Source organism: Vombatus ursinus, unplaced genomic scaffold (assembly GCF_900497805.2).
Source record: "Vombatus ursinus unplaced genomic scaffold, bare-nosed wombat genome assembly UNPS02014793.1, whole genome shotgun sequence".
NCBI lineage: Eukaryota > Metazoa > Chordata > Mammalia > Diprotodontia > Vombatidae > Vombatus > Vombatus ursinus.
Genome location: NW_020954571.1, coordinates 14478840 through 14623018, shown reverse-complemented (window position 1 = coordinate 14623018; position 144179 = coordinate 14478840). Strand labels below are relative to the sequence as shown.

At 41.0% G+C, this 144179-nt stretch overlaps 1 protein-coding gene and 1 long non-coding RNA gene across 2 annotated transcripts; one reads left to right on the top strand and one right to left on the bottom strand.

Annotated features, from left to right (window-relative positions):
• Positions 1–59059: 59059 nt before the first annotated feature.
• On the bottom strand, positions 59060–111686 carry STK35 (serine/threonine kinase 35). The gene is made up of 4 exons (XM_027869615.1): positions 111366–111686; positions 110111–110738; positions 90614–91363; positions 59060–65185 (listed from the first exon to the last, which is right to left on the bottom strand). Exons 1-3 carry the CDS (start codon positions 111684–111686, stop codon positions 90651–90653), a joined length of 1662 nt encoding a protein of 553 aa, XP_027725416.1. The 3' UTR covers positions 59060–65185; positions 90614–90650.
• LOC114048585 lies at positions 110706–132397 on the top strand. The gene is made up of 2 exons (XR_003569779.1): positions 110706–110756; positions 132079–132397. It is a non-coding gene; the product is annotated as an uncharacterized LOC114048585 (long non-coding RNA).
• The last annotated feature ends 11782 nt before the right edge of the window (positions 132398–144179 follow it).

Sequence of the window (144179 nt, the reverse complement as noted above, 5' to 3'; positions counted from 1 at the left end):
AAAGATTTGCTCCAAGTTAGGCTAGTTAAGACAAAGAACCTAGATTTCCTGATTCCCAGACCGTGACTTTTTCCTCTTCCCAGTCTCCAGACTTTTCTGCCTCCTCCTCGCCTGCAGCCTGGAGATGCCTCTGCTCTGCATCTTCTCTTTAGATTGGCAAGTCCTTGGCCTGGACCACTGTTTCATGAGGTGCCGGGCCACGCTCATTTCCCTCCCAATGCCACTCCTTGTTCTCCAGACTTTCCCTTTTTTTCCCCAGCTGCTTTACCTCACCAGGCACTTTCTCCTCCACTCCCTCTCCCAACTCCCTTTTACGTGAATGTGAGATCCTAGAGGGGAGGCCCTGTCTTTTTTGTTGATATTCAGCGCCTGGCACATAGTAAGTGCTTTATAAATGCTTTTTCCATTATCACCCTTAGTCAGGATCTGCCTATTTGACAGTTGGGGAAATTGAGACAAAGAGCAATGAAGTGACTCACACGAGGCCAGGGAGGGGCTGGAGCACAGATTCAAAGCCAGGAGAGACTTTGGAGATAATTTAGTCCAGAGCTTCTTAAACTTTCCCCACTTGGCAACCCTTTCAACACTTCTTAAACTGTGGGTCATGACCCCACAGTTTATGAAGTGCTGATTAGTCCAGTCCCTGATAGATGGGAAACAGGCAGAGAGAGGTTATGACTTTTCCAGCGTCACTTAGGGGATTCAAACCCGTTTCTTCTGATAAATCTAGGCTTCATTCCACACTGCCTCCAGTAAGTTATAACAAGAACCAGCACAAGCGCTCAGGTCTCCATTACTTTTATCTCCCACTTTTGTGCTTTTGTAATGCGCTTCCCCCATGCCTGGAATGCACCCCTTCTGCGGCATGGTCTTTCTCTTCCTTTCAGACGCAGCTCAGGCACCATCTTCTGCATGGAGCCTCTCCTGATCTTCCCAACTGCTGGAGCCCTCCCTCCCTCCCTCCACAACTACCTGATATTCAACTACATTGTATTTGCCTGTATTCACCTTATGTTTATTTTGTATCTTCTCATGCACGTACTTGTTGTCTCCCCAATGAGAATGTGAACTGCTTGAGGTCAGGGACTGTCTTGCTTTTGTCTTCCTGTGCCCAGGGCCTGGTACATAGTAGGCACTTAACAGATGCTTGTTGATTGGTTCATTTGGTAGACACAAAACAGTTTCACGTTCATGGTGATTATTTGGGGGAAGGTGGTGAGTGTGAGGATTATAACTCACATTTTGTGAGATTAAAAATTGAAGATCTGAGGTTGAGTGAATTGTCCAAGTCACAAAGCTGATAAGTAATGGCACATGGAACTTCCCAACTTCCAGGTCAGACCCACTGCATTTCACCATGCCTCTCAAATTCAGGTTGGCTGCATTTGAAAAGTGGGCTCTTTATACGTCATGTCCTGAATATTGGCCTTGAATATAATTGCAGCAGGTTGTCCTAATTCATTTATTCTCAGCACTTGGAGTAAGGGCCTCTGGAATCACTCGCTTCTGGTTTGCATGCATTGGCAGAGCAGCATCAAAACAATAGACAAATCATGCTTCTGAGACAAGAGCTCTGCCCTTTCTGAAGCAGGGCTGAGCTATTGGAGTGAACATGCGGAGGCCAGTCACTTCCTTGCACGGCTGCCTCCACTTACCCCTAATCTGCAGCGAGGCTGTCAGAGACAAGATGTCTGGGCAACAGATCTTGGTGTCTGTTCCTCCTGAAGGAAGGAAAAGCCCAAGACCAGAAGCTCTAACCCTTGTTCTGTCTGAGAAGACCAAGGCAGATGCCCACAGCTGACCAGGTCTCCAATCTGGCTTTCCTTCTTTGTTCTTTCTTTGGCTCTAGGCCATGACAAAACTATCACTGAGGAAACAAGTATGACCAGAAAATGTCAGAGTTGGAAGGGATCTCAGAAGTCATCTAGTCCAGGGTTTCTTAAACTTTTTCTACTTGCAACCTGGGCAGTGTTCATTGGCGTTGTATGGCCTGAGGGCATGTGCTATGCAAAGTGTGTGTGCTTTGTATTCAGAACCAAGGCTGCGGTGAAGTTGCACCACCAACACCAGGCAAGTGCTGCCAGAAACACCTCAGATTCATTACGCGTTTGATTTTCAATTAATTTTTGGTCGTTGTGTGTTCGGAGACCTTTTAAGAAGCGCTGATCTAGTCCAACAGAAATTCCTTCTAGTGTGATAAGAATGATAACTCACATTCCTGTAGTGCTTTAAGGTTTGCAAAGCCTTTGGAGGTAGGTAGCATAGGTATTATTGTTTTCATCTGTGAAATGGGGAAAATACTCACACGACCTAACTCACAGAGCTGTGGTGCAGTGTCTAGCCTGAAGTAAGATTCCAACCCAGGTCTCCTGACCAGGTCCAGCACATTATCTACTATGCCTTGTTCCTCCCGTTGACCCATCCTGCACATATCTCCTTAAAGGCTTTCATTGCTTCTATCATGTTATTCCTCTTTTCAGACACCTTCAGTGGTTTCTTGTAAAAGGATAAGAGCCAGATTCTTCAGTCTGGTATGCATGGCCCTCTACAACTTCTTCTTTTTTAATGTGGACGCTATTAGATCATGAATCGAGTTTTTAGAAGAATGTGAAAAAATAGATATTTGAAGACTGTTAAATATTTTATGGGGTATGTTTTGTTTCAAAACAGACAATAATAATAAAGTTTACTATAATAGTAAAACTAAAACTAAATAGTTTTCATTTGAAAATTTTTGGCTATCATTTATAAAAATTATGAAAACGTATAGGGTAGCTTAAAGATGTAACTTCAGTATATTAATGTGAGTCAACTAGGAATTTTCTACATGTCTGAAACCGCAGAACATGGTGAGTTTCAATTTATAAGTAAAGGATAAATGAAATGTTAACTGTTAAGGAAACATAAGTTATTTCAAGCCCTAAGATGTGGTTAGTGAATTTTTGCTATTTGAGGTAAAATCTCTCAGGACCATAATTTACTATTGTTTTGAGTTTTGATTACAGAGATGGTTGTCTGAATTGCCATGAAGCTGATAGTAGAAAATGACAGGTGCTGCAGTATAAAAACTGCTAAAAGTGGATGTCTGTGCCTGGGAAAAGTTTTGGGAATGACCTTCACGTAGCAAAAAATAGAAGCCTTTTGACTCAGTTTTCCCATTGTGCTATTTCTTTTCTGAACAAGAAATTTCCCCACCTGGGTAATCCCAAGTGTAAGTAAGGTGGATTTTAGTGTGTATAAGGAGGATTTTTTGTTATTCTTTTAAAATAATAGGTCCCAGGATCCATGGCCAAAATAGATAATATTTCTTGTGATCATGGTTTGCAAACATCTCCACCATGCTTGCTCAACGAGATATGGGGACGAAATAATGTAAAATTGTGAGGCTATTGATGGCAATATGCCTTCTTTGTCTGTTGCCCTGTAAAGCAAGTGGGCACTGCTCAGTAAGGGGGGGAACCCATTTTGGGATTTGGGTAATGCGTGGAGGAATGCATGTACCTGCCTTCATCAGCCTCCCCCATCAAGGCCTGGGGGGAATCTGTGTTTGCCTCAACCAACACCCATTGAGGCTTAGGGGGTGAGGAGTTGTACTCCTATTCTTGCCTGCCCTTGTGAGAAGGGTGATTGGGGAATGCTTGTAGGAGTTGGTGCTTCCATTAACAGAAACTCTTTCGAGAAGACCAGACTAGAATAAAGTAAGCTTATTTAACACCTCTGAAGCTGTCTTCTTGTCTGACCAGATCAAAAGTGAACCTGTGCTAGTATACCTGTTAGTGTTAGGAGCCCTTCTGTGTTCTCCTGCCCAACCAATGGTGTTACCTGTGAAATGCCAAGCCTTGCTTTTGATAACCTGTGACTACATGATTGACTGTCAGATATGACTCATGACTGGAATCAAACAAAGTTAATGGAGTTTTTTTCGCTGTTATGGTATATGTCAGGTTAGTCTGTGCTCTTGAGGAGACAAGTCTTGACATTGTTATAACTATGTTCTTCCTTTTCCTTTCATAGCAAATTTCTGTAATCAGGGCAGGTGAGCAGTAGAAGTTTTTCTGTTTTTTTTTTTTAAGTACAATACTGGAACATTGCTGAATTACTATATTAGGATGCAAGTATGAAGAATCTTGCAAATTTAATCTGTATTTGTGGACAACTTATAATATAGGGATGATAGCCTCCAAAAAAAGCAATTGGACAAAATAATAAGATGAAGATGTGATGTAAAAGTTTTCTGATTAAATGGAATAGTAAATTTTGAGAAAGCAACAGGATTAGATTTTTTTTCTTCTAAGAACTAGATACATATGTATATGATTGGCTTCCAAATGTATCTCGTGTGGAAATTAATTGGCTTTGAGTATGTTTCAGTAAAAAGTTCTCAACATTGAATTAAGGATTTTACATATAAAATTGTATTAATAATTTTAAAGAAATTAAATCCCTATTTTAAAAGTATCTATCTGATCATTTTAAAAGACAGAAGAGTTCATTTTACAAATTAGACTCTCATGAATTTTTTTTTTTTAGATTCTTATATCAGGTACAGTGTTTAGGTAAAGATAAAAACAGCAAGTGATATATAAAAACTGAAATTCTCTAAAGTTCCAGGATTGGAGAGCCAAATTTAAAAGTTTGTACTACATTGTATTGTCTTCTTACTGGCAGTTTTTAATCTAGGAACCTTTTACAAGTGATTTGGAACCGGAAAAGCAGAGCCCCCTTCAGAGTTGCACTGAGAATAAAGCCTATTTCAGAATGTCTAAGAGATGATATTTCTAAGGACCAGACAACTGCATGGGACATCTGAGATACAAAATATGCCGATTTAATGAGCATTGGTGGTGGGTTACTAGGATACTAGGAGACTTGATGTTAGTTAATAATGATGATCATTATTGTATTGCTTTGGCCTTTTGCTTCATGGCATTTATGTTTAACTTTAAGTTTACTTGGTTACCTTGGTAACATGTAAATCTCCCATCTCAAAATTAGTCCATTGTGAGCCTTCTAATTAGTTTGATCTGTAAGCTGACTTATGTAATTCTGATTATGAATTTATGGAAAGCCTTATAAATTGACTTATAGATAAGTGATCCATGGAAAATAGAGGGAATTGAAGGGATTAGGACAGCAAGTGGTTAATTGTGGGAACTGAGTGAACCATGCTGACTCCATTTTGTGAGACAGTACTGGATCTAGCTCAGTTCCCTTTCTATGTAATTATGGGTCTATCAGGGGTGAGGAACCTTTGGCCTCAACGCCACACGTGGCCTTCTAGGTCCTTGGGTTCAACCTTTTGATTGAGTCCAAGTTTTACAAAACAAATCTTTTTATTAGGGGGATTTGTTCTGTGAAGTTTGGATTCAGTCAAAGGGCCACACTTGAGGACCTAGAGGGCTACATGTGACCTGGAGGCTGCAGGTTCCCCACCCCTGGCTCTAGTCCAACTTCAGTCTTGTGAGAAAACTTTATTCAATTGCAGGAATTTGGAGAAAATCTTATTGTATCATTTGAACTTAACCCTGTGTGGCTGGGAAACTGTACCCCTCTATCTGCTGCTTTGAGACCCTTAACTAAGGACCTAGATTATGCTGACCAGAAACTCAATCAGTTTTGAAGACTGATGCAAGGAGTTTTCTCACAATTGTACATCTCAAGAAACCCTGAAAACTGGCCCCATACTGATCAATCAGTGATTGTTTCCATGTTCCTTTTTTTGTGTATAGATACTTTGGTGAGTGGGACACCTCCTTTTCAGAATTCAGGGAATTGCACATGTTTACTCTCCCCCTCCCAACTTGGAAACTCCCTAATCTTTCATCCGATTAAAAATCAGATTACCTAATGTTGTGTTGTTTCCTTTTAATTAATTGGCCTTATTTGATTAATTATTTTTAATGTATAAAAGTCTATCTCCTCCTATATTCAGTGTCCAGCCCTAAGCTGGGGCATTGCTTAATAAATCGATAAGCTTGGAAGATCAAACCTTTGCTTTTCTCAGTCATTTCGTTTTCCACCTGCCACAGTGATGGGGTGCTTGGGTGCTTGTGCTTGTACTTGGACCCCAATTTCTCCCTAATCTCAGAAACAATGTCTCTGACAATCACTCCCAAGCCAAGGACACTGTGCCTAGCAGTTATTCATGTGTGGGCCGCAGCACGACCCTTATCTCTCTCCCTGGTGCAGCTACACAAAGCTGGGTGAGAGAGTGCTGGGCTGCTCAGGCCCCAGCCCTCAGATCATGTCTCTGGAAGCCTCCCAATTCCTTAGTAAGTTCCTGTCTTGTGAGAAAGCTTTCCCTAGTTGCAGAGCATTCTGTCATCAAGACAGAGGGAGAGGGGTCCCTTGCCCAGTCCAAGGAGTTTTGTCTTTGGCTGACCCAAGGACTCTTCCTCCTGTCAGACTCCAAAGATCCATACCTCTGTCATCTCCCTCCCTGTCTGGTATACTCCCTGTACTTTCTCATCCATAGCTCCCAAAGACACCTGCACCTTTAGATTACCTCATCATGTCCCTGGCATTCCTTTCCCATGCCCTTTTCCATATAAACCCTAGCTCTATCCTCAGTCTCTTGCAGGTTCCTTAAGAATCCTTGCCTGCTGAAAAGTGTAACAATAAATCTTTGCCACCTTGACTTAAGAATGCTTGAGTCTGTGAATTCATTCCAGACGACCCCGTCCTGTACTTCAGTCTTTGAGGGGTCTCAATCTCTCAGATCACAACAACAGCATTCTCATTCCTCTTTCTCTCTGTCTCTGTGTGTCTCTCTCTGTCTCTGTCTGTCTGTCCCTCTCTCTGTTTCCTCTCTCCCACTTCTTTCTACCTTGCCCTCTATCTTCCTTTCCACTTCCTCTGTCTTTCTGTCTCTCACTCTCTCCTTCTCCCTCCCCCCTCTCTTTCTAACTCATAGTCTTCTGCTCTAATCTGTTCAGTCCCCCAGTCCTCTCACAGTCTCCCCACCTCCATACTTTTCTTCATATTCCCTGCCCCTGCCCCTGCCCCTGCTCCCTGCCGCAGGCTTGGAAGAGGAGACCTGAGGAGTACAAGATCCCTGCCTTCAAAAATCTGATGAGCTATCATGGGAGACAAGACTTAATTTTTGTGGCCCCAGAGGGTAGAACTAACACCACTGGGTGGAAGGCAGTGTGGTTTAATGGAAAAAGCACTAGTCTGGAAGTCAGGAATGCTGGGTACTGGTCTTGGCTCTGCTACTAACATGTTGTGTGACCTGGGCAAGTCATTTTTTTTTCTCTCTGGGCCTTGGTTTCCTCATCTGTAAAATGCCCTACCAGAGTATACAGGGCTGTGAGAATAAAAATAATGGACATAAAATATTTTGTGAACCTGAAAACACTACATACATATAGTGAGTCTTCTTTATTATTTTTACAGATGAGAAAATTGAGCATGACACAGGAGTGACTTGCCCAAGGTCACAGAAGTAATTAATGGCAATGCTAGGACCAGACCTGATGTTTTCTTTCCAGTACATCATATTATCTCACAGCTCTCCCTTCTGTTCCTAAGAGAAAATGGCTGTGGTCCTTGTTCTGGACATAGGTAGCTAACATTTAATTTAGTCCAGTGGGGTACCAGAGTCAAAGGTCAATCAGCCAGGAAGCACTCAGAACTCCAGATTCATTCAGGTGGGTCCAGCTTGTAATTACCAAGATATCCCCACCAGGGGGCAGCATTAGCTTTCATTATAGTCCACTAGTCTTTTGGATACAGATATTTGTAAAAGCCCCTGGGATAGTGCCTGGCACTTAGTAGGCATTTAATAAATGTTTTTTGACTGACTGATTGTGTCATAGAATCTTAGTGTTAGAAGGGAACTCGAAGGCTGTCTAGTTTAACCCACATGTGGACAAGGAGCCCTCTGTTCTACCTTTGTTCAAAGACCTTCAGTGAGAGATGCTCGCTCCAGGGCATCCCATTCCACTTTGGTGTAGCTCTAACATTTGGAGGGTTCTTCTTATAAAATCCAGTTAGAACCTTTCTTTTTGCAATTTCCACCCATTGTTCCAAGTTCTACTTGCTGGGGCCAAGCAGAAAGAACCTAATCCATTTTCTGCAGGACAGCCCCTTTCATCCAGATCCTTGAAGGTGGCTTGCATGGCTTCCCAAGTCTTCTCTAAAACAAATACATAGCATGATCTCCTCCTCCCCTGGGAGCTCTCCAGCTTATTTATCAATGGCCTTCCCATTTTACTAAACATGCTAAGTAGAACAAGAACAACACTTGGTTAGTCCTGGACATTATGCCTTTTCAGAAAGTATAATGTAGCTTTTTAGCATTATCTTTTTTGACAATAAGAAGGTTGTTGTTGTTCAGTTGTGTCCGACTCTTTGTGACCCCATTTGGGGTTTTCTTGGCAAATATAATGCAGTGGTTTGCCATTTTCTTCTCTAGCTCATTTTACAGATGAGGAAACTGAGGCAAATAGGGTTAAGTGACTTGCCCAGGGTGGCACAGATAGTAAATGTCTGAAGCTGGGTTTGAGCTCGGGGGTCTTCCTGACTTCAGGCCCGGTGTTCTAGCCACCACACCATTTAGCTGCCCCCGATATACAAATAACTACAAACAATATAGCTACAGGATAAATTTGGGGGAAGGGGAACAGAGAATCTCAGAAGGAAGGCACTGTGATTATGGTAATGGTAACTGGTAATGGCTTCTTGCAGAAAGTAGGACTGTAGCTGAGGCTTGACGGAAGCCAGGGAAGTTTAGAGGCAGAGATGAGGAAGGAGAGTATTCTAGGCCAGGGGGACAGTGGGTGAAAATGGGAAATGGAATGTCTTGCAAAAGAAACCCAGACTAGCTGGGGTGACAATGAGCAAATCACTTGACTTCCCAGGGCCCCCAACCAACTCTCTAAGACTAGAGAATGGATGGAGTAGAAAGAGTTTGGATCTGGAGACTGAAACCCTGGGTTTGAATCCTGGTTCTGCTGGTCACTGGTTGTGTGGCCTTAGAGAACTCACTTAAGGTCATAGAATCTGACTTTTCTCATCTGTATAATGAGAGAGTTGGACTAGATGATCTCCAAGATCTCATCCAGCTCTGAATCTATGATCCTAGTATCCTCAATTACAGAAGGTGAGTAGTTCTGCTTCAGTGGAAACTGGAAGTTTCCCATTTAGATGAAATCAAAGATCTAGTTCTCCTCCTCCAGTGTAAGGCTGGAAAAGTAGAAAGGGGTCAAGTGATGAATGGTTTTGAAAGCCAACAGAGGCTTCTGTGTTTGATCATGAAGTAATCAGGAGTCACTGGAGTTTATTGAACCAGGGGAGTGGCACGGTCAGACCCACTCTTCAGGAAGATCACTTTGGCAGCTGAGTGGAGAATGGACTGGAGTGGGAAGAGACTTCCAGCAAGGAGACCCAGCAGCAGGTGTGAGGTGCTGAGGGCCCACATCAGGTGGTGGCAGTGTGAGAAAGGAGCTTACAAGAAAGATGTTACAAAGGTAAAAACAAAGAGACTTGACCCCTGATTGGATCTTGGGAGTGAGAGAAAGTGAGGAGGGGAGGATGACATCCGCGTTGCCTTCTATTTCTTGTGCTTGTAAAGTTGATTTTTGGAATCTAAGCATAATACTTGACATTTATTCCTGTTATATTTCATCTTATTAGATTCAGCTTAAATTTTTAAACCTGTCAAGATCTTTTTGGTTCCTGACTATGTTATCCAAGGGTAGCTAGGTGGCTCAGTGGATGGAGTGCTGGGTCTGGACCTGGGAAGACTCATCTTCCTGAGTTCAAATCTGGCCTCAGACACTTACTAGCTATGTGATCTTGGGTAAGTCATTTAACCCTGTTTGCCTCAGTTTCCTCATCTGTAAAACAAGCTGGAGAAGGAAATGGTAAACCACTCCAATATCTCTGCCAAAGAAAATTCCAAATGGGGTCATGAAGTGTTTGACAGGACTGAAATGACTGAGCAACAAATGTTATCCAAAGTGTTGGCTCTCTCTTCCAGTTTCCCATTGCTGGCACATAGATAAGCAGAGATCTATGCCTTTATTCAAGTTTCTTGCTAAAAATGTTAAGTAGCACAAGGTCAAACATAGATCTCTAGGGTATTCCACTTGAGACCTCCTTTGAAATTGAACCCCTAAAGACTGCTTTTAAGATCTAGCCATTCAAACAGCTCCAAATTCACCTGACTGTACTGAATTCTAGCTCAGATCTCTCTACCTTTTCCACAAGAATAGCACAAAAGACTGTTAAGCATTTTGCTAAATTCCATATAAACTACATTGACAGCCCTTTCTTGGTCTGGTAGTTTAGTAACCTTCTTAAAAGAGGAAAGGAGACTAATCTGGCATGGCCTATTCTTGCTGAAACCATACAGGTTCTTTGTGATTGCTGTTTTTTTCTTGTCTGTCCTTCTTGGCCCAGCTCAAGCCTCACCTCCTCTAGGAAGCCTCACCTGGCTATCCCAGCCAACAGGGATCTCTTCCTTTTCTGAACTCCTGCAGCACTGATTGTACCATACATGGGTCACTCAGCACCCTTGAGTCCAGTCTTGTTTATTTTTCTATTCTCCCTCCTAGTATTTATTCATTTATGTTTAATAAACATCTGTTAAGTTCCTACTATGTTCCAGACACTTGATAAATGTGCTAGGGGGTCACATAGGAGAATATAAAGACACAAAAGAAACAGTCCCTGACCTCAAGAAGCTTACATTCTACTAGGGAAAACAAACATGTACAGAGAGGAGTAAATAAGAAATATATGCAAAGTAACTTTGGGGATAGAGTCAAGAGAACACTGCCATTTTGGAGAATTAGGAAAGTCTTTATGTGAAAGGGAAAGCTACCTCTGACCTTAACCTTGACTGTATCCATGTTACAATTCTATTTGGATTCATTCTGGCTTTGGGCAGGATGATTTCTCATGGGCCTTTTTTGATCATCAATACAATAAACATTAAATGCCTACCATGTGCCAGGCACTGTGCTAAGGGCTGGGGATACAAATAAGAAAAAGAAATATCATGCCTGCCTTCAAAGAGCTTATAATCTAATGGGGCAGGGGGAGATAATATACCAAAGGAAGCTGAAAAGCTGTGAGTGGGGAATGATACCAGCTTCAAGGACATAATGACAGCAGAATAGAAACCAAGTAGTGCAGCCCTCCAGTCCTCCAATCAGAGGGGCAGAGGCAACTGAGGGTCCTGATGAGATGTGAGTGCCAAAGCTGATAAAAATTTCCATGATGATCAGTTTTCTGGTGATGAGCAATCAATAAGGATCAATCCATAAAGACTGATAGGGAAGAGTGTCTCATTTGGATTCAAGAGCACTGAATTCTAATCCTAGCTCTGCCACTTAATAGCTGTGTCACTAATGGCAAGTTACTAGCTTCTCCAAAACTCTGTTTCCTCATCAGTAAAATGGGAATAATGATATTTCTATTAACCTAACAACTTTTAGGGTTGTCATGAGGATAGTATTTTGTTAACTTTAAAGGGCTAGAGAGACATGAGCTATTATCGTAATAATGAACAGTAGCAGATTCGAAGGCTGGAACCAGCCTAAATCAATGGCACATTTTATATTTTAATATCTTCTGGATGAAGTCACAGTTTGTTTTCTAGCCTTTTGCTACAGTCTACTGACTTCTAAAAAAAATCAATAGTGTCATTTTCGGGGCACCCGTCTTATAATTCTGCTTATGGAAAGAACATTTGGGTAGATTTCTGAAAAAATCATGCTCCTTCTTGAATTCCTAATTAGAATGTAAAACACATTTGTTCAGTGTTTGCAGCAAAATGGAAATATGTAATTGATTCTTTAAAAATGTGACCTCTTTGCTCATTTGAAAGTGCTTTTAGGGCAATATCCTACATTACAGTCTTTCAACATAATTAGCCCAAGTAATTGCTCAACTTTTTGGCATAGTACATTTGCAGCTAATTCTGGACAACTGACATTTTTGTATAGAATTTTCCTTATTATGGTGGAAAAAGCTACTTGGCGTAGTGGCTACAGAATTGGCCTTTGCTTCAGGAAGACCTAGGTTCAAAAATTTTCTCTGACACAGACTAGCTGGGGTGACAATGAGCAAATCACTTGACTTCCCAGGGCCCCCAGCCAACTCTCTAAGACTAGAGAATGGGTGGAGTAGAAAGAGTTTGGATCTGGAGACTGAAACCCTGGGTTTGAATCCTGGTTCTGCTGGTCACTGGTTGTGTGGCCTTAGAGAACTCACTTAAGGTCACAGAATCTGACTTTTCTCACCTGTATAATGAGAGAGTTGGACTAGATGAACTCCAAGATCTCATCCAGCTCTGAATCTATGATCCTAGTATCCTCAATTACGGAAGGTGAGTAGTTCTGCTTCAGTGGAAACTGGAAGTTTCCCATTTAGATGAAATCAAAGATCTAGTTCTCCTCCTCTCCTCCATGCCCCACTCACCTTGAAGAAGAAGAAGAAGAAGAAGAAGAAGAAGAAGAAGAAGAAGAAGAAGAAGAAGAAGAAACTTTCCTGACTAAATTAGAGACCTGGATTTGATTTGGTTGTTATTAACTAGCTACTTCTTTCCTTTCTCTGGGCCTCAGTTTCTTCTTCTGCCAAATGGATGTGATATTACTATCAGTCTCATAGAGCTATTATAAAATCTAATGAGATGAAGGCTGCAAAGTGCTTTGAAATCACAAAACACTATATAGACATGAGTTGCTATTACTAGTATTATTGATGTTACTGTGAGTTATTCAGCATTGAGAAACAAGGTCTTTCAGGGTCTTCCAGAGTAGGTGACACATACATACATTTGTCTTTCAGATTTCCTTCCAACAGCAAATGAGTTAGTGGCAGGAGATTAGAATCCTGATCTCCTGATTCCCAGTCTAGTGAGTGCTCCTATCATCACACCAACTGCCTCATTGCACTGAAGTCAACCACAAAATAGATGTTCTCCCATTTGAAAATTCCACCATTAGGACTTCATTTCTTTGAATGAAGCTTGCTGACATGGAAAAAGCTGTCATTCATATAGTGTGGCCCTGGGAAACCTATATCTGCCTTGTCAGCTAAATTTTTCCTTCTATGAGTCTTTAGAAAGTTGGTGCTGTGTTATAGAAAGAATGTAAAACTTGGAATTGGAAGATGGGGGTTTGATTTCTTGTTTTGTTGTTGTGTAACCTTGGGAAAGTCACTTCAGTTCCCTCATTTGTGAAATGGGGAGGTGAAGGTAGACTAGTGCCTCTGGTGTGAGGGCTGCTGAGCTCTTTTCCGGGCTGCTCATCCACCTGGTGTCTACCTGGCACCCAACTCTCACTTGTGGCTCCAAGAAGCTGTAGCATGTGCAGCAGCCACACCCATGTAAAACCTTTGACAGATGGGCTACACCATAACTGATGGGCTTCAAACCCATCAGTGAGTTAGAGGGATGTCTACCCCAAGCATATGGAAACTTCCTTTGGTGGAATGGGCAGATGAGAACAATTTTCTCCAACGGCCATGAAGGTGGCTGTAGCAGGTGCTGTAGAGTGCTTAGAGCTTGGTCAGACAAGCCAAGGTCATCTAGTGCACCCCGAGCCATTGCCAGTCATCCTGACTTTTGTCTTGCCACTGGATTTCAATGACTCTGGAAAAGTGAGTGAGAGTGGCGATTTTGTCTAGCTGTTTTCCCTAAGTCCAATTCATGTGCAAATCAAGACACCACCCTGTGATATCATTGATCCTTTTTGAAAATGAAGGACAAAAAACAACCTACTCCTGCAGGGTTATGAGGAAAATGCTTTGCAAAGAGCTGCTATTATTGTCATTGCTCACTTCAAGGATCCATGACTTCACTAGTGTGGGTACTCCCTCCATTAAGTCAAAGTACAACTATATCCATGCCTTAGTAGACAGTTTTTATGAGGTGCTGCGGCCCAGTAGTCACCCCTCTGGTGATAGATTTCTTGGTAACTAACTAAACTAATCCTTGTCCTTAGAAAAATAAGTGCATAGCTTAATAAATTCTTACTTACTGCAAAAAAAAGAAAGAAAAATAAATGCATAGTCCACCACCAGGTTTTGTTATCAAAAACTTTCCAGTAGGGCCTTTTAGAGCTTGACTTCACTGGCATCACCTCCAGGTCATGATGACATATCAGCAAAAGACTTTTCAGAAGAATGGTGATGATGATGATGATGATGATGATGATGATGATGATGAAGGTGATGATGATGATGAAGACAACCCAGGACACTGGAAAGAGCACTAGATTGGGAGCCAGAAGATCTAGATTCAAATTAAGGTTCTGCCACCTGCTACCTATGTGACTTTGGGCATCACTCAAATTCTCTGGACCTTAATTTTATCATCTGTAAAATAAGGAGATTGAACTAAATGGCCTTCCAAGCCCTGTTTCAACTCAATATTTATGATCCTATGATTCATGAAAAGAATCTATAGTTCCACCACCTCTTTGAATAAATGTTAGGGAAAGAGAAGGGTTCTCATAAACCTCATACCCATAAAAATAGCATAACCTATGGTGGAACTTAAGATACCTCATGAAAACTATTTCTTAAGAGAACATGGATAGAGTTGCAATCTGACTCAGTAGAAGGAGCCTTGATACCAGGAAACAGCATACCTAGGGCCACCATGCCATCCCTATGGGTGGTGGAGAGCTTGGGAAGGGTGGTCCATATCATCAGGTTATATGTGCCCAACCAGGGCTGAGTAGCTCTGGGGATATGGGCTGGGCAGGAGTATGACTATGGCTCTAGGGACTTGAGGGTGAAAGGCCTGGCTCTAGGCATTAAGAAAGGTCATGTAATAGGGATGGTGGTGAGGGGAAAGGGCAATGCTGTGATAACAGAGGCAGAATGTTTTACTCTGATTTTAGCTAGTCTTGTCCATAGGTCATGAGGGATATCAGTAAGTTCTTTTGCTCTGAAATATCTCCATCTGTCACTATGCCTTAAAATCCCCTATTAGTGCTTTTTCCCCTTTAAGTTAAGCATCACCCTTGTCTGACTTTTTAAAAAAATGTAAATCTGGGGAACGGGGAAATATTCAGTTCCCATTATCTCATTGGGAATATATAGCATGTTTAATGGGGGGACTGGCCAATGAGGGGCCCAGTCTTTTAGAGCCTATGCAATATGTTCTGTTTACTGCTAACCATTATGGAGGCTTGGTGAGCCCGCTTTGGGAAATGCATGATGGAAAGACCCTTCCCTCCCTGCTTTGGGATAGACACAAGTATTTTTTTATTATTTCCTGTCAACTTACACTGGTGGTAACCAAGTCTTTAAATTGGTTGTTATGTTGGAACTGAATGTGTATATAAAAGGCTAGAATGGAGGAACTCTCTCTCTCTCTCTCTCTGTCTCTGTCTCTGTCTCTGTCTCTGTCTCTCTCTCTTCCCTGGTGGAAAGGCAAGAACTACCTGAGATGAGCTGCTGGGTAGGGGAGCCCCTTCCTTACATGGTCACCATATGGCCATGAACACACGGGGCTGCTGATAATCCTGTATTCGTTGTGTTTATTCTTTCTCGTTCTTAGGTGAATCAGAGTCAGAATGAAATATGACTGTGTGAACTCTAAACGCCTGGAAGAGCCACTAGTGTTCCAGCAATTGGTATCTATAGAAGAGTCTGCTGGCAGTTGTAGCTGCTGAGTCCAATAAGGAACCAGCCCTGGAGAGTATTCTGTTTGATCAGGTATAGCAATGGACTAACCTGCCAGCTGAGACACCTTGTCCTTCAAGCAGAGGAACACCTTGTCCATCGGCTGCACCACCACCAGAAGTAAACCTGCTTGGAAGAAAGTTTTATAACCACCACATTAAGTCTGAGTCCACTCTCCACAGGAACTGAGTGGGTGAGGAAAGTATTCCTCATATGGGAGGTTTTTGTAGCATTGGTCCTTGCTATACTGTTTCCAGTAATATTCCTTTATAAAAATTAATTTATGTTAATTAGTTGATTGATATTGGGAAGATGTTAATTGGTCAGTTGGCATTTGGAAAAATATACTAGATGGAGGTTCATGAGCAATAGCATTAGAAAGACACTGTGAACCCCTCAGGGTCTCATCTAGAAACCTGAGGGGAATGTAGCAGGCCACACTTAGGGGATCTGATTTTATGCTCCCAGATGGAGTTAGGATAGTGAGATCTAGGGCTTATGCTACATAGGCCTCAAAGAAAGAACAAGGTAGGGAGGTGGGACTTTGGAGCTACGTACCTGTGTGTGGGCTAGGATTGTTCTGCCTGCCCCTGCTGAATAATGATTCTTTTAATTGAAATTGTCTTCTGGCTCCATATATTTTAGGATTTTTTGAAATGCCAAAAGGAAAAAAAAACTTAACATTTCAGTTTTCCATCCTGGTTCTATCACTTATTAGCTATGTGAGCTTGGACAAGTCCCTTTCCTCAGTTTTGTCCTCTGAAAAATGACGCTAGTAATCTACCTCTTAGTGTTTAGCAGGAAAATGGTGTGTGTGTGTGTGTGTGTGTGTGTGTGTGTGTGTGTGTGTGAACTAAAGCACTAGGGCATGATTATTATTCAACAAGGAATTGCAAAACCTCCTTCATGAGAACAATAATCACTCAAAAGAATTTCGTGTAACTATTGACACAGGAAAAACCAAGTGGATGAAGAAAGTCTATTATTCAGACCTCAGTAGGCAGTTAGATGAACAACCTATAGAGCTAGGCAATCAGTATATCTGTCTGGTACAGATGCTGCACATGGATAATGAGGTGGGCCCAGAATTAAATAGGAGGAGGAGAGTGAGCAGGATTGCATTTATGAAATTGCAGAGTGCTTTTGATGATTTCAAGCTTCCCTCTGAAAGAAAGGTTCATATTTTTAACAACAATATTTTTCTGGTGATGTAGGATGATTGTGAATCATGGAATATCAATCTCTGAAGAAATAAAGATGAGGATCATCCGAAGGGCAATAGAAAGGGGATATTATGGGCACGAGCAGTGAAAGGGAAGAAAACAAGTAAATATTGTCTCATTTGATCAAATGCTGAATTTGACCAAATAAGTGGGTTATAAAATGTCATCACTGAAGAACTGGGTGGAAGAAGCAGAATAGGGTTATTATCCTGAATGACTGGAAAAGAAGGTGGACCAATCATGTGAGAGGAGGGGATAATTAATAGATAGCCTGTATGTTCCATTGATATCCATAAAATATTCAAAGATCTAGATGTTGGGCAGCCCAAAGCCTGTGAGACTTGTTGCTGGCCATGATCGTTGACTTCCTCCTGGCCCACATTCCTTCTTTTATTATAGGCCAGGAATGTGGACCAAGAGGAAGTCAATGATCGTGGCCTTTATTAGCTCTTGTGCTTGCTTGTAGTTATTTTCATGGCAAGAATAAAAGAATTTCAGGGAGCTCAGGAAAACTATGGCATCTCAGACCTAGATAGCTCTTCCCGTTTTCTTAAAGAAAGAATCTTGTGGGGAAAGGGATAGAAAGAGAAGGACAAAAATATAGAGAGCCCCTGAAATGATTTGAAGTAGATGCAGGCTGGTAATCAGGCAATGGTAGTCATGAAAGAGAACTTTCTAAGTATACAGGCATGGGACAGAGATGTTGATCCTGCTAACTAGAGGACATAAATTCAAAGAAAGACTAAATGCTTGAGTGTTCTTATTAGCTGTCTGGCTCTTTTATGTTCCAATAGGGATTAGCCCCTGGAAGTGAACACTATGGGAGCTAATATATGGAAAGAAAGCTGCTGAGGTTTTCCTATCTAGTCTAGTGACTGGGTATGTGAGGGCCCTGCCTTTTTTTTTTTTTTTTTAAACAAGTTGTGGTATATGAATGTAATGGAATACTATTGTGCTAGAACAAATGATGAGCAGGTGGACTTCAGAAAAACCTGGAAAGATTTATATGAACTGATGCTGAGTGAAGTGAGCAGAACCAGGAGAATATTGTACACAGTAACAGCCACCTTGTGCAATGACTAACTTTGATAGGCTTAGCTCTTCTCAGCAATGCAAGGATATAAGACAACACCAAAGACTCATGATGGAAAATTCTATCCACATCCAGAGAAAGAATTTTGGAGTCTGAATGCAGATGGAAGCATACTATTTGCTCTCTTTTTGTTGTTGTTTTGCTTTGTTTCTTCTTTCTCGTGGTTTCTCCCATTGGTTCTAATTTCTTCTTTACATCATAACTAATGTGACAATATGTTTAATACGAATGTATACGTAGGGCCTATATCAGATTGTACACCATCTTGGGGAGGGGGGAGGAAAGGGAGGGAGAAAAAATTCAAAACTCAAAATCTTATGGAAGTGAATGTTGAAAACTAAAAATAAATAAATTTTAAAAATAAAATAAAAAAGAATTGAAGCTTAAGCTCTGAAGGGTTAAGCTAAAAGAGAGATGACAGGATCTAGTCTTCTTCTTAAGGAAAAGAGGTAGAGCCTTAGCTGAGGATTCCAGCTGAAGCTCAGGAGAGAGGGTGGTGGGGAGTAGCAAAGATGCATTACCCAACAGGAGAAAGCAGAAACATTACACAGTGCCTACATCGGAGAGCAACATGTTCCTTGAAGCAGGTCTAGAGGGAGCAGGTTGGTGACATCACCAGATGATATCAGCAGTCCTCCAACACTGGAGGTGTGTGCCCTGACCACGTTTTATTCTCTGGCCACATGTATTTCTAACATGTGTACCCTCCATACACATGTGTAAACCCTATGCACAGCCAGTCTCCCCACTAGTAGTATTTGTATTTGTGGGAGAGCATGCCCCAGATTTATGGGGAGAAATAGTTCAATGCTATTTTTCTCACTATGCTATTTCATTAAATGCCTTTAAACTAATAGGTACCTCTGGCTGTCTGGTAGAAGTAAGTAAATCAGTGGGGACTTGTAAGCTGTGAGTTGGGACCAATCTTAGCAAATGAAGGAACCATGGAATCACTGAATCCTAGAGTTAAAGGTGACCCTGTCCAACCCCTATGTGGAGTATGAATGACTGCTCAACATTTCCAAAAAGTCACCATCCAGAGTCTGTTTGAACCCCTCCAGTGACAGGGAGCTCATTAAGACAGGTTGTTCCATTTTTGGAGAGTTTGCAATCATTTAGAAGTTGGGCCTCATATTGAGCTGATATTGATTGTCTCGTAACTTCCCCCCATTGATCCAAGATCAATGGCCTCTGGGGCCCAGCAGAACAAGTCTGATTCCTCATCCCCTTGACGTCTCTTCAGATATTTGAAGACAGTACTTGCACCTGCTCTTTAATTCTTCTTTTCTTCAGAATAAACCTCTCGAGTTCTTTCAACTGGATCTCAGACAGACTAATTGGGAGACCCTCCCCATCTTGCTGCTTCTCCCCTGGCTATGTTCCAGTTTGTCTGGGACCCGCCCCGCCCCCCCCCCCACTAAGCAACACTGCAAGGAGTGATAAGAGATGTCACACAGCAGGATGGGATTACATGGCCAAATGAGGGGTATGGGCAAGCGCTGAGAGAGGTCAGAGGAGGGAGAGATCAGAATGGGATGAGCAAGAGAGGTGGTTAAGGAAAGCTTCCTAGAGGCAGAAGAATTAGAAAGAGCTTCCAAAAAGGAGAGGGGAAGGTGATGCTATGTATATTGCTGGTTTAGTGAAGAAAAGGGTATGCCCTCACAGACAGCCCTGCTGGTATGAGGAAAGGGGAGCCATTGGGATTGTTAAAGCTGAATCATCAGCATTATCTTCATCCACAATTATAGACATTCCTGAGAGCTTCCTGTGTGTAGAGCCCTGTGCTGGGGCTACAGAGCTACTGTTGCTATGGGAACAAGAAGTTAAATGAAATGACATTATTCCACCTTTAGGAATCGAAGAAAAGGGATGAAAACATGAAGATGAGTCATTAAGGAACAGAGAAAGAGGAAGGCCAGACCCGGGAGGTGGATTTAGGATAGAGGATCTTAGAGATGGGGAGGAGATGTTTATGAAATGAGGTGTCTTCAAGGTCCCTGTCCGCTCTAAATCCTACGATTTAGCCCAACCCCTTTGTTTTATAGATGAAGGAACTGAAGGCTACAGAGAAGTCACTTGCCCAAGGTCACAAGGAAGTAAGCAGCACGATCTGGAAGGACAACAACAGATCATCTATTGCTACCTCTTCACAAAGAGTTTTCTTCACCACAACCCTGTGAGATGAACATGGAACAAGTCCATTTTTAAGGTCCAACTCTGGTGTCACCTCCAGCAGTGCCCTCCCTAGTCCTTCTCCCTCAGTGCTAGTGGTGCTAATAGAAAGAGAACACTGGCTTTGGGGTCAGAGGATCTAGGTGCAAATCCTGGCTTGCTACTTACTTCCTGTCCAGTTGTTTCAGTTGTATCCAACTCTTCCATGACCCCTTTTGGAGTTTTCTTGGCTGAGATACTGAAGTGGTTTGCCATTTCTTTCTCCAACTCATTTTTACAGATGAGGAAATTGAGACAAATAGGGTTAAGTGACTTGCCCAGGGTCACACAGCTAACAAGCATCTGAAGTTGGATTTGAACTCAGGTCCCCCTGACTCCAGGTTCAATACTATATCCACTACACCATCTAGCTACCCTTTGGGCAAATACCTTTCTACACCTCAGTTTCCTCACTGGTAAAAGGAAAGAGGTTGCAATAGATGCCCTCTAATTAAGTCCCTTCCAGTACTAGATCTATGATACTATGAAATGGAAGTCTTTGTCCTCAAATTTTCTTGGAGTACTTTGAATCTCACCCTTCATCATCCTTATCTGTCTATATGTCTTGTCCTTCCCCACTCCCCTTACTTCCTTCTCCCTCCTCCCCCACCTTGAAGCGACGTGAAGGCAAGAACTGGCTCATTTTTCCTCCTATCTTCAGCCTCCAATACAGTGCCTTACATGTAGTGGATGCTTAATAAATATTTCACAGAATCTCAGAAACGAGGGGACCTCCGAGGCTCTATCTGGTTGAACTTGATCTTGAACAAGAATCCTCTCCACAACAGAGCTAACAAATAACTATCCAGCTTTGAAGGCCTCTGATGAGGAGAAGGCCATTAGCTCCTGAAGCAGTGCATTCCTTTTGGGGATAGCTCTAATTGTAAGGACATTTTTCTGCATAGTCTAAATATGCCTCTTTATAACTTCCACCCATTGTTCCTACTTCTGCCTTCTGGACCACCAAACAGAACTGTCATGAATTCTAAGAGGAAGCCCTTCAAATGCTTGAAGAAACAGCTGCCATGTCCCCTGAGTCTTCTCTTCTCCAAGATAAATACCTTCACTTCCTATAACCGATCTTTATGGCAAAGTCTCAGTGTCTAGCATCTGGGTTGCCCTTCTTTGGACACTATAATTAATCAATGATTTTCCTAAAATATGGCACCTAGGACTGAACAGCATTTCAGATGTGGTCTGATCAGGGCAGTGTAGAGCAAAAAAATTCTTTTTTTCTAGTCTTAGAAACTATGCCTTTTAAAAATGTAATTAAGATTATATTTTTTGGGGGGGCTGCCATATCATATTGAACTTTTGGCCCACTAATGCCTCCCAGATCTTTTTCGGGTAAACAGATATCTAGCCAAGCCTCCCCTTCTCTTATACTTGTAAAGTCAACTTTTTTTAGCCTGTTTATCTCTATTAAATTTCATCATTCATCTCTATTAAAGTTCCAGCTTGATCTTTTTAGATCCTGCTGGTCATCCAAAGTGTTAGATACCCCTCCCCACTTTATGTCACCTGTAAATCTGATAAGCATGCCATCTGTACCTGGATCCAAAATACTGATTAAAAGATGTTAGAACACAAATATAGACCTCTAGGGGCTCCCTCTAGAGGCTTTACTGAGTATTGAATGTGGATCTGGAATTAGAGAATGTTAGAGCTGGGTGAGGTCTTAATCCAATTCACCTGTTTCAAGGATGGGGAATCTGAGGCCTAGAGAGAGGAAGTGACTTGTCCAAGGCCATAGAGAAAGTTAGGAGCTCTGCTGGGGCTAGAACCCAAGTCTCCTGATTCTTGGTATGATGTTCTTCCATCACAAGAAGCACAGCCGTTAAGCTGGGGGAAGATGTTGAAGAAAATATCTAGAAATCCCAGAAGAGTCCTTCTGAAATTGACCACTGCAAGAGGGAGGGGGAGCTGGGGGAGAAGGGTTTCAGAGCCTGGAGCTGTGAATGGCTGGCAGTGACATTGTCAGTGAATTATGGAGTATCTAGAATTAGCCAGTCTCCTCCTAGCCAGCCTGACCACCGTTCCTCCTAATCTGGAAAACCCTTTGTAATAGTAATGGGGTCATGGGAGCTGTAGGACTCCAAAGAGACATTTGGTGGTCCTGATGCCACCAAGATGACCTGTTCTGCTTCCATTGGTTTTGAGACACCAGGGATAGGAGAGATTATCCTGGAAGGAGCCATAGGGAAAATGAGACGGGAAAGTCTGAGGACCACTGTTCTAGGTCAGGCAGACCCAGAACATCAGTCTTTGGGTAAACTAGCATGTTGAAAGGAAATGGAAATGTCAACTTTTCTCTCTCCCTCTCCCTTCCCTATCTTGGTTTTGAGCCTTTCAAAAATTCTTGGCACCAATGAGCACAGGAGTTTGTGAAATGGTGGGATGGGAGTTCTTTAGGCTATCTGCAGGGGATAAACCAAATAGCTCCTTAGAATGACCAGCAATTCAAGTTAACTTAAAATGTTTAACAATTAACTGTGTGACCTTGGGCAAATCACTTTTCTCTCAGCCTCAGTTTGCTCTTTTGTAAAATGAGGCAGGGTTGGACTAGATGGTCTCTAATATATCCCCCCTTCCTTCCTCCACTAGTTCTAAACCAGTTTAAAAGCCTCAGCTTTCCTAAATGCCTATTACATGTTCAATATGGAAGGTTAGAGAGAAAAGCCATTGATTCAGGTAATTGCCTTGCTTCCTTCCCCTAAGTTTCTTGAAAAAGCTTAGTGGCTTTTCCATCCAGTAACTCATCTGATGTACCCAGCAAGCCAGTGAGGAGGGCAAGAGTACTGGAGTCCCAGTCAGGTGATTCTGGGCAAGAGAGAGTCCCTTTTTCCTCATCTGTAAAATGAGGATAATTCTTGTACTATTTTTCTAAAAGGGTCATTTACAACTTCAGTCACTGTAGAAACATGTAGTTTCTTAGCCTTTTTATGTTACAGAAACTTTGGGCAGTCTGGTGAAGCCCGTGACCCTCTTCTCAGAATAATGTTTCTAAATGCACAAAATAAATAGAATTGGAAGGGAAACTTATTCTATTGAAAAATAGTTATCACAATTTAAAAAAGAGTTTATAGACTAAGAATCCTTTGTGTGGAGGGAGGTAAGGCCAGCCTAAGAGGTTAATTCCTCCTTGATAGGGTAAACAGGATGAAGCTTTTGCTCTTGCATTAATGAGTCTCCTCATAAGGTGTGAAGTCACCTTTCCTGACCACTATTTAACACCAAACTTGACTTATTCCTACACTTGAGCTCTGCCTTTGTACTTGGCCTTTTAAAGGAGGGCTGGAAATCAAGAAGAGACCTAGAGAGAACCAGAGATAAGATGGCCAGGAGAAAGCCAGTTGCCAGTAAAAGAATTTATTATTCACTTCTTATGTCCCAGGCACTGTACTAAATGATAGGAACAAACAAAGGCAAGAACATGGTCTTTGCCCTCAGGGATCTTCCATTCTTTTGGGGCAGAGCCAGTTGGACTCAGGTTTCTTGGAGGGATTCCTGCGCCGCTCCATAACCCCTCCGGGACTAATGATCCTCTGAGTGGTTGGAGGTGGGTGGGGTTTTGAGGAGTGCCTGGACAAGGGGAGTAACTACAGGAACAAGGCTCTAGGGCATAAAGGAAGAGCTCCTGGATAGGTTGAACTCCAGAATCAAGCAAGATGTGGAGTTGAGCAGTAGAGATGGATAGGGCCACAATGTGGACCAGCAAACCTGGACTTTGCCCTTCAGAAGGACTGGGCACATAGTAGGCTCTTAATCACTATCATAAGAATAGCTAATATTTATATGGCTATGTGCCAGGCACTGTGTTGTTTTACAATTATTATTTCATTTAATCCTCACAATAACCCTGGGAGGTAGGTGCTATTATTAACCTCATTCTACAGATAAGGAAATTGAGGCAGACGTCAGTAAAGTGACTTGCCTAAGTTAGTGTCTGAGGTCAGATTTGAACTCAGGAACTAGATCATTTGACTAGGGCTCCCTTCCTTGTTGTGCTTGTTGACTGACTGACCATACAGATCCAGGTAAAGTGGGGTTAGCCTTAGGTCTTTATCTAGCTCTCTGGGAAGCCTCAGCCCTAGGGCAATACTATGTATGTCTGGATGATTATGGGGATCTTTGCGGGATTGTGGGGTTTATCACCAGAGCGGTGGGTTGTTTGACTTGTGGCGAACTTGGGTGCTAGGGGTGAGAGACCTCAACTACACAGTAGTCCTATAAATATGGAGGATTCTATAGGGTGGGAAGGGAGGAGGGATAGGGCTAGAACTCAGTGGAGAGGGAGGCAGACTTGTTTATAGTTCAACTCTTTTGTGTTTTCCTGTCGGCTTAAATAAAACTTGCCCAGTATTTGATGGCTCATTAGCCCGAGTGCCTACCGAGAGCTGAGGGTCCTCTTTTCCTTTTACTGGAGAAACACAGGAGCAAAATTCTGATGTTGTCAGAGGCAAGAATGAGTCTAAGGGAGATTTATGTGAGAAGCCCTGGAGATTGATTTGGGGACATTTATATGTGAGCTGTTATTATCTTAAATTTACAAACGAGGTTCAGAGAAATGAAGAGATTTGCACAAAATCCCATGGCTTAGAGGCAGAGCCATAACTTTCACCCAGGTCTCTCCTGATTCCAAGTCCAGGGTTCTTTCTACTACCAGCCAACACTGCCCCTCAAAATATGGAGAACTTATGAAGAAGACTTAAAGAAATCTGTGAATTGTTTTCTTTCTTTTTTTTTTTTCATCTCTAAGGGAAGATACATTCTCCCATCACTCATTTAATTCTTTAAGAGAAGGGCAGTTAGGTTGACAGGTCTCTGCAAACCTCAGCCTGGGGAGAAATTGGGCTTAATAATGTGTAAAGTACTGAGGCTGCTGCCAGCTTCCTCCAAGGGTTCCTTTTTCCTCAGCAAGACTTTAGGTCAATGGTGCAAGGGAAGAGTTTGCTAGTTGGGGGAAGTGAGTGATCCATAGACTCAGTGCCCTCCATCCCCCTGGTTGGCAAACCCCCACCAGGGAAGGTTTTACCATCAGTTTATAAGGCAGCTCTGGCTGGGGGCGTACGGGCAAGTAGGGAGCAGGCTAAGGAAGTGATAAATTCCTTTCAAACTGGAGGTACCTCGTGGTGGTAGGGTCGAGAGCCTCCTGGAACTCTCATCCCCTCCCTTCAGGCCTTGCCACCTCTCCTACCTTCTGGTTAGACAGGTAAAGAGTACTGATATTCCTTTTGCTTTGAAGAGGAAGCTGGCATTGAGAAGTTATGAGGAATCTGAGTCCTGGTTTCACCGCTAATTCACTATGTAACCTTGGGCAAATCATTCCCCAATTTGGGGTCTCAATTTCCTCATCTGTAAAATTAGATGATTCCTTTCCTCTCTAACATTGCATAATCTTTGAGATCTTTTAGTTTTGATATTGTATGGCTTAAGTTTCTTTATGACTTCATGAGCTCATGAGCTCTGTTCCCTAGGAGCCTGAGTATGACCTCAGTTCAGAGCTTGGAGCAGGCTATGACACTGGGCTTTCCTTGATTGGCGCTTGTAATGATGCCCAAGACTCCTTACAGGCCCTGTCAGTGCAGCTAGAAGGCAAGGCAGGATCATTTGACTAGGGCTCCCTTCCCTGGACCCCTGGTCCACTTGCCTCTCTTACAACAGCACCTGAAGTCAGGTAACACCAGAATCTAGATGAGTATATTCTGTTCTCTCTGAGGGGATTATGACCAGCTGCTATTGAGGGATGTTCTTGTTCCCAACATGGCCAGATGGCCCCTAGGCGGGCACGGAGGACTAGCTGGAGAGGAGCTGGCAACAGCTGGTATTCTAGATGTTGCCTCCAGCTAGTCATCTTCCCCTTATCTCTTCCCGTAGGGTCTCCCTGGAAAGAGTACTAAACTGGGAGTCAGGAAAACCAGCTCTGTCAGGAACTTTAAGTGACCTTGGTAACATCCTTTCCCCTCTCTGGGCCTCAATTTCCCCACCAATAAAATAAGAGGAGTCAAAGTTCTCTTTCAGCACTAACTTTTAGTGATTTAGTGATAACCCGAGCCTTTGCTAGGGTTAGCGCTCAGCCCAAGCACTTGCTATTGACTAAGGCAGGGTTGGCAAATTAAGGCCCTCTGGTCAAATTGGGGCCAAATCCAGCCCACTGACACTAATGATTTTTTACATTTTAAAATAAAGTTTTATAGTATTTAAAAATGTATAAGCCATTCTTAGCTCAAGGGTACAAAAGCTGGCTGGAGGTTGGATTTGGCCCAAGGAATTGCAGACTGTCCAGAAAAACCTCAGAGAGGTTGAAACTGTAGTCTAAGACCACACAGTAAGTCTGTAACTGGTGACAGGTGACTCGGCTATACTGAAACTCAATTCAATAAACATGTGTTTAGTGCCTAGGCATTGTGCTAAACTCTGGGGATACATAAAGAGGCAAAAGACAGTCTCTGTCCTCAAGAAACTTATAGGAATCACAATAACTGATATTTCTGTGCCACTTTAAGGTTCACAAAGCCCTTTGCAATACATTAGCTCATTTGATCCTGACAACTAATCCTGTGGGCTGTTATTTTTATCCCTAATAATATTATATTATTATCCCCATTTTGCAGATGAAGAAGCCAAGGCTCAGAGGTTAAGTGACTAGTACACAGGGGCTTGATCACACAGTTGATGAGTACCAGAGTCGGTGCAATACTCCAGGCCTTTTTAACTGAGGGCCCAGCATTCTATCTGTAACACCATCCTACCTCTCAAAGCCCTAGTTCTCTACTTCCCCACATGTGTCCACCAAACCTGACCATCATTACCACCATCAGCATTCCTGAGTGTCCAGTAGGATGCACACCTCCATCATTAACTGGATTGGAATTTAAGTTCTACAAAGAGGCAGCATGGTCTGGTGCAAAGAGCCCTGACTTGGGAGTTAAGATACCTGACTTAACTCCACCCTTACTTCACCGTGTGAACTTGAACTTGCCCTTTGGGCCTCAGGTTCTGTCTCTAGAAAATGTGTAGGTTGGGTGAGATGGTCTCTAAGGAATCCAATAGTAAATAAAATTGAATGACACTTCTACCATTTTGCTTTGGCCTTTGGACAGGCCAACAAAGTTGGGCCACTCCACTTTTGGGGGGCCCACTTGGCAGCTAGGGACCAGGAGTTGCCTTATAAGGTTGACTGACTTTGGCTGGGACTCCTTCTGCCCACATTGGAGTTGACAGGCTTCATTCAAAGCAAGTGAGGCTGAATGAATCCATTTCACGTCATTGTCAGGAGTGATTAGGGAACACAATGCTGATGGGCCCTGTTTGGGGAAGGATGATGTTTTCTCTGTCTGGGGTGCTTGGCCCCAAGTCCTGCTGGAGCAGAGAAAGTCCTATCCCTGTTGCTCAGGACAAAGCCTGTGCCTCCCTTGCTTCAGCTGGTGCCAAATTATATAACAGGTTGATGCTGGAAGCTGCCAACCTTTCTCCTCTGAGGCTTTGAAAACTTCTGGCTCTCTTTGAGCAAGGGAATGACCTGGGAAAGGACTGAGGATTGGCTTTCTCCAGCACAACTATGGAAGTGGCTTGTTTGTTACCGCCCCCCCCAACCCCGGCCGCCCCCTTTCTCATCCTAATGCTGAAAAAGACCAGGGAATTATTTATTTCCATTCATCCCACCTCAGCTCTGTTTAATCTGATTGAACACCTACTGGGTACTCTGTATTGTGTTTGGCACTAGGGAAGGGAATCGGCATTTACATAGTATCTACTATGTGCCAGGTACTATACTAAGTGTTTTTTACAAATATTATCTCATTTGGTTCTCACAACAACCCTATGAGGTAGGTACTCTTATGATCCCCATTTTACAGATGAAGAAACTGAGATAGAAGTTAAATGACTTGTTCAGAGTCACACAGTTTGTTAGTGTCTGAGGCCAGATTTGAATTCAGGTCTTTCTGACTCCAGGCCAAGGGTTCTATCCACTGTGCTACCTGCTGCCTATTAGGGAGACAAGAGAAAGAGAAACAGAGACTATTACAGCTGGAAGGAACCTTGGACCATAGGATATCAGAGCTAGAAGGAACCTAAGAATATAGGACATAGAATATTGGAGGTGGAAGGGAGCTCAGAGACCATCTGGTCCAATAACCTTATTTTATCTTAACATTATTTTTTAAAATAATTTTTGGAGTCTGTTTCTATATCATAGTCATTTCCAGACATTACATCCCTCCTCTCTCCCTTCCCCATGCACATTAAGCATTATCTTCTAACAAAGAAAAACAATTAAACAAAACCAATTGGCACAGTGAGCTTGTCAGACATCTGCAATCTCCATCTTGCTACCAAAAAGAGGGAGAATTGTTTTATTTTCTTTTTTCCAGGGCCAAGATAGAGGATCTCATTTGACAAAGGAGAAACCCGAGGCCCAGACATGAGTGGTAACCTGTTGAAGGCCAGGTATAGTGGTAGGTTTAGAGGCCTTTGGACTTGGCAGCCCCATGTTGCCATTGTCACATGGTCAGGGGACAACACTGAGCTACAACTTTGAATTCAGGGACCTCTCTGCTCCATTATGTTGCCTCAAATCACAACTCTTTGACCTCAAGAAACTAATTTTGCTTCTGTTTTCTGAAATATCAGAACAAACATGTCTGGCATGGAGTTGTTACATAGCTACCCTGGATGAGTTAAAGTTGCTTGCCCCAGACAAAACTCCATCCTTGGATCCTGAAAGAACAGGCATATTTGATTGCTGAGTCATTGTCAGTGATACGTAAAAATGGGAGAATACCATAAGATTGGAGAAGAGATGTCCCAGTTTTCAGGAAAAGGAAAAGAAAAAAGACTTTGCTAATGATAGGCCAGTGAGCTTAAATTCAATTCCTGGGAAAATTTTTGAAAGGACCATTACACAGATGATAGGCAAATATCTAGAAAGGAAAGTGATAATAACAGAGAGCCAACAAGACTTCAAGAAGAACAAGTCATGCCCAATTAACCTATATTTGCTTTTCTGATAGGGTTACCAACTAGTAGATGAGAGGAATACTATAGATGTAGTTTATCTGGATTTTAGCAAAGCTTTTGATTAAGTATTGAAAATTGAGAAAATCAAATTGATTTTATTTTGTAATTGATTTCATTTTGTATCACTTCTGACATTTTATGTAACTACCTAAGTCACATTTCACTTGTCTCTGAGTAAAGTCTAGAAGTTCAGCTTTCCTGTAAATCAGGATATCATTATCTTTGAATTAAGCTTAGAATTTCAGTTTTTCTGCTAATTACTGTTCTATTCTTCTATCAAGGAAATCTGTTATCCTTGAAGGATGCAGGTGGATGCCAGAAAGTCTGGTCTGTTATCTCTGCTACACTGTCTGGCCTTCAAGAAAGTCTGATCTATTATCACTGTAAAACTAACTAGCTATATAGGTGGACACCACCAATGAGCTTTCCATAGAGACAAGATAAAAAGGGGGTTATTGCTAGCCCTGCATTCCAAATTTCCAGCCAATCATATTGTCCCCCCACATCTATGATATGTCTGCTTTTGTAACCAATTGTATTGTTTTCCCCATCTATGATTTTCTATTTTTTGCATACTTCTTCTTTTGTCCATAAAGACAATCTGTCAGCTCACATTCATGGTCTTTTGGTTTGCTGGGGGAGCTAAAGACCCCTTTTATTGGCAACTGCTAGCCTGACCAATAAATTGAAAGTGCTTGGAACTTTGTTGCCTCACTTTACCTTAATTTCCATCACAACAATTGTCAAACTTTCAGTCAGGAGTTGAGAGGAGATACTTGTCAAATCTGTTTCAAATCTGTAAGCCTCCACTTTGGTGGGGAAAGATATCCCTGGGAAGTCCCTCTAGTGGAATAGGTAAACCTCCACATTGTTGGGGAAGTATCTAGCTAAGGTTATCCTCCATTCTGGTGGAGAAGTACCTTCACAAGAATAAGATTGTTCTTTACCCTGATGGAGAAACCCCTTCAAGGGAATAAAATAATCCTCCCTACTAGTGGGAAAGTATCTATATGGGAAAATGGGATACAATAGTATTTGGCATCTTTGATTATTGGGCAAATTAAAAACTTTGATATTACTTTTAGAAAACTGTGCTAAATTAGAAAAATTTAATTTTTGATTAAAAACTTCTCAGTGAGAGATTAAAAAACAAACAAACAAAAATAAACTAGTTGACAAATGCTTCTTTATGTTTGTCTTGTGGTATTATCTATGTTCATAATTCGAAGTAGCCTTTTTCCTGGGGCCTGGTCAGTTGAAAAAGAAAGAGTGAAAACTTTTTTTTCTTTAGAAAGAAATTCTCTCTCTCTGCCTTTCTAAACTCTGGCCAAGTTAAAAGGCAGAGAAGAGAAAGATAAGAAAGAATATCTGTTCTCAGTTTGCAAAAATTTATGGCATCATAAACTAATTAGAGACTAAATTTAAGACTGAAATGTAATTTCTCTACTGTGAATTTCCAAAAATGTAGATTGAATGTTTTTTATAAATGCTGAAATATTTTAGTGAGTTTTGGGGGTAATATTCTATAGAATTTGCTTTAGGAAAAAAAAAACAAGAATAAAACTGTGAAAGTTATATGGAAACAACACTTAGAGCTTTTTATCACTCTTTACCTAGAGAGTGACAGATTTATTGTTTTAGTGCTGGTGGGGGAGAGGGAAGTTGAATTCACTGATTAGAGAAAGAAAAAAAAGTTGCAGTTTGTAGTTTAAATTTATCTGTTACTTAAGAATTGCCTATTAGTAACTCTTTCCCTGACCATGAAAAGTGGAAAACTTGTTTAAATTAGGGAGCAACTTAAAAGTAAGAAAAATTTAATTTGGAAGAGTATTTTGGTGTTATTGTATTTTCTTCTGTGAATAATAGAACAGTACTAATTGTTTAGCTAATATAAGTAAAGTCACCAATAGACATTGGATAAGACCATGCATTTGTAAGCTCTTAAGAATTCCAAAGGCTACAGTATTATAATTAACTGGGGTTGTGTTAAAAAAAATTTTTTTTGTGCCAAATTATAAAGAAGATAAAGATTACAAAGATACAAAGAAGATTAGTTCTATAGATAGTCTGGGATATGATTGGGAAATGAAGACTGGAGAAATTGAGAAAGTAGAAGATGTGTCAGATCAGGATATAGAAGAAGAACAAGAACAGTCCACTTTTAAAGGGCTTTGATTAAAGTCCACTGGAGGGATATATAGAAAAAGGAAGAGAGAAAAATTAAACAAGTAGAGTTTGAAAGTAAAAGAGGTTTGGAGTTTTGGAAAGACAGATTTGAGGGAAGGTTTTGATCTCTTGAGGTAAGAAAGATATGACAAACATGATTATTCTTTATACTATGGAGACTAGAGTAATATATTTACAACATGAAATTATTTGAAGATAGTATACTAAAATTCTGTCCTTGAAAGACCATTAGAAGAATATATTTTACTGTTGTGTGAGAAATTTCAAATCCTCATGGACCCTCAAAGAGAAGAAAAGGATGCTGAGTGATTTTGTTTTGAAAGACCTGCTAAACTTTTTATTGTTAACTGTTATTGCAACAACATGGGAGAAATAATAACTTTCTAACTCTAAGTTATGATTAATGAAACTTGCTATTTGAAGTAAAACTCTCTTGCAACTGTAATTTGATAATGTCTTGAGTTTTGAATTCAGGCATAAATGTCTGAATTATCATTAAATAAGTAATCCATTATTCAAGGGAAACATTGTGAGCTACTTAAAGGAAGTGTGATCTGAGAACTGCTACAAGTGAATATCTATGGCTGGGAAAAGTTGAGGAAACAATTTTGGCATAGCCAATGATAGGATACTTTTGACTCAGTTTCTCCATTGTGTTATTTTCTTTTTGAACAGGACTGTTTCCCACCTGGTTAATCCTGAGCCTTGCTATGGTACCCTGTGAATAATGTGGAATTTTCTGTATGATTGGCTGTTCCAAATAGTAACTATGACACTTACCTTAAATCAAACAGAACTAAGGATGCTTTATCCTATTATACCTATATTGAGTCCTTCTGTTCCCTGAGGCTTAGACTTGGAGGACCAGTCTTGATGTTGTTACAACCATGTCCTTGCTTCTTCCTTTCATAGCACATCTCTAACTATAGCATCTAAAGTTGAAATTTTTAAAAATATAATGAATCCTATTGCTGGAGTACTCCAGCACCTCTGCACTACTATAATATGATACAAGTATGAAAGAGCTTGCTGTTTTCAGACAGAATTGTTGGGCAATTTCATATGCTAAGCAACTAAGAAAATTAGTTCTTGGGTTTGCCACTCCCTTGCTAGTAGTTATGATATGAGGATAACATCTTCCTAAGGGGGGAATTAAGACAAAGATGCAAAAAATTCTAATAAGACAAAGATGTAAAAGGGTTTTGTTTTTTTTTTAAATCAAATGGAGTAGTAAACTTTGAGAAAACAGCAGGATAAGACTGTTTTCTCTAAGAACTAGAATACATAAATGTATATAGTTGGCTTCCAAATGTTTCTAATGGATTTTAAAAATTGGATTAAGGATTTTACATGTAAAATTGCATTGATAATTGTGATGAGGGTGAAATTATTTTCCTATTTGAAGTATTTATTTGATAATATTAAGAGACAGAAGGGCTCATTTTACAAGTCAGGCCCTAATAAATTCTTTTAAAAATTCTTCCTTCAGCCTGTCAATAGCAGTCTCCATAGCAGGTATAGGGTTTAGGTAAAGATAGAAACAGCAAGTAGTATTTAACAACTGAAATTCTCTGAAGTTTCAAGTGAATTATGGCTTATTGAATTTGATGTTTTTTATGTCTCTATTGTTAATAAGATCAGAACCATAAGGCTTAAGCTGATTTTCACCACATGAGCTAGTCATTGTAAAAGCAAATTTAGAAGGTTGTACTAAATTGTTTTGAGTCTTATTACTGGCAGATTTTAGCAAAATTACCTAGGGTTACCTAGGATAGCAAGTGACTTGGAACCAGAGAAGAAAATCTATTTAGGAGGAGCTCCTTTCAGAGCTGCCCTGAAAACAAGACCTATTCCAGAATATTCGAGGGACCAGATGAATATATAGAACATCTGGGATACAAGATAAAATGTGCTGATTTAATAGACATTGGAAGTGAATTACTAGGATACAAGGAGACTTGATGTTAGTTAATATTGATGACCATTATTGCATTACTTTGGCTTTTCTTTCATGATGCTTATGGTTGCTGAGTTTTCTTCTTTGCCTTGGTGACATGCAAATCTCTCCTCTCAAATTAGTCCTTGGTGAGTTCTCCAAGTGATTTAAATCTCTCACTTGAAATTCAGAAGTTGGCCCAGGCCACAAGTGAGGCTGTGTCTTCCCTCCAGATTGAGGTAGGTTCTGTAGCTCAAATGACTTTGCAAGATCACATGGTTTTAGATATTCTTACTGTAACTCAGGGAAAGACTTCTGCTGTGATTAATCAATCTTGTTCTTACATTAACCAGTCAGGAGAAATTATGACAAACCTACTTAAGATTCATTTGAGTTATATCAGAAACACAACTACCTGCCCCAGGTGACTCCTGGTGGACTCCGTCCTCTTGGTTTATTTGGCTGCAGGGAAATAGCCTGTTAGTCAACCTGGGTAAATGGGGTCTTATTAGCTTCTGTCTTATTATTCTCTTCAGACTTTTTTTTGTTGCTGTATTAAAACCTGCTCTAAACTTGCACCATAAAACCTTATATTAGTGCCTACCACTGATAAAGACCATGTTAAAAAAATTTTTTTATAGAACTATCTTCTCTGAGGCCCCAGCACACAAAGCCAGTGACGAGGCCCTAGCTCCCAGAACAAGAAGCTTGCATCAGTGCCCTCTGCTCCCCCGCAGGAGAGCTCAATTTTTTTAAAAGTCAGGAAATAAGCAAACACCATGAACAAAAAGAAGTGTACCATAGATTCTTATTATGGGGACAGTGAAAATCAAGGCAGAAATTCTGAAGAGGACAACATTGTTAACAAACCCACATCCAAAAACTCAAAAGGGAATATGAACTGGTCTGAAGCCCAAAAAGCCTTCTTGGAAGAACTCAAGGGATTTTAAAAGTCAATTGAGAGAGGAAGAAGAAAAATTGGGAAAAGAAATAAGAGGTATGCAAGAGAGAGTCAATAGCTTGGAAAAGGAAGGACAAAAAATTAACTGTAGAAAACAAGTCCTGAAAAAATACAATTGGCCAAATGGAAAAAAAGTACACTGAAGAAATCAAGTCCCTAAAAAATACAGTTGGTTAACTGGGAAAAAAGTACACTGAAGAAAACAACTCATTAAAGAGTAATATTGGCCAAATAGAAAAGGAGGCACAAAAACTCACTGAACAGAACTCCTCAAAAAGTAATATGGGCCAAATGGAAAAGGAGGTACAAAATCTAATAGAAGAAAACAATTTGTTAAAAATTAGAACTGGGCAAATATAAGCTAATGACTCTATGAGAGAATGAGAATCAGTCAAAGAGAAACAAAAGAATGAAAAAATAGATGAAAACATAAAATACCTCATTGGTAAAACAACTGACCTGGAAAATGGATCCAGGAGAGACAATTTAAAAATTATTGGTCTACCTGAAAAATCACAATGAAAAAAAGAGCCTGGACAGCATCTTTCAGGAAATCATCAAGGAAAACTGCCCTGAAGTCCTAGAACCAAAGGGTAAAATAGCCATAGAAAGAATCCATTCATCACCTCCTGAAAGAGATCCCAAATTGAAAACACCAAGGAATATAATAGCCAAATTCCAAAATTACCAGGTCAAAGAGGAAATACTGCAAACAGCCAGAAAGAAACACTTTAAATATCATGGAACCACAGTCAGGATTACACAGGACCTTGCAGCTTCTACATTAAAAGACCATAGGGCATGGAACATGATATTCCATAAGGCAAAGAAGGTTGTATTACAACCAAAGATCAACTACCCAGCAAAAATGAGCATGATCTTTCAGGGGAGGAGATGGATATTCAATGAAATAGGGGACTTCCAAACCTTCCTGATCTTCAGGAAAATTTGATCTTCAAATACAAGACTCAACAGAGACATAAAAAGGTAAACAGGACAGAAAAAAACAATATGTTATTAATAAGGGCAAACTGTTTACATCCCTACAAGGGAAGATGACACTTGTAACTTTTGAGAACTGTGGGTGGGTATAAGTTGACTTTGATGTAATGATAAACAAAATCTAATTAAGTGGGTTAAATGGATCTAAGTAAGTAGATTAATTGGATCTAATTAAGGGATTACACTGGAAGAAAAGGAAAAGAGGAGGTAGACAGGTAAATTATGGGAAAAGGCACAAAAACTTATTATGGTAGAGGGAAAGAAGGGAAGGAGATGAGCATTGTTGAACCTTACTCTCATCAGATTTGGCTCAAGGAGGGGATAACATAATCAGTTAGGTATAGAAATCTAACTTGCCCTACAGGTAGTAGGAGGGAAAAGGGGAAAGAAAAGGGAAGGGAGATAGAAGGGAGGGAAGAAGTAGTAAGGGTGAAGGGGAAGAAAAGGGAGGGGGCTAATAGGGGAAGAAGGAAGGGGTGACTGAGGGAGGGGGGCTTGAGGGAGGCAGTGGTCAAAAGCAAAACACTAGTGAGGAGGGAAAGGGAGAAAGGAGAAAGAAAAGCATAAACAGGAGGGAAATAGGATGGAGAGAAAGACACAGACAGTAATCATAACTGTGAATGTGAATGGGATGAACTCTTCCATAAAATGGAAGCGTATAGCAGAATGGATTAAAAACCATAATCCTACAATATGTTGTTTACAGGAAACACATTTGAAACAGAGTGACACACACAGGGTAAAGGTAAAAGGCTAGATTAGAATATGTTATGCTTCAGCTGAAGTAAAAAAGTAGGGGTAGCAATCCTGATCTCAGACAAAGCAAAGGCAAAAGTAGATCTTATCAAAAGAGATAAGGAAGGAAACTACATCCTGCTAAAAGGCACCATAGACAATGAAGTAATATCATTACTGAACATATTTGCACTAAGTGGCATAGCATCCAGATTCTTAGAGGAGAAGTTCAGGGAGTTACAGAAAGAAATAGACAGCAAAACTATACTAGTGGGGGACCTCAACCTCTCCCTCTCTGAACTAGATAAATCTAACCACAAAATAAACAAGAAAGAAGTTAAGGAGGTGAATAGAATATTAGAAAAGTTAAGATACAGTAGACTTCTGGAGAAAATTGAATGGGAGTAGAAAGGACTATACCTTTTTCTCAGCGGTACATGGCACATACACAAAAATCGACCATGTACTAGGGCATAAAAACCTCATAATCCAGTGCAGAAAGGCAGAAATATTAAATGCATCCTTTTCAGATCATGATACAACAAAAATTATATGTAATAAAGGGCCATGGAAAGATAATCCAAAAATTAATTGGAAACTAAATAATCCAATCCTAAAGAATGAATGGGTCAAACAACAAATCATAGAAACAACCAATAACTTCATTCAAGAGAATGACAATAGTGAGACAACATAGGAAAACTTATGGGATGCAGCAAAAGCAGTTCTTAGGGGAAGTTTTATATCTCTAAATGTTTACATGAATAAAATAGAGAAAGAGGAGATTAATGGAATTGGGCATTCAACTAAAAAAACTAGAAAAAGAACAAATTAAAAACCCTCAATTGAATACCAAATTAGAAATACTGAAAACTAAAGGAGAGATTAATAAAATTGAAATTAAGAAAACTCTTGAACTAATAAATAAAACTAAGAGTTGGTTTTATGAAAAAAAAACAACAAAATAGATAAACCTTTGGTTAATTTAATTAAAAAAAAAAAGAAAGAAAACCAAATTACCAATCTCAAAAATGAAAAGAGTGAATCCACCACCAATGAAGAGGAAATTAAAAAAAATAATTAGGAACTATTTTGCCCAACTGTATGCCAATAAATTTGACAATCTTAGTGAAATGGATGAATATTTACAGAAATATAAATTGCCTAGATTAACAGAAGAGGAAGTAAGATACTTAAATAACCTCATTTCAGAAAAAGTTATTGAACAAGCCATTGATGAACTCCCTAGGAAAAAAATCTCCAGGGCCAGATGGATTTACAAATGAATTCTATCAAACATTTAAAGAACAATTAATTCTAATACTATATAGACTACTTGGGAAAATAGGTGAAGGAGTCTTACCAAATTCTTTTTATGATACAAATATGGTCCTGATACCTAAACCAGGAAGAGTCAAAACACAGAAAGAAAGTTATAGACCAATTTCCCTAATGAATATAGATGCAAAATTTTTAAATAGAGTATTAGCAAATAGATTACAGCAACTTATCATAAAAATAATACACTATGACCAGGTAGGATTTATACCAGGAATGCAAGGCTGGTTCAATATTAGGAAAACTATCAGCATAATTGATCATATCAATAACAAAATTAATAGAAACCACATGATCATCTCAATAGATGAAGAAAAAGCTTTTGACAAAATATAACACCCATTCCTATTAAAAACACTAAAAAGGAAAGCAATAAATAGAGTCTTCCTTAAAATGATAAGTAGCATCTACCTAAAAAACCTTCAGCAAACGTCATATGTGATGGGGATAAGCTAGAAGCATTTCCAATAAGATCGGGAGAATGTCCATTATCAGCACTCTTGTTCTATATGGTACTGGAATCGTTAGCTTTAGCAATAAGAGAAGACAAACAAATTGAAGGTATTAGAACAGGCAAAGAAGAAACAAAGTTATCACTCTTTGTAGATAATGTGATGATATACTTAGAGAATCCTAGAGAATCAAGTAAAAAACTACTTGAAATAATAAACAACTTCAGCAAAGTTGCAGGCTATAAAATAAACCCTCATAAATCATCGGCATTTCTACATATTACCAACAAACCCAACAGCAAGAGGTAGAAAGAGAAATCCCATTTAAAGTTACTGTAGACATTATACAATATTTAGGAGTCTACCTACTAAAACAAACCCAGGAACTATATGAACACAATTACAAAACATTTTTCACACAAATAAAGTCAGGTCTAAATAATTGGAAAAACATCAGTTGCTCACAGGTAGGCCGAGCTAATATAATAAAAATGACAACTCTACCTAAGCTAATTTACTTATTCAGTGCCATACCAATCAAACTGCAAAAAATTATTTTATAGAGCTAGAAAAAATAATAAGAAGATTCATTTGGAACAACAAAAGGTCCAAAATATCAAGGGAACTATTGAAAAGAAATGCAGGGGAAGGTGGCCTAGCCATTCCAGATCTTAAATTGTATTATAAAGCAGCAATCATCAAAACTACTTGGTACTGGCTAAGAAATAAGAGTGGTGGATCAGTGGAATAGGTTAGGTATGCAAGACATAGTAGTCTATGACTATAATAATCTACTATTTGATAAACCCAAAGACCCCAGCTTCTGGGATAAGAACTCACTATTTGACAAAAATTGCTGGGAAAACTGGAAAAGAGTATGGCAGCAACTAGGCATTGACCAAAATCTCACACCATATACCAAAATAAAGTCAAAATGGGTACATGATTTAGATATAAAGGCTGATATTATAAGCAAACTGGGAGAGCATGGAATAGTTTACCTGTCAGATCTATGGAGAACAGAAGAATTCATGACCAAACAGGAGATAGAGAACATTACAAAAAGCAAAATAGATAATTTTGATTACATTAAATTGAAAAGTTTTTGCACAAACAAAGCCAATATAATCAACATTAGGAGGGAAGCAGAAAAGGGGGAAGAATTTTTACAATCAGTGTCTCTGATAAGGGCTTCATTTCTAAAATATATAGAGATTTAAGTCAAATTTATAAGAATACAAGTCATTCCCCAATTGAGAAATGGTCAAAGGATATGAATAGCCAGTTTTCAGATGAAAAAACTAAAGCCATCTATAGTCATATGAGAAAATGCTCTAAATCACTATTGATTAGAGAAATGTAAATCAAAACAACTCTGAGGTACCACATCACACCTATCAGAGTGGCCAACATGACGAAACAGGAAAATGATAAATGTTGGAGAAGATGTGGGAAAATTGAACACTAAAGCATTGTTGGTGGAGTTGTGAAATGACCCAACCATTTTGGAGAGCAATTTGGAACTATACCCAAAGGGCTATAAAAATGTGCATATCCTTTGACCCAGCAATGGCACTTCTAGGGATGTATCTCAAAGAGACCATAAAAATGGGAAAAGGACCCACATGTACAAAAATAGTTATAGCAGCTCTTGCTGTGGTGGCAAAGAGTTGGAAAGTGATGGACATTCCATCAATTGGGGAATGACTAAACAAGTTGTGGTATATGAATGTGATGGAATACTATTGTGCTATAAGAAATGATAAGCAAGTGGACTTCAGAAAAACCTGGAAAGACTTGTATGCACTGATGCTGAGTGAAATGAGCAGAACCAGGAGAATGTAGCACACAGTAACGGCCACACTGTATGATGACTAACTTTGATAGACTTAGTCCTTCTCAGCAATGCAAGCATCTAAGACATCTCCAAAAGTCTCATGATGAAAAATGCTATCCACATCCAAAGAAAGACCTATGGAGTTTGAATGCAGATTGAAGCATACTATTTGCTCTTTTTTTTTTTCCTTCTGTTGTGTTTTGTTTCCTCTTTCTGGTGGTTCCTCCTATTGGTTCTAATTCTTCCTTACAACATGACTAATGTGAAAATATGTTTAATAGGACTGTATATATATAGCCTATATCAGATTGCACACCATCTTGGGGAAGAAGGTGGGGAGGGAGGGGGAGACAAATTTAAAACTCAAAAGTTTATGGAAGTCATTGTTGATAGCTCAAAATAAATTTATAAAATAAATAATTTTTTTAAAAAAGAAGAGAAAAAAAAGAACTAGCTTATCTCCCATTGATCAAAGGGGGAAATTGAAAATTTAGAAAATCAAATTGATTCCATTCTGTAATTGATTTCATTTTGTATCACTACCGACATTTTGTGTAACTACTTAAGTCATATTTCACTTGTCTCTGAGTAAAGTCTAGAAATTCAGCTTTCCTGTAAATCACTCATTATCTCTGAGTTAAGCTTAGAAGTTCAGTTTTTCTGCTAATCACTGTTCTATTCTTCTGTCAAGGAAATCTGTTATCCTTGAAGGATGCAGGTGGATGCCAGGAAGTTTGGTCTGCTATCTCTGCTACACTGACTGGCCTTCAAAAAAGTCTGATCTGTTATCACTGTAACACTAACTAGCCATGTAGGTGGACACCACCAATGAGCTTTCCATAGAGACAAGATAGAAAGAGGGCTGCTGCTAGCCCTGCATTCCAAATTTCTATTCCATCATATTGTCCCCCCACATTTATGATGCATCTGTCTTTGTAACCAATTGTATCATTTTCCCTATCTATGATGCTGCCTTCTAGTTTTTGGATGCTCCTGCTTTTGTCCATAAAGATAATCTGTCAGCTCTCATTCATGGTCTTTTGGTTTGCTGGGGAGCAGTTGTTAATAATTCAGTGTCAACATGGCAGGAGGCTGCAAGTGGAGTACCCTAGGGATCTGTCCTTGACCCTGTGCTGCTTAATATTTTTATCAGTGACTTGGATAAGGTTATCAATGTTATGCTCATCATATTTGTAGATGACATAAATCTGGAAGTGATGACTAATTCAGTAGATTAAATGATAGAGTTAGGATCCAAAAGGATCTTTCCAGGCTACAGCATTGGGCTAAATCTAATAAGATGAAATGCGATTGGGAGAGATGTAAAGTCTTGCACTTGGGTATAAAAACTCAGCTCCACAAATATAAGAGAGGAAGCCTAGATAGTTGTCTTCCCTTCTAATTTTAGTATCTTTGCTTGCTGATTTAACTGCTTGTGTTCTAGTTTTCTTTTTAAATGAATTTTCTTCTTCCTGAGATCATTAGTGATTTTAGTCTTTTTTTCCCTTACATTCCCCTGTTACTCATTTTCTGACTCCTTCTCCTTTAATATAGATTTACCCTTGGGGTTGGATTTCAAAACTGTTTCAGCCTCTTCCCACATTGGGGCATTCACTTTTCATTGGCCTAAGTCCCTCCCCACAATAACTTCTGGGGAGACCTGATTAGCCCTACCTGGATTCCAGTCCCCTTTCCTTCCAGCCTACAGCACTCCTGCCCCTATCCTAGTTGAGTCATCATCTGCTACTTTTGGCATGCTTGGGGGAGGGTAGACCATGGGTGTTCCAGGCATAATTTCTGACCTTCTAAGGTCTCTGAATTTAGGGCCTGCTCCAGGCAGAGCATGGTCCTCGTGGCTGGGCAGAGTTGGTCTACTGCTTGTTGCAACAGGATGCTGGGGGTAAGGAGAGGGAAAACATGTGTCAATAGAGATTGCATTAAGAGGGAAATGCCTGAGTAGGTCCCAGAATACAAGCCAGTGGGTCAGTCTGCATACCCTGCTGGGCATGGAGACTGGTGGGAAAGAGGGAATGCTGAGAGAGCACTAGGGATTAGTGTCTGCCCATGTTAATTCACAAGGCTCTTGCCTTGGTGGGCTTCTTAATGTCGCATCCTATAAAAACAGCTGTAATGGCTCTTCTACCTCTGTTGCATAACTTCTCTCTTGGGGGTTTTGTGAGAGAGACAAGAGAAAATGTCTAGTAACCCAGCTTGTTTGAAATCTGCTGTTCTGAAAACCATCTGGGAGTTTTAGGGGGCTACGAGTTCACTGAGTCGGCAGTTATGTTGTGGCAGCTGAAGAAGCTAATGCCAGCTTCCAGGAACAGAACAGGGATAGTCCCAAGGTAATTTGCCCTTGTCAGTCTTCATCTGGAGCACTGTGTTCAGCTCTGGGCACCACAATATAAGGGCACTGATCATCTGGACAATATCCGGAAAAGCACAACCAGGATGATGAAGGGACTAGATGATAATAATAATAAAAATATAATAAAAATAACTAGTTACAATTAAGTGGTATAGTGAATAGACTGCTGAGTCTAGAGTCAGAAAGACTTATTTTCCTGAGTTCAAATCTGGCCTCCTCCACTTACTAGTTGTGTTACCCTGGGCAAATCACTTAACCCTGTTTGCCTCAGTTTCCTCATCCATCAAAGGAGCTGAAGAAGGAAACGCAAACCCTCCAGTATCTTTGCCAAGAAAATCCCAAATAAGGTCGTGAAAACAGACATGACTGAAATGACTGAACAACAAAAATAATAAATAGCATTTATATAGGTCTTACTATGTGCTAGGCACTGTGACAAGTGCTTTACAAATACTATCACATTTTGATCCTCATAACAACCGTGGGAGGTATGATCCTGTTTTATAGTTGAGGAAACTGAGGCAGACAGAGGTGAAGTGACTTGCCCAGGGCCACATAGCTAGTAACTGTTTGAGGCTGGACTTGAACTCAGGTCTTCCTGACTCCAAGCCCACCACTATGCCATCTTTGCCTCAACTTTGAGTTTATGTATGACATGAGGATCAGTTAAAGGAACTGGGCCTGTTTAGCCTGGAGAAAAGAAGACTAAGGTGGGATCAGGATGGACATGAGAGCTGTGTTCAAGTGTTTGAAAGCCTGTCCTAGGGGGCAGGGATTAGACTTGTTCTGTTTACAACAAGGAAAGAACCAGGAGCAGAGGGCAGAAGTCACAGAGCCAATTCAGGCTCAGTCAGAGAAACTTCCTAATGACTAGGACTGCAGGGAGAGGGGGTGGATTCTCTGCACCCATGAAGGTCTTCAGGCAGACAAGAGACTTCCCCTTGTTGAGGCAGGTAGCCTTTCAGCATCTTACACTTAACATTGGTTTGTTGAATTCAGCAAAAAGAAATGGAATGGTAAGAGGACAAAAGAAAAAGTGATTTGTGGCCAAGCAATGGACACAGCTCGGTGGCAAGGCGAAGAAAGATTAACAGGAGAGTGGCAAAATGGAAAGAACTCTGGATTTGGAGTCAGAGGAGCTGGGTTCAGATCCTAACTCTGACACTTAACTATCCACATAGCTGGACCCATTACTTAATGTATCTGGGAATCAATTTTCTTATTTGTAAAATGAAGGAGTAAGAGTGGAAAGATGGATTCTAAGATCCTTTCCAGATTTAAATCTCTGATTTGTAATGCATTTGGGAGGATGTGAAACCTACAGTTGCTTTTGTTTAGTTGTTTTCAGTTGTGTCTGATTCTTCATGACCCCGTTTGGGGTCTTCTTGGCAAAGATACTGGAGTGGCTTGCCATTTCCTCCTTCAGCTCATTTGATAGATGAGGAAACTGAGGCAAAAGGAGTTAACTGACTTGCCCAGGGCCACACAGCTAGTAAGTGTCTCAGGTTGGATTCGAACTCAGGAAAATGAGTCTTTCTGACTCCAATTCCTTGCTCTAACCATCGTGTCTCCTAGTGTCTCCGCAGATTGAAAAGTTAATTGTCTATAATCAGGGTTCAATCAATGGTCTCGGACTGTAAGAGCCCATAGTGGACTAGATTAATCAGAAAAGGTCTTTTAGGAGACCTTGAGCTAGGCTTCAAAGTAAGGGTAGATAAGTGCATTGTAAGTGAGAGGGAACAGAGGTTCAAGTGATAATGAATCCATCAGCCTGGCTTGGGAAGACATGGTGGAACAATGGAGGTTAGACATTGAGGAAGATAGACAGGATCGAATAGCTGGAAAACTCCTGTTAGCAGCTCTGGTCAAGGATTTAGTGCAGCAAAATGACCCCTAAGATGAGAGTCAGGGAGTTCCAGTACTGACTCTGCCACTAACTTGCTGTAACCTTGGGGAAATCTCTTTTAACTCTCTGGGCTTCAGGTTCTCCATCTACAAAATGAGATCAGAAGTATGTAGGTCAGCTCCCCAGTGTGGCCTAAACCAGACTAAAATGTCATGGGAAATGCGTAACCAAATAAACAAAATACAATAAAACACAGATAATGTTAATTTGTGGTTTTCCAAGTCAATATACAGCAGGCAGGAATCTATTTCTATTTGACAGCACTGGACTAGTGCTGACTTCTCATAATTCTTCTAGCTCCAGGATTTTATGGCTTAAATTTATAGAAGTTCAGAGAAAGGAGGCTAGGGATAGTTAGGAAAGGCTTCACAAACCAGGCAGGAGAATACAAGACATGTTTCAAGTTCGGGGACTAGACCAGGGTACTTAGGAGAAGGTGGGGCATACACTAGATGCCCAATGAATGTGCTGATGGTGTTGTTGTTATTGTTGTTTTCATTTTTAATCCTAACTTTTCATTTTCTCTTAGGTAGTGGTAGCTGGAGACCAAATCTCAAAAGAACAAGCCTCAAGATCTCTCTATGGGTGGGAATGGAAGTGGGGGGGGGGCACCTGACAGAGCACGGAGTTGCTCAAAGTTGGAAGGAACCTTTAAACCTCACCTGGTACTTCCTCATGTAAAACTATATACTTCCATTATCTCTAGGTATGTCTTAACTCCATAAGAGACCATGAGCTCAGTGATGGCAGAGACTGGGTCTTACATACATTTTGTATCTTCCCAGAATCTACCACAAAGCATTACACAAAGAGGTGTTTAACAAATGATTATTGAATGAATAACAGCCATGGTTATGTGGAAAAGATAACAGAAGACTTTATTTTGATTCCTGGCTCTGCTTTGTCCTGTGTGGCCTTGGGCAAGTGGATTAGCCTTTCTGGATCTGCTTCCTCTGCAAAATGGGGCAGTTGGGTTAAATAATCTCTAAGGTCCCTTCCAGATCTAAATCCTATGAATGAATGAACAGAGAAAATTGCAAGGGACTTCAGCGATTGTCTAATCCAGCTCATTCTACTAATTTTGTATAGTGTAAGAAACTGAAGCTCTATTAAGGGGAAGCAACATCCAAAGTCACATGGAAAGTGACAGATTAGTTTTCACAGCAAGTTTCTCTGACAAAGGCCTCATCTCTCAAATATATAGATAATAGAGTCAAATTTATAAGAATATGAGTCATTCCCCAATTGATAAATGGTCAAAGGATATGACCAAGTAGTTTTCAGAAGAAATCAAAGCATTCTATAGTCATATGAAAAAATGCTCTAAATCACTATTGATTAGAGAAATGCAAATTAAAACAACTATGAAGTACCATCTCACAACCATCAGATTGGCTAATATGACAGAAAGGGAAAATGACAAATGTTGGAAGGGATGTGGAAAAATAGAGACACTGATGCATTATTGGTGGAGTTGTAAACTAGTCCAACTATTCTGGAGAGCAACTTGGAACTATGCCCAAAAGGCTATAAAACTATGCATACATACCCTTTGACCCAGCAATACCACTACTAGGTCTGTATCTCAAAGAGATCAAAGAAAATGGAAAAGGACCTATATGTACAAAAATATTTATAGCAACTCTTTTTGTGGTAGCAAAGAATTGGAAATTGAGGGGATGCTTATCAATTAGGGAATGGCTGAACAAGTTGTGGTATATGACTGTGATAGAATACTATTATGCTATAAGAAATGACAAGCAGGGTAGTTTCATAAAAAACCTGAGAAGATGAACTGATATAAAGTAAAGTGAGCAGAACCAGAAAAACATTATATACTGTAACAGCAATATTCTAGGATGATCAACTGTGAATGACTTAGTTGTTCTGATCAATATAATGATCCAAGACAATTCTGAAGGACTTACGAGGAAAAATGTTATCCACCTCTAGACAAAGAACTAATGGAGCGTGAATGCAGGTGGAAGCACACTTTTAAAATTTTCTTTATTTTTCTTGTTGCTGTTTTTTTGTCACATTATTTTTGTTGTTGTTTGGTCTGTATTTTCTTTTGCATCATGGCTAATATGGAAATATGTTTTGCATCACTTCACATATATACTCCACATCAGATCTCTTGCCTTCTTAAAGAGAGGTGAGGGGAGACAGAGAGAGAGAATTTGGAACTCAAAATTTTAACAAAATGAATGTTAAAACATTTTTTCACGTAATTGGGAAAATAAGATAAGTTAGAGGGAGAGAAAAAAAAAAAGAAATTGGCAGACTAACCAGCTGGATTGAGCCCCAGGTCAGAGGGGTGGGGGCCAGGGAGATAGAAACCCTGGATGGGTTTTGCCCACATCATGTTACCAAAGCTGACACACACAAGCAAACAAATTGCAGAAGAGTCTGGAGAGCAATAGTAATAGGCATTTGTTCCCAGATTAGTGTGCAGTAGATGACCGGTGAGAAAAGTGAGGTACTTTTCTGGATTGAAATTTTTTGGCTTCTCTCCCTCCTCCTCTATTTCGGAAGATAGAGTAGCTGCTTATTTCTGGGCAGTATGGAATCATATGGGGGAGGGAGGTGGGACAAGCAGCTGACCTAAACAACAGGCTGGATTATTTGGAGATTTGGGCTAAAACGGGGAAAGCTTTTTTTTTTTTTTGAGTTATTTTTATCATAATTTCAACAATAAGAACTGAATTGAGACTGAGAGTCAATTTCTTTGGCATTCAAGGCTCTTCACAATCAGGGCACAACCCGTATTTTTCCTCATCAGATTTACACTGTCTCCGTCTGGGCCCTGCAGTGCTGTGGCAGGAGATCTAGGCAGCTGTTATTAAATTCTTTTCATTCCATCTTCATGAAACAGGTGGAGAAAGAGATAAAGGCCTGAGGCCGTTTCAAGAGTGGAGCATGTGTGCCACAGCCTGAACTGGAAGGAGGAACGGGGTAATCTGAGGCCCCTGAAAAGGCAGCACCGCATCTTAGAATTGGAAGAGAGAGAGCTCAGAGCTCACTGAGTCCATTTTACAGATTAGGAAACTGAAGCCCAGAGAGATTTTGTAACAGGACTGTGGCCAAGCTGGGACTGGGAGACACTTGTCTCCTGACTTCTAGACTAGGGCTCATTACACTTTGCTACAGTCTCTCAAACACAAAGTCCTGTTATTGTTAAGAGTATGTTCAGAGCCATAGGATATCAGAGCTGGAAAGAAACTTAGAACATAGAATGTTAGAGCAGGAGAGATCTTAGAACAAAAAGGACCAGAGCCATATAGGACTTTAGGACTATATAACAGGACTAAAGTGTCAAGGCTGGATGGGACCTTAAGAATAGTGAATCAATCAACAAACATTTATTAAGCACTTAGGCACCAGACACAGAATACGGAATGTTCTGAAGAGAGCTCAGGGCATACAATATCTGCTGGCTCTCTTAAGGGATTCTTCAGACCAACCACTCTCTTCCGTGCTCTGGGTTGCTTTTTTTGTCACGCTCCTAGGGACTGTGGGTCAGGAGAGGTGGGCTTGGCCGTCTCTCCACAGCTACCAGAGGACCCAGAATAAGCTACCATCACAGTCCAGCTGCTTCCTGGAGGTTCACTCTGTCCAGATCTCGTTTGACATATGATGGCTTCCAGGCTGCTCTTTCTATTTACTTGAGGAATTCATTACCTGATTCATGGTCTCACACCTGGTGAATTCAATGTATGTTTTGCTATCCCCTTGAACACTCTAGCCTTCTACTTCATTCACCTCCGATTCGTCAATTCCCGTGACCTACATCATTCCCTTAGATCTCCCACAACTGCGCCACCTCCTTCAGAGGTGAAACTCTGAAATTCCTCTTTCTGATTAAGAGCTCCTCTCCTTTCTTCTCTTCTCCTGACTCACTTCCACTAAATCAATCTTCATTCTCACTGTGACCTTCGGTACTTCCGTCCCTAGGCAGGCAGGTGGTACAGTGGTGGTATAGGCGCTGAGCCTGCAGTCAGCAAGACCTGAGTTCAAATCTGATCTCAGACAGTTACTAGCTGTGTGACCCTGGGCAAGTCCCTTAATCTGTCTTGCTCAGTTCCCTCAACTGTAAAATGTGGATTCTAATAATACTTACCTCTCAGGATTGTTGTGAGGATCAAATGAGATGATATTTGTAAGGCTCCTGGCACACAGAAGGCACTTAATCAATGCTTACCCCCTTCCCCTCCTCTCATCTTTAATCTTTCAGTTTCTGTTGGCTCTTCCCCTGAAGTCTACAAACATCCCCAGTTCTCTTCATCCTTGAAGAGCCTCCGCGTGGCCCTTCAATCTCCTCAAGATACTTCCTTATTTCCCAACCTTTTAAAAAAGATGGCTACTTTGGGTGCCTCCACTTTCTCAGCACCCACTCACTTAACCCCACCACTGTAATACCAGACAAGTGATCTCTTAATTGCTATATCCAATAAGCTTTTCTCCAGCATCATTGTCCTTGACCAATCTGCAGCTTTTAACACTGTTGACCACTCCCTCTTTCAGCATGTTTCTTTGGTTTCCATGACATTGCTTCAACTTGGTTCTGCTCCCACCTCTCTGAACATTCCTTTTTCAGTGTTCTTGTTAGAGTGTATCTTTTGCCCCATAGGCTTGGGTGTTTCCTAGGGCTATGAATGGAACTGAACTCTTCCTCTCTGTCTTTATCTTTTTCTACACATACACACATACCCCACATGATTCCTGAATCTATATACTCAGCCCCAATCCTCTTTTCATCCCATATAGGGAAAAAATGCTTTCGGGATGTCCCATTGGCATCTTAAATTCCACATATCCCTCCCCACCCTGCCTCCCCAAAAAAGAGAAACTTTTGATTTTTCCCCTTAAATCTGCCTCTTGTCCAAACGTCCCTACTTCTGCAAAGGTACTATAATCCTCTTGTCTCTTGTCCCTGTGAATTTGCACAAAATGTCTGCCACCTTTGGAAGACACTCAATGATTATTTCTGCCCCTCTGCTCAGATGCCACCTGCTCTATGACACTACCCTGATCCCCGTCCACTCCCACTCAACATTCTTCTGAATGGGTTTTTCCTCTTCAATTTTTATTGTACCGTACTTCTCTGTGTGTATCACCCCAGTAGAATGTTTCTTGAGGAATAGGGACTAATGTTGTCCTTCTACATTCCCTAGCTTCTGATGCAGTGCTCTGAACATACTTAAGAATTTAATTAAATGTCTGTTGAATGGTTGAATGTTTGACCAGGAAGGCAATTTAGACAAAGAATATGGAATGACAGCCTGGAAGGAACCTTACTTAGAGCATAAAACAGAATATCAGAAACCCTTAGAGTTCTCATATTAATGTGCCTCTTCCATGCATTTATTTTCTAGTTTGCATTATTTGTGAATATGTCTTACCTTTCCAACTAGATGAGGCAGGTGGTGGCACAGTAGATAGAGTGCCAGGCCTGGAATCAGGAAAACCTGTGTTCAAATTCAGCTTCACACGCTTATGAGCTATGTTACCTTGGGCAAGTCCCTTAACCTTTGTTTGCCTCAATTTCCTCATCTGTAAAAATGTGGTAGTTTGATTGGTATGGCACTGAATAAGTAAATTAGCTTAGGTAGAATTGTCATTTTTATTATATTAGCTCAGCCTACCCATGAGCAACTGATGTTTTTCCAATTATTTAGATCTGATTTTATTTGCGTGAAAAGTGTTTTGTAATTGTGTTCATAGAGTTCCTGGGTTTGTTTCGGGAGGTAGACTCCTAAATATTTTATAATGTCTACAGTAAGTTTAAATGGAATTTCTCTATCTGTCTCCTGCTGTTGGGCTTTGTTGGTAATATATAGAAATGCCGATGATTTATGTGGGTTTATTTTATAGCCTGCAACTTAGCTAAAGTTGTTTATTATTTCAAGTAGTTTTTTACTTAATTCTCTGGGATTCTCTAAGTATAACATCATGTCATCTGTAAAGAGTGATAGCTTTGTTTCTTCTTTGCCTATTCTAATGCCTTCAACGTCTTTTTCTTCTCTTATTGCTAAAGCTAACGTTTCCAGTATGATGTTGAATAACAGTGGTGATAATGGACATCCTTGTTTCACCCCCGATCTTATTGGAAATGCTTCTAGCTTGTCCCCATTATATATTATGCTTGCTGAAGGTTTTAGATAGATGCTATTTATTATTTTAAGGAAGACTCCATTTATACCTATACTCTCTAGTGTTTTTAATAGGAATGGGTGTTGTATTTTGTCAAAAGCTTTTTCTGCATCTATTGAGATGATCATGTGGTTTCTGTTAGTTTTGGTGTTGATATGATGGATTATGCTGATAGTTTTCCTTATATTGAACCAGCCCAGCATTCCTGGAATAAATCCTACCTGGTCATAGTGTATTATTCGTGTGATAAGTTGCTGTAATCTATTTGCTAATATTTTGTTTAAAATTTTTGCATCTATATTCATTAGAGAAATTGGTCTATAATTTTCTTTCTCTGTTTTGACTCTTCCTGGTTTAGGTGTCAGCACCATATTTGTATCATAAAAAGAATTTGTTAAGATTCCTTCTTTACCTATTTTACCAAATAGTTTATATAGTATTGGAATTAATTGTTCTTTAAATGTTTGATAGAATTCATTTGTAAATCCATCTGACCCTGGAGATTGTTTCCTAGGGAGTTCATCAATGACTTGTTCAACTTCTTTTTCTGAGATGGGGTTATTTAAATATTTTACTTCCTCTTCTGTTAATCTGGGCAATTTATATTTTTGTAAATATATATCCATTTCACTAAGATTGTCAAATTTGTTGGCATATAGTTGGGCAAAATAATTCCTAATTGTTGTTTTAATTTCTTCTTCCTTGGTGGTAGTTTCACCCTTTTCATTCTTGATACCAGTAATTTGGTTTTCTTCTTTTAGATTAACCAAAGGTTTGTCTATTTTATTGTTTTTTTTTATAAAACCAGCTCTTAGTTTTATTTATTAGTTCAATAGTTTTCTTAATTTCAATTTTATTAATTTTTCCTTTGGTTGTCAATATTTCTAATTTGGTGTTTAATTAAGGAGTTTTAATTTGTTCTTTTTCTAGTTTTTTTTAGTTGTATGCCCAATTCATTGATCTCCTCTTTTTCTATATTATTTATGTAAGCATTTAGAGATATAAAACTTCCCCTAAGAACTGCTTTTGCTGCATCCCATAAGTTTTGCTATGTTGTCTCATTATTGTCATTCTCTTGAATGAAATTGATTGTTTCTATGATTTGTTCTTTGACCCAATCATTTTTTAGGATTAGATTATTTAGTTTCCAATTATTTTTTAGTCTATCTTTCCATGGCCCTTTATTACATATAATTTTTATTGCATCATGATCTGAAAAGGACGCATTTAATATTTCTGCCTTTCTGCATTGGATTGTGAGGTTTTTATGCCCTAGTACATGGTCAATTTTTGTGTATGTGCCATGTACCACTGAGAAGAAAGTATATTCCTTTCTATCCCCATTCAGTTTTTTCCACAGGTCTATCATACCTAACTTTTCTAATGTTCTATTCACCTCTCTAACTCCTTTCTTGTTTATTTTGTGGTTAGATTTATCTAGTTCAGAGAGGGGGAGGTTGAGGTCCCCCACTAGTATAGTTTTGCTGTCTATTTCTTCCTGTAACTCCCTGAACTTCTCCTCTAAGAATCTGGATGCTATACCATTTGGTGCATATATGTTTAGTAATGATATTACTTCATTGTCTATAGAGTTAGCAAAAATAATAACAAGATTCATTTGGAAGAACAAAAGGTCCAGAATATCAAGAGAACTAATGAAAAGAAATGCAGGGCAAGGTGGCCTAGCCATTCCAGATCTTAAATTGTATTATAAAGCAGTAATCATCAAAACTACTTGGTACTGGCTAAGAAATAGAGTGGTGGATCAGTGGAATAGGTTAAGTATGCAAGACACAGTAGTCAATAACTATAGTAATATATTATTTGATAAACCCAAAGACCCCAGCTTCCGGGATAAGAACCCACTCTTTGAAAAAAACTGCTGGGAAAACTGGAAAAGAGTATAGCAGAAACTAGGCATAGACCAAAATCTCACACCATATACCAAAAAAAGTCAAAATGGGTACATGATTTAGATATAAAGGCTGATACTACAAGCAAACTGGGAGAGCAAGGAATAGTTTACCTGTCAGATCTATGGAGAACAGAAGAATTCATGACCAAACAGGAGATAGAGAACATTACAAAAAGCAAAATAGATAATTTTGATTACATTAAATTGAAAAGTTTTTGCACAAACAAAGCCAATGCAACTAAGATTAGAAGGAAGGTAGAAAATTGGGAAAGAATTTTTACAACCAGTTTCTCTGATAAGGGCCTCATTTCTAAAATATATAGAGAATTAAGTCAAATTTATAAGAATACAAGCCATTCCCCAATTGATAAGTGGTCAAAGGATATGAACAGAGAGTTCTCAGATGAAGAAATTAAAGCCATCTACAGTTATATGAAAAATGCTCTTAATCACTATTGATTAGAGAAATGCAAATCAAAACAACTCTGAGGTAACACATCACACCTATCAGAATGGCCAACATGACAAAACAGGAAAATGATAAATGTTGGAGAAGATGTGGGAAAACTGGAACACTAATACATTGTTGGTGGAGTTGTGAAATGATCCAACCATTTTGGAGAGCAATTTGGAACTATGCCCAAAGGGCTATAAAAATGTGCATACCCTTCGACCCAGCAATAGCACTTCTAGGGCTATATCCCAAAGAGATCACACAAATGGGAAAAGGACCTACATGTACAAAAATATTCATAGCAGCTCTTTTTGTGGTGGCAAAGAATTGGAAATTGAGAGGATGCCCATCAACTGGGGAATGGCTGAGCAAGTTGTGGTATATGAATGTGATGGAATACTACTGTGCTATAAGAAATGATGAACAGGCTGACTTCAGAAAAACCTGGAAAGACTTGTATGGTCTGATGCTGAGTGAAGTGAGCAGAACCAAGAGAACATTGTATACAATAACAGCCACGTTGTGTGATGACTAATATTGATAAACTTAACCCTTCCTGGCAATACAAGGATCTAAGACATCTCCAGAGGCCTTGTGATGGAAAATCCTATCCACACCCAAAGAAAGAACTATGGAAGCTGAATTGTTATTTTTTTTCTCTTCTGTTGAGTTTTGTTTCCTCTTTCTGATGGTTCCTCCTATTGGTTTTAATTTCTACTTAGAACATCACTAATGTGAAAATATGCTTAATGTGAATGTAAATGTATAGCCTATATCAGATTGTGTGCTGTCTTGGGGAGGGTGGTGGGGAGGAAGGGGGAGAAAAATTTTAAACTCAAAAGCATATGGAAGTGATTATTGATATACCAAAATAAATTAATAAAAAAATTTAAAAAAAAATAAAAATAAAAATCTTTCAATTGGGAAAAAAAAAGTGGATAAATAATTGCACCTCCCTTCTAGGGTTGTTGTGAGGATCAAATGAGATAGTAATTGTAAAGCGCTTAGCACAGTATCTGGCACATAGCAGGCACTATATAAAAGTTGTTGTTGTTCAGCTCTTAGCAGCTACACTTTATAGAATGTGGAAACTTAAACATAAGAATGGACCTTAGGGACCCTCAAGTCCAGTTCTTTATTTTATAGATGAGGAAATTGAGAAGGGAGGTGATCTGCCCAAACATACACGTTAGTGGCAGAACAATGACTAGATCAAATGAGGTATTATTTACAAAGCACTTAGCACAGTGCCTGACACACAGTAAGTGCTCAATAAATGCTTATTCCCTCCCTTCCTCTCAGTGTAGGGCTCTTTCCTTTACACCCAGTGGCTCCAATCTGTACTACACATTTGATCACATACTGTGCTGATAGATCTTTCTTGGAACTAAGGATGCTACCTGGAGAACTTGGGGAAATCCTGCTGGCAGCCCTAGGAATGATTCCTGGAGCCTAAGGGGTGCTCAGGGGTAATTCCATTCTGCCATCTTAAAAGGAAAGCGATAAACTCAAGCCACAACATTCCCCACGGTATACAGGACCTTGGCCAATGCTTCTCCAGGGGATTCTTTTCCCATCCCTTAGATCCTTAGGGAGGGGAGGTAAGTCACAGTCATGGACCAGGGGTGACTGTCATTCTGTCCCCCACACCTATCTAGGCAGAAGAGTTCAGCATGATAGGCAGTTACCCAGTGGGAAGCCCTGGGTAAGGTCCAATTCCCTGGGATGAGAGAATGGCACCCCACAGTATAATGGAACAGGAGCTGGATTTGAAGTCCCAGGGCTTATATTTGCGTCTTGGCTCTTTTACTTACCTGCTGTGACCTCAGGCCAGTCACTTCATTTTTTCAGCTCTCAGTTTCCTACTCTGCACAATGAAGTAGTTGGACTAGATGATCTCTCTCTGGCCCATTCCAGCTCTAAATTCTAAGACCATAGGACACACTGCCTGCCTGCTAGCCCTTTCAGGTGGACTCTGAGCAGGCATAAGGCCAGTATTGGGACTAGTGAGATTGAAGCAAGATCTGGAAGAGTCTACGAATTCAAATAATAAATAGGAGCTCACGTTTCTATAGTATGGTAGTTTGTATTTTCCTCATAATAACTCTGTGAGGGAAATAAAATGAATGCTGTTATATACTGTTATACCCACTTTACAGGTTCAGAAACTAAGCTTGAGGGAGGAGAAGAAACTGATCATCAGTTATACAACTAGTGAGTGGCAGAGCTAGGTGTAGAACTCATCTTCTGATTCTAGGTCATTGGTTCTTCTACTGTGGTCTAGGGTCAAGAACAGGTCAGTTAGTCTGTTCCGGGGTATGACTAAACAAAGGACTGGCCTAGGGGGCAGGAGATCTGGGTTCCAATCCCAGCTTTGTCCCTAATTTCCTGTGACAATAAACAAGCCACTTCCTTTTGGAGGCTTCAGTTTCTACATCTGTAAAATGGGCTATTAAATGATCTCTAAGGTCCAATGCTACGCTTTGCCAAATGGCCCCCAAGGTGCTGCCTGATGAGTGATTTCCCTCTCTCCTCTTCCCCCTTTCCAGCTCTGGTACTATAATCAAATCAATACTGCCACTGCAGCTTGAAAGGTCAGTCTACTTCCCTAAGGCTGCATTCACCATCTCTGTAACGTTTCAAACCAAAACACCCACCCGGCCCTAAATCTCCTATATATGTTATCTTCTCCACTAGAACATAAAACTTATTGAGGGCAGGACTGTCTGATTTTCTTTTTGTAAAAAACAAAAAAACAAAAAAACAAACCAACTGCTTAGCATAGTGCTTGACACATAGTAAGAACTCCAAGTTTCTTTCCTTCAAACCATCTCCTCTGGTCTCTGTTAAGGACACTACCTTCCTCCCAGGTAAGCAGGACTGGAAGCCTATCATCTTCTGACACAAAACAGCAAATGCTCACGTTTTCTAGGTCCTTTTTACATCTAAGCTCCTCCCTTTGCACTTTTACTGCTACCCACCCAGTCCAGGCCTTCATCACTCATCACCAGATTTTTTTAACAGCCTCCTAATTAATCTCCCTCCCATCTCTCACCCTAAAACCTATTTTTCCAGCACTGCCCTTAGGGCTCTATTCACTTTTTCCCATCAAGTTTCCCCTACAAACTTCCTCCAGCTATTAATTCTACCAGCCCTTCAGAAAACCTCTACTTTATTTATACCTCCCCGGTGCTTATGTTCATCTGTATTACAGTTATTTACTCCAAGAGTAAAGGGCCGTGTCTAACGTGCTTTTGTATTCTAGCACAGAGCCACAACCAGAAATTCTTAGACTATCCTCAATTGATTTTGCCTATATGTTGTTTGTACATAGTTGTTTGTATATTGTCTCCCCCATTAGACTGGAAGCTACTTGAAAAGAGGGGCTGGTTTTTGCATTACTTTGTATTTTTTTTTTTAATACTGTGTGTGTGTGTGTGTGTGTGTGTGTGTGTGTGTAGCTCTGGCACCATAATCAATATGAGCCAACAATATTTAAATATGATTCAGGACACATTCAGAACATTTACTTATACAAATTTTTAAATTAAATATAAGCTTAATTGTGTTGTTGTTAAATACATACGAAAGAAAAACTATACAACACAGATTTATTTTAAACCGTTACATTTAAGTAGAACGGTACCATTTCCAATGAGTCAAGTTTTTATCACCTCTTCCAGAAAATTCTTCTCTATCACTTCAATGATTTTGCCTGGTTTGGCTGGAAAGCATTTTGTTATTCTCCATTTTAATGTCCTTATTAGGGAAGGACTTAGCACAGTGCTTGGCACATAGTAGGGGCTTAATAAGTGCTTGTTAACTAACTGTTGAATGAATAAATGTATATTTACCACTCCTCCACCCTCTCATTTAAGAGAAACAAATACCTTTGTGCATATGATACGTGAAAGACTTTTTTAATTTACGTATTTTCCTCTCAATTAAAAATAAATAAAACTTGCTTTTCACTTGTGCAGGGCCTTTGATTTTTCTTATGGGTGAGCCCTTTAAAGGAAAAAAAGGTTCTTTTGCCCACCTTAGATCTGCCTGAGGGAGGGTACTGGGATCCCTGCCCATACTCTCCATCCTTCCCCTTACTGGTGTGATGTATGTACTCATCAGTCTTCCCTTCCACTGTGTGTGGTTGGTGGGAGGTGGGAGAAGAGATTCACATTATAAAATCTAGAGCAGGGGGGTTATCTTGAAAGGCCAGAGCTCTAAGGGAATCAGCTACAGGCTTTATGGACATCACAATTAGGGACCCCAGAGGCCATCTAACTTAACCCATATCCCCAACAAGTGGTCATTCAGCCTTTGCTTAAAGATTTCCTGTGGGGTCATCTAGATGGTGCAGTGGATAGAGCTCCAGCCTTGGAATCAGGAGGACCTGAATTCAAATGTGACTTAAGACACTTGACACTTACTAGCTGTGTGACTGGGTAAGTCACTTAATCCCTACTGCCTCACCAAAAAGCAAAAAAGATTTCCTGTGATGAAGAACTCATTACCGTGTGAGGAAGTCCACTTTTAGACATTGCATTCTAATTGTTACCAAGTTTTGTTTTTTTTTAAAACTTACTTGGAGCCTAAATCTGTCCTTGGAAAAAAGAAAAGAAAAAGTCAACCTACTGTTTCCTCTTTTTTATCAGCCTAAGCAGGACAAGTCCCATAATTACTCTTCTCCATGACAGCTATCAGATCCCAAGTCTTCCCCGGGCTAAATATTCCTAGTTTAATTGTTAAGTTTCCAGTCCCCTCATCCTTCTATTTACCCTCCTCTGGAGATGGTTCAGTTTGTCATAATCCTTAGTTAGGTTTCCTAAAACGAAGCACTTCACCAGGTGGCCAGTCTTTTTTTTTGCCACATCAACCCTTGAAGCAGAATTTCTGAGGCATGGCAGGGTTTGAATCCCCGCCCTTCACCTGCCGGCCTCCCACATCCTAGGACTGGAATGCCTACAAATTTGGCCTGCTCTCCCCACAGATTATGGAGAACTCCCAGATGAATCTTATCTTTTTCTGGAACTCACATTCCAAAGACTTGAATCTTTTTCTTCTGCTTCAATTGAACTGTTTCCAGGCCCAGCCTGTCTCTGTTATCTCCCTAAAGCACAGTAATGGGGCCCATCCAGCACATCACAGGCTCTACTGAGGTCTGGGGCTGGGGGTGATTAGTTCCACTTAGAGTCATGGCATCTTCTGGACAGCTTCTCTCCCCAACCCAGATTCGGGAAGGGTGATAACAAATATATGATTTAGCCCCTTAACATTCCCTCCGGCTGGCTCAGCACTAAGACTGAATACAGTCTAAGCTCCCAAGCCTGGCATTTGAGGCTTCTGAAGTGTGACCTCAACCTATGTCTCCAGTCTCACCTCCTACTCCTCTCCTATAGAAATCCTCCCCTGCATCCAGACTGATGTGCAGATAAGAGGAGATGGGTTTGAATGCTGGCTTTGCCATTTATATACCATTTTGAAATTCGAACCCAAGTTTAGATCTCAGCTCTGCCAGTTTATACTAGTGTAACCATGGACAAATTACTTCTCTGGACCTATTTGCTTACCCTCAGATGTGTGTGTGGGGGGTGGGGGTGGGTTACACTAGATGGCTTCTAAGGTCGTTTCTAGCTCTCACTATAATTCCTCAAACACCTTGTATTATTTTATCATCTCCATCTGGAACACCTGCATCCGCCTTTTCTGATGATTAAAATATTGCCTATTCTTCAAGGCCCAAATGTCACCTTGCCAAATTTTCCCAGATCCTGCAATTCAAAACAAGAGACCCACCAGCAGGCAAAAAAGGAGTAAGGTATCTCAAATGAATTATCACTGAGGTCTCATTCCACTTTGACATTCTATGTTGTTTTGAAGTCCTACTTCAGAGCTGCTGGGAGGAAATAATTTTTGTAAAACCCTGGAAGCTATATGTAATTCTGAGTAATTTTTAGTTTCTTATGGATCTGAAATCTTTTGTGTTCCAATGTCCCTGCAGACTGAACCATTCTCTTAACATAGATGATTAGGAGGCAGTATTATAAAGTCAGAGGCTCTAAGTTCAAAATCCAGCCCTACTTGCATGACCATTTCACTTTACTTTGGGGGTAGGACTATAGTACCTTAGAGAGAGCCCTTATAGCTCAAAGACTGAACTCTTATGTCCTCAAGAGTTGACAACTATGGTAGACCTCTTTGTGCTGAGGAAAAGATCCCTCCCCCATCAGTCAAATCCACCTTCCATTCATCCAGAAAAGCCCTTGCAACTTAAGACTCCCAATACTGAGTTCTGGTGGAAGTCCTGGGACAGGGGCTGACAACCTCCTATTCCTCTGGCTCCCCAAGTCTCGAGATTTAGCACCCTATATACAGAAGAGCTGAGATATTTGAAGTTGACTTGCTAAATGATTCTGAATGAGTAATTTCCCATCTTAAGGCTTTAGTGTTTTCTTCTATAGGATAAGATTGCCTGATGATCTCACAGGGGGCTGATGTTCTTTCTCTAAGGCTGTACCCATTAGGTATGTGCAGGGCTCAGAGTGGAGGAGAGCCTCTGACTTCCAGCCTACCCCTCCCACCAAAAATTCACAAACTGCAGGAACCCATTTAAATCACACATGGCTTCTTCAACCCCATCAAATAGCTTTATTCACACAAACGTCTCTTAATTTACAAAGTGTCTGCCATTCATACACATCAGGGGATCCACAGTGTTCGAGGAACTTAAATACAAGGTTTCAATCCAACCCAAGTAAACTGAGTACAAAAAATATTTATATAAAGTTGTTCACACGTAGGTCCTAGATTACCAGCTTCTGTGCAAAAAAAAAAAAAAAAAAACAAACAAAAAAAACCCCAAAAAACAAAAACCAAAAAACAAAAAACAAACAAAAAAAAAAAACCAACCCAGAAAAATAGATTTATTAACTAGTATTTTAAACTAACTTTGAGCCTGGGTTTAAGCCTTTCCCTCACACCTGCCTGCCTCTGTCCTGTCCACTGTGTCGAAGGAGCCACTGGGTTCTATCTAACCTGTAGCTCTTTAGGAAAGGAGTCTCTGAGGGGTGAAGATGACTTTTTCCTCTTGCTCTCCTCTAACTACGTGGCCACCTGCTTTTTCAGTTTCCTACACAAAGCTTGCTACCTTGCTCCCTCTCTCTTGTGGCCTGGGAAAAGGGTGCTGGGGGTTCAAAGTGCTGTGGAAATGCCAGGCCCTGTGCTGCCGGTAGGGCAACTTTACAGAGGGTGGGTGGGGCTCCTCCTCTCTTGGCTGGGGCTCTAAGTGTTTGAATGGAATTGTTTTGGGGGGGGAAAGGGGTTGAGGAGTGGGGAGAAAAATCGATTCACCCAGGTAAAACCCAGGGCAGAGGTGGGTTATTCTGGAGTCAGAATTCTAAGGGAATCAGCTAAAAGCCTTATTGTTATCACACTGAAACCAATGGCATCAAGTTCTACCAGTTTAATGTATAGGGGCTTGACAGCAAGATGTTTATTGCTTTTGATGTCTGTGCACATGAAGACTTACTAATGTTATTCTTGTGAGTATGTGGAAGGCTTGCTATGCCTTCATACTTGGGACCAGGCTATGGGGCTGTTAACAGGTGAAATCATACATGGAAGTCAATCCTTTAACCAAATCCCTGGGCATGGCAAGATCAGAGGCATTATCATTAATCCAGTGCTGTGGCTTCCAAGTGCCAGTAATCTGTCTAATTTACCAACACTATCTATCCTGATCATCAATCAGATGCCCAAAGTCTGGGGCTCTCAAGGTTCCCATTTGCAAGATGGTTGAACTTCATTAACATAAAGAAGTATGGGAAAGGAAGGACATAATCAGGGGTCTGATCTTGGACCAGAGGCCTGGAAAGGGGAAGCTGGGCAAGCAATGGCAAAAAGAGACCCCAGCCAGCTTTGATGCATGGATCTGGGGGTGTGTATAGATTTGGCCAATGGCAGGCAAGGCACATTCCCCAGGCCAGGCTGGTGAGCTGAGCTGTCAGTGTGCAGTAAGAGGCCCACAAAACAAATCAGCAGTATTCCCTGCTCCCTCAGCCTGGGGATTTGCTAGCCTGGAGGAGGGGCAAGATGTGGTGTTTGTGCCCGTTTGTGGTACCAGGCAGGCTTAAACCCTGACTATATCCTGCCTACTGAGACTTCAAAAGTAAAACAAAACAGAATTGAGGAAGAGAATCCATACGGACATCACTTTCCTCCAGTTACTTTAAAAAAAAAAAAAAAACACCTTATTGCTCCAAGCACTCTGGTTCAAGGAGACATCTGATATGTCAAGGATCTGAAAATTCCGAAAGGAGGAGGAAGGGGAGAAACACAAAACAGGCAGGAAGACCTGGGAAGGGGACTATTGGCCTGTTAGTCCTAGCACCTCTGGATTTTGAAAACAGGAGGGGAAAAAGAGAGGGATAGGAATACAATACCCCTCCCCCAGGGCTAACTGCTGGCTGCATCACAAAGGATACTAGGTGTTCAATAAGGATTTGAACTCCTTGTGCTTTCAAAAGTCCCAACCCATTGCCTCTCGAGTTTGGCCCCTCCCTACTGTAAACAGGACATTTCAAAAGTAAACAATTTCATACACTCACTCCTAGACCCCTTGGGAATCATATTACTTTGAGGAGAGCCTTTGCAAAGTCAGCTCTGGGCATGAGGCAGGGTATGGTGGAGAGGAAGACACTTGCTCATCTATGGGAAAGGGAGAAAGAGACCAACAAAATGGGGCTTGACAACCAGGTTTGTCTTCAATGCCCCAAAGTGGGTAATTTAGTCTATTTAGAACCAGGTTCATTATTTCCACCAATGGGTGCCAAGTAACCTGGTTTAATGACTCCTGAACAGCAGCCTGCACTGCTGGGCTTATCCCACATTCCTATGCATTGACATTCTCCCAACTCTCGTCATTAGTGGGGATGTGCCCAGGTGAGGAATCTTAGCCAGCAGCACTACCAGCAAAGAGAAATGATGGGGAGGAGGCAGAAACAGAACAGGAAAGCCTGACTTGCAAAAAAAAACTCTTACTACAAATCAAAATCCAAATGGAGGCCCCTGTCTCTGTTCCTCTAGGAGAGCAACCAATGTCCTCAGGAAGGTGTGGGAAAAGATGAAGTGGGTCACAAGGCAAAAACCTGGTCTTCCCACGAACATGAGAATTCTGTACAGTTACTTATGCCCAGGATAAGAGCCTTTTCCTGACAGTTCAGAGAACTAAAAACACCAGAAAAGTCTGCTCCTGGAAGAGGCCCAGAGAAATAAAAAGTGTCCACAGACACTGACAGGAAGGAGATGACGAAGAGAGCTGACTGGAGCAGAAAAGGGAGATGAGGAACAGACAGGGGAGAGAGAAGGAGAGAGGAAGACAAAAGTGTGATATACTTTGTGAGGCTGAAGTTTCCAGTATAAGGCACTATGGTCTGTCCCTGGGATTCTCTGGCCTTAAGAGAAACAGATTTAGCCTGGAAGGCCTATCTGCTTTCCACAGGGAAGATGCAGGCTTGGGCCTTGGGATGGACTGCCCTTTCTGATTCTATATTCTGCACAGGGTGAAGTCCATTCTATGGACTCTGGAAAAGCAATGAAATGTTACCAGTTTGCCAAAAGGGATTTTTAGTAGGGATAGGGGAAGGGCTACACAGTGAAGAAATAGCCAAGCAAGAATACCTATTGATCCTGAAATCCTGGAAAGGCTTTACTTTTTGGACTAGGATGAGATTGGCCATAGTTGTTAGAATTGAGCAATGCCACTATCAGGCATAGGACACTGGTATGGGAGAAAGAAGAAGAGTAATATAGAAGGGGCATGGTAAAGGGAATGAACAATCATTAACTGCTTCAAGAACTACTTAATTGTGCCACACTATGAACTGCTGAACAACCTCTAGATTAGGCCTGTAAACAACCTGCCTTTCTAGTTATGGGCAGAGGAGAGCACAGAAAAACATTCAGCCTGGTACCTTTTTGATGTGGTTTCTAGATAGAGCCCTGGGATATAGTGGGAGACAAGTAGAAGGGCAGGCACTTGGAACTGACTAGATGGCTCTCACTGAAGCCAGCGTCAAAGAAGTCCTGGTCGACGCTTGGGTCAAAGCCAAGAGGGCAAGGCTAGCTTTCTATGCTAGGAGGCCAGGGAGTGAAGAACTCAAAAATCTTGGTCATGGGCTGCCTACCAAACACCAGACACAACCACCTTTCTCACGTGTAGACTAGAATGTCTGAAATGTGGAGCTTTTGTGACCTCCTGGAAGGAAGGGGTGGGGGGAGGGGAAGATTCTGAGAGTCAGTAAAGGGTGATGAGGAAAAGTTTAGGTCAGGAGAGATGGAAGGTTGAGAAGAACCTCGAAAGAACTGGGAGAGGAGATTTATGATAAGAGGGGAAAAAAATCATCCTAAACTCTAACCAATCTTTAAATAAAACAAATTAGCCCTTGAACCCTCATTAGGGATTCCTGTGCAGGGCTTGGGGGGAGAGGAAGGTGCAGACAAGGGGGAATTCGTGGCACTGAATATGGGACTGTTTTCTACCATTCACTAATGAATGAAGAGACAAGTCTGCCCCATGGGAAAAGAGGGCTGGGGGCAGAGAAACAGCCTTCATCTTAATTAGGATTTCTCCCAGATCAGACTTTCAAGAGCAGTGTGTATCCATACTGATCCAAGGAGCTGTCTACCTAAGAAGTTGGAGAGAGAAACAAAGAGTCATACCTAGAACAAATGAATTGCCTTATGGAAGGCCAAGCAGGGGTCTGGGCCTCCAACTTTGAGGCAGGGTTTCGCTGAATCATGCTGACTGAAGCTAACTGTCCACAACAGGTGTGGAACATATCTCAGTATTTGAAGGCTAGAAGAATCCCAGCAGGAAAACTGAGAAAATAGATATTTTTTAATTGTATAGGTATAGAAAACAGGGTCCCAAGTTGGGTGTGCTGGCTAGAGGGCCTGCCAAACCAAAGGAGATGCAGAAATAGTAAAAATGTCTTTTCCTTGTCCCTGTCATCCCTGGTCAATTTTCCCTGGCTTTAGGCAGAAGGAAGGAAAAAAGAAAAAAAAAAAAAGACTTTTCCTTTAACATCTGTCACCTTTCCCACCTGGCTATAACTGGGTATAATGCTTTTGCCACTGAGATGGAGAGGAACCACAAAGATGTATGTTCAAAAAACTTGACCTCAACACTTGATCATACTGAGAGAAAATGCAAGAGGGAAATTACCCTACAGGGATGGCAAGTACATTGGGTGGGGAGAGAAAGAGTGTGAGAGAGTGAGGGTGAAAGTGTACAGACACACAAAGAAAGTGAAGAATCTGGCAATTTTGAAGGTAGTAAGCTGATTACACGAAAGGTTTCTAAGCTGGCAAATGGGCTTCTCTAGTTAAGTAGGTCCTTTCCTTCTGTAGAGAGCAAGTATATTCCTATGGAAAACACCCCTACTTTGGGATAGGATCCCTAGTAGGGACTTCCTTTCACCACTATCTACTGGGAACAAGGCATAGCAAGATTTCTCAGTCAAGCCCCAGGGGCTGTATGTACCCAGCCAAGGCAGTGATGTGTTGGCAAGGCCAGCTGGGTTAGCCTCAGCTTGTCTGTCCCCACTATGATAATGCTGCTGGCAGACTCTCTATAACTGGGCCAGTTCTAAGAAAGGACCCTTCCTCTCCTGCTGGTTCTAAAAGGGGCACCAGGTAGACTAGCCCAAGAACACCACCACGTGGCTGCCTTCCTAGCAAAGATTTGGCACAACTGATTCTCTCCTGGATTCCCCTGGCAGAAGAAACACAGCATAAAGATGGGCACAAGAAAATCCTTTTACAACCTCCTTTTAGCTCTACTCAGTCTGGAGACAGGAAGCTCACTATAGAGTGAGAGACTGAGAGTAAGACAGACAAACAGACAGTGTGTATGTATAAAACATCCAACAGTGGGGGAATCCAATTCCTGGCTGAAGTTTGGATTCCTGGAAACCATAGAATACTACGAGACTGGGGGCACTGGCACCCTCCCCCAAACCCTGCACTGGGCCCTCTCATATTTTTCCAGGTCTGACCCAGCACATTCTCTGCCTCTTGCATCTTTTACCCTCTGCCATGGGATAAGTTAGTGCTGGCTACTTAAATATCACTTAGGACTGAAGACACACAGGGCCTTTTATCCCTCCCTAGTTATCTAACAGGAAGGATCATCCTCAGGCCAGAACAGTTCCTGGCTGACCAAGGGAAGGGATTTGAGAGGAAGGGACCCTTGTTTCACACCAGCAGAAGCAGCCTTTAGGAAAAGTCCTCCTGGCTTTGAATGGGTTTGATGGTGAAAGGCTGGACAAAGGGATCTTTCTTAATGAGTTGTTGTTTGAAAAAGCAAGACTGAGAGACAAAGGAAGAAAAGGAGAAAAAAAGAAAAGATGAACAAAAATCCTTCCCCGACCCCATCTGAAAAAAAAAAAAAAGTACACATATGCTATGTCCATATTGAATTGGCTTTAAACAAACTGGTGCCTGTCCATCGGAATAGCTTCTGCTCTTCTGAAGTCTCAATTGGCTTCCCAAAAAAAAGGTAAAGAAAAATTGAAAGGAGGGGAAAAAAAAAATCAAACAGAAAAAACCACAACCACCCCCCAAACAAAAGCTTCACATAGCTAGAGATCCAGCTGTCCAGAGAGCGCCCATCAGCCACCCAGCCACTTCTTGATCGTCTGCTTCCCTCTATGCACATACTGAAGAGATTGTGGGTCCCTGCGAAGTCAACCTGAAAGACACCAATAAAGGAGAAACCAAGTTAAGTAGGTTTGGTTGCATTTTCTACTGTGGCTGATGACAACTTGAGGAATTTATAGAGGCAGCATGCAACAACGGAAGGAGCAACTGGGCTTGAAGAATCACAAGATCTGGGCTTGAATCCTATTTCTAAGCCACTCATGATGACTTCAAGAAATCCACTGGATTTGGAAAGGACCTTGGAGGTCATCTAGCCACCTCCTTAATTTGTTAGATGAGAAGACTGAGGCACAGAGAAGTGGGGTGGCCTCAGCCTCTCTGAATCACATCTTGGAGATGATGATTTTTGGTACAATTTCAACAGGGCTGTTGCAAAAATCAAATTGGATAACATGTGACAAGACAATCATAATAACAAAAATTTCAATCCTATAATGCTTTCAGTTTTATAAAGCATTTTATATATTATAATAAAGATACTGCTATAGCTCTTCATATGTGTGGGAGAAGGCAAAGGTATATGTGTGCAGAAGCAGCAATCCAAAGGAATTTACTGAATGTCTAATGCTATGTCAGGCAGAATTGGAAAGTATCTTCTTTTTAAATACATCAAGTGACTTGGGGATTATTAGAGCCAGAGCTACAGGAGCCCTCAGACACCATCTAAATCAAAAATAAGGCCCAGAGAAGGGAAGGGATTTGTCTCTGATTACACAGGTAGTCAGTCAGGCAGCAGAGTAGAGATTCAAGCCTGGGCTTCTAGTATGTTGTCCACTCCACTAGACTGAGTGACAGAGCTGACACCAGGGTCCAGGGCTGCTTCTTCCCATCCCAAGACTCTATCATGCCCTGCTGATTCCCAAGGAGGCAGCTTTTTAGTATGAGCACATCAATTTCTGATCAAGTGATCAAATGGATAGAGATTGGGCTACTTGTGGTGACAGTGTCCTTTTCTCAAAAGGTAAAGGGAGAGTGGGGCAAAGAGAATAATCCAAGGGAGGATGTATTATGGGTCCCCAGGAAGAACATGGGGAAAGTGTTTGCACCGCTGACTACTGGCTGCCTTTATTTCAGCTCTTTCATTCAGCAAGATCAACTATTTCTATTATTTTCTGGCAATAAACATAAATAACTCAGTAAGCCTAGGAAATGAATTTGGCAAGGTGGTCTCTGCATGTTAGATAGCAGAACGCTGGCAAACATCTACAGCATCATGCAAACTTATTCTGCTGTTAACTCCACGTGACGTGCCCGGGAAGAGCTCTCATCAGCGCCTGGGATCAGCTGGGGGAACATGTGCCTGAGCAAGGGACATGCTGAAGCAGAGGCAGAAAGCTCACAGCAGATTGCTACTGAGGTTGGGATTTGCAGAATGGTCTATGGGTGGTGCAGCGCCCATCCAAGTCTGGAGGTGGGGTGGGGGTGGGGGGAGAGGTATATAAGAGTACGTGTGTGTGTGTGTGTGTGCGCGCGTGCACGTGTTTTGGGAGGGGGAAGGAGAGGGGGAGAGAGAGAGAGAGAGAGAATATGGCATTTTGAGATGAAGTGAAAACTCCAAGTCCAAGCTAGGAAGAGGTTAGTACATGACTTTCAAAGGTGTTCATAGGGCCCCAGCCTCCATCACAAGGATGAAATCTCCTCAACAGCATCCTCACAAGTGGCCATTCATTCCTAGCTTAAACACTTCTTTCTGGTAATGAGTTCACCACCCTGGGACAGCCCATCTCATTCCTTGGAATCCATACTTAGCCCAATGTTCCTCTTCCTCAGGGGCACATTCCTTTTTACTGGAACTCCCACAGATCACATCAGCTATTAAGAATAAAGGCTTGGACAAAGTTGTGTGGGAAATAAGGTCAATGCCTTTAAGTTTCTAAGATCCAAAAGGCTGGAGGCCAGGCTGGGTCTCTCCCTGACCCATCTCTAACAACATTCATTAAATGCCAGTTGACTGGATCTTTTCTTCCACAATTTGACTTTGCAAACAATCTTTTAGGATCCCACAGCTTTTTCAAAGACCTCTCAGATCACCTAACCTAAGTGCCAGCTAAAGTAGGATCCCGCCTCTGCAATAACACTGACGAGCTGTCATCTGGTTGGCCTCTGCTTGAAAACCTCCACTAAGGAGGAACTAGTCCCATAAACAAGGGCCTCTCATTCCTGGACAGTCCTAATTGGAAGATTATCCTCAAATTGGCCTGAAATTCTTTTCTCTCCTTTTTAACTTCTATTCTTTAGTCATCTATGCTCTTCCTTCTCCATGATTTAAAAACAGAAGTCTTGTCTTCTCCTAAATCTCCTGGAGGCAGTTCTTTCTCTTTGGGGATTAAATGATCTCATGGCTTGGACCATCATTTTACTATTCAAACTCTAGGCTCAACATATTAACTTTGATTTTTTTTTTTTAAAACTGGACACAAGAAAAAATAAACAACTGGTCATAAGGAGAACATCCTCAATCAGTGAAGATTATCAGGGCTTGCAGGGGCACTGAGAGGTTAAGTGATTTGCTCTGGGTTACACAGGTGGTATGTGGTAGAAGCTGGACTAGAACTCAGGTCTTTCTGACTAGAGGGCTAGTTCTTTAATTGAGGTATAACTTAAAATTACACTAATTGGATTTGGTGGTGGTAGCCTCTGGCCTACAGAAAAACAAAGCTGGAGCTACTTAAGGTTTATTCTACTTTTGAAAACTCTTATTTATTTAAAACAATGTGAGGTCGTGAGTAGTAAAAACCACGAAGCCTGGGCCAAGGTCTAGTTCTGACATTTTAGAACTGAAAGGGGAGTTCGGGAAATTACTAGCTTAAAGTTACAAGGACAGTTGGAAACAGGAGCCAGCCAGGAAAGCCTACTCTGCTCTGCTTGTTTTACTATCCTGCTACTTTCCAATTCTGCTCAACAAGCCATTCCCACTGTTCACTGCGACCCGTCCCACACCATCTTCCACCATATGATTCTCAGGTGTAAAATGGGATTAATACTTATATTATTTGCTTCACTGGGGGGCATTGTGAGGATCAAATATATTATCAGTAAAGTTCAAGGTTAATTTAAGTTACTCCTAATGCTATTCATTCCCTACTTTCTGAGATACTTAGCAAGAGCAGAAAAGTGAAATTCAAAAACCTCTACCTCTAAGAACCCTATATTCTTGTACAATTAACAGAATTCCTAGGGGAAGTCAAAGAAATTACTACTCCCATTGCCCCTGGGTCTCTTCTATTTGAAAAGTGGGACTGCTGACCTCTGTAGACCCCTTGATCCTAAAAATCTAATACCTGAGCTCTGTTTAGTGGGGCCTGGAATGTCTACAGCCCTTTCCCACTGCTCAGTGTTCTTCACTGGTCTATCTCCTTTCAAAGATGGTCTTAAGGTCCTCCCAACAGGATGGTGGGCATATTAGAGGGGCATATGAAGGACATGGTTTGCAGGGTGCCTAAGTGGCACCAAGCAGCCTTGTTTGCTTTTGAAAGAGCACAGATGCCACAGGAGCAGGGATGTAGATTCTGAGATCTTTTTCAGCTCCAAAGCTATGATCCTACACTGCTAATGGCAATGCAGGAAAAATCTCTGCATTGACTCTGTTTTGTAGTGCCTCTCTGTCACATGACAGAAGTTAAGACAATCAATGTCATCCACCTGATTTAACTTAGCTCAAACTACAAATGGGAGGCAAAATTTCTGGTCCCCCATCTAGCTCAGCAGTTAGCTTTAGGTTGTGATGCACAAGGGTCAGTTAGAATCTTAATCATAGTTGAAACTGATGTTTCTTATTACATTACATGGGTTCCCTGATCGAATCCTTAATACAACCCTATGAGGCCACTGAGGCCATCAGGGACAGCTAAGTCGGGACAGCCTGGTGGTACAGTGGATAGAGTGCTGAAAGTCAGGAAGACTCATCTTCCTGAGTTCAAATCTGGCCTCCGATATTTACTAGCTGTGTGACCCCAGCAAGTCATGTAACTCTGTCTCAGCTTCCTCATCTGGAATGAACTGGAGAAGAAAATGGCAAACCACTCCAGTTTCTTGGCCAAGAAGACCAAAAACGGAGTCACAAAGACTTGGACATGACGGAAATGACCAAACAACACGAGGCTATCAGAGGAGTACTGTCCTCATTTTACAGGTTAGAAAACTGAGGCCCCAGTAAGTTTAGCGATTTGATCCAAACCACAAAACTAGCCAAGAGGTGTGACTGAGGCTTGAACCCAGGTCATCGGATCCCCAAATTCAGCACTCTTCCTGCTACACCACAGCTCCTTCCCTAAATGCTCAGAACCAACCCCCAGCTCAAATGAGTTTCAGAGACAGGGAAATTTAGGCCTAGGGAGTGGAAGGGACTTGTCAAAGGGTCAAATGGCCATATCAGGGACCAGGTTAGTGTCCCAAGGCCTGATGATAACATGGAATTGGGTATGTTTAGGAGAAGGCACAAATACTTCAATCAATTTTGATGAGTGTGGTCTGAGCTCCATGAGTATCCCCTTCCCTCCCAGCTCATCCATGCCATCTTATTCGGACAGACTCTTGCCTGTGAACACTGGTCAATTTCCCAATGTGTTGTGGGACTTCCTCTGGATCTTCTCTGGGCTGCTATCAACCCACTCTAACCTATCAGGAATATGAGGAGAACTAAGACCACAAAGTACTCTGGGGCCTTTACTAACAGTAATGCACACTTCTATGATGTTGCCTAGGTTATAGAATGTTTTTATCACACTATCCTTCTGAGGTAGAGAATAAAATGATTTCTATTTTACAGATAAGGAAACTGAGCCTCAGAAAGGTTGAAAAATGGCTTGTCTCACATTACGAAACTACTTAGTAGCAGGACTGGCATCCAGGCATCATGATGCCAAATCCAGTGCTCTCTTCATTATGCTACATTGTACAACTGCTTGGGGAAGATGCCTGGCCGAGCATGAAAAGGCATTTAGCATCTGGCAGGTTAGGTGGTTCTCAAACGACTTTTGCTCACAAAACAGTACAGTTCTTTCTCATAAGGAACTGCAGCACATTGAATGTTTAAGCTGGCAAGCACAAGGAGAACTGAGAGACAGATTCACGCATAGGGTTCTTGGCACACCTGGTGAAACTCATGGCATCTCCTTTGAGAAGCACTAGTCTAGATGACCCCCTAAAGGGGAGTATTTAATCTAATGGGCCTTGAGGCACTGTGGTACAGCAGAAAAAAAACACTGGATTTTGGACTCCTAAGACCTGGATTCAAATTCCAGCTCTGCTACTTACTACTCATGTGATCTTGAGGGTAAAGTCATTTCAACTCTCTAGACCTATTTCCCCATCTACAAAAGGTTAAAACTGGATGACTTCTAAGATCCTTTTCAACTCCAAAACTATGATCCTACACTGCTAGTGGCGATACAGGAAAATCTCTGCGTGGATGCAATTCCTAGCACAGTTCTGGGCTTATACTATTCAATAAATATTTGAGAAGTGGTTGAAGTGGATGAAGTACATGAAGTATCTGGTCAATGGAAACCACCAAAGCCTAGTCTCTGCCATCTCCTCGAGCTATCACCCTCTTATTCTCCCTCCCTTTCTCAGCAGAATTCCTTGAAAAAGATGTTGAACATCTATACTTGCTGCTTCTTCCTCCCTCCCTCAACCCTTGACTATCTGGCTTCTGGTGTCCTCATTCACCTGAAACTGTTCTCTCCAAAGATACCAACAACTCTTAATCCCAAATATTAACTTAACTGCCTTAATTGCCTTTTCTCCATTCTCATCCTTTGGGCCCTGTGTGCTGCATTGAACACTCTTGACTACCCCTTTCTCCTCCTGGCTATTCTCTCCTGGCCCATCCGTCTTAGTCTCTTTGCTGGTTCATTGATCTACACCATCCCCCTAACTATGGGTGTTCTCCAAGCTTCTGTTCTTGGCCTCCTTCTTCTCCCTTTACACTTTCTCCTGGTAACCCTGTCAGCTCCCATGGAAGCTCTCATCTGACCTCTTCTCTCTCTACTCAGCTACCACCCTATTTCTCATCACATGGATTATTGCAACACCTCTCTCACAGGTCTCCTCACCTCAAGCCTCTCTCCACCCCATGTGGTTGCCAAAGTCATTTTCCTTAAACACAAATCTGACTACACATTTCCCCTACTCAAGTGACTCCAACGGCTCCTCACTGCTTTTAGGGCAAAATATCCTTAGTTTAGCTTTTAAAGCCCTTCACAACCTGGCCTCAAGCTCAACCCTTCCAGACCACTTCATATCATTCCCCTCATCCTTCAAAACACATCTATGTGAGGTTTTTTCAAGTTCCCCAACTCCCAAGTGTCTTCCCTCCTTTGTATCTATAATCAATAAGCACCTATTCAGCACCTGGTAAGGCACCATGGTAAGTGTCAGGAATACAATTACAAAGAAGGAAAAGATCCCTATTCAAAAACTTAGATTCTAATGAAGAAGACAAGTAGATATAAAAATATATACAACATAAATAGAATATGAATACAAATATATACAAAGTTGTAAAACACAAATTTGTTTGAGGAGGGCCCTAGCAGCTGGAAGGCTCAGGAAAGGCTTCATGCACAAGAGGATGCCTGAGCTTTACGGTAAAGGACATGTGTGTGGAGATGCTGCAGGTGGGCAGAGGGAGGGGAAGATGGAGAGAAGGTAAATAGAGGATAGGTGGGATGAGGTACCATCTGAGGGGAGCCTATCACATCACGCTGCCTTGAACTTCAAAGGTTCAGTTCAAAGTGGCTTGATTTATGAACTTTTCCCTAAGACGGCCCCTATTATAGATAGGAACAACAAGCTAACAGCAGGTTAGGGGAGGCAGACAACTGAGATAGCATCTTAACTTCCATGGGGGATCCTGGCCAGCTAATGAATCTCTATAACCTCTTTCATGCCTCCATCATCTAAAAATGGCCACACTACTCCAGCTGATTACTGGAATGAGAGCTGCCATGGTGACATCTGTCTGGTTCAGTCAGTGCAGGCAGTACACACTACACTTTAAAAGGAAAGGCTTATTTGTTAAAATAGTCAGCCAGAGAACACTTAGCAAAAATAGGACAAATGACAACCATGTAAAGAGATGAACATCATCAGGTTATCAAGCTGATTCCTTTCTGAGGGCTGCAGCACTCTGATCCCCAAAGGAACATGAACACCATCCTACCTCCATTACACAGCTACAGTGGGTCAGCCTATGGACTTACCTGAAGGGAACAGATTACTTCCTGTTACAATGCAATAATTCAGGGCTCAGGAATAACAACATAGGAAAAAAAGTAACCACAAGGATCCTGGCTCACACCTGGGAGGCCAAAAGTCAGTGACCCCAGTCTGGGATCAGGGAGAATGTACACAAATCAATGTGGCAAAGTGGAACGGCAGGAAGACGGCTATGGACATCAAGTGACCTGGGAACTAATCCTGCCTCTACCGCTTACTGGATATACTATGATGTCCCTGGGGCAAGTCCCTTGCACCTCACTGGATCTCAGTTTTCTTATTTGTAAATGATGAGGGTTGTATAAGACAACCCCAAAGGTTCTTCCAGCACTAAGACTCTATATCACACTCCTAACCTCTTTAGACTCTAATTTTTTATTTATTTATTTACTTTTTTTGCGAGGCAATTGGGGTTAAGTGACTTGCCCAGGGTCACAATGGCTAGTAAGTGTCAAGTGTTTGGTCTGAGGCCGGATTGAACTCAGGTCCTCCTGACTTCAGGGCCGGTGCTCAATCCGATGCATGATATGGCCAGTAGTAACAGGACTCTCACATGTATGAATCACTGTGTTTGTAGACAGAAGCTCCAAATATACAGACTTTGCTTCTGATTTACCAGGTCTGGTGCTTTGGGACTCCCAGGGACAAGAAGGAGATAAGAATTGGTTGTTTTCATGAATTGATTAGATGGAGTTAACAAGTCTTAAGTAGAAATGAGAATGAAGGGAACCTGAGCTCTCATCTAGAGTCAGAAGCCCTGGGTTTGGTTTGAATCTTAGTTCGGTGAGGTTAGGTGATGAGACAAGTCACCTAACTTCTTTGGGCTCCTGTTTTCTCACCTATAAAATTCAGGGTTCAGTCTACACAGTATCTAAAGTGCTTTCAGTTCTACACCTAGGATGAAGACAATGAGCATTGCACTTGGTCCTTGACCCTCAGGTTCCTCATCTGCAAAATGGGAGATGTTCTAAGGAAAGCACTGTGTAAATCTGAAAGCATAACAGACACATGACTCAGAGATGGTATCATTATTATTAACTACTGGAGAAGAGGCCATGGCAATAATTGGTCTTAACTATTTCCCTTTCTCAACTTAGGAAGTGTGCCCATGAAATGAGATCTGCAGACAGTTTCAATTGGGTCCCTTGAGAGAGAGATGGGTTCAGCTGCAGCTGCTGTAATTAGCAAAGAATTGGCTCAGGGGGAAAGGCTGTGATCTTATTGTAGGTGCCTGGGAGATGAAGGCCTTTGGGGCCTAATGCCACTAGACAGACATCCCAATACTATTCCTAGCCAAGGGGCTAAAGGTGACCAGGCTATTAGGGGGACTCAGCAGCTCATGGTGTTTGGGGAGAAAAACAAACTAACAAACTTGTGCCTATAGAGAGTGAAGAGAGACCAGGACACAACAGGGCAAGTGCTTTTTGGGCTGGAAACAACCAGGCAAATGCCTTTCAACTTGTTGGCTGTAATTGCTAAAGGGCTTTGGGATCTCTCTGTGCAAAGGGGTTGTAGAATAAGTTAGTCGGGTTCCATGGGAGAATGATTAGACTTGGGTTGATCTGGACAAACAAATGAGAATTAGAAAATGTCTCCCCACTATCCCCTGAAGATTAAGAAGAACAGTTCACATTTATAGAGCAATTTACAGTTTAGAAAGCACTTTCCTCACAAGATCCTAAACAAGGGAAATGGCTTGCCCACAGTTATTAAGTTGGTATTCAATGGAGACAGGACTTGAACTGAGACCTTCTAACTACGTTCAGCATACCCCAGTGCCCCTCAAGAACAACAAACATTTATTCACATAATCTTTCATAGCCATAGATCTCCTTTGATCTTCATATTAGTTCTGTGAAGGGGGATAATGCAAGTACATGATCATCTTCCATACACAGAGAAGGAAACTGAGTGTAGAGAAGGGAAGTGTTCCTCTGTTAAATTCCTATTCATCCTTGAAAGTCTGACTCAAATGCTAACTCTTGGAGGTTTAGAGGAGTGAGAGGCTGCTGGGGAGCGCAACTCTTGGGCATCTTCCTCAAGGACAGCCAGAGAAATGCCAAGAAAGAAATGGGCAAAACAAGAGCACCGACATAATGAACACATTACGCATGAAGAGATACAGAGGTAGAAGTGCCAGAAGAAAAATATCAAGCATCATCAACAGAAGTACCAGATATGAAACTAGAACTTTCCAAAACCCTGTAATATGGATAATGACTAAACTAAAGGAACTGGAGTAAATGAAACTAAATGGCACCACCTTTGTGAAGCCTTCCCTAATGATCTAGCCAATAATGCTTATGTAAGTATTCTATCATAGAATTTTTTACTGTATGACAGTTAACCTGTACTTGTCTCATGACATCTTAGCTTCACTAGTCTGTGAGCTTCATGAAGACAGTGATTGTAATTTTATATGGCAAATTTTAAGGTCCATGTTCCTTTCATTATATTAAGGCATCGTTCCCGTGACACTTCCGGTGACCTCTCCCTCCACGTTTTTCTTATGTTAATATGGAACCTTCAATTTTCAATCACCATCACTTCACCCTACTCAATTTCATTTTTTATCCCAAAAATTCTGGGGTCAGAAATGGCCCATTGCACCTCCCCCTCCTCCCACTTGATACCTGCCTTTCATCTCTTTGGTCCTGTCTGGTCCAGGGGTCTTACCCTAGTTGCCATACTCTGCTCTATAGACCTCTCTCCATTCACTGGAGAACCTATAGTGGATCTAATCAGTAGGAGACCTGGAACACTAATCAGGACCTGCTCTGTGGAGGCTCAAGGACAAAGCCAGGGGAGGAGGGAGAGAAGGGGTGTCAGAAGATCTGTCTAGTTCCACGTTTCTTTAGTATCGTGGATCCTGACAATGAACTCTATTGAATTAATATATTAATCTTCCTAAAACACATCTTTGCACATGCTGTTCCATCTGCTCAAAAACTGTTAACTATATTCATATATATGTATATATGCATATAAATATCTATATCTATACCTATCTATATATATATTTCTCTTTATGGTGCTCGATAATACCTTCAAGTGCTTTCCATGTTAACTGTGAGCTAGGCTGTATAACTACTAATCTCTCCGATCCTCAGTTTCCTCATCTGCAAAAGGGGGTCAAATAACTTGCCCTTAATCACACAGCTAGTGCCACACCCAAATCCAAGGCCAACACTCCTGACTCAAAGTCCAGTCCCCATTCCCACTACACCACATTGTTTCAACGGACCAAGTCTGAATTTCCTAGCATGACATTCAAAACCCTTCACAATCTGACTCCAATCTACTAATAAAAACCAATTCCTTATTGACTCCCCTAAGTCCCTACTCCACCTAAACTGGTTTCTCCGATCCCAGGCATTCTTACTTTTGTGCCTGTGTTTACAATCTTCAGTTAGAAATGCCTTCTTCTTCCTCTTTCAAGGTCTAACTCAAATACCACCCCCTCCAGGAAGTCCTCATTGACTTCTACAGTCTGCAAGAATATTTCCCTTCTTACTATCCACAGAAAAAAAATCAATTGTTGAAGAGTACTAATTATTAAGTTTCCTCCCTTATACTGACATAAAACAGTAATGATAACTAATAGCAGACAACATTTATATAGTGCTTCAAAGGTTTCCCAAAGTTTATATAAATCTCATTTGTTCTTTTTAACAACCCTGAAGTAGGTGCTATTAATTATCCCTAATTTACAGATGAGGCAAGTGACTTGATCAGGTTAACTTAAGCTACTAAGAGGTAGGATTTGAATTGAAGTGTTCCAGACTTCAAGTCAGGCATCTCTCTTTTTGACCACCTCCTAGCTGAAATTTGTCTCCATGGTACTTTCACACCCACAGCTTTTAGTTTATACACAGTAGATGTTCTGTTAATATTTATTAATGTCAGAGACTGGCCTGCACCAGGGGATGTTTCCTGTTTTGCCCCTTGGTTTCTTCAAAATGGGATTTAGTGAACTGTCAAGGGAACCTGAGGGTATCAGGAGAACTACTGACTTTAACCTAGAAAGAAGATCACATATTCAGGGCTGAAAGGGACCCTGAAGGCCAGTCATCTAATCCAAACCCTTGACTTTACAGACTTAAAAACTGAGACTGAGAAGAAGTTACTTGCCCAAAATTATAGAAGTACTAAGTCACAATTCTGAGACTGGAGCTCAGATCCTCAAACAAAATCATCCCTAGAAAACTAAGTGGAAATGTGTTGCCAGTAAAGCAATTCCTTCAACTACTAATTTAGATTTATATTGTACTTCTTACATGTTATTGCCCTGACCCTTACAATACCTTTGAGAACAATAAGTGTTATGTCCTTTTTACAGATGAGGAAACTGAGGCTCCAAAAGCAAAATGATCTGCTCCAAATCCTAAGTAGTAGAGGCAGGCTTCAAATCCAGATCTTCCAAATTCAAATGCAGTGTACTTTCTACAACACCATGCTGCTTCACACATTTTATATCTATACACACAGACACACAATCGCAAATTCTAGGCGAGGGTAGAAAACTTTCCTCTAAGATCAGGGGAAGTATTCATGACCATACAAGGATAGAGGATTATCACAGAAGGCATAACAAACAATTCTGAATTTTGCATACACAAAACCAATGTAGTAAAAATTAGAAGGAAAGTAGGTAACTTGGGGGAGAAAAAAATCTTTGCACTAAGTTTCTCTGATAATGGGCTCATTTCCAAGATATATAGGGAACTAATTTAAAAAATTTAAGACCAGAGAAATGCAAATTAAAGCAATATTCATCAGACTGGTAAAGTTGATAAAAACAGAAAATGACAAAATGTTGAAGGGGTTATGGGAAAACAGGTTCATTCAAGGAGTACTTATAGAGCTGTGCACTGGTCTAACCAATCTGGAAAGCAGTTTGGAACCATGCCACCACCAAATAACTAAACCCTTTGATCCAATGATACTACTACCAAGTTTATACTCCAAAGTGATAACAGAAAGAGCAAAAGAGCCCATATGTACAAACATTATTTATAGTAGCATTTTCTTTTTGTAACAGCAAAGGAATAAGGCATATGAATGTAATAAAATATTACTGTGCTGTAAGAAATGATGAAGGGGATGGTTTTGAGAAACCTGGGAAGAACTGCAGGAACTGATATAGTCAGCGTGAGCAGAACCAAGAGAACAGTTTATACAACAACACTGTAAAGACAAACAACTTTGAAACACTTAAGACTCTGATCATTATAATGACTAATCCTGATTCCAAAGGACTCATGCTCACCTCCTGAAAGAGAGGTGAGGGATTCAAGGCATATACTGTATATTGGATATAACTAATTTGGCCACGGCAAGAGTTTGTTTTGCTTGACTACTCAGATGTTACAAGTTTCTGTTTTTTTTTTTTTCTTTTTCAACTAGGGGTGGGGTAAGGGGGGAATGAGACAGGTAAGAGAGAGAATAGATTTTTGTTTATTGAAAAAAATAGTCAAAAAAAAAAAAAAAAGAACCCTAAACTAGGGGATAGGAGAGCTGGGTTCTATTACTGCCTTGGACTTTGATAAGTTAAGTGACCCTGAGTATGCCAATTCCTATCTTTGGGGCTCATTTCCCCACTTTGGAAAATGAACAAGAGCTGAATAGACAGACTATCAATAATGATGACTCTGACATCCTATATTCCAATGTTTTATGTTCTCGGGTCCTCATCAGCTCTGATATTCGGCAACTATGGCCATTAAGAGCTTAAAGACAAATAGAGGATTTGCTACTATCCCTCTTACATACAGGCCTACCACCTTCTATCCTATTTCTCTGGCTGGCATGAATTATAAATAGCATCCCACAATTTTCAATAAAAGTGGCTCTTAAGGAGATTTTTTTTTTTAACAGCACACAATCATGGCTCCAACTTATTACGTAAGGGTATAAAAGATGAATGACAGAAGTATCATTCTGACAGAACCAGAGCCTGCTCCCCAAGCCCTGTCCACGTGACAGAACACCACATGGTGCATTTTCAGCTCACTCCCACTCTTACAAGAAGAATGACATACTCTTGAAACACAAAATTACAGCAGAGTACACAGGCAAATGCCAACATGATCATCTATCATTTAAAGGCAAACTGTTTACAAAGAATAGGGACAGCAAGCAATGAAGTAAAACTCCTATCCAGCAAGCACAGGATATAAAACTCAGACCTGAATCTATCTAAAGGGGTGAGGAGGGATGGGTAGTCACAAAGGAGTACAGAGATGTATAATGCTGGACTGAACTTAACATAAAGAGACTAATTTGAGAATTTATGAGTTGAGGAGAGACTTTCATCCCAGGAGACCTGTTATGGCAGAAAGAATAATGAATTTAATGAACTGGGAGTCAAAAAACCTGGGTTCAAACCTTGAAACTATTACTTATTAGCTTGGGATGTCACTTCCTCTTTTCTGGGTAACAGATTCCTCACCTGAAATATGAGATTAGTCATACCTGTACCTATGTCACAAGAATATTAGGATCAAATGCATGTAAACTGCTTTATAAAATGAAAAGTTCTATATAAATAAACTATGACTTAACTATCATCTTTGAAGGCATTGAACTATATCATCTTCCTTTTTAGTTCTGATATTCCTTCCAGTCCTAATATTTGAAGTTTTGAAATCTTTTCTAGCTCTAATGGTCTATAATTTTAGGATTCTAAGATCCAGAAAACCTTAAGACTTGTATGGTCTGATGCTGAATGAAGTGAGCAGAACCAAGAGAACACTGTACACAATAACAGCCATGTTGTGTGATGACTAATATTGATAAACTTAACCCTTCCTGGCAATACAAGGATCTAAGACATCTCCAGAGGCCTTGTGATGGAAAATGCTATCCACACCCAAAGAAAGAACTATGGAAGTTGAACTGCTATTTTTTTTTTCTCTTCTGTTGAGTTTTGTTTCCTCCTTCTGATGGTTCCTCCTATTGGTTTTAATTTTTACTTACAACATCATGAATGTGAAAATGTGTTTAATATGAACGTAAATGTATAGCCTATATCAGATTGTGCACCGTCTTGGGGAGGGTGGTGGGGAGGAAGGGGGAGAAAAATTTTAAACTCAAAAGCATATGGAAGTGATTATTGATAAATAAAAATGAATTAATAAAAAAAAAAACCAAAACAATGGAAGGTTATTTAAGAAGGCATGGGAGTGATGGCTAAATAAGAACACCATGCCTCGCCCCCTCCCCCCCAATACTTGGTGAAGTTGGTGCTGGTTCTGGCTCTCTTCCCAGGCCTCTTCACCACAAGCTTCCCTTCTCTCAAAATAACAACAATTGATTCCTACCTCAGCAACATAACAGGGAATCAAGAGTTCATGGTTGAAGACCTTTGTATTAATTCCAGCTCCTTTTACCAGAGAATCTTAAAGTATTATTACCGCACAGAAAATAGTCTCCCCAGGGCCAGGGGCATCTGTAGAGAAAAGTCAAATTGTTTTTCCCCCTCTTTCCTCATCTTCTTTAGATGCACTAGAGGCAAGAGAGGCGGCTTCAGTGCCTCTAAGGGCTACACGTTGCCTCATCATAGGCAAACACACCTGTTTTGCAGACTTTGGTGACGGCTAATGTACCAAGGGAGAAAATAATGATGAGAAAGGGCTACTATTAGGCCTGACTTGCCCAATCTGGACTGGGAGTCAGAAGCTCTGGGCTCTAACTTGGAAAGATTTCCTAAGGGAGGTGAAGGGAAGTGGGATGTGACCCAGCCTTGAAGAATAAATATTAAGTAGTCTAGTCGGGGAGGAAGCAGAAAGCAAAGGTGCTTTCAGGGTACCATAAACAGATTAGCCTGGCCTGGGAAGAAGTTTCATGTTACAAAGCAGGTGGCCATAGACCTTGACTAAGACTGAATCATTGGGTTGGACAAGGTTGGAGAGCTGTGAGCAGTGCTGGTCAAGGATTTGGTGCAGTGGAAAGAGCTGTACGCTAGAAATCAGGGGAGCCTGGTTCTGCCACTAACACTGAGAAAACTCAGCTAAACTACTTCCTCTTCTCTAGGCATTCATGTCCCCACTGACAAAGGGAGGGAGCTACTCCCGAGGAGCTCCTGCCAAATTGGGATAAAAAAGCCCTTGTGAAGCTTTAGACAAGACTTCCTAACTCCAGTTTTTCTAGCCCTGATCAAGTGATTCAAACCCAACAGCATGAGTGCCAAGGCGAATGTCAGGCCACATCACAGGATCCTGGCTGCAGAGTTAGAAGGGACCCTTCCTTCATCACCATCTAGTCCAATTTTCAATCTCATCTTACAGGTGAGGAAACCGCAGCTCACAAAATATGCCTATGATTTTCAGAGGAGTGGAGTATTTTTGAGACATGCTAGTAGCCATATCTAAATTTCAGCTTATTTTCAAAGTAAATTTCATTTCTTAATTTCAGTTCAGAGAGTAGACCTAGTCCCCGAAGGGGAAAAAAAAAAAGCCAGCGAGTTGCTAGTTTGGGGTGTGGCTTATTCACAGTTCTCTACGTTCAGGATTGCTGCCTGTCCCACATTAACCTTGGCTCATTAGAACCAGTCATCCCAACTGGTTACTAACAACAAAGAATTCTTCACTTGTGACCATTGGTTTTTTTTCTGCCTTGTGCAAGGTTGGATTTTTCTGGTAAGATGTTGATATAATCTGCCAAAATCTCAAAGCACTCCACACCCATTCACAGCCTCGGACTTGCCTCCTGGGACATGTCTTGGACATGTTAAGAACATCTAGATGCAAATGCAGAACAAATGGAGGCCAGTTTGATTTACCATTTTCCAAAAGAATTAAAGAGATACAAAGTGGGCAAAGCCAATCCATCCATGACTTCCCATTTGTGAGAAAAATGGATGCTCAAAAAGCCTGAGACAACTCTTGAAAAACCATTGTCCCTACCTTAAACACACCTACAATGATGCTGAAGGATTTTGGAATTCAGAGGTACCATTTACACAACAATTAGCCTTATCTCACAGAAGGTCCCAGCACAGATACTTTGCTTTGGCAAAATTGGGTGACTGGACATCTTTCATAAACAGTCAGTTTTCTGGCTCCATGATTTTGCTTTATCCATTTCCTACATTCAGACTGTAACCTTTTCTAGGTTGGAATTCAATTCACGGCAGGGCTCAGATCAAATTCTAAATTCTCCAGGAAGGCACTCCTGATTCTCTTCCCTGCACTGCCAGGGCCCTCCCTACCCCTCCCCACTACCCTGTCAAGAAATGATCTTTCTAATTTACTGTGTGTGGCCTTGTCCAAGGCAGTTAACATTTCTTTGACCCTCAGTTTCCTGATCTATGAAATGGAGCCAATACTTCTACTACCTAATGGACCAGACTGTAATGAGGAAAGCTCTTGGCAAAATGTTATAGAAAATGTCAAGTTTCTAATGAAATATTTAATTAAAAACATTCTTCTGATGACACTGAATGGCTGAGAATCATGATTTATCACAGTTTTTGAAGAACTTAAATTCTGGTTTACCCACAGGGCAATGGAAAGGTGCATGGTAGGTACAAATAGATTGTAACACATTACCAACAAAGAAATGAGCGGAAGTAGGGTAAAGGTTGTCACTGAAAAGATGTATGATTGTAAAAGGAGGTGGGCTGGGTGGTAGCTACACAGTTATCCATGAAATGTCAAGAGAAGGACTGGACTTCTACGGTCTCTTTCAGCTCTAGTGCTATAGATAACTCTATGGTCTAAAGGTAGGCCCCTATCACACTGGAGGATTTATGGCAGAACATGGCCAATACTGTCACAGAGTGAGAAGGCATGGATGGGTTGCAATCGAGACCCAGTGGAAGAATGAGATTAGAGATCTGTGGAAACATTTCCTTGAGTAGCACATAGTAGACACTTCATAGACAGTTATTAAATGAACTTCAATCAACTCATATTGCAGAGTACCATAAAAGAGATCTTAAAAGAAACTTCCCTATCTTTCTCTGTGGCTTGTAGCTTTTGGGTGGCCCTTTCTCAGCTCGTCAGTCTCTGGATAACACTTTCTCTTCCAAAGAAGCAAAATGGAAAATCTGACCTTTGTATAATGCTGGTTGAGTTATAGCTTTCCCCTGGCACCTCTAACTGAAATGGAAATTCCTTTAAAGTCGGGAAATTCATCACAGTAGTTTATGGTATTGATTTATTTTAAACGTCGTTGGCAGTTTTAAGACTTGCCTTGACTGAATGCTAGAAATGATGAAAGGCCTGCTTCTTTTGATTATGTAATGCTACCAAATAAACCACCAGGGGGCTCAAAGAGAACTTGTGAGTAAGTAGAGAAAGATGTGTGAAATATAGACTTTCAAATTCTTTATCACCAGGGCTTGAATGTATCATCATAAGGAACTTTCACTGACCAAGAACCCTGAGGACAACACACATACAGCAGGTGAGGGAGTCTGATATAGTGCAGAGAGCACACCCGAGGGTGAATCTAGAAATACCCACACTCTAGTCTTTTGTATTCTGTTACTCTGGGAGAAAACTTTCTCCACCTGTCCCTTCTTTAGGCCTCTGGAGAACAAATGGGGTTGAACTAGATGGTCCCTTTCCAGTACCTACAATCTAGGATTCTCTGATCTGTTGGTGCTCATGATTCATTATAAGAATCCAATCCAACAAGCATTTTTTTTTTTTTGCTTTTTGGTGAGGCAATCGGGGTCAAGTGACTTGCCCAGGGTCACAAAGCTATTAAGTGTTAAGTGTATGAGGTCACATTTGAACTCAGGTCCTCCTGACTTCAAGGCCAGAGTTCTATCCACTGTGCCACCTAGCTGCCCCCCCCCCAAGCATTTTCAAGACCAATCTTCAAACCCCAAAACAGTTATGTGTTTAAGTGCTGGTCTCACATATGCCACCTATATGATTTAATTTAAAAGGAATTTTGGTACTTTGGGGCCAGCTACCCCAAAATATAAACTCCACTACCTGCTAGCCTAACATTACAGTTTTATACTTTAAATCTTTAGGCAAAATGGGACAAAAAAATAAGAGGTGAACAAAGAATGCCAGGAAGGAAAAAAGGACAGCTGACTGGGGAGGCAGGAGAACCCCCAAAGACTTTTACCTATTTCCTTCTACCTTCTCTTGGTTTACCTGAAAAAAATAATACCTAGGTTATATGGAGCAAAGGGTATAAATTATAGAACATTGAATATCAGAGCTGGAAGATGCCTTATTATGTTCATCTAATCCTAAGGATCAGTCTTAAGAACAGTAAGGGACCTTGGAGGCCATTTAACCCCTTAATTTTACATAGGAAGAAACACAGGCCTAGAGAAGAAAAGTGATTTGCCCCAGATCCCACAATCAGTGAGAGGCTGGAAAGAACTTGAACCCTGGTGTCCAGATTGGGTTTTAGTTCTTTCCACTATAACACACAGTGTGCTCAGGAGAAAATATGAAGAGGCAGCTGGAGTTTTAAGTAAATAGCTGCAGGGCAGGACTGTCCCCTCCTGCTTTTGATTGTCCTGCATTTACTATTCCATAGAGCAGCACAGTGTGGATTTTCCCCAGAGGGCACTGCTCCTGTTACATAACTCAGCAGCATCACATTAGCACAGCACGAGTGATCACAGATGGCAACGGTAGAGGCCAAACACAGGCCACTCGGGAGCTCCCTGATGCCAGGCAGGGCCTCTGAAAATAACGTTCTTACCCTGGAAAGGAAAAGGGCTCCAAGATTCTGGCATGTAAAATGGTACCTAATGCTTTATGAGAGAATTTATTGCTGTCTCATTTTCCGGGAGAAAAAAGGTCCATATTCACTAAGAGATACAGAACTTTGGGTATGACATAACCTGAGGGATCTGTTTCTTCATCTATAAGACAGGGAATGGCAATACTTATTCTATTCTGCCTCACAGAGATACTATGAAGAAACTACTTTGTAAACCACAGTGATGTGAATGTAATATTTTACTCTCCCTTCTCACTTCCCCTGAAGCTCCAAAAGGTGTACGCTGTTATTACAGTAATTCATTAATGCAAAGAATCTTGGAGCTGTCTTGGAACAGTCTTCTATCATGGGGCATACACATCTCCTCCCTCCTTTTGGCTATTTCATGGTTCATTAGCACTTCAAAAAAAAAAAAAAAGAACTTTATTAGTAGTGTTGATATCACCTTCATTTCCAAATATATAGCTCTCCTTTACCTACCCAGCAAGGCATCCCATATACAAATTTTTTTAAAAGAAGGAATATAAAAGCAGCTCAGCAAAACTGATTAATATAACAACTGAATCTAACAGTATATGTAATATCTCCATACCTATGACCCTTCAAATCTATAAGGGAGAGAAGGAGGTGCATTAACTTGCACTTTCAATAGATCACAGGCAAAAATAATCACAGATTCAAGAACCATATAATCTAGTGCAAACCATCACCCTGTAGAATCAGCTCCTTTACTTTGTCCCCCAAGTGGCTGGCACAGCGTTTGAATATTTCCAGCAGTGGATCTCACTACCTCACAAGGCAGCCTGTGTCACTGTGTCACAGGGGACTAGTGCTAGAAGACACCTTTGAAGGTCACCTAATACAACCAACCCCATACCTTACAGCTGAGATCTAGCAATATCCAATGACTTGCTCAAGTTTATACAAATAGCAAGTAGCAGAGCTAGGACTTGGAAAAAGGCCCTTCAACTCCAAATCTAGCAATCTGTCCAGTGTACCATGCTGCGGCCTCTAATCTTTGCAGAGGTGGAGGACTATGGATATGGAGTTGTGCATATACTATCAGACACAAATGATGAGTCAGTTGGTTTTGGTAAAGTGCTTTCCCCCCCTCTTTTATTCTTTGTTAGAAGGCATGGCTCATTGGGAAGGGATATATTTAGAAATGATGATATAAAAATAAAAGATTTTTTAAAAAATTTAAAAAATAAAGGGGTTTCAAGTCCATTCATCAGGGAAAGCTACAGCCACCACTTAGCTGTTACTACCGTAAATTTGCATTTTTGTTGTTCAGTTGTGTCCATTGGTGACCCCATTGGGGGTTTTCTTGGCAAAGATACTGCAGTGGTTTGCCATTTCCATTTCCAGTTCATTTACAGATAGGAAATTGAGGCAAACAGGATTAAGTGACTTGCTCAGTGTCCCCCAGCTATTAAGTGTCTGAGGCCAGCTTTGAACTCAGGAAAATGAGTCTTCCTGATTCCAAACCCAGTGCTCTATCCACTGCATTAGTCAGCTGCCCTGTAAATCTGCATTACACAGACAGCAGATATAAAACAATTTAAAAGGGGCTTAAAATACAAATCAGTGTCAGTTATATTACTAACAGGTTTGAAATTCATAGTGATATTGAAGGTGGATCAATGCACCTCTCTTCGCAAATTATACATTTCATAAACTGTTCCTATTTGTAGTTTTATTAAATGCCTACTACGTGCAGACTCTGGGTGTGGCATACACCTTCTCCTTTGGGAACTTTGTAATCTAAGAGTAGAAAAGTATGATATAAGGCAGAATGTGATTAAGCGTAAAGGAGAAGTCTAGGAAAAGTGTTAAATCTGAGGCAGTAGAGATGACCCAAACTAAAGGTGAGGGACTAGAACAGCCAGAATCAGAGCTAGCATGTGGGGGTGGTAATTTGCCCAGGTAAACAAGGTAGACCTGCTGGCTCAGTAAATGGAGGTCAAGGCAGAGCCTCCCTTCCTCTAGATTCATACATGTACTGCTTCCCTGACCCTCACAAATGGCCTGCTATTGGTACTATGTTTGGTAAAACCCATCAGGACTACAGCAAAGACAAGAACAAAGCACAAGACCTGCTAAATGTGGTTAAGCAGCATCAATTTCATAAAAGGTCTACATATTTTTTATGCTTCTAGTTAATGAACTTGCTAACTGTTAGGATCATAAACTGCAGTAGAAGAGCAGTAGAAAAGACTTGAGGAAGTATGTAAGAGAGACAGAATCCATCTTAGAACCCAGTGCTGGAGTTGAAAGTAACCCTGCAGATCATCTATTCCGTTTACTTTTGCTGGTAAGGAAACTGAGGCCCAGAAGAAAGTGATTTATCTAGGCAGTTATGGCACAGTGGAGCAAGCACTGAATTTGAAATGAGAAGATATCCAGGTTGTAGTGTCTCAGTGTTATCACTATCTTGCTGTGACCTCAGACAGATTTTTTAATCTCACTCAGCCTCCACTTCATCACATTTAAAATGAGGATAATACCTGACCTGATAAGGCTATTGTGAGGATCTCAGAATTACAAAATTTTGTATCTGAATAAGACATAACCATCAAGTCCAACATCCTTTATTTTACATGTAAGAAAAATGAGGTCAAGGGAGGAAAAGGCCTAAAAAGAGCAAAGGCAGAAGAAAGTAGGATATGGTGCAGGGGAAAGAACACTGAATTCAGGGTGAGAGGGGCTGGGTTAAATCTCTAAGTTCATGACTTTGGGACTAGACATCCCATCTAACCACATCCTCCTAAACCTTGGATCTTCAGTGAAATGGGCACAACTCTTTCTCTGCATATCTTACATGACTGATTCGAGCAGAGCATGTAGTGATCCTTAAAGCACTTGAGAAGTTTGCGTTTTACTACAACTACTATTATTAGTTACGATTATTTGCAGTCCCTCAGAGTTGTGAATATCAAATGAGGGATATGTAAAATGCTCTATAGAAACCAGAGTAAAGCATTACATAATTGTGAACAGCTGTTGCTAGCCACTGAACAAGTCAGTAGCAGGGCCTGGCCCCCAAGGCCCCTCACCGCCAGTCTAGGCCTTTCCTCACTGTTCCCTGCTTCATTTTGTGGTAGCCTCACTCTTTTAAACGGCAACCATTCAAGTCTAACCTCATTTCCCTTCTGCCCTGGCTTGAGATGCACAGACCTTTCTTCTTGTCTCAAGACTGCTTGCCAAGGTCCCCACTCCTCCTAGGCCTAACTATCTATAGTCCCTATGATCCAAGCATTTCAACTTGGGTCTGCTCTGCTGATGTCTCCCTAACACTTACAGCAGCACTTAGCTTTGAATGCTCAGGACTTTCTGGGCTCAGTCAGACGCGTCACACATTAGGGCCTTGGCTCAGGGAGGCCCTAGTTACACTGTTTTGTTTATAGACATCTGCCTCAGCTGTGAATGCAGACTGCTCCCCCCCTTGTTGAGCCGGTGACACCTAGAACATCAGCCTGGTTGGTTTCACATTTGGACTCAAGATATAGCAGGGCAACTGCAGTAGCTGAAGGAAACAAGTAAGAGAGAATAAGGACTCTGCTACCTAGTATTGAGTAATGTGCAAAAATAGATGTTTTGGAACAGAGCAGTTTGAGACTAGAGCTTTTGTTCTTAAAGGTAAAGTGATTCAATAATACTCTAACTAAGAAGCAAGGTCTGATCTTGTTTCAGTGGGATGGGGAGGGGTAGCAGAAGCAAAGCAAGGTGTTTGTATTTGAGTTAAACAAGCTATGCCAACTCTGGCTGGAGTTTTAAGTAAACACACAGACAGAGTTTTCTAGTTCTCCTTTACTAACAACCAAACTCACGTATCTCTGACAGAGGGTGACCTTAAATCCATCCCGGCTGGATGCACCGCGGACCTCTTTTATCGCGCGGGTGTTGGAGCACAAGACTAGAGCCTATGCTCAGCTTCATTTATGTTCAGAGCGGGCTCTTCCGCCCTCCGTAACAGCCCTGTAATTAATCCCCTCCTAATTCCACTGCCACCACAAGACTTCAGGCCCTCACTTCCACTATTAGGTCTCCTTAGCTTTACATCCTCCCCAAACAGCCAAACTCATCCTCCTTATGCATAAATCTGGTCACATCACGACTGTTTAAATCACTTTAACGGCTCCCTATTGCCTACAGGTTAGGAATTTAGATTCCTCCGCCATATGCTGACCTACCAACCCACCTACCCATCCACCTTACCTTTTCATCCTTCTCTTATTTATTAGAAGACTTAGCCAGACTCTACTCTGCCATCCCCATACCCTTGCTTTCTCAACTTTGTACCACCTCCAAAGCTTGGAATACCCTCTTTACTGTCCTCTTCAACTACCCATCTTTTAAGGCCAAGATACAAAGTCATTTCATTTCCTCCATAAAATCTCCTGATTCCCTTTGAGAATCCTAGACCATGGAATGGAAACCAATGGACCAGGAAGAGCAGACTCCAAGGACAAGAGCATCTATTTCACTCTCCTTCATCCAGAACTCAGTAGGGCAGTGGAATGAGTGCTGAACTCAGAAGGCATAGGACCCAAACTAGAATCCTCACTGCCACCTTCTCCCTTCACCATGGGCAAGTCACCTAACCTCTCTGGGTTTCAGTGTCCTCATCTAGAAAGTGAGAAGGTTGGACCTCAGTTTCCTTAATTTGTAACACAGGGATAACATATAATACTTACCTCATAATGACACGAATAAAGCACTGTAACTATGAAGCTCCATGTGCACAAAAGATCATGAGATTTAGAGCTGGAAAGAACCTCAGCAATCATCTAGTCAAAGGCCTTAATTTTCCAGGTGAAGAAACTCAGGTTCAATGAGGAAAAATATCATACCTAACATCATAGAGCTATGAAACAGCAGAGCCAAGATCTGAACCCAGGCCCTTTCCTTCTAAATCAGTGCTCTTTTCCCTGTATCATGGGAACTGGTTTCTAGGCCCACATTTTAGATTAGATACTCCAATGGCAGCCCTACAGGATATAGGGATCCTCCTTTAAAGGACAGTCGAAATGGGCCCCAGAGAGTGAAAAGGATAAGAGAAACTGAAAAAGAGTCCTAGACATTAAAGGAGTCCACCTGGCCTTTTTGTTTCCAGCGTTGTACCCCTAAATTCAACCAAAGAAAGATAGTTGGATAAGCTGTTGGAGAAGCAGTTCCTCAATGATTTAGTATGTAAAATAACTGTGCTGAGAACATAACAAAGGGACTGTTGTACTCTGGTATTCTAGCTAATAAATGGTTCCTTGCAGAGTGCTGGGGCAGGGAAAGCAGGAAAGAGAAGGCAAAGAGAGTTAGAGAACAGGAGTCTTCAAAGTCATTCACTGCTAGTGACTACACCATCCCAGAACTGAGCCTGCTTCATTTGAGGACTGAAGATGTTACCTAGCCATCCTCCTGAGGCAAGAGGTGCACTGCATGTTGTCACTAAGGCTTCTCCACTGATTAAAAATAGTACAGTACCCTTCAGACAAGAGACACTTTATGAATTTTTGTTCTGTTGTATCAGAATATATTTTAAGAGTTAAGAATGGGAAAGAAATCATTGTGCTCTGGTTAGTAACTGGACTAGAAGCAGCTCTGGTTGGTTCATCAATTTATTATCCTTGATTAGAGTTTCTGTGGTCTAGACTACACTCCATCTTCTTGCAGGTTCTGCTGTATCTCAGACCAGAGTTGCCCTCAAACCTCCTGCTCCTTCTTGACTCCAACAGGAAATGGGGTTTGTTTCTTCTCCAAAGTCCAGAGATGGCTTTGGGATCTGCCCACTACCAGCATGCAAGAATAACCCCCCCCTTCAATCTGTTTTAAAATCCATGTCATGCCTTCAGCCAATCAAGAATGGCCCTAGGTCTGGGTATTCCACCCATACTAGAAACTCAGCAAGTACCTTATTATCCCCCATCCTAAGTAGGTACAAATTTATACTCACAAAAATCATTAATGGCTTAAGTGGTAGTAGGTCTTAAGTAGTAAAAGCACGGATTTGGAATTGGGGGATTGGGGTTCAAATTCTCACTTTGCTACTTGATACCTCTGTCATACCTTGGGCAAGTAACTTCCTCTCCCGGGGAAGTAACTCAGTCATCTGTAAAGTTAAGGGATTAGCGCATATGACATCTAAGTCCCTTGAGACTAAGTCTGTGACTCTACAAAGGATGACAAGCAATACCTATGTTAACATAATTCCTCCTTTTAGTGTACATAGTAATTTTTATACACATTATCTCTTCTGATCTTTCCAAAAGCCTTGTGATGTAGCAAGTATTACCATCCCTACTTTGGAGATGAGAAAATGGGGGTACAGACAGATTAAGTGATTTGCCCAAGGTCATACAGCTATTAGTATCAGAGACAGGATCAAAATCTAGGTCTTCTGACTGAAAATCCAGGGTTCCTTCCATTACATTACATTACAGCTCTCAGTTCCTAATGTAGCCCCACAGTTTCCTGGGATACTCCCTGGTTCTTCAGACACTTCTGTGGGGAGAAAATAACCCAGATCCAACCAAATACTCACCCAGTTATAAAACGCCCGGGATGCTTTGCCCTGAATTTTAAGCAGCACATGTGACTTGGTCCATTCTTGTTTCAAGCTCAAAGGCATCAGGTCGGTCTTGTGGGTTAGCAGCTAACATATCTTTCAAGAGCTGCTTGATCCCCTCAGACATGGAAGTCCTGCGTTTCTGGGGGATGTGCAACTCCATCTTTGGGTTCTCTAGCAGCGCTTCCCCTACGGGTACAATCTCTGTCCCCTGCTTGATGTAGGTCCCCAGCAGTTCCTTCTTGGTCTCGGAGTCAATGAACGTGATCCGCTCTATCATGGCCCAAATGATAATGCCTAGGGCAAAGATGTCCGCCTTGGCTGTGTAGTGCCCCTCCCAGACCTCAGGGGCCATGTAGAAGTCAGAGCCGCAGGCTGAGGACAACCAGTATTTATTCACATTCACATTTTTGTTGTCCTGACCACCCTCTTTCCCTCGTGGTGCCAGCCCAGCACAGACTTTGCTGAGTCCAAAGTCAGCAACCTTAAGGACGGGGACCCCAGATCTCTCAGTGATTAGGATGTTGTCAGGCTTGAGGTCCCTGTGCACGATGTGGTTTTTGTGTAGGAAGGCGATGGCACTGGTAAGCTGCAGCATGAAGCTTCGGTTGGTGGCTGGGTCTGGCCGACGGGACAGCACATACTGATTCAGATCTCCCCCTTCACAGAACTCCATGACAAACCAGAGATAGCAGGGCTCCTCTGCATAACCCAGAATCCTTTCACCTGTGTGAAGAGGACAGGAAACAGCTTCAATTGCGTGAGATGGGCTAACTCAGACTCTTAGGCAATGAAAATTTTGTGGTGAGAAGAGCAACAGATACCCAGGCTCACCAAAGAATTTGTAGAGATCTTTGGAATGGACCTCTGAGATCTATTAGTCCAACTTCCTCATTTTATAGATAGGAAAACTAATGCCCAAAGAGCTAGATGATTTGCAGAGTCACACAGGTAGTAAGTAGCAGAGATGGATTTGAATTCAGGTGTCCTGACTATAAATAAAAATAAATATATGTGTGTGTATACATTTACATATATACACACACTTACATACACACATATCCATTAGCTACACTGCCACTCAAGTAATAACTCACATTTTTATATGCAGCTTTAAAGTTCATAATCTCACAACCCTATAAGGTAGAGAGTGCAAATATTATCATCCCCATTTTGCACATAAAGTAAGAGGTTAAAGAGATTAAAGGGATTGCAGAGTCACAAAGCTAATAAATGATGAAGCTGGAATCCCAACCCATGTCTCTTGACTCCCAAGTCCAGTGTTTTTTCCACTGTATCACTATATAATCTTGGTATCTAATCTCTCCAACTCTAAAACGTTTAGATGGCTTCCCATCCCCTACCTAATCAACTTAAACTCCATTTAAGATTCTTTATAACCTTGTTCCAACCTACCTGTCCCATGTCTACATTCTAGACTATTTTCCATCCCCTGCTCTTGTCTTACCCTCTAACATCACTGTTCCTTTGCTTATTTTGTCAACCATGCTTGGAATAGCTTCCACCTTCACCTTTATTTATCAATGTGTCTATCTTTCTCCTTTAAGGCCCAACTTAGGGGCCATCTCTTCCTTGAAGAGTATTTCCCCACCCTCTACTCCCTTCCTGCAATTTTAAGTACTCTATCTTCTTTGTTTAATCATTGTCCACCTTGTATCATACCTATTATTTATATCTTCAATCTCAGTCCATCCCCAACCCCTCTACCTCAAAAAAAAATTATACTGTTTTTTGAGGCAGGACTATATCATTTTTAATCTTTGGGGCCAAGAATGAGCTTAATAAATGTTTATTGATTCAAAACACCTTCACTCTCCCCCCGCCACACACACTTTACCAGAGAACATTGGTGAATAGACTCTTCTTGACTTAATGTGAATCTGAACCTACTGCTATAGAAGTCAAACTTCATTATTTTAAGTATTGCATTTTCCTATAGGACAGAGAAGTAAGTATGGTGAGATCTGGATTCAAAGTTGGAGGTATGTTACTCTCTATGAACTAAGGCATCTCACTTCTCTGAGCCTTGGTTTCTTCACATATAAACTGTGACTATCACAATCTCTCTAGAAATATATTTTTTATGATTCTAATGAGCATTGTTCCATTAACTCCATAGTTTTCTTTGTGCAATTTGGAAGAAGTACACCTAACCTACTGAAATTCCTTTTCATGCTGTAATTAGTAAGCAGTATAGTGGAAAGAGCACTGGAACAGGAACCCCAAGATCTGGGTTCCAGCCTTGGCTCTTCCTTTGACTAGCCATGGGACCTTGGGCAAATCACTTCTCTTTGATGATTTCCTCATCTACAAAATGAGAGAGAAAGGGAGGCAAACGGTGATCTCAAAGAGAACAGTAACAAGAGAGTGCCTCCTAGTCTCCCTCCTTGAGTCTCTCTCCTCTCCAATCCCTCCTCTACAAAGATGCCAAAGTGATTTCCCCAAAGCACAAGACTAACCATGTCAGCCAAATACATGCCAGTGACTTTTTATTACTCTAGGGTCAAAGAAGAACTGCTCTGTTTGGTATTTAAAACTCTTCACAACCTAGCCCCAACCTACTTTTTCAATCTTAACAATTTTACATTTAGGTACTTGCTAGTCCCTGCCAGACTGGCCTCCTCCTTGTCCTTCACACGTGACACACTCCTATCAGCAGTCTCTGTGCCCTGCACCTGCCCCCCTCCCTAGCCTGGAATGCTCTTCCTCTTCACCTCTGCCTCTTGGAAGCCCTAGCTCCCTTCAATAATTTGCTTGAGTACCACCTTCTACATAAGTTCTTTGCTGATTTCCTCTCCCCACCTGATCCCCAGCTATGCTTCTTCCTCACCACCCTGTATTTATTTTGTATATATACCCCACTCAACCAACAGTATGTAAGCTCCTTAAAGGCATGGTCTGTCATTTTTGTGGGTTATTTGTATCATTAGAGTCTGGGACTGTGTCTAGTATATAGTAGGTGCTTAATAAATGCTTGTTTGTAGGCAAATTCCTTTGACTATCTTTTGAGTTACTATGTGTCCAAAGGGGTCTTTTTAAAAACATTAGTGAGAGTGGGAGGAGGAAAGTGGCTAGGTAAACAAATTTTTTAAAAATCTGTACATTCTGAACCTTCTAGTCTAATGTGCTTTCCCACCATTAGCTGTTCAACTTGGTGTGATTAAAAAAAAATTAGGATTAGGATTCTGGAGAATAAAGTATAACTTTGATTCTGCTATTAGCTCTGTGACACTGAACAAGTCAATAGTCTCTAGGCCTCAGATGACTCCTTTGTAATAAAAAGGCTGCATTTAATGGCCTTTAAAGTCCATCCCATGCCAGATGCAGTGGCACTCACTTGTGATCCATCCCTACCACTGGAGATGAAACTCGTGGGTTACATGAGCTCAGGAGTTCTGAGCTGCAGTGGCCTAAAGCACAGCAACTGGCTGTCCACAATGCCAATATGGTATGGTGAGACCCCTGGAGTGGGGAACCACCAGGCTGTCTGAGGAGGGTAAACCAACCCAGGTAAGAAAAGGAACCAGTCAAAGCTCCTATGTCAATTGGCCCATGAGTGGACACTGCACTTCCAGCCTAGGTTATAAGAGAAACCCTCCTTCAAAATAGGTAAGATGAATAAAATCTGTTCCATCTCTAATGCTGTTTTATCATCTAAGGCCCCTTTTTCTTCTAGATTTAATATACCACATTCTTTATTCTAAGGAATCTTGAGTGTTCTAGGTCGTGATATCCCTTCCAGTTATGTTAATTATTCTAAAACTCTTTTCAGTTCAAATGATGTTTGATTCTAAGACTAAATTATGCATAGTCTGGCAAACCAATAACATACTACTTAAAACAGGGCACATGACTGGAAAGACTACAGTGGGTTTGGGTTTTAAAATTCTGCTAAAGAGACCAGAAGAAGCAAGTTTGCCTTCAGATTTCTGACTGTGGCCCTACACATGACCTTCCTCAAAGCACACACTTCCCTGCAATAGCTCATTTCCCCTGTAATTATATAATTTGTTTACGTTGCTTTGGTGTAATACAGGTAGAACCAGTTTAGGGAAGATGGATGTATTTTTTAAAAAATCTGTTAGTTCTCTTTATCATAATCCACTTTCTGTGTCATCAACTCTGAAATACTGTAAATACTAAGGAAAAAAACAAGGCAAAACAGAGATTTCTGAAACCAATCAAATTTTCAAATTAATTCCCTAGGAAAGAAAGCTTGATATTTCAAACTGTAGGTGGAGCCAAAAAGGAAAAGATTAAAAAGCCATCCAATTCTTTTCTCATAGGCCATGTCTGCAAACATCAGTGATATTTTGGGAAATGCTGGTTATTTTACATACAAAGTTGGTAACCATGGCTACAGAGGTGGAAAAGCCAGTCTACAAAACAAAATATACCTCACAATCCTGAAGGGTAGGAAGAGAATTAGGAAGGGGGAGTGGGTCATTGTTGCTAGACCAGTAGGATCAAGGAATCCTCCAAGAGTCCTCTCTTCCAAAAGACTCAGTATGGAAGCCAGAGCTCCTGTTTAAGGTAGGAGGTAGGAAAGGGGGTAGGGGGGAGAAGAAGCAGGAGGCTAAAGGGGAGAGGAAAAGGGGGTGGGGTTGTTTTTGGAAATGAATACAGGGAACAGGAAGAGACGCTCCCAGTCTGAAGACGCCCATAGTAAGCTAAAGACAAGGCATGACAGAATGGAAAATAGAGAGCTATGCCTTGTTCCAGATACAAAAATGTTTACACAAATACTGAGCAGTGAAGTGCAGGGAGTTTGTCATTTCATTAGGGTGGCTCTTCTGGGATGTCCAGTCTCAAGTTGCCTGCAGGGAGCTTTTTCTTTCAGATTTTGTTGTGAATGATAAAAGATCAAAGCATGACAGAAAGAACACCAGACTGGGGCCCCTAAGACCATCTCTGGGTCTCCAACACTTGCACTGCAACATGATCCCACTGTCTAGTGTTCAAAGCCCTCCACAGGGATGTAGGCTTGAACCTCCTCTTTCTCCTAGCCTCATCTCAAGCCGCTCGCTACTTCATGCACCTACCCCTGGCTAAACCCATGCTGTGGGCTTTCAGCCTTGACAATTTTGCTCACACTGCTCCATACATCTACAATGTCTTGTTTTGTTTTGGTTAGGCAATGGGGTTAAGTGACTTGCCCAGGGTCACACAAGTAGTAACTGTTACGTGTCTGAGGCCAGATGTGAACTCAGGTCCTCCTGAATCCAGGGCCGGTGCTCTATCCACTGTGCCACCTAGCGGCCCCTATACATCTACAGTGTCTAAGCCTTCACCTGTTGGTGTGCTACCCAATCCTCAAATATCACTTCTCCCATCTCCCCAGCTATAAATGACCTCTCCCTTCTTGATGTTCTTAGGAAAAGACCTTAGAAATCATATATCAGGGATTTGTTTTGTTTTTAAATATATTTTAATAACTATTTAAACATCATTGGCTTCCTTTGTAATCCTATTAAAAAAAACAACAAACCAACATTACCCTGGAACCTTTAGAAGGTTGTCAAAGGGGTCCATGACCCCAAAAAAGATGAATATCCCCTGAGATCAAATGAGATATTTTATGTGAATTACTTTGCAAGCTTTAAAAATATTATATAAATGGTAGTTATTCCTGTTATCTAGTAAAACCACTTCATTTTATAGAGAAGGAAAACTGAGATTTGGAGAAGGTAAATGTTAGGATTACACACAGAGACAGTAAGGGGAACAGCCAGGATGATTTTTACCTGCTGATTTGCCTACTCAGTCTAGTGCTTTCTCTACTATAAGACAGTGGTTCCACCTTATCCACGCCTTTCTTATGGACTTCTTCCCATTTTAGTTTCTATTATAGTTACTTGTTAACATGTGTTATTTCCCCCACTAAAATGCAATCTCCTTGAAGATGGGAATTCCTTATTTTTATTTTTCCCCCCAGAAGGGACAAAGCTGTACACAGCATATATGAAATGTTTGTTGAATGAATAAAGGATCTGGACTAGATATTTCTCTCTCTTAAAGTCCTTTTTCATCACCAAATTTCTATTATTTGCCTATATGGTCTCTATCCATTCTAGAATGGGCTGTCACCGATCTGCCAGCAATAGGTTAGCCTTTCATTCACCTGACTAATGAAGCAGAATTGTCTTTAGGTCTCTCCCAGCTCTTTTATTTCATAATCATGTTCACATGGGAGATGTATAACATAATGGACAGAACAGTAGAAGCCAAGAGATGTGAACTATAGTCTTGAGTTATACTACTCTTATCTCACAGGGTTTTGTTGAGGAAAGCATTTGTGTGAAATTAGATGAATCACATCTCTTGAGCCTCACTTTCCCCCATCTCTCAAATGGGGATAGTCTTAAGTGCCTAGGCTATCTCATAAGGCTGTGACAAAAACCAAATTAGCAAAGTCCTGAGAAAAAGCAAAAAGGACCATACAAATGTTTTAAATCATCATTACTACTAAAAAATACCAATGAGCCCACTGACTTTATCCTTGATCCCCAGGTGGTAGATTGCTGCATATAACACATCAATGTGGGAAGCAGAGAATAGAAAAAATTATAAAACCACCAAAGCCCTTATAAGACCTGTTGAGAATTTTGGATGTTGTAGTCACTACATAATGTAGCAGGAAAAGTTGTAGTCTAGAGCTCTGCCACTAATTTCCTGTGTAATCCAGGGCAAGTGTGGTAGGGGCAAGAGTTAAGAGAACCTGGGTTTGAATCCAAGTTCTACTACTTACGGCCTTTGAGACTCTGGGCAAATCACTTCAGCATTCTGAGCATCAGCTCATCCCATTTGTAAAATGAGAGGGCTGGACTAGATGTTCTCCTTCCAAATTTAAATATATAATCCCGAGTGACAGAATCAGAGACTTGGAAAGACCTCAGAGGTCATCTAGTTCAATACCCTCCTAGTGCAGGAATTGTGTCAATTACCTACCTCCTAGACAAGTGACCATCCAAGTCACTGCCATAGCCAATGCTTAAATATTTTTCATCATTTAATTTAGTTCATCTCTCTGAGCATCAGTTTCCTCATCTGTAAAACAGAGATGGTCCTTTCCACTCTAGATCTCAGAGTTCTCTATGATTCATTTATTCAGTAAGCCCCACAATAAATAAATAAATAAATAAAGATAGATAGATCTTGTGCCCACAGCAATGTGCTCCCACTCTAGAGTAGTGCAGACTGCTTCAAGTTGTAATGTGTTTCCAGTCCTTGGAGGTATTTCAATAGAGGTGTGTGAACACTTGTCAGGGATGTTATAGGCAAGATTCCGATTTCAAGTTAAATTTGGCCTCAATATCCCAACACCTTCAAGGTCCCTTCTAATTCTGAGACTAAAGATGAATCCATTCATACACCTTGGTTACAACTCATAGCACCTCTATGAGACCATGGACCAAATTCTGTCCCTAAGTGTTGCCCCCTACCCTACATCACAGAGAGATGTAGAATGAATGAACAAATTCAGAATGAAATAGCGCTCTCTGATATTATTCATGGATCAAAGAGTATTCATACATCTTCATACGCTACTGCCTGGCACATTCAAGAATAAAAGATTAATGGGTTCAGTACAAAGACAGAACAGGTTAAGTTTAAAGAAATAGCAACTAATGGCAAACAGCTCCCTAGAGGGGAGAAATGATACCTGATTTGTTCAATTGTTATCATACACTATACTAGCTTCTGTTGCCAGTAAAATTAAACTAAGAAGCACAAAGCATAATGTTGCTGTACCATAAACTTAAACACAAAAAACAACAACCCAAAAACAAAACTTCAGCTTTCAGATTAGAGTCTCAACGCCACAGAGGTAGAACTAGAACTCAGGTCTTATTTCTATTTGATTGAGAAGCAATAAGGGGTGGTAGGAAGGAGACTAGACAGGAGATTGATGATCTGGGCTCACGTTTTAGTTCTATCACTGACTGACCGTGTAGGATTATGGACAACTTGTTTATTAACCTGGCCTCTCCTCATGAGTAAAATGACTATGGTAGTGTTAAAAATTGTCTTTACATGTAATTGGGAAATTTTTAAAAGAATTACTATGATACTTCTTGTATTTGCCTGCCTCATGTTTTTTATGAGAAAGATCCTTTATAAAATTATAAGATCTACATAAATGTAAGCTGTTATCTGATCTGCCACTGCCAATCCCAAGCTCAGAAACTCAGGATAGCTCCAAACTGGCTACTTTTTATTTTATCCAGACTTGTGATTTCATCAGTGTCAGTGCAGACCAGTAAGTACTGTGCTCTTGAGCTCTTGGAAGTACCTTGGGTCGGGGTTGAGTGACTGGGCCAGGGTCCCTCTGTTAAAGGGAAGCCTTGAATCTGAGTTTTCCTCAATCCAAAGCAGGCTCTTCCTGTCTACCAACCTGACTCTCCTTAAATTGACTATCATAGTTAAATACGAGTTTTTCTGCTTGGCTTTCAAGATCCTTTACAAATCCAATCCCATTCTACCAATTCAACTTGACCCTCCACTTCTCTTACATGAAGGGTAGGTTTGACCCAAGACCTCCTAGCTGTTCCTTGAACAAAACAGGCTCACTTTCAGTATGGTGTAGTAGAAAGAGCAACTAGTCTTGTCAGAGGACCTGGGTGAGGAGGGGGGAGGTTCGAGTCCCAGCTCTCCTGTTAGTAAACTACTGGCTAAGGTGCCAAACTTTCTCTGCTCTCTTCAACCTCCCCTCCTTCCCCACCCCCTTCCAGGATCCTGGGTTCTCAGCCTCTGTGTTATCCTGAGCTCCTCGCTGCCCCTCACCTCAAGGACCAATCAATTGCCAAATCTTGTCCTTTCTACCTCAATAGCATCTTTCACATCAGTCCGATTCTTACCACTCATAGCCACTGACTTAAGCAGAAAAGAACTGCAATGGCCTCTGTTTCCCTCCAAGTTCTCATTCATCCTTCATACAGCTGCCAAAGTGCCTTTCCTTATGTGCAAATCTGATCATGCTGTTCCCCTACTCAAACTGCAGTGGCTCCATTGGCCTCTGGAACAAAACATCAACTCCTCTGTTTGACTTGAAAGCTCTTCTCACAAGGTAGCCTTAAACTCATTTAGCTCATTCTATACCACCCCTTTTCCCACAGTGATCCAGTCAAACTGGCCTTCCTGCTAACCCTCCAGCTCCATTCTTTAGGCCTTTGCATTGGCTATTCTCCAGGCCACCAATCTCTCCTTACCTGTTTCAGACAATCTTTCTTTAAGATTAAATCCAAGTACCACCTTTTAGAAGACATCTTTCTTGATCCCACCACCTTTGCCAACTGCTACTGCTCTCCCTAAAAAGCTTTGTATTTATTTTGTAGAGACTGAACATATGGACATGTCTCTCCTGGTAGAAGGTAAGCTCCTTGAAAGCAAGGACTATTTTGAGTTTGTCTTTTTATACTTAGCCCCTAGCATATAATAGGCACTTAATAATGAATGTGTTCATATGCATTAATTAGGAAAGACCAAATGACATTTTTAATGGCAGAAAAGAGGGGAGCAAGGTATCCAAGGGTGATGATGAAACAAGATGTCACAAGGGAAGGTTTGATGGAAGGGGCATATTCAGGAATGCATGTTAAATAAAACTATCAATACAGCTTTTTTTTTTTCCTTAAAGTTGGAGCATGTTAAGCCCAGAAGACAGCATATTTTATTTACTTTGGCTAACAGGACAGTTAAGAGTTCATGAATCTAAAATTAGATGTATACAGATGATGAGACCTCACACAACTATGGCTAAGGGAAGAAGAATGAAGATAATCATGAAAGATTAAAAAGGCCACTTTCAATTATAAAATTGGAAAAGTTTTTGCAGGATCAAAATCAAAGCAGCTAGATTTGGATGAGAAGCAGTTAAAAGAAAAAAACTTTGAACAAATTATGGTATATAGATGTAATGGAACATTATTTCACCATAAGAAATGACAAAGAATTCAAAGAACTTAGGAAGTTGGGTATCAACTGATTTACAGCAAAGTAAGCAGAACTAGAATAACTGACATGATGATCATCAGTGATGTAAAGGAAAACAGTACTGAAAGACTTTAGCACTTCCAATTAATACAAAGACAAACTATGATTTCTGAGGACTTGATTGTGAAACATGCTTCCTGCCTATCAGCAAAGAAAATAGTAGTTAATAGCTGCAGAATAAGCTATGTGTTTTCAGACACAGCCAATGTGTTCCTCTGTTTTGCTTGACTCAAGTACTTATTTACTGTAAGAGATGACTGGTCATTAGAAGTGATAGTCATGAAGAATAAAATCTTTAATTTTAGAAGTCTCTTTAAGCTTAACAACCATTAGGAATACTATTACATATGGACCATTTGGGGAAGGTGGACCAACCCAAAACAGAATGTAAAACAAACATCTAGACTTCAGAGCTGGAAAGCAATTCAGATTATTTAGCCCAACAATGGGTACAGGGAACAAACAATGATTTTTTTTTTTTTCCGAATGAACTTGGGAGTCATGAAACTTGAGTTCAAGTACCTGCTCTGCCACTTAATCACTTTGTGTGACTTTGGACAAGTCATTTAACTTCTCTGGGCCTCAGTTCCTTACCTGTGATGTCCCTTCCTATTACTCTGAAGAAGCAGTCATTCAGCCTTCTTTAACATATCCAGTGATGGGACCTCCAAGGAAATTCATCCTGTTGTTACCAAGTTCTGACTGTTAGAAGTTCTTCTTTATATTAAACTGAAACCTGACTCACTGTAATTTCTATCCATCCATCATAATTTCTGACTCTGTAACCGTGTGCATCATTCTTTTCCTTCACATAAGTCTTTGAGATACATGACATGCAGCTTTCAGCCTCGTCCCTATCCTGGTTAGCCTCCTTTGGTAAATGTCTGTTTCCAAAAATTTGGCAACTAGAAGTTGATCAAGAATTTCAGATGTGGTTCCAGGACAGAGGGCAGCTAGACACTAGACTTCTATTAATGATTCTCCCAGCAGAATGATTCTAACATGAGGCAGTAATGCTTAAACTATGATCTTTCTAGTTTCTCTTCCTCTTTCAGTCTTATTTTTCTGATCTTACTGTTCTTTTTGCTTTTACTAGTTTGTTTCATGAGATGGAAGATTAGGAACATTAAAAAATTTGTTTCCATAAAATTTTACTGAGAGGCTGTATGTTACCTTAGTTCTGACCATAAAGATTGTTATTAAGCAAGAGAACTCATTGGCATGAGGGCCCAAGTCCTACCTCTAAACTTGCTACTTACTGGTAGTAGGTTTGGCCTGAAAAAATCCTTCTTAGCCACAGTCTCACTTTGAGGTGGGCAACACTCGGTGCCAGGTCCAGCTTGCTTGAAGTCCAGTGGATTGCAAAGCTTTCAGAGTCTGTCCAGACTACAGCCTAAACTTCAACCTGTGGTTTGAAGCTACAATCACATTTCAAATCTATTGAATGGTACCCTAGAAGCCATGTGATATAACAGATAGTGTACTGGACTTGGAACCAGACTTGGATTTGAGTGCCAGCTTTGATCCTTAGTAGTTGTGTAAGGTTGGATAAATGATTTCTCCCTCTGAGCTTCAGTTTATTCATTTATAAATGAGGAGCTTGGATTAAATGATTTTTAAGCTCCTTCAAAATCTGACAATCTAAGGTCCTCTTTGCATGTCATTCTACATTAATGATATACTTAGAGTACTGGATTTGGAGTCAAAGGACTTAGTTTCAAATATTAGTGCCTGAGCAAGTTACTACTATATGTCTCTGGGCCTCAGTTGTCACATTTTTAAAATGACAGTGTTAAATTAGATGATCAAAGTCCCTCTCCTCTGACATTAGTCATTTATGACAAGCCAGGGGTTGGTTCAGGTAATTCTGAGATCCCTTTTAAACTTTGAATAGTATTGGTACAGTTCCAGGATCCTACACATCTTTGCACATATTAGGCTGGAAAGGTCATCATCTAAGTGCAGTATTTGGTCATCTTAGTCAATGTTCTGTGGATAGAGTCAGTCTGAGAAGAGAAAATGACTGCAGCTCACCCCACCCTGGCAAATCTCCCTCAGTAACAAGCACTGAACTACATCTCGGCAATCCAAAGGCCAGGCTATCCCATAATCTTCAAATGGTAGCTACACCACTTATGTGTAACAATGGAGGGTTGCCCAGGAACCGAGTGTTCAACACTTTCACACAACAAGACATCACTTTTCAAGGTCAACTGCCCAATTTAACACTGGTAGATCACAATGTGGTTAAGAGGGATTTTTTTCTTGCCAAACCTACTATCAGAAGATCACAGCTGAAAGGTATCTAAGAAGAACTTTTTTCACTCAAAAAAAGGAAGAGTTTTCTAACAATTAGAACTGTGCAGCAATAGAATGGGATGCCCTAGAAATTAACAAACTGTCCATTAGACAGCTTTAAGCCCCATGATATAAACATGGGAAAAACATTAAACCTACAGTTAGAGAGCCTGGGTTAAAAAGTTAACAACTTTTCTAGGCCCTCTAGACCCTGTAAAAATGATGGGGTTGCAACAGGCAAGCTCTGGAGGTCCTCATAGATCTAATCCAATCCTTTCATTCTGTGAAGGAAGAAACTACTAAGGGCAGGCATTCACAAGATCACATTAAGTGACAGATCTGGGTGTTGAATTGAGGTTCTCTGACTATTAGGGGTCAGGGCTTTATGTTGCCTCTCTCCCTATACTCTGGGCTAGTGATTTACCTTAAAGTTTTTGAGAGTTAGAGAAGTACATAGTGTCCCTTAGATATATTTTCTCGTATCTCTTCAGGACTATATTTATGTCCCACTTTCCCTAACAGAAAGTACATTTCACCAATGAGAACTAGGCAGAGTTCTATAAAGCACACAGTTCTCACTAGAAAAAGCGGTTGGCAATTTTTGTGAAACACCACAAAAAAATCCCACTGTGGTATAGAGATGCTGACTGAGAAGGGAAAGAAAAAAAATTTTCAATATGGCACATGACAAATAGGTTAGGAGAGAGTGGAGAGAATGGAAATTTTAAAAACCTCTGGTGGAAAGAGGAGCCCTGTCCTTGGTAAAAGACCTATGGTTCTGATGCCAGGTCTAACTACTACTGATGAACTAGTTATGTAGCCTTGGATTGCCTCTGGGCTTGTTCCCCCCAAATGAAAAATGGGGATGACGTACAGCAGAATCACAGAAGTTTAGAGCTGGAAGGGACCTTAGAAATCATGTAGTTCAACCTTTACAATTGGGCAAATGGAGGCCCAGAGAAAAGTGATTTGTGCAGAAGTCACATACCATTAGTGACAAGGCAGAGATTAGAACCCAGGGCAATATATTTGACCAAACTTTTACTGATTTCACAATGTTCCTGTGGGAGTCATATATGAGATGATGCAGGTAATAATGCTTGGTAAGCACAAAAGCACATATAAATGTCAGTTATTATCATTCTAAAGGTTTTTGAGTCAGACACTGAAAGAGGTTCTTAGCTGAAAGGTTAGAAACCTTTGATTAGCACAGTAAAAGCATAGTTGTATCTAATCAGACTACTATCTCATGAAAAACATTATACTCAAATAATTCCCCTCCTAAGGTAGCACCTCAATTAATCAAACCTCTCAAGTCAAGCTTTCTTCCATCTCTTGGGGGTCGTACTATGCTCTCCCTGAAGTCCCCAAGCACAGTGCAGAGGGAGACAGGAAGTCAGCTCAAGTGTCGTTCAGGAACAAGGGAGATTATATTGTGGATGATTCCCTAAGTGCTAGGCTATGGTTCCCAATAGCTAGAGGGCAGGGATAGAAAAGCTTGCCCCAGAGGACAACCACAAAACCCAGTCTTGATTACCACAAAATGAATTCTATAAACCCTTTAGGCCACCCCAACATCATGGTAGTGATCAACAGATGATGCTGGTGACGTTAGCTCACATTTTGTAAAAAGATTTGCCTTACAACAGTTAATATGAGAGTTAAATAGTTCAAGTATCATCACCCCAACTTAAAGAAAACTGGTGAATTGTCCTAACAGGATCACATGACATCTAGCCATGGGGCCCTGGCCAAATCAAGGACTTTCGATTTTAAGTTCAATGCTCTTTGATATTGATTCCTTCTCAGAGATCCTCAACTTTCTTCTCCTTTAGTCAAAGCCAGAAGCCCAGAACTGAAGGTAATAACCTTATGATGTTGTTGCACTTTGCTTTACTAAAACCCTATAAGCTAGGTGGTTTCAAGTATTATTATTCGTAATTTGGAGAGGAGTAAATGATACTCCAGTGACTTGCTCAAGGTTACAGAGCTACCTTCTTGGGGGTGATAAGTAGCAGCCCTGGCTCAATGTTCTGTGACCTTGGTCAAGTCTTGGCCCCTCTTCTCCCTCTAGAGAACCCCATCAGCTCCCAAGGGTTTAATTATCATATCTCTATGCAGATGATTCCCAGATCTACATATCCAGCTGCAAGTCTTTCCCCAAGCTTCAGCCTTGTGTCACCAAATGTCTACTGGATATGTTTCAAACCAAATGTCCTTTAGATCTCTTACACTCAACTTGTCTAAAACTGAACTCCCATCCCTCTCTAATCTTCTGTTTCTGCTGAAGGTCCTTCCTTTCAGAACCTCAGGTTCATAATCTCACTTTATCCTTGACATGTCCTCACTCCATAAAACCAACTAGATGCCAAGTCTTGCTGTTCCACTATCACAACATTTCTTCTGTTTAACCCTCATCTCTCCATTTAATACAGTTACTTCTTAGTCCAGGCCACTATACTCCAGTTATTTTATACCTCGATGTCAAATAATTTTCCCTAAACGCGATCTGATTATGTGACTTCTCTTCTCAACCAACCCCAGTGGCTTCCTATTTCCTCTAGAATACATGAAGTTCTCTACTTAGCTTTAAAAGCCCTATAAAGCCAGCTCCCAATCTATTTTTCGAGCCTTACTGGACATCACTCCCCTTCTCATTCTCAGGAATCCAGCCAAACTGGCCTTTTCTCTATTCCTCACACATGACACTCCATTTCCTCCCACTGGGCCTTTGCACTGGCTGTTCCCATGCCTGGAACACCCTCTTTCCCTATCTGCATCTCAGGTTTCATTTTCTGTATGAATACTTTCTTCATTCCAACTTCTAGAAACCTTCTCTCCCATATATTTAACTACTTGGGTGGTGGTGGTATATCTGTATTTATTAATTTCATATTTATGCTGTATACACTTCTTATATGTACTTGTACCCATTGGAATGGAAGTTCAAGTAGGTATCATTTCATTCTTACTTCATTCTGTACTTGTATCTCTAGCTCCTAAAATAGCGTCTAGGCACACAGTAGACATTTAATAAATACTTGTTGATTGAATGTTACCTACTTCCTTTTCTCTGGGGCTTCCCTTTTCCCATCTGCAAAGTGGCAATAGACACAATGATCTCTAAGGTCCTTTCCAGTTGCAAACTGCTATGCTAATATTATAGAATCATAGAGTAGGAAGAGATTCTAGAAATCAGAAAGTCTCTACTCCATGTAGGAATCTTTGCAACTCTATAGCTATATTTTATCCTGGTGTTCATCATGTCTGGGGAAGTTTCTATTGGGGCCCTACTCTATGTTCTTTTAAGAAAGATCAGGATTTCACCTGTTCTTCCTTCCTACAGACCTGGTCTAGGGCTGTTAAAACATATGGATAGCAGCTACATTCTCAAACCCTGTTCCCAAAGCTAGAGGATCCAAGTGGGATTTGTCTTAGGAGTTAGCACCAATCAAAAAGTCAAAAGACCTCTCTTATTAGCTGGGTTTCTTTCTTGTAGGGCAGTGTAAAAAGCAGTGGATTCAACATCAGAAAACCTGGGGCTCTGCTGCTGATCCTGCTGTGTAGCCTTGGGAAAGTTACTTCCCTTCTTGACTGGAAGATGTGTAGCTAACATCCCTTTCAGACATAAAGGTCTAGAAATTGACACAGGAGCATACATAGCTCAAGAGTTGGATGGTAGGGGCCTCAGAACTTATCTAGTCTAATCGAGTCATTTTACAAATAAGGAAGGCCACAGGAGCTTAAGTGACTTGCCCAAGGTCACACAGTCTCAGTGGCAGAGCTGGGATTCAAACTCTGGTCCTGTGACTCTAAAATCAGTGATATTTCTACTCAACTATTTTGTTTTTCTTCTGAAATTAAACACTAAATCAAACGGGCATTTCTACATACATAGAAGAGGAAAGAGAATTGTACATGAAACTACAGCTCTCTATTATATATAGCTTACTTTTCTTTTAAATTATATTATAAATTCACCTGGTAATTTTCAAAGCTGTCCTGCTTGTCTGTAATTCTTTCCAGCCCTCCTACTGTTCTCTTGTACAGCTCTCATTTTATGGCAGAGGAAAATGAGTTAAGTGATTTGCTCAAGGTCCCACACTGTTCAGCACATGTTCAGGACTAGAATCAGTCTTCTGATGACTACTGTAATGCTCTTTCCACTATTCCAGACCACCTAAATTCCTTTTTAATCTACTCATTAACTTGTTACAAACCCAATTTTTTCGGGCAACAGCTTTAAAGAATAAAGAGCCCACACCTGATAAGCACTTGAACCCAAATATGCACGGACTTAACCCAAAAGAAAGTTCTATGCTGAGAGAACTCTAGGTTACAGAAAGACAAGTTCTAGCTGGAAACTCTGGGTGTGTTCTGTGTATGTGGCACATAGACCTATATGGGTATTGGTCATAAAGACACAGCTAGACGATCCCTTCTCCTCATACCTACCCCTACATGGCATATTCATTCTTCTGTAGCTCTGAGCATTTGGCTAAATTTGAGCATTCTGGGTTTATATCCCACTGAATGAACATGGAATCATAATGTCCAAAAGTAATTTTACCATAGTGATGAATAAGATACCTAAAGACTTCCCGTTACTGAAGATAGTCAAGAAAAAGCTGGATGACCCCTTGTCATGGATATTAGAGAAAGGATTCCTGGCTCAGGTATAGGTTGGATTAGCTAAATGGAATCATGGGGCCTCAGAAGTTAAAACTTTCCCATACACCCAACACACAACTCAATGTGCATCAGCAGGTATGTTCTTTCAGCACAGGCAAGTCAGTAGAGTAAAATGGGAAAAACCCTAAATCCCAGTTGGAGCTCAGGAACACGAGCTCAAATGCTAGTTCACCCACTAATCTGATTGTGAATGTGGGCTCTCTCTTGAAATGAAGGAGCCTCATTTTATGCTTTCACCAAGTTTCCATTATTTAGCAAAGGTCCTGTTTCTGAGATCTGAGAGTGTATGTATGGTCAAGAGGCTGGAGAGAGAAAAGAAAACAGATTCAGAAAAGTCAAGTTATATGATTCAGAGGTGGAAGGGATCTTAGAAGTCTAATCCTATTCCCCAGGTAACTAAAGACCAGAGGGAAATCGCCTAAAAGTTACAAACCCAAACCATTTCATGACTGGCAATGAACTTGGAGACAAGGGAATGTGTATTGAACAAAGGCAGTCCTTTAAGTTGCCCTCCACTGCCCCAGCACAATCCTAAAGTGCAGAAATACATCAAAAGCTGATGTAGCAGAGGTGAAATGTAAGTGGACTTATAGGATGAAAACAAAAATGTGAAGAGTTCAGTGGGAAACAGTCTATTCAGAAGACAGAAGGGCCTATTTGTGTTGAGTGGGCAGGAAGCTAGCTGGTCTATAGCTAAAATATATGATTTTCTTTGGGAGATCTTTGGGAAGAGCTCCATATATGCTAAATTCACATTTCTATAAGGCTCTGAAAAGTGCTTTCCTCACAACAGGCCGATAGCTCAAACCTAAAGGTAAGGTAAATATTTTTAATCCCCTATTACAGAATGAGGAAACTGAGAGTTCAATAAAACTTTTTATGTCTAATTAAAATTCAATGCTCTAACCAAAACACCAAGCTGGGGAGAGACAAAATATAGGGCTTTAGGGAGTTTATCCATCTTCCTATGAGAACAGGTGAAACTAGAAAAACAGCCCAAACTGGGAAATAAGAGGCCTCTTTAAATCCTAGTTAGTCTTACCCTACTGGGGTAAGAGGAAGAGTTGGGAGTCAAGGATGTGGTAAGCTGAAAGAATAGTGATCCTTCCAGTAACTCACATCCTTGACTCCCAACTCTTCCTCATCCCATATAAGTCAGTTGTCAACTCTTTATCAATTTTGCCTCCACATCTTATATCCATGCCCTTCTCTCAACTTTCCCAACCACTACTCTAGTTCAGGTCCTCATCACCATGGCCTAGACCACTGCAAAAGACCTAATCTCTCTTTCCCCCATCCCATATAGCTGCCAAAGTTATATTCCTAAAGTGTGAAGGTCAGCTAATGACCCTGGCTCAAACTGTCTCCAGCATCAAGTACAAACTTTTCCATTTGGACTTTAAAGTCCCTCATAATCTGGTTCCATTTACTTTACCTGGGTTATTTCTCCCTCCTTCCTTCATGCACTCTTAGGATCCAACCAAACTAGCCTACTTCCTGTATATGACATTCTGTCTCCTATCTCTGCACCTTTGCAAGGCTTTCCCCATACCTTCAATTCACTCCCTCCTGCCATCTCCTTCTTGGAATTCTTAGCTTCCAAGTTTAGCTCAAGTCCTACTCTCTCAGCACAAGACCTTTTCCTGATTCCATCCTAGATGATAATGACCACCCCGCCCCCCAAAGACCTGAAATTACTTTCAAAAAAATTTATTGCACACAAACTGTTTCCACTGATAGAATGTAAACTCCTTAGGGGCAGGAGCTTTTAGTTTTTGCCCCCAACCCCTAGCATAATATATGCCCTCTTGACAAACTGCTTGTTGATAAAAAGTGCACTCAAAGTCAGAAAACTTAGGTCCTGGTGAGAACTTCTCCAGCACAACCATCTACAAAGTCACACGACTAAGCAAATTCACTTCCCAAAACTTCAATTTACTAGTAAGTCCCAGGTTAACAAAACTTGCACTACTTGCTCCACGTGAATATAAATGTAACCTATTATACAGGTTGTTACTCATATTCTTATTAAGCACTTAGGGGCATAATAGGATGGGTGGGCAGGAGAAGGAAAGAGATAGAGGGAAGAGGGGCAGGTGAGGAGGACCCAGGGAAGGTAGCAAGCTGTAAAAGAAACTGAAGGTCAGCACCCCAGGAGATAGAAAATGGGAAAGGGTGCAGTATTAGGGATCCCCTGGGTAAAGATGGTAAGGGAGGATTTCTAAAGGCCTTGGGACTACAGGAAAGTCAGTGGAACAGGTGTGAAGACTAGAGTGGTGGTTTGAAAAGCCTGGGAGCCACACAACAAAAGGCATGCGAGGGTCCCTTCCCAGGGCAGCGGGCGGAGGAATGAATGACGCGAGGCTGAGCGCAGGCTGGTACCCGGGGAGGCCGAGCGGCCGGGCGCCGGGGTGCGGGGCGCGGCCCGGCGGCGGGGGATGCCCGGGGGGCTCTGTCAGCGGGCCGTACCTTTGAGCGAGGTCTCCACCAGGCGCAGGTACAGCTGCGAGCTCTTGTTGCCGTGGCTCATGCGCTGGGCCAGCCCGTTGCGCTGCAGGACGCACTCCTCGAACTGCACCACGTTCTGGTGGCGCCGCTTGAGGCTGGTCAGGGCCCAGAACTCGGCCAGCGCCAGCTCCACGTTCTCGGGCGCGTCGCAGCGGATCTTCTTCACGGCCACCCGGGCCCCGCTGCGCCCGGCCACCGCCTCGTACACCACGCCGTAGCTGCCGCGCCCGATCTCCGCCAGCAGGCTGTACCGCGGCCGCGCCGCCACCTCCCGCCGCCTCAGCGCCGCCGCCAGGTAGGCCTTGCCCGCGGCCGCCTCCTCTTCCGCGGCCGCCTCCATGGCCTGGGCCTGGGCCTGAGCCTGGGCCTGGGCCGCTGCCGCCGGCCTCAGCTTTGCGCTGGGCGCCCGGAGCCCTGGGCTTCGCCTTTTCCGCTCACTGCTTTGTGTCCCTCGGCGAACACCGTCCTCCTCGCCCGTTTCCATGGCTGCGGGCTGCGGGGGGAGCAGCAACGGCGCTGCTGGGGTCCCCCTTTCTTCATCCCTCCGTCCGGCCCCGGGACGCGGCGGAGCGGGACTTCGGGCTGGGACCTGCAAGCAAAAGAATCGGTTAGGCGAGGAGGCCGGGTGGAGGAGAGGGGGGAGGTGGGGGGGAGGGCGGGGATCGCAGGCCGCACTGCTTACCCTTACCCTGACCACTACCACCACCGCCACCACCACCACCTCCTCCGCCTCCTCCTTCTCCAGCCGCGGCCCCTTTAAGACTGAAACAGCGGCCGCCGCTTGAATGGGGGGAAAGCGGGAAGGTCGAAACCATTGAGCCGCTGCGTTTGGGGGGGGATAGAAAGAGAATCTAAAAGCACCTGTCTTCTTAATCTATCTTAATGGATAGGGGGAAACCTTGGCGAGAATTTTATGAAACAGAGGAAGAGCTGCTCATCATGAGTTTTTATCTCGTCTTGCTCTCATTCCTCCGGCCCTGTCCCTCCCGCTCTTCCCCCACACCTTTAGCCGCGATGGATTCTCCCTAGTGTAAACAGTCCATTGAATTAAGCCTGAGTGGAGTCTAAAGGACCATCCCAACTTCGGGCTGGAGGTGGGTGGGTGCGGGATGTGGCATCTCACTCCCCCGGGGCCCTAGGGTCTAGGTCGCCCTAGAGGCAGCGCCGACACTTTGCTCCGTGGATCCACCAACAGCCCCTTGGATCGCATCCTTACCTGGCTCAAGCCTTGCCGTCCCTGGGCTGCCCTCTTCTTCTTCTTCCCCCTCGGGGGGGGATGGTCCGCTCCGTCCTGGGGATGCCCTGGGGACTGGGCTGCCCTAGCGGCCCAGAGCGGCCGCGGCGGGGCCGAGGCTGCAGGTACGGTGTCCGTGGTGAAGAGCGGACACCTGCAGCTGTTAGCCCCGCTGCCTCTTCTGCACCTCCTCTCGCTGCAGCCCATGTGGCCGCGCCGGCTGAGTCCTTTATATAAGCCCTTTATGTAACTGGCGTGGCCCGCCTCGGGCGCCGGGGGCAGGGTCGGCTCGGGGTGCCCCATCCCCTGGAGTCTTTCGGGCTGGCTCAGCCTCAGTGCCTGCCCAGGGCTCCAGCTGCAGCGGCCGGACCAATGCACTTTCGAGTCTAGCCCGAGCAGAGCAAAACCCGCCTCCTAGCCGAGGACGCGCGAAATCCCAGCGAGCCCCTGGACGGCCCCGCCCTCCCTTCTCTAGTCGTTTCCCCTCCCACCCAGCAGCCTCGGAATTGCGGTGCATAACCCCCGGCCCGGCCCCCACCTCCATCCAATCAGTATTGCTCCTGTGCTCTCCCCTCAGCTGCAGAACTCACCCTAACCCTTCCTAACCAGCCACTGACACCCCACCCCCTCCCATATTTGATGGTGAGGGAGTCAGGGTACCAAAATTCATGGTTTGACAGAAGACCGTTGTTTTGTTTTTGGTTCTGCAGTGACCTTGGACAAGTCCCTAACCTCTCCCTGGGCCTCACTTTCCTCCTCTAAACTAAGGATATAATGTAAGAATATGTAGGTCATAGAATCTTACATTTAGAGTTATGAGGCACCTTAGGGGCCATTTAGTCCAGCCCCTTCATTTTTCAGATGAGGAACTGAGGCCAAAGGAGGTTAAGTGACTTGTCCAGGGTGATACAACTAGTAAGAATTTGAAGGAAGAATTAGAATCCAAATCTTTCTGACTCCAGAACAATATGCTGTCCGCAAAGTCAATGCAGCCTCTCATTTTGTGTTTGTTGTGTTCCATCTTAAAAAATCCTAAGAATAAAGTGACTGACTTTCAGCTTCAGTTTCCATATTTGTAATTACAAAATGGAGTCAGGAAGCATGGTGTGGGTTCCTAAAAAAGGTGGGCCTTGAAATATAGAGCACCTGGGTTCAAGTTTGATCTACAGCCCAGGCCATGGGGAAATGCCAAATTTAATCATTCAGTCAACTAGTATTAGTACCTGTTAAGCATCTGACATGGTGCTTAGGGCTGAATTAAAAAAAAAAAAAAAAGAAAGTGCCTATCCTATGTACTTACATTGTAATGGGAGATACAAACTCACAAATATATTTCTAAACAAAATATATACAAATGAAATATGAGGGAACCTTGAAAGAGGAGAGAAACCAGGAAAGGCCTTCATATTAGATGTAGAGGAAGAACATTCGGTGGAACAGGGACAGCCACCATCCAGGCACTGATAAAGGAAATGCAGCATTATGTGTGAAGAACAGCAAGAACACCAGTTTAATTGGACCTTAGAGAACATGGGGGGGAGTAATGGGTAAAAAGGATGGAAAGGGAGAAAGAGCTTTAAATGACAAACAGAAATTTTTATTTGATCCTAGAGGTAATAGAAAGGTGTTAGATTTTATTGAGTAAAGCAGTGATATAGTGAGTCCTGTACTTTAGGAAAATCACTTTGGCATCTGAGTGAAGAAGGATGGATTAGAGTGAGGAGAGACTTGAAGTATGCCTACAACCTCTTTGTGTATGTATGTGTATACATGTATACATATATGTATATTTATGTTTGTGTGTACGTATGTTTATTTATTTTTAGCCAAAGGAGGTTATGAGTTGCCCAGAAGGACAGTAAGAATCTGAGGCAAAATTAGAATCCAGATCTTCCTGATTCCGGGGCCAATACTCTATCCACAAAGTCAATGCAGTCTCTCATTTTGTATTTGTGTTTGTTGTGTTCCATCTTTAAAGTTCTATGATTCAGTGAGTATGACTTTCAGCTTTAGTAATTGTGCAGTGGAGTCAGGAAGCATAATGTGGGTGTGTAAAGGTGGGCCTTGAAATAAAGAATACCTGGGTTCAAGTTTGATCTATAGCCTAGGCTATCAGGGAAATACCAACTCTAATCATTCAATCAATATTAAGTGATATATATGTATAGGTATATATACATATATATCACTGTGTGTGTCTGTCTATCTACATATCTATCATATATGTGGAAGGAAAGGAGAAGAAAGGAAAGAAGGAAAGGAAGAAGGAAGAAAGGAAACTAAACTTTCCTGTTTGAAGGGACCACCATCCTTCTAGTTTCCCAGATTTATAACCTTGACCCTATCCTTAGCTCCTCACCTTTCCTCACTCCACAAACCCAATCATTTGCCAAATTTTGACATTTCTACCTTCATGATATCTTTTCATCTGATGCTCTCTCCACTCAATCCATTAATAATCAATCAGTGAACATTTATTAAGCACCTGCTCTGTGCCTGGCACTGTGCTAATAGCTGAGGATACAAAAAGAGACAAATGAAAGTCCCTGCCCTCAAGAAGCTTACAATCAAATAGAGGAGACAAAATGCAAACAAATATATACAAAACAAACTATGTACAGGATAAATAGGAAATAATTAAAAGAGGGGAAGTGCTGGAATTGAGGGGTTGGAAAGGCTTCCTGTAGAAGGTGGAATTTTATTTGGGATTTAAAGGAAGACATGTAAGTCAATAGTTGGAGTGGAGGGTGGAAAGGGTTCCAGGTTGGGGACAGCTAGAGAAAATGGCCAGAGCAGAGAAATGTAGTGTCTTTTTCATGCAGCAACCAGGAGGCCAGAGTCACTGGACTGAAGAATACTTCTCAGGGAGTAAGATGCAAGAAGACTGGAAAGGTAGGAGGACGCTAGGTTATGAAGGGTTTTAAATGCCAAATAGCATTTTGTATTTGTTCCCATAGACCAGGGGTGGGGAACCTGCGGCCTGGAGGTCACCTGTGGCCCCCTAGTCCTCAAGTGTGGCCCTTTGACTGAATCCAAACTTCACAGAACAAGGATTCAGTCAAATGGCCCCACTCAAGGACCTAGGGAGCCACAGGTGGCCTCCAGGCCGCAGGTTCTCCACCCCTAATGTAGACAATAGGAAGCCAGTGGAATTTTGATTGGGGAAGGCAGGCTGTGACATGATCAGACCTGTGCTTTAGGTAAATCACTTTAGTGGCTGAAGAGAGGATGAATTGGAGTGGAGAGAGACTTGAGGCAGGCAGAGGCAACAGCAGGGTATTGTAATAGTCCAGGTGTGAGGTGATGAGGGCCTGCATCAGAGTGAGGGCAGTGTCAGAGAAGAGGAGGTGTATTTGAGAAATGTTACAAAGGTGAAATCGACAGACCTTGACAGCTTGGATATAGGGGGTAAGAGAGAGTGAGAAATCCAGATTGTGAGCCTGAAGGACTGGGGGAACGGTATTGCCCTTTACAGTAACAGGGAAGGTAGAAGTTGGGGAGAGTTTAGGGGTAAAGATAATGAGTTCAGTTTTGGACATAAATTTAAGATTTCTACTGGACATTCAGTTCAAGATGTCTGAAAGACAGTTGTTGATGCAAGATTGGAAGTCAGCAAAGAGATTGGGGCAAGAAAGAAAGATTTGTGAATCATCAGCATAAAGATGGTAATGAAGTCCATGGGAGTTGATGAGATTACCAAGTGAAGTCGTGTAGAGGGAGAAGAGAAGAGGACCCAGGACTGAACCCCAGGTGACACCTACAATTAGAAGGTGTGATCGGGAAGAGGATCCAGCAAAGGAGACTGAAAAGGAGCAGTCAGATAGGTAGGAGAGGGTGGTGTCCCTAAAACCTAGAGAACAGAGAGTATCAAAGAGGAAAGAGTAATCGACAAGGTCAAAGGCTGCGGAAAGGTCAAGGAAAATGAATATTGAGAAAAGGCCATTGGATTTGGCAACTGAGAACATTAGTGACCTTGGAGAGAGAAGTTTCAGTAGAATGACAAAGTGGGAAGCCAAATTGTAAAGGATTAGGAAGAGAGTGAGAGGAGAGAAAGTGGAGACGCCTATTGTAGAAGGCCTTTTTGAGAAGTTTAGCTACAAAGGGCAAAAGAGATACCTTGAAAGTGCTGGCTCCCCTGAGCTTCCTGCAAGGCTGTGCTTCACTGCCACCTATCCTGGTCTCCCAATTGCTCATGTCCCTCCCTGAAATTATTTTGCATTTATTTTGTTTGTGCTTTGTGTTTGGGCAGCTAGGTGGGCCCAGTAGATAGAGCCCTGGGCTTAGAATCAGGAAGACTCATCTTCCAGAGTTCAAATCTGGCCACTGACTCTTACTAGAAAATAACCCTGGGCAAGTCACTTAACCCTGTTTGTCTCAGTTTCCTCATATGTAAAATAAGCTGGAGAAAGAAATGGCAAACCACTCTAGTATCTTTGCCAAGACAACCCCAAATGGGGTCATGAAGAGTCAAATACAACTGAACAACAACAAAATTTTATATTTACTTATCTGCCTCCTATTTTTCCCTGGATAGAATGTAAGCTTCTTGAAGGCAGTGTCTATTTCATGTTTGTATACCCAGCACCTAGCTTAGTACCTGGTATGTAAATGCTTATTGAAGAAAGGAAGGAAGGAATGAGTTCTATGGATTGTTGATCTAACTCCCCAAGTCCTGTGTGACTAGTTAGGGCAGTGTTCTGGAGTTTGATTCATCAGTCCCGTATTATCCACAACCAAAAGCCCATTCATAGGAAATCTCTCTTCTGTTGTAGTATTTCACTGAACCTCCTTCATGACACTGGCAAACATCCTTGCCAAACATAGGTCTTTTATGTCTCATCTGATATTAATAATCATAGGCTTAGAACTAGAAGGGAGTTTTAAGATAACCTTGTCTAAATCCCTCATTTTTCTGAAGGAAAGTAAGGGCTCAGGAAATTAAATGACTTGCCCAAAGTCACACAGCTAGTGAATATCATCAGGACCAGGTTTTGAATCCAGGTCTTCAGGCTCCAAATCCTTTGCTCTTTTCACTGTATCATGCTGCCTTTTAGAGGATCACTGAACAAAATTATCTCTGTTGTATCTTTCAGGGAATCTGGTAGGATTTTAACTTATCCTAACAAATAAAATTTTAAACATTAAATCTTGTAGGATTTTAACATATTGGAGACACTCTGTAGAGGCATTTAAAGTAGCATTTTGTTTTGCTGAATCAAACATGCTTTCTTGTAATCAGCATACATGAAGAACAGTGGAATCTTGTGTTCTGTACACCTTTCAGTCAACTATTTGACTAAAGATGGGGTCTGCTATTAAATATTACTTGAAAAGCCTGCCTATTCCATTGTCACACCTTCATCAAGGATGCCTTCAATATCTATTTAGAATATTCTTATAACAGTTGAATAGATAAGGTATTTGGAACAATGGTTATTGATATCCTTTTTTGATAATACTAAAAGATATATATATATATACATATATATATATATATATATATATACATAAGCCTCTTATCTGTATTAGTGGAAGGAATGTTCATACAGTAAGTTTACCATACCAGTGACATCATAAATCTGGAGCAAAAAATCAATGTCCATTATTTTCACCAAGCATTTGAGATCCTCCATGCTTTCAGACCACTTGCAAAAGCATGACTCCTCTGGGTGCAATTTGAGAGCAGACTGTTTTTGTTTCTTTGTGTGTTTGGGGTTTTTTGTTTGTTTGTTTTGTTTTGTTTTGTTTTTTGCCTTTCTTTGTATCCTCAGTGCTTAGTAGATACTTGATAAATTTGAATTAACTGACTGGCTTCCAAGGAGATTGGCAAGGTGGTTTCTAGATTATTTTTGGTCTTCTCTTTGTGGTACTTGATTTACATTGTTTAGATTGTATTTGGAAATGATTATCATCTATGTCAATATCTGTTTAAATTTTGTTTTGTTTTTACCCATAACTCATCCTTTTGGTCAAAAACTTGTTTATTTTTTAAAAATTTACTGATGCCTTTTACTTTTATATCAACAAAAACAAAAACCAGTTCAGCAAAACCAATCAAATAGGGAATTTTTTTCTAGTTTGGCTGTCCATGGTATAAAAAAGGTTTTATTGATGTTTTTTGTTTTTATGTCATGGGAGGGAGAGAGAGAGAGAGGTGAGAAAAAGGAGAGAGAGGAGAGAAAAGGGAGAGAGAGGAGAGAAAAGGGAGAGAGAAGAGGGAGAGAGAAGAGAGAGAGGAAGAGAAGAGAGAGAGAAGAGAGAGGAGAGAGAGGAGAGAGAAAGATAAGAGGGAGAGGAGAGAGGAGAGAGAGGAGAGAGGAGAGAGAAGAGACAGAGAGGAGATAGAGGAGAGAGAAGAGGGAAAGGAGAAGAGAGGAAAGAGAGAGAACAAGCATTTATTAAATACACTTAACTATGTTCTAGGGTGGCATTGGGCTAAGTGCTAGGGATACCAAGACAAGCAAGCAAAACTGTGCCTGCCTGCAAGGAGCTCACAGTCTGTTGGGAGAAAACATGTAAAGGAGAATTGAAAGTTTTGGGGGAGTAGACTGAGCAACATAGGATGGAGATCTCTGAAAGGTAGCACGAACCCCTGCTTTGGGGCAAGATAAACCAAAACCTTGCCTATATGCAGAGCCCAGAAACCTGTGGTTTCCCAGGGAAGAGAAGTGAGACAGCTATTGTTTCTCTCTTTATTCCTGTCTACTACCGTTTCTTTAGCTATTGTTTGCAGGCTTCTCACCATCTTATACATCAGTCAACATCAAGTATTTATTAAGTGCGTATTATAGTACTAGGCATTAGTAATATACATACAAATAATGAAACAATCCCTACTTGCAAGAAACTTACATTTCAACCAGGGAAACAAGTAGATATGAAAATATGCAAAGCATAAATATAAAGTTAACGAATAATATATATGTATTATATACATGTATATACTCATCTATACACATATATACACAAAGGAGTTAAATACAAGGTAGTTTGGGAAGGAGGCACTGTGAGGATCAGGAAGAGTTTCATACACGAGATAGTACTGCATCTTAGAGAAAGAGAGGGCCTTTCTGAGGCAAAAATAAGAAAGGAGGGCATCCCAGGCATGGGAGATGGCCAGTACAAAGGCATGGAGGTGTGAGGTAGAGTGTCATGTGAAAAGGCCAGTTTGGCTGTATTGCAAAGGGCAGGCAAGGAAATTGATAACCACAGAAGGTGGAAAGATACATTGGGGCCAGCTTATTAAGATGTTAGAAGCTAAACAAAGGAGTTTACATTTTTATCCCAAAAGCAATTAGGAAAGCATTGGCATTGGGTTGAGTAGGGTAATCACATGGTCAGATCTGTTGGCATCGGTGTGTAGTGTGAACTGGAGTAGGAAAAGACAAGGTAGGAAGGTCAAGTAGGTTGCTGTAATAACCTAGGCAGCAATACCAATCAAACTACTAAAGGATTACTTGATTGGGCTAGAAAGAATAATGATGAAATTCACATGAAGAAACAAAAAGTCAAGAATTTAGAGAGAAATAATAATAAAAAAAGTGGAAAGGAAGTGGGGGGTGTCTGACAGTACCAGATCTAAAACTGTACTACAAAGTAGTAATCATTAAAATGATTGATACAGGTTAAAAAAATAGAGTGGTTGATCAGTGGAACAGATTAGGTAGTATACAACATAGAAAAGCTAATAAACCTAGTAATTTTGTGCTCGACAAATCCAAAGAACCCAAACACTGGAGTTAGGACTCACTCTTTGACAAACCTACTGGAAAAAACTGGAATGCAGTCTGGCAGGACTTGGGTTTAAACAATTCACACTCTATGCCAAGATAAGCTCCAAATAGATAGGTGACTTAGATACAAAAAGTCACAACATAAATTAGAGAAGCATGAAGAAATTGCCTTTCAGAGCTATGGATAGAGGAATGGTTCATGAGCAAATGGGGAGAGAAAGGATCACAGAAGATAAAGTGGACAATTGTGATTACAAATTAAGAAGATTTTGCACGAACAAAACTAATGAAGTTAAAATGAGAAGGGAAACATGTTACTGGGGAAAAATCTTTGCAGCAGGTTTCTCTGAAGAAGGTCTTATTTCCAAGATAGTTAAAGGAACTGATCCAAATTTGTAAGAATAAGAACCATTGCTCAATTGATTAAAAGCCAAAGAATATGAAAAGACGGTTCTCAAGGAAGAAATCCAAGCTCAGAATTGCCATTTAAAAAAATGCTCAAAATCACTAGTAATTAGAGAGAAATACAAATTAAAGCAACTCTGAGGTTGTACCTCACAACCATCAGATTGACAAAGTAGACAAAAATAGAAAATGGCAGATGTTAGAGGGGCTATGGAAAATAGGCACATTAATATATTATTGGTGAATCTGTAAATTGACTTAGTTGTTCTGGAAAGCAAGGTGGAACTATGTGCCTAAAGATACTAAATTATGAATACTCTTTGACCTAGTATATACTGCGATAGCTCAGTACCTGGCACATACGAGGGCTTAATCATAATAAATGTTTGTTCCCTTTCTTCCTATCCCCCCCAAAGAAAGAGGAAAATTACTCACATGTACAAAAATATTTATAGTAGCTTTTTTTTTCTGGCAGCAAAGAATTGGAAACCAAGGCAGTTTCCCTCAATTGGGAAATGGCTAAACAAATTATGGTGTGTGAATGAAACAGAATCCTACTGGACTGTAAAAAATGATGAAATGGATAGTTTCAGAGAAACTTAGGTAGACTTGTATGAACTGATGCAGAGTGAAAATGAACAAAACCAGAAGAATATTTTATACTATAACAACAACACTACCAAAACAAACAATTATGATTCTAGAGGACTGATGATGAAGAATGATGCCTACTTTCTGACAGAGAGGTGATGGGCTAAGTGTGCAGAATGAGACACATTTTTGGACACTCATGATGTGGGTATTTGTTTTATTTGACTATATTCACATTTGTTACGAGTTTTTTTTTTTTTTTAAGTGGGAAGGGAATAAAGGAAATAAATGTTTAATTGAAAAAAATGAAATTTAGTTAAACAAAAAAGCCCAACAACTTAGGTCTAAGGTGATGAGGACCTTAACTAAGGTAGTAGCTTTTGTAGGAAGCTTTTCCCAAGTCCTTTTAATTTTAGTGCCTTGTCTCTGTTATTTCCTATTTATTCTGTATATAGCTTGTTTGTATATATACACATGTTGTCTACCCCATTAGATTGTGAGCTCCTTCAGTTCAGGGACTGTCTTTTGCCTCCTTTTGTACCCCTAATGCTTAGCATAGTGCCTAGCACATAGTAGGTGCTTAATACATGTTTATTGTTTGATTATTAATTAATTGGGTAGTAGTGACATCATCAGATGAAAAAGATATTATGAAAGTAGAAATATCTAAATTTGACAACTGATTGGGTTTGTGGAGTGAGGAAAGGTGAAAAGTTGAGGATAGTATTAATGTTATTAATCTGGGAAACTAGAAGAATGGTAGTCCTTTCAATAGAAACAGGAATGTTTAGTAGAGAGAAGGGTTTTGAGGAAAGATAATGAGTTCAGTTTTAAACATGTTGAATTAAAGATATTTCTAGGACATCTAATGTGGAATGACCAATAGGCAGTTGATGATGCAGACCTGAAGCTAAGAGCAGAAAGTGTAGCATGGAGTCATCTGCCTAGCAATGATAATTAAACCTGTGGGAACTGATGATTTCAACGAGAGACAGAGATGAGAGAGCACAGAGGGAGAAGAGAAGAAAGGGGGCCAAAGGCAGACTCTTGGGGAACACCCGTAGTTAGAAGGCATGATATGGATTATGATCCAGCAGAGGTAGCTGAGAAGTGGTCAGACAGATAGGAGGAGAACCAGGAGAGAGTAGTGCCAGAAAAACCCAACGAGGAAAAAGTATCCAGGTGGATGGGATAGTCAACAGTGTCACATCCAGCTCACTCAATATCCCCTTGTCTCGACTTGTTCCAGTGCAAGAGAGCCACTACGCTCTGGCAGGGCTATATAAGCCAACCTGTAGCCTTGTAACAGAGCTCAATTCTGTCCCCACTCTCTGTCTCTAAAAGCTAAAATTCTGCTTACTCTGGCTGGGTCAGCAGTGCTCTGTGCTGCAGCAGAGCTCAGCCATCAAACAGGAGCAGAGAGGGTGGGAGCAGGATGCCATCAGGTGAGTAGCTCCACCAGGCCTGAATAAAAGGGGACTGGTATCCAGCTGTATCTACTTGTATCCCCCCAGAAGTCACATGGGGCAGAGACCAAGGCTGATGAAATGTAAATTCACCAGTGTGGGAAGAAGCTGGGATAGCTTTAAAGTATAACCCAAAAGGAAACTTCTATCAAAAGAAAATATAAAAGAAAAAAAAGATCAAAATTATTAAAGATATCAGGAGGAAGAAAACTCAATTAGAGACCTTGAATATAAGCAGATAAGCCAACGTGGAAGATATTAAAAACAGAAAGGAATTGGGTCTCCAGGTCATCTAAATCAGGCCAGGTGTTCATGAATTAACATTGCAATACATAGATGAATCAATACCAGATAAGGGAGAAAACTATGGATTTCCAAGAAAACATGGAACCAAAGCAGAATATTCCCAAATAGGTTAGGAGAGAAATAAGGATTGTGAAAGTGGAATTTATGGTCTTGCACAGCAGAAATAATTGGCAGAAGAACCAGGAGAACATTGTACACAGTAACAACAACATTGTGTGATGACCAACTTTGATAGACTTAGCCCTTCTCAGCAATACAGTGATCTAAGACAATTCCAAAAGACTCATGATGGAAAATGCTATCCATATCCAGAGAAAGAATTATGGAGTCTGAATCCAGATCTAAGCATTATATTTTCTCTTTATTTGTTTTTTTTTCTTATGGTTTTTCCCTTTAGTTCTGATTCTTCTTTCATAACATGACTAAGATGGAAATGTGTTTAATATGATTGTACATGTATAGCCTATATCAAATTACATGCCATCTTGGGGAGAGGGGGGAAAGAGAAGAGGAAAAATTTGGAACTCATAATCTTATAAAAGTGAATGTTGAAAACTAAAACTAAATGAATGAATGAATAAATAATTGGCAGAATAGAAAAACTTGAATCTACAGTGGCAAACCTCACCAAAGAAATAAAAGAAAGAACCATTTATTGGAAATCCAAATACAAAGAAGGAAAGGACAATCTTGAAGAAGAGAAACAAAAAGAAATAATGTTATAAGACAACATGCTCTCTTAACAAGCAAAATACATTGATTTACAAGATAAGGTGCATAAAGATAACATAAGAATTATAGGTCTCGGGGCAGCTAGGTGGTACAGGGGATAGAGCATTGGCCCTAAGTCAGGAAGACCTGAGTTCAAATCCAGCCTCAGACCAAACACTTGACACTTGCTAGCTGTGTGACCCTGGACAAGTCACTTAATTCCAATTGTCAAAAAAAAAGAATTGCAGGTCTCTCAGGAGAACTTAAGTCAAAAAATGTAAACACCATAATATAAGAAATAATACAAGAAAACTGCCTAGAGCTTCTGAACACAGAAAACAAAATGTCAATTGCAAGAATCCACAGATGCCCTCTAGGAAAAAAAAAACTATGCTGCAAACTCCAAGACAAATATTGTTTTGGACAATTCTAGTGACAAACAACAAATTCAGCAACAGACCAGGAGAAAGACCTTAAAATTATAAAAGAAAGGAAATTTAAATAACACAAGATTATTCTGCACTCAACAGAAACTGTAAGAGTGAATGGAATAATATGCTCCAAAGAGTAAAAGAGCTTAAGATACATCACAAAGTGACATGAAACTTGAACCCAATCATTAATGATAAAAGAAATTCAATTTTAAAAAGAGACATTTGAAGCATTCCAACAAAGAAAACCAAACCTGAGCAGATTACTTACTTCGCAAATACCCCAGATAACAGAAAAACAAGAAATGCAGACAACTACAGTAACCAAAGGTAACAAAAGAAAAAGAAAAAAGTACCAAAAAGAAGAAGGCACCTATGGGGTCAATAAAAAACAACGAAAGCAAAATAACAATAGAGAGAACATTAAATTCTTTCTAAAAATACAGAAGAAGACAAGGGTAAAAGTAGAAGTCAAACAGAAGAAATGATGGTGGAAGAATGGTCCTGAAACATCATGTATTAAACTTCACAACTGCTTACTCTGCTTACAGGTGAGTCAATGGTGTGTGTGTGTGTGTGTGTGTGTGTGTGTGTGTGTGTGTGTGTGTGTGGTACTAAACTGCAGAATGGAAAAGTGCATAAAAGGCAAGAGAATATGAAGAAGGTAGAAGGGAATATGTGTTGTATTCTGATTATGTCATAGGTTATCACTGAAGGGAAAATAAATTGTGCAGTCTTTTAGGAAGAAGACATCTTATAGGAGATGGTTGAGAAGGCAAAGGGAAGGATTGAAACAGGGGCAAAATGGTGAACTTTCATTTCAGCTTTGGGAAGGGGTCCCACTGAAGGAAGCTCCCATTGTAGGAGGGATGTGTTCTACAATGGAAGATGGGGACCTCATAATAGAAATAATCTGCAGGGATTTGGTACTTAGAGAAAACATTTATACTGCCTGAGGAGAAGGGGAATTAGAGCTCCTGGGGGCACTGACATCCAAAAGAATGGGAAAACATAGACCCAGACAGATTTCATAGTAAATAGGAAAAAAAAATCACTATGGGTGAGGGCAAATTATAATAATGAATTGCACAGTGACATAGGAAAATACCTACCATAGGGTAATACTTCTATCCTTGCTATAACAAAGACATACACAAAATAAAAATGAAAAGCTAAAAATAAAATGAAAGGCTGTATCAAGCAAATCCAAAAAACTTAAAGTTACAATTATGTTATTAGTCAAAACTAAAACAAAAATTCATAACACAAAAAAGAGATAAACAAAGGAACTTCATTATGCTGAAAGGAATCATAGACAACCAATATCAATATTAAACTTACATGCTCCAAATGCTTTATCATTTAAATTCATAAAGGAAAAATTAAATAAATTGCAAGAAAACATAATGGCAGGAGATTTTAATGATTCTAAGTTTTGGACAGCTCTAATTGAAAGACAAACAAAAAGGAAAATACCAAATTGAACAAATTGCTGGAAAAACTAGAGCTAAAACACTTTTGTCATCTTTTAAATGGGACTACTAAAGCATATGTGTATTTCTCAGTACCACATGGAATTTTTAAAAAAGCTGACCATGTATTAGGTCACAGAGATATAGAACATAAATGTCAAAATGCCCAAATAGCAAATGCATCCTTATAGACCATAAAACAATAAAAATAGTAATCCATTCTGGGGGTGTGAACAAAAAACAACTCAGGTGGAGACTTAATGAAATCCTAAATAATGAGTGGATCAAAGAAAAACACCATAGAAATGATATGACTAAGAAAAAAACATCACATTTGGCAATTAAGAGATTATATACCTTTCCTCACTTCCAGCACCATTTAGTGAGCCTTCCCTTGCAATAGAACAGTTAAGCAAAATCAGTCAATATTTAACTGCATCTGACAGCAAATGCATTATTTTGGTCATTATAATTATATAAGATTCAGGTTTTTTTTTTTAATACTTTCCTGTTACTTCAACAGCTTGCTTAAATAGGTCAGGTTGGAGTTGTCTTAATTGCATGCCATATATTCTCATTTTTATTCTGCTGGTTGGTATTGGTTTCAATCTTTGCTCTAACAAGTCAATGGTCTGACTTGTCTGACTATACAGACAGCTGATTTGGAGATAACTCCTCTACTGGTAACCAGTCATTTCCTTTCTCTTTGGATATTATCTTTTTTTTTAAATTTTATTTTTTTGGTTGTTGGATTGGTGCTCATCAGGTCCATATTTCAACTCTCTTTTTGAAGAAGGTATGAGGCTTCTATGTAGTCTTCAAACCTTTAGCTTCTTTCATTTCTAATTCCTAATCCTGATATTTTCCCATATATTTTTTTTGCCATTCTCCCTTATACCCACATTTGATTTTAATTCATTGAGTATTAAAATATATGTTGATTTGATTCAGAACATTTTATTGAGTTCTTTAAAAAATTTCTCTACTTCCTCATCATCTGCAGCAGATGTTGGCTCATTATGCTGAAATTATCTTTGCACTGGTCTTTTTGCAAATACTCATCATGAACATTGCAATGCAACATGCCCAATTATCCCATGAATTTTTTTTCTGTTGTTGCCTTTGGATGTAAAATAAAACCAACTCCACCAATGCTGTTATCTACCTCCTTAAGGAGAATCTGTGAATTCTTCTTTCCATTAGGTGCAGCTTCCTTTTGTTTCCAGGTTTAATTTGCAAAGAGAATATAAAAATTGTCACGACAGCTTTTTCAATAGTAAGCGCATTCTTTTATCCTGGGAAAATTATTTCACATTTACTAGTCACTATTAATGTTTATAGACAACTTAAAAACTTATTTTTAGTACCCTTTGCCCCTTCTGCCATCACTACAGAAGTAGAAGGGTATCTGCATAGGACTAAGGACCATTTTGGATTTTTTTTTTTACACTTCATGTGCTGTAGTGACTAAAGAATTCATCATTAAGTGCTCAGTCTATTGGTGATGTCTCTATAGGCTAGGCTGGTTTTCAGACAGCGAACATATCCTGTTGTACGGACATTACTCAGAATCCCTCTAGCTTGGAAGATTCTTTAAGAAATTATATTCTGCTGGTATAGCCTTTGAGAACATAGAATGAGCTCCATACTATAAGATGCTATTGGAGCAGGACTTTGTGCAAGAAAATAATAGATATGAAAATGTTTTATAACTTCTGAAAGACTATATAAATGTTAGCAATTGTTATTAAGATACTGCATATTGGTGGGAAGAAGGATATAGAACAGTATGCAATACCTACAATTTATATTATTCATAATCTTTCATATCTGTTATTCAATTCAAACATTTGTTAGGTACCCACTGTGTTTCAAGCACTGTGCTAGGCACTGGAGATGATACAGAGACTTCACAAGAAGAGGTGACATCTGAGATGATCCATGAAGGAAAGGAAAGACAGAGGCATCCAATAGAATTCCTTGATGACCCAGTGCTTGAAGGGATACCTAACACATTAGATGACAGAATCAAAAAAAGCTCTTGACAGGCTAAAGTATGGGGCTTAATCCAGAAAGATGACATTTAATAGGGATGAATGTGAAATCTTACATTTGGGTTAAAAAGTAAATATAACATGGGGAGTCATGGTTAGATGACAGTTTGTCTGGAATAGACTTGGGGATTTCAGTGATTCAGCAAATCAGTGTGAGTCAAGGGAGTGACATGGAAGCCAAAAAATACTAGTTAGATCTGGGGCTACATTAAGTGAGACATTACTCCCAATAATGAGGAGGTGACAGTGTGGCTATACCATGTCCACATCTAGAGTATTTTGTTCATTTCTGGGAACCTCAGTTCAGGAAGGACATTTGTAAACTGGAGAGTATCCAGAGGAGGGCATCGAGGATCATGAAGGGCCTTGAGATACTGTGAGCATTGCTTGAATGAACAGGAGATGTAAACATCTTTGGGTAAGAGAGGGTTGGGGTTAGGGGTCGGGGGTAGGAAGTAGACAGGATGACTATCTTTAAGTATTTGAAGGAGTATCACGGAGAAGAAAGATTAATTAGGCTTCTTTTGCTTGATCCCAAAGGGCAGAACCAGGAGAAATGGGTAGAAGTTGAAGAAAGACACATTTAGGAAAAACTACCTAATGATTCCACAGGTCTTTAAGGAGATTCTGGATAACCACTTGTTAGGGATATTGTTGTGGCAGTTCTCTTTCAGGTGTGGTCTTGAGGTCATGGATGGCCACTGAGGTCCCAACAATTTAAATTCTGAGATTCTGTGATTCTGAAATGGAGGTTGGGGTGGGATGGGGAATAGTTATACACACAAGATGCTTTTGTTTTTTTTTGGTGGGGGGAGACATAGGCAGATAAAACTGTACATTAAGCTGTTTAATTTTTTTCACTTCCTCCACAATCCAACAAACATATTATTAAATACCTGCTATGTGCCAGATTGAGTGCTGAAGACAATACAGAGGTAAGTAAAATGAAGTCCTTGACTTCAAGAAACTGGCATTATAGTTGGAGAACTGACACTGGGAAACCAATGACCATAATTCCATAAGGGCGTAATAGAGATACAAATCAGGTGCTACATGGAAAGGATTTTAATAGAAGGAGATGGGGGAAGGCATCCATTCCAGGTATGTAGGAGATAATTCAGTCTATGGTTTCTTTATCAATCCTCCCTCTGTTTCCTGAGTTTAGGACTAGGTAGACAATAGAAGTCTTGGCAGCTGCCATTTCAAAGAATAGGAGAGCCTGGAATGCCATACTGCCGAAGGCAAAAGATAAATGCTAACAACCAATAATAACATATCTGGCAAAACTAAGTAAAATAATACAGGGAAAAATGGGCCCTTGATTAAATAAAGGACTTCCAAGCATTTCTAATGAAAAGACCAAAATTGAGCAGAATTAATTAAATGAAGATGTCAAAAGACAGAACAGTAACACAGAAATCACATTTGATCAATTGGGAAGTGACTGCATTTTGAGGACATTGTAATACGGGGATAAAAGACAAAGGTTCTCGAAGAACTCAGATGCCTTCGAGGGTGATGGAGAAAGTTAAATAAGACAAGAAAAGGGCTTGGAAGGTAATTCTGTTGTGATAGTCTTAGGGGAGGAAGGAAATGGGAAGAATAGAGGAAGATATTGGGAGGAAAGGAGGAAGGAAGAGGATTACTATCTCATGTAATGGGTAACTAGGTGGCACACTGGATAGAGCTCCAGCCTTGGAGTCAGGAGGACCTGAGTTCAAATGTGGCCTCTGACACTTGACATTTACTAGCTGTGTGACCCTGGGCAAGTCACTTAACCCTGATTGCCTCACCAAAAAGCAAATATACATACACACACATGCACACACACACACACACACACACATACAGATAGATATAGATATATGAGCGGAAGAGTATATGAACGTGGAGGAAGGGTTGGGGGGGAATCCCAAGTATCCCATGAACCTCACTTTCATCTGAACTGGACAGAGGAAGGGTGAACATACTCACACACATATATTCACACATACAAAGAGAATTAGTCTCAACAGGGAAATAGGAAAAGGGGAGAGGAGAAATGAGGATTTAAAGGAAGACGAGTGAAGGAATAATCATAAACAATACAAAGTAACATTAGAGGGTGGACAGTGAAAGGGAAGATAAAAGGAAAGAGTAAAAAACACATGATGGGGAAAGGCCAAAGGGGAGAAAAGAAAGGAAACAACAGAAACGAATCGCTTCAATTGTAGATCACTAGTGTTAAGCAAACTCTTCTTTTACCACTTTCTTCTTCATAAAGAGAAGAGTGGATGGGAAAGAATGGGAAAAAAATACAAGAGGACAGGGATGAGGGGGAATACATGATTAGCAATCGTAGCCATAAATTTATCCATGAAATGGAAGAATATTACGTAATAGAATGAATTAGAAAGCAGAATCTAATACGTTGTTTCCGAGAAACACACTTGAAACAAAGTTTCGCACAGTTAAAATTTGGGACTGGAGCGAAATCTATTATACTTAAGATGAACTCAAAAAAAGTAGGAGTAGCAATCAATTTCAGACATGGAGATGGTAGGAGTCCAGACAGCACCCTAGACCAGTTCACACTTCTGGTCTCATTTAATCCTCACAGCAGCCCTGTGAGGTAGGCAGAGACTATTATTCTCACATTACAGTTAATGGAGTCCGCACGTTAGGGTTAAAGGTAATAGGATTAAGCTATTACAGCTTAAAACTCCACTAAGACTTTTGGGAAACCTTATATGCATCATAAGGCTGATTTTTAGAGCTAGAATTTAGACCTCAGTGATCATCTAGTCCAATTACTATCATTTTACAGATGAAGGACTGGAGGTCCCAACAGGTTATATGACTTTCTCAAAGTCACATAGCTAGTAAGTGGCAAAGTTGGGACTGGAGATCAGATCTTGCAGCTCCAAACACAGCACTATTTTCCTTGCTGTTGCTACTGTTGTTGTCCATCCCTCATACTCAAAGAAGACAAAATGACATGTTGGAGTCAACATGCAGTGTGTTTGACTGGCTGATCAGTCTAATATGAGCTCGGAAGGCTCTACCACAGGTCAGCACAAATAGTCCATTTGAACAGCTGGGATGGAGATGGTTCTGGATTTATGCATCTCATGTTCCTTTGTGCTACTTCAGTTCTGCTTTGCTTATGGAGCACAGTGCCTTCTTTGATGCAGGCACTCCATGCTGGATGCTCTTGTACCAGTGTCTCCCCTTTCTCACCATCAATAACCAAAGTTCTTCAGAGAGACCTTGAGAGCATCCCTGTAATGCTTCTTCTGACCTCCATGTGAACATTTGTCTTGTGTGAGTTCTCTCTAAAATAGTCTTTTAGGTAAATGTATTTTTGGCATTCAGACAACATGGCCAGCCCTTAGAATGGTGGTCTCTGCTGTAGAGTTTGAATGCTTGGCAGTTCAGCTCAAGAAAGAATCTCTGTGTCTGGTACCTTATCTTGTCAGATAATCTTCAGAATCTTCCTAAGGCAATTCAAATGGAAGTGGTTCAGTTTTCTGGGATGGCACTGGTAAGCTGTCCAGGTTTTGCAGGCATACAATGAGGTCGGCAGAGCAGCTCTGTGGACCTTCAGTTTGGTATGCCACCTAATACTTCTCTCCCACACTTTTTTCAGAGCCTCTCAAATGCTGAGCTAGCTCTGCCAATGTGTGGGTCAACCTCATCCTCCATGTGTACGTTTCTGGAAAGGGAAGTGAACTTATCCACAGCATTCAAAATTTCTCCATTTGCTGTAATCGTGGTTTCATGTATGGAACCTGCACACTCTTTCTGTAGACTCCTAAAACAAAGTGTGAAATTATCTAGATCGAGGCAATTCTTTGACAAAATGTAAATTCCCCTAGTCCTCGTTACTTCACTGATGAAGCCATTGTTTTAACATTGACAGTATGTCCTTTTGTCCTTGACAAGGGGTGAACTTGCTTCTTGGAAACTTGTCCTGTTTACACCACAGTAATGATGTTGGTTGATTGAAGATTCATTCCTCCTCTTCCTCCTCTTCCTCTTCCTACACACACACACGAACACATCCCTGAGCTACATATAGACTCCAGAGACTAGAAAGTTATGGAGGGCTGGAGGAAGGAGGAGAGACAGAGAGAGAGAGAGAGAGAGATGGTCGTAGGTAGGGTCACTGGATAGAGGACTAGGTACCTGTGAGGCCCCTCCAGCAAACCATGTGCTCTCTCCAGGGTAACCATAGTCATTGAGGAACTAGTGCCAGATGGAGAAGATAAAGCTGGAGAACTTCTATACCAGCACCAAGTTACATGAAAACGAGAATTGAGCAGAAAAGGAAAGAGACACAATGTGGTAGAACCATCAAGCCTTTCAGCACTGATGCTGTAAGTTATATGGATTGTGCATGTTTAGGGGAATGAAATTGCCTCCCTATTGGTCGTGAGTGCTTTTCTCTTGTGTGCCTTGGCTTGGCATTTAAAACCCTCCCCAATATGGTTCCCACCTACTGTTTCATATATTTCTCTTTACTGTGGTCAGACTTGCCTGCTAGCTGTTGCCTAAGACCTATTTCCTCTCCTACATCCATGTCTTTGCCCAGCTGGCCCCCCAGGTCTGGAATGTATTACCTCCTCATAGGTGACTCACAGGTGAAGACCTAATGGAGAGGGAAGGATAATGATCAGGTCTGTTTATGGGTGTGAGTCCTTTGTGTTTTTCATTGAGTTAAACAAACCTGGCCTATGTTGAATATGTTTTTATCGTGAGTGCTTGCTCGAGGGCTGAAGTCTGTTTTCCATTTTTTTTGTAGAAATTTAGACAAGAACCAAATTCTAAAGTTGTCACTGTGCAATGATCAACTATGATAGACTTAGCTCTTCTCAGCAATACCATGATCCAAGACAATTCCAAAAGACTGAGCAGAGAAAGAATTGTGGAGTCTGCATGCAGTTGAAACTTACTATTTTCACTTTGTTTTTTTTGTTTTTTCTTTCTCATGCTTTTTCCCTTTTGTTCTGATTCTTCTTTCACAATATGACTAATGTGGAAATCTATTTAAGGATTGTACTTGTATAACCTATATCAGATTGCTTGCTGTTTTGGGGAGGGGAGGGAATGAGGGAGAAAAATTTGGAACTCAATCTTGTAAAAGTGAATGTTGAAAACTATCTTTACATATGGTTGGAGAATAATACTATTAAGTGGGGGGAGGAGGGGAGAAATTTAAAAAAAATTCTGAAGTCGTCAAGTATAAACCTTGGCTGGGAGGGAATACAATCCTGAGAAATTTTAGAGAGAGATCTTCAAGACGGAGGCCTGTTGATGTGAGCCCACATCCCCTGGCCCTCGTGACATTCATTAGTATAATGACACTAATAGTATTCGCTGACATTTATGTGTCACTTTAATCATTACAATGTGCTTTACCTGTGTGATCCCATTTGGTCCCCACAACAACACAGACACTTGGTACTAGATGTGCTTTCCCAAAACCACACACAGAGTAAGTAGCAGAGCCGGTATTAAAGCCTGTGTCTTGTCTTTCCTCTCCAGGCTGCACTGCAGACTTCCTCCACCATGCCCCAGCTCATCACCCTGAAGTCTTGCTGCAGCCCTGTATTTCACGCAGTGGAAGTACCCTCTGCCCCTGCAACTGCTGCTTCTGATTGCATGGTTCCTCCCAGGACCTCCATTTAAGAAGGGCCTCCCGGCCAGCCATACCTCATTCTGCTACAGGCTGGACTCTGGATTGTATCATTCCCCTGTGACTGCCTTTGTCTGTCCCTCCTTCCCCAAATTCCCCATCCCCCCACTTTTCAGCAGTCAGTGCTTGGCATGTAACAAGGGTTTAATAAATACTTCTTATCATTGACTCTGCCTTTAAACCCAGTGTTTATTTCATTTTACCATAAGAATGCAGTAAGAGGGGAAGAGGAGGAGAGAGATTCACTAAGGCATGGGGTGGGACCAGTGGTATGCTGGCAAATGTTTAACAACCAGCTCTCCAAGGGGAAAATGTGCCCATTATATACTTTTAAGTTTAAGTTGCATAATTGACATTTTCTCCATCATGTTCTTAAGTCTAGACAATCAATAAAATAATAAACTAAGCCCTGACTTGTAGAGTTTGCCTGTTTCTGAGGTGTAAGTACTCACACAGTAAATTTGACAATCAGCTCTGGCAAATCAGTGAAGCTGGCTCTAGCACACCCTTGGCTGGGAATGAACATAGGGAGGCTTGGAGGGATGGGAGGAGGAAAAAGCATAACAGAGGTGTGTGTGTGTGTGTGTGTGTGTGTGTGTGTGTGTTGGGGGTTGGGTGGGGAGATAAAAGCAAAGCCCCAAAGTTAAGAAGATTGCTTCAGAAGGGAGTGTGTCTATCAATGAAGGTCTTCAAGGGAAGGATTTATAATGATTGTCAAGAATGCTGTGAAGGTATTCCTGCTAGAATATTGAACTGTGGGACCCCGGAGATCCCTTCCACTGGGAAGGTTCTTGAATTTTATTATTACTCTCATTGGACACGTGCAACTTGCCTCTAGCCAGTTAGTACAGTGACCTTTAAAAACTCACATTTCTTTATGCACAGGGTACCAGGGCTTCTTTTCCTTTGTATCTGTTTTATTGACAAAGCTGTTGTGAGGAAAGTACTTTGAAAACCTTACAGTGTCATAGAAATAAATATGAGTTGTTATGATAATGAGTAGGCTACCAAGCTTGGAGTTCTTATTTCAAAGATCTGGTATAACCTATATTCACTGTCACCTAGGGATGGCCTTTATAAGTATGTATAAGACACATACTTACTTGGTGTGATTTCATTGATTATAGCATCCCACTACCTCCAAAACATACTTCCTGAATACTCACTGATATCTCATAGTTCACCATTAGAGACTGTTTCCTTTAACTTAAGACTTACCTCTTATTAACATGTAGATACAAATTAGAACAAATGAACTTGTCAGAATTTCATCCCACATGCTTGAGTAGGGAAGAGAGGAAAGAACATAAGGGAATGAGGAGTCACTAGAATGTGGACTTCTAGAAGGGAACCTTCTATTGAAATCCTACTACTGACAGTTGTGTGACCACTGGCAAGTCAATTAACATTCAGTCTTGGTTACCTCATCTATAAAATGGAGATAACAGGGTTGTTAAGAAACTCAAATAAGATAACTTATTATTAAGTGCTTTGCAAACATGGAAATGTTATATGAATATCAGTTTTTTATATCAAAGGCAAAGTTTGACAACAACTCTTTTGTTAATACTGAATATTATGCACACAAGTAGGCAATTAGCCAAGTTGCTACTGTCAAAGTCTATTGAATAGGATCAATGATACCAGGGTCAAACTAAAGGTCCTGGTGCCACAGTAGTGGGAAAACAATCAGGAGACCTCAGTTTTATTTCCACCTCGCTATGGAGTTGTTATGTGACCCTAGCTAGCCTCACTGGAAAAGAAGGCTTGCACATGGGATTCAGGAGAGATATATTGACTAAGATGGTGGAGGTAGATGATGAAGAACTCTAAATGCCATGTGATTTTTCTTCTCTTTCAGCCTCAGTTTCACCTTCTGTAAAAATGAGGGGCTTGAGGTCTTTATGTCCCTTCTAGGTCTAACGTTTTATGTCCTAAGATGATATTTCTCCTATTTTGTGTTCTATAATTCTGTTTTTCTCAAATTCTTTGTTCTAAGTTGTTTAGTTCTAACATTTTATATTCTAAAATCTCTTCCACTTTTGACATTTTATATTACAGGCTCAAATGACAGAAAAATGATAGAGTTGGAAAGGGTTTTAGAGATTATATAATTTAGTGGATGAAGAAACTGAAGCTCAGAGAAGATATGTTTTTCCAAGGTCATGCAAGTCATAATTAATAGTCAAGATTCAAACCTAGGTCCTCTGGCTTCAAATCCAGTACTTTTCCCACTATACCAAAATCACTCATTCAAACACTGAAATGGATCATTGACATGGGTATTTTCTTTAGTCTTGCAGATAGCAACCCACCCATGCCTCCTTATCTTGTACAATTCTAGTCCATATCATCCTCTAGGTTCACCACAGGATGTGTGTGCATTGAATGTGCTGGAGATTTTTCCCACTTATCTTGGCATCACAAAGATATCAATAGAACACATAGGCTATCCCTTGGCCATCCCCCCTCCTGCCATGTGACCAGTCCATCTTCTCTTTTGGTCATATATTTCTTTGATGACATCCACTACACTGCTTCTCCTTGTCAATACTCAGTCTGTAATAAGCAAATGGCAGACTGTTCACTCCCACCATGCATCCACTTCCATCTTTGGGTGGTTCTCACTATAATGTGCTATTTACTTGCAGCCATGCAAGATGAATTACAGAATCACATAAATTCTCTGTCTCTGTCTCTCTTTCTTTCATTCCCATCTTTTCTTCCCCCCATATCATACCCCTCTCCCCCATACCCCATACAGGGAACTCTCAGCTCACTCTGACTTCTTTTGAGCCTTCAAGTGCTTTAGAAAATGTTGGATTGATTTATTCTAGAGTCCTTACCCAGCAGGGTTGTCAGACCAATTAAAAAATGATGCTCTTAACTTAATCCTAATATTAGGAAGGACCTTGATTAAAATGGATTGCAATTACCCTGAGCCTACTCAGTACTACTGTTTGAACAGAAAAAGACTTGGGTTTTTCTAACTGTCAGCACTACTCTCCAAAGATTCTTCCCTCTATAGGAGAGGACAAAGATTGCCCCAGCCAAGAATGTCATGAGCTTCGTCATTATCCCAAGTCCAGGAGCTGGGAGCCTTAGAACAAACTGAGCAAGCTTCTCACCCTCCTGATCTTTGATGTACCTGAGAAATTTCATTGTGTGAACACCAGGGTGTTACAAGAACAGGAAATTGGAAAGTTTGATGAATTAGAGGGCTACAGACAAGGCCTCAGGAGATCATACAGTCTTAGCCCTCCGCTTCCTGACAGACCTGATCTGACTCACTGCCCTATGGACTCACCACTCTTTCTTAATCTTCATTCTTTAGTAAATTCACTATTTGCATGTTTGGTTAAGTAACTATACTCTATGGACCTCAATTTCCTCTTCTGCAAAATGAGGTGGGTGGGTTCTGAAAAAATAATTTAGAAGAATGCAAAAAAGTTACTAAATCATTTATATCCTGTGCCCCTGAGAGCCCACTACTGGGATTATACCCCAAGGTCGTCAAGGACAGAAAGAAAAGATTCATGTGTTTAAAATAGTCATAGCAGCAGTCTATGTTATAAGAGCTAGAAATGCAGTATGTGACCCATTGGTTTGGGAATAGCCAAACAGATTGAAGTATGTTAGTGTTGGGAAATGTTATTGTGAGGGAAGGAAGAAAGAAAGGAAGGAAGGAAGGAAGGAAGGAAGGAAGGAAGGAGGGAAGAAGGAAGGAAGGAAGGAAAAAAGGGAAGAAAGGGAGGAAGGAAGGAAGGAAGGAAAAAAGGGAAGGAAGGGAGGAGGAAAGGTGAGGGAGGGAAAGAAGAAAAAGAGAAAGATAGAGATAGCAAGGAAGGAAGGAAAGAAACAAGCATTAGGCACCTTCTATGTGCCAGACACTGTGCTAAGCGCTTTGCAAATATCAGCTCATTCAGTCCTCACAACCCTGGGTCATAGCTACTATTCTTGTCCTCATTTAATAGCTAAGGAAAGTGAGGCAGACAGAAAGTCAAGTGATTGACAGCCAAGGTCACACAGCTAGGCAATGTCTAAGTAGGGATTTGAACTCAGGTCCTCACTATACCACCTAGCTACTTAGGAATGATGAATTCAAAGAAATAGAGGAAGATTCATATGAAGTGATATGGGCTATGAATGAATAAAACAGAGTCAGAAGAACAATATACACATCAACTACAATTCAAGTCAACAGGCATTTATTATGTGCTTTGTATGTGCCAGGCACTGTGCTAAGTGCTAAGGATTTAAAAAAAAGAAGAGCAAAAACAGCTTCTGTTCTCAGGGAGCTCACAGACTAATGGAAGAGACAACATGCAAACTGTGTACATGCATGATATATGCTGGGGAAATTGGAAGCAATGTCAAAGGAAAGCATTATCGTTAAGGAGAACTTGGAAAGTTCTTTTGAAGAAGGTGGTATTTTACCTTAAAGGAAGTTAGGGACGGCAGGAAATAGAGATAAGGAGAGGGGCCAGCATAGGGGCCAGCCAGGGAAAGACTGTAGGGAATAGAGGAACAAGTAAGAAGGCCAGTGTTGCAGGATAGTTGAGTATATGGAGAGGAGCCAAGTCTAAGAAGACTGGAGAGATACAGGGGCTAGGTTATGAAGGGCTTTAAAAGCTAAATGTAGGATGGTATGTTTGATCCTGGAGATGCTAGGAAAGCACTGGAATTTACTGAGGAGGGGAATGACATGGTCAGACCTGTGCTTTAGGAAGATCCTCCTTAATTGATTCACTATCCTACCCTCCACCAAAACTATTCCAAACCTTCTCTCTCCTCAAGCTTCTCAGCACAATCTCTCCCCAAAACCAGCTCAGGCAAGGACTTTGCGTCATATTTTACCAAATAAATTGAGAACATTCATAGAAAGGTCTCTCTTCTCCCTTCCTCCTAGTCTCACATTACTCAGGCATCTTCCTTGAAAATCCCCTCTACTAGTTGTAAACTGATCCAATCATTCTGGAGTGTAATTTGGAACTATGTCCACAAGGCTATAAAACTGTGCATACCCTTTCACCCAGCAATTGCACTACTAGGTCTATAACTCAAAGAGATTTAAAGGAGGGAGGGAGAGGATCTATTTGTACAAAAATATCTATAGCAGCTCTTTTTGTGGTGGCAATTAGAAATTGAAAGAATGTCCACCAATTGGGGAATGGCTGAACAAGTTATGGTATATGATTGTAATGGAATTCTGTTGTGCTATAAGACATTACTAGCAGGATGGTTTCAGAAAAACCTGGAAAGACGTATATGAACTCATGCAAAGTGAAGTGAGCAGAACCAGGAGAATATTGTACACAATAACAGCAACATTTTGTGGTGATCAACTAGGAATAACTTAGCTCTTCTCAGCAATGAAATGATCCAAGGCAATTCCAAAGGATTCATGATGAAAAATGCCATCTACAGAGAAACAACTGATGGAGTCAGAATGCAGATTGAAGCATACTATTTTTCACTTTCTGTATTTTCTTTCACAAAGTGCTTTCTTTCACAACATGACTAATATGGAAATATGTTCTGCATATGTATAACCTGTATCAAATTGCTTACTGTCTCAGGGAGGGGGAGGGGAGGGAGGGAAATAATTTGGAACTCAGTTTAAAAAAAATGTTAAAAATTGTTTTTACATGTAACTGGGAAAAACTAAACTATTTTTTAAAAAGAAAGAAAATCTCCTCCATTCAGGACTCAGGTGAAGAGACTCTCCTTACCAAGGAAAACCCCTCTACATTTGCCTTTGATCTTATCCCTTCCACTGTTCTCTACAAAATTGCCCTCTTTATCATCTCCACATACTCTTTAATCTTCAATTTTTCTATTTATTTCCTGGTCCTTCCCAGCTGCCTACAAACACATTCTCATCTCTCCTATTCTTAAAAAAAAAGCCCTCACTTGATTCAATTATTCCTGCTAGCTATTATACTATATCCCTCCTTCCCTCACTAGCTAAATTCTTTGAGAAAGCCATATACAATAGGTGCCTTTAGTTACTCCTCCCTTTTCCTTCTAAACCCTCAGCAATCTGGCTTCTATCATCATCATTCAACAGAAACTTCCTTTTCCAAAGTTACCAGTGACCTCTTAATTGCCACATCAAATGGCCTTGTCTCAATCCTGATCCTCCTTAACCTCTCTGCAGCCTTTGACACTGTAGATCACCTTGTCCTGCATATTCTCTCCTCTCTAGATTTTTTTGTGTCACTCTCTTTCCCCTGGTTGTCCTCCTTACTGGTCTGACTGCCCCTCAGTTTCCTTTACTGGCTCTTTATTCATGCTACACCCTCTAAACTTGGCTGTGTCTCAAAGCTTGGTCCTTGGCCCCTTCTCTTTTCATGGCATACCATCTCCCTTGTTGATCCTATTTTCTTCCACAGATTCAATTATCCTCTTTATGCAAATACTTCCCTAATCTACTTATCCAGTCCTAGACTAAACTACAATCCTGCATCCTCAACTGCCTCTTGGACATCTTAAACTTATGTTCTATAGGCATCTGAAACTAAGCATGTCCAAAATGGAACTCTTTATTAAATTTTTTTCAATTTAAAAAGCATTTATTTTCTTTCCTTCTCATTCTTTCCACCCATTTGAACCAAAAAGAAATAAAAAACTCTCATAATGGAGATGTATAGTCAATCAAAAATAAATTCTCATATTCGCCACGTCTAAAAATATGTCTCAGTCTTCATTTAAGTCCATCACCTCTCTCATAGGAGGGAAGTATAATACTTTATCTTTTGTCTTCTGGAATGATGATTTGTCATTGAATTGATCAGAAGAACTCATTATCTTTCCCCTTAAACCTTCCTCCTTTTCAGACTTACCCTGTCACTATCAAGGGCACTACTATTGTCACCTAGGTTCAAAACCTCAATATCATCCTCCATTCCTCCCCTTCAATACCACTTCCATTCTGAGGTGGTAGCCCTGGAACATGGCTATGTGCAAGAGCGGAAAGTGACGTACACAATCAAGTTATTAGGGCGGCTTTGCTTAATTGTTTTCAGGGAATATACAAGGAGGGGGTGTTGGTAAGTGTATAATGTGTCAAGATGAAATGTATCAATGAAAAAATTAAATGCAGGGGTTGGACTAGGTGATCTCTAAAGTCCCTTTTAGCTCTGACATTCTATGCTCTAAAGTCTCTTTCACTTTAAAAAAAATTTTTTTCCTTCCACTTCTAGTCTGTGTTTTATTTTCTGGGGTTCCATCCAGCCTCGGCATTTTATATTTTAAGGTCCCTTTCAAATTCTGATATTCTCTGCTATGTGTTCTGGGGTCCCTTCTAGGATTTGCCTTGCTCCATATTCTCCTGCATTTCAAAGGCAGAAGAAAATTGAGTGACTGTGTCAGTTCAGCAACTTTGAGAGTCTCTTGGGGCCCTTTTTATGTGCCTATTAAAACCAAGCATTTAAGCCTTATGTTTATAGATGATCTTTATCATCCTTTTTATTAGGTGATAGGAGGAGGTATATGACCATAAGACAGAAGAATAATTTTAGATTCATCAGTATTAATAACATAATATAAAGGCTATACATTATTATCTAAAGAGAATAGTGCACAGTTTACCTTAATGACTATCATAAGATACTGGCAAGTATAGTCTAATTTATTTGTGGTCAGGGATGTCAGGAATATACCACATGAAAACACAGTTCACAGATACAGTAATGTGAAAACTTCACTTAGTGAACACAGAGTCATAAAATGTTAGAGCTGGAAGGGGCCTGACACCATATAGAACATAGGATGACAGAGCTGGAAGGGGCCTTAGGATACAGATTATTAAGAGTTAAAAGAGACCTTAGAAAACAGAATATATTAGAACATAGAATTCTGGAGCTAGCAGAAGGCTCCACATATTGACTGTCAGAGCTGGAGGGCACCTTAGAGGGCTCTTGTTCAACCACCTCATTTCAGAAGAGAAGGAATCTATGAAGCAGCCAGGTGGCTTAGTGGATAGAAATGCCAGACTTGGAGTCAGAAATACTTGTCTGCCACATATGCTAACTGGGTGATGTTAACCTCTCTCAGCCTATTTCCTCACAACTGTAAAATGGGGCTTATAATAGCAATTACATCCCTGGGCTGTTGTGAGGATGAAATGATACAATGTTTGTAATGTGCTTAGCACAGTGCCTGGCACTTAGTAGGTGCTATATAAATGCTAGTTATTATTATTCTCCCTCTGCCCTCAAAAGAGAGAGAGAGAGAGAAATAAAAATTTACCTGGTATTTCTTTGGTCCATATTTTTTATCCATTTCTACATTGTTTCCACCAACAGAATGTAAACTCCTTGAAGGCAGGGATTATTTAATTTTTATCTCTGTGTCCTCAGTACCTAGCACAGTGCTTGGTACGTAGTAAGTGCTTAACATGCTTGCCGAATGATTTCTGCTACATTCTAATGCACTAGTGGTTTCAGGCTCTCCCTCGCCAATGTTTTCATCAAAGCCACCAGCAATAATATTTGCACTGCTGTGGCATTTTTGCAGTTTACAAAGGGCTTTCCTAATAAGTTATATGAAGTGCACAGTGTTAATATCATTATCATCCCATTTTATAGAGAAGGAAATTAAGGTTTGCATGGTTATTGAGGAATTACTATTCTTTCCAAGGTTTCGTGATGGAGAACTGCCCCTTCTGTTTTTCGAGGTCAGGTTTCATTAGCCTCCGCCACAGCCTGGCATTCCAGGGTGCTGATGACTCCCAGCATTGGCAGAGCTAAAGAGCTTGCCCTGAAAATTCCTTTTATTGAACCAAGTTTGGTGAGCCTAGCTTGACTTATTGTCTCATCCTCCCAGAAAGATACCTTTCTTTGTTTTGTGAGATGGATGGACATGTTGTTTCATTCCATGGCTGTGTGTGTTCCGTGGCTGTGTACGTAAACTCTTTGGAGTAAATGTTATAATCTCATTTTCGGATGTCATTTGCAGCTGAGTTTCAGAATCCTTTGCTCCCAGCTGTTATAGTGGTTTATTAAAAGAACTCTTGGTCCTCCACCTGAGAAGCTCAGAGGGCTATAATAATAAATTTTAATGACCTATGTAGGTAAGAAAAGGGAACAATAGAAAGATAGAAAGGAAGGGAAGGAAGGAGGGAGAGACAGAGAAAGAGAGACAGGGAGAGACACAGAGACAGAGAGAGAGACACACAGAGAGAGACAGAGAGATGCTTTTCACAAAGGGATTCATAAGAGGGACAATACCTTTCCTGGGGTACTGCAGGTCCAGGGTCCAATCTTCAGTTTTATAGGGCTAGAAAGTAGATTTTATCTGTTCTTTTTAATTAGTCTGGTGGGTAAAGGGTAACTTGGAACACCCAAACTCACAAGACACTGTTGACAAATCACAGCGGCAATAGATTAATTTATTCTGAAAAATACAAATGCAAGAGATCAAAAACACATTTATGAGTGTATCAATACACTCTTTTCACAGTGGAAAGTAAGAGCACGTTCCATGTGAGACCAATCTCTCTTATCTCCTGTACTCAAAACTCTCTGGTTTCTGTTCCATAGCTTCTGGAGCATCTGTCTTAACCTCACTCAACAACCACCACCCCATTCTTTCCTCTCTCACCTCCAGCCCCACTGTTATTGAACCAAAAACTATGATAAAATCAACTCTGCCATTGTGCCTGGATAGAATATGCAAACATATTTCTCCACAAGCTACTTACCGTTTCTGGATCAAAGTGTCCCTGCTTGTCCACCACTCCCCTTCTCTTTGAATGTAAGCTTCTGAGGGTAGGAACTGTCTTTGTTTATCTGTGCTACCACTTAGCACACGGCTTAGAATTAAGTAAATGCTTAATTAATGTTTTCCATTTATTCACTCATTCATTCCCCTCCACCTAGCAAATATTGTTCACTCTGTCCAACTCTTCTGTGACCCTGTCCTTGGGGTTTTCTTGGCAAAGATACTGGAGTGGTTTGCCATTTCCTACTCCAGTGGATTAAGGCAAACCGAGGTTAAGTGACTTGCCTAGGGTCACACTGTCTGAGGCTGTATTTGAACTCAGGTCTTCCTAAATCGGCGCTCAGTACTCTAACCACTGAGCATCCTAGCTGCCTTCTACTTAACAAATAGTAAAGACGTAAATGTTTGATGACTTGAGTCTTCTTAAGACGAGACACCTGGATTCTAGTCCAGAATTCTGTGCGGCCTTAGACAAGTCACTTCTTCAGTTTCTTGGTGTTGTTTGTCCTTCGATTTTGAAGAGGACCAATGACATCATAGATGATGTCTTTACTTCCAAGTGAGTTGGATATAAGTGAGGCAAGGGGCAGCTAGGTGGTGCGGTGGATAGAGAACTGGCCCTGGGATCTAGAGTACCTGAGTTCAAATCTGACCTCAAACACTTGAGACTTACTAGCTGTGTGATCCTGGGCAAGTCACTTAACCCCGATTGCCACACACACACACGCACACACACACACACATACACACACAATTCAGATAAAGATATAAGTGAGGCAGAGTTGCACAAAGTCATCATCTTCACTCTCTTCCAATGTCACTGAAGTCCAGTGGTGGGACAAAAGTCAGAATGACTGAGCGTGGTTGGGTGGATGGCCTCGGCATCTTCGATGTCTGACCAAGCTTTAAACTCTCCACAGTGCCTGCTTCAGCTGTTGGAACAAGTTGTTCTCCTCTGCCTGTCCCACCAGGGGATGTCTTCACATTCTTGGGACTGGCACCCCCATAATTCAATGACAGGTTTAAGGCCTGTTGGTTACTCTCAATCTTGTTTAGCCTGTCTGCCAAGATGGTTTTACCAGGGTGTGGCCACGGTCCACAGGTGAGAGTTGGGTTACAAATAGACACCAAAGGTGAATGAGCAGCCTTGAAATAGGCTGGGCAAGCCCTTACAGCAGAGGTGCTAGTCTTCTCTGAACACCCCACACACCCCAGTTTCTTATAATAATAGTGTTAAAAGCTGGTACTTTTAGGGTTTGCAAAACACATTAGATATGTAATCTCATTTGATCTTAACAATAACCCTGTGACATAGGTACTATTATCATCACCTCTTTATAGATGAGGAAACAGGCAGACAAAGGTTAAGTGACTTGCCCAAGGTCACACAGCTAGTAAAGGTCGGACAGGATTTGAACCCAGGTCTTCCTGACTCTATGCCTGATGCTCTATCTCCTATACCACCTAGCTGTCTCTATGCAAGCATTTATAAAGCACCTACTATGTGCCAAATCCTTGCTTAGCTCTTTACAAACATGATCTCATTTGATCCTCATGGCAACCATGGAAGGTATTAGTATCATATTTTACCCCTGTTTTGCAGTAGAGAAAACTGAGGTTAAGTGACTTGCCCAGGGTCAAGCAGCTAATAAGTATCTGACCCAGTACTCTATCCACTGTGCCATACTAGCAGCTAGAGTGATTAAGAAAGGTTTTTCATATAGGAGATTATATTGGAGCTAAGCCTTGAAGGAAACTAGGGGACATGAAGGGGCCAGGTGAACAAGGAGTGCATTCCAGGCATGGGGTGGGACTGAGGAGCAGATGGGTGGGGGCAGAGCCTGCATAAAGGCACCAGAGTACAAACTACAAGTCATAGGGACCCAAACTGTAGCTCATCTCCGTAACCTTGGATGAGTCACATGGTCTTCAGATTCATGGTATCCTGGAGCTGGAAGGACCCTTGGAAAGTCACCTCTTCCACCGCCTTCATCCCATGCATTAAATGTAAACTGACACTGTTAAACTAGAGGGTTAGCTTGGCTGCTCTCTGGTTCCTTCTTAGCCCTAAGAGTTGGCTTTAACCTTCCATATCTGAGTTCCCTGCTAGCTCCAGCTTTCTTTGTTTCATGCTCCCTGTCCAGTACCAGCGATTTATTATTAAAAGCGAACTGTCATTAGTTTTATTATCCATGAATAATTATTAGTCATCATCGAGGACACG

Excerpts from the sequence above, each read along its gene's own strand:
- STK35 (XM_027869615.1), bottom strand. The coding sequence starts at position 111,686 with ATGGGGCACCCCGAGCCGACCCTGCCCCCGGCGCCCGAGGCGGGCCAC. Across the intron at positions 110,739-111,365 it reads GACGGCAAGGCTTGAGCCAG|GTCCCAGCCCGAAGTCCCGC; the intron begins GTAAGGATGCGA and ends TTTTGCTTGCAG. Across the intron at positions 91,364-110,110 it reads GGTGGAGACCTCGCTCAAAG|GTGAAAGGATTCTGGGTTAT; the intron begins GTACGGCCCGCT and ends CTCTTCACACAG.